At 53.6% G+C, this 121896-nt stretch overlaps 6 protein-coding genes across 24 annotated transcripts; 4 read left to right on the top strand and 2 right to left on the bottom strand.

Moving 5' to 3' along the window:
• Positions 1–3865: 3865 nt before the first annotated feature.
• NPRL3 (NPR3 like, GATOR1 complex subunit) lies at positions 3866–41595 on the top strand. Of its 5 annotated transcripts, none has more exons than XM_027613573.2 (15): positions 3866–4089; positions 4173–4211; positions 8766–8835; positions 16857–16986; positions 18880–18954; positions 23205–23358; positions 24813–24894; positions 32366–32503; positions 33438–33594; positions 35461–35472; positions 36468–36574; positions 37000–37129; positions 39027–39216; positions 39935–40127; positions 41026–41595. In XM_027613573.2, exons 1-15 carry the CDS (start codon positions 3972–3974, stop codon positions 41189–41191), a joined length of 1761 nt encoding a protein of 586 aa, XP_027469374.1. In that variant the 5' UTR covers positions 3866–3971; the 3' UTR covers positions 41192–41595. The 5 variants fall into 5 exon arrangements, with proteins under 5 accessions (XP_027469374.1, XP_027469373.1, XP_027469376.1 ...); XM_027613572.2 differs by lacking the exon at positions 35461–35472 and adding an exon at positions 13353–13391; XM_027613575.2 differs by lacking the exon at positions 4173–4211.
• Positions 41596–41748: 153 nt separating this feature from the next.
• MPG (N-methylpurine DNA glycosylase) lies at positions 41749–50120 on the bottom strand. Of its 6 annotated transcripts, XM_027613580.2 has the most exons (5): positions 48135–48348; positions 46194–46301; positions 45875–46108; positions 44921–45125; positions 41749–42189 (listed from the first exon to the last, which is right to left on the bottom strand). In XM_027613580.2, the coding sequence occupies exons 3-5, from the start codon at positions 46094–46096 to the stop codon at positions 41813–41815; spliced, it is 804 nt and encodes a 267-aa protein (XP_027469381.1). In that variant the 5' UTR covers positions 46097–46108; positions 46194–46301; positions 48135–48348; the 3' UTR covers positions 41749–41812. The 6 variants fall into 6 exon arrangements, with proteins under 6 accessions (XP_027469381.1, XP_027469379.1, XP_027469378.1 ...); XM_027613578.1 differs by lacking the exons at positions 46194–46301; positions 48135–48348 and adding an exon at positions 49927–50120; XM_027613577.1 differs by lacking the exons at positions 46194–46301; positions 48135–48348 and adding an exon at positions 48579–48704.
• On the top strand, positions 48987–68383 carry RHBDF1 (rhomboid 5 homolog 1). Of its 10 annotated transcripts, XM_027613567.1 has the most exons (19): positions 50756–50905; positions 61287–61427; positions 61497–61627; positions 61895–61999; positions 62553–62766; positions 63174–63383; positions 63456–63578; positions 63651–63808; positions 64231–64488; positions 64605–64716; positions 64840–64914; positions 65005–65166; positions 65879–65979; positions 66134–66197; positions 66605–66699; positions 66882–66957; positions 67030–67130; positions 67257–67410; positions 67676–68383. In XM_027613567.1, the coding sequence occupies exons 1-19, from the start codon at positions 50900–50902 to the stop codon at positions 68093–68095; spliced, it is 2706 nt and encodes a 901-aa protein (XP_027469368.1). In that variant the 5' UTR covers positions 50756–50899; the 3' UTR covers positions 68096–68383. The 10 variants fall into 10 exon arrangements, with proteins under 10 accessions (XP_027469364.1, XP_027469368.1, XP_027469367.1 ...); XM_027613563.1 differs by lacking the exon at positions 50756–50905 and adding an exon at positions 48987–49006 and having other exon boundaries at positions 61287–61627; XM_027613566.1 differs by having other exon boundaries at positions 61287–61627; positions 61958–61999.
• Positions 68384–69022: 639 nt separating this feature from the next.
• SNRNP25 (small nuclear ribonucleoprotein U11/U12 subunit 25) lies at positions 69023–71713 on the bottom strand. Its single transcript, XM_035722555.1, has 5 exons — positions 71511–71713; positions 70601–70691; positions 70249–70354; positions 69689–69763; positions 69023–69223 (listed from the first exon to the last, which is right to left on the bottom strand). Exons 1-5 carry the CDS (start codon positions 71550–71552, stop codon positions 69166–69168), a joined length of 372 nt encoding a protein of 123 aa, XP_035578448.1. The 5' UTR covers positions 71553–71713; the 3' UTR covers positions 69023–69165.
• A 148-nt stretch (positions 71714–71861) lies between these two features.
• POLR3K (RNA polymerase III subunit K) lies at positions 71862–76024 on the top strand. Its single transcript, XM_027613584.2, has 3 exons — positions 71862–72073; positions 74114–74201; positions 75449–76024. The coding sequence occupies exons 1-3, from the start codon at positions 71963–71965 to the stop codon at positions 75574–75576; spliced, it is 327 nt and encodes a 108-aa protein (XP_027469385.1). The 5' UTR covers positions 71862–71962; the 3' UTR covers positions 75577–76024.
• Positions 76025–82018: 5994 nt separating this feature from the next.
• On the top strand, positions 82019–92055 carry IL9R (interleukin 9 receptor). Its single transcript, XM_027613102.2, has 9 exons — positions 82019–82124; positions 86237–86350; positions 86657–86768; positions 86900–87078; positions 87522–87667; positions 88063–88270; positions 88792–88900; positions 90048–90132; positions 91579–92055. Exons 1-9 carry the CDS (start codon positions 82097–82099, stop codon positions 92014–92016), a joined length of 1419 nt encoding a protein of 472 aa, XP_027468903.2. The 5' UTR covers positions 82019–82096; the 3' UTR covers positions 92017–92055.
• The last annotated feature ends 29841 nt before the right edge of the window (positions 92056–121896 follow it).

The following is a 121896-nucleotide window of genomic DNA, read 5'->3' as shown; positions in this document are numbered from 1 at the left end:
GGGATCGAGCCCTGCGTTGGGCTCCCTGCTCAGAGCGGGTCTGTTTCTCTCTCCCCCTCTGCCCCTCTCCCCTCCCCCGCCCCCTGCCCTGCCTCCTGGCTTGCTCTCTCACTTGCTCTCTCTCTCGAATAAATAAATAAAATCTTTATTTTATTTGGTGGGCTGCACATATTTCACAATGAAAAAAAGTAAAAAAAAAAAATAATGGAATGTTTGGCCATAACAATGGTTTGTGGGGCTTGGAAGTTTCAGGAACAAAGAGGCCTCCAGTGGCTTCCTCTCCTTTTTGAGGCCAAGGATCGGGTGGAGTTTCTGCCAGGAGGGAGAGGAGGCCCTGAGGCCTGATGGGAGGTGAGGACCATTCCCCCTAGGGGAGGCAGCTTCCTGGGAGTGCCATCCTGGGGTCCACGGTCATTACCTTCTGTGAGGAGACAGGGCAGCCCAGCAGTGTCCACACACCACAGCTGGAGGCACATCCCTCACAGGCACATCCCTTCTCTGTGCTTCACCCCAGGCCTCCAGACTCCCTGCCTCTGTCTGGCCTTCCCTCTGACCCTCCGTCTCTTCTTTCTCACTCACTCATTCTGTTTTCTTTGCCAGTCTGTCTGCTTATCTCTGTCTCTCTCCCTGCCTCTCCCTGCCTCTCTCCTTTCTAGAAGCAGAAGCTTTGGGCACAGCCACACCCCCTTACTGTAGGCCCACGTGCCTTCTGAACCAAGCAACAGCAAGAGACGACCAAGGAGGGCTGGGCTCATCTCAGTCTGGAATGGACACACAGAGGCACCGCCACACTCAGGCAGACACCCTAGAGCCCTCTGGGGTCAGCAGCGGCACAGCCCAGGACAGTTAGCAAACAATCAGAAAGCCAGGGGAGGGCTTTCTCCCTTAGGAGAGGGGAACCTTGCCTCATAAGGAGAGGGGTTAGCTGTGACATGGAAATAAGGGAGAGGCCAGGATGGAGAAGGACCCAGGCAGTGTTGGAAAGAGCGTCTGGGAAGGCAGACTTCACCTCCAGGACACACACAGGTACCTGCAGCCAGAGAGAGACCCCGACCTTGTCTGCTGAGCTGAGTATCCATCAGATGCTGCCCTTGCTCTCAATCCCTGAAGACCTCACCATCTCACATCTCGGGCATGGAAGAAATGAGCACCATAACACGAGTAAAACGCCAGCACAGTGTCCTGCACACAGAAGGTGGTCAATACTGGCTGACGTTTAGACACATGTTTTCCATTGCACAGGGCTTGTCTAAACCAGATTTTTCTCTACGAATAGTTCAGCAAAATATCTGTGATCAAAACTCCCTATAGAGGAAACATTTGCTTCTGGTTCTAAAAAGTCCAGCAGGATTTTGTGCAGATATCTCTTTGGCTGACTCTAAAATTCGCATGAAAAGGCCAAGGAAATGAAGAATAAAGTGGGAGGAATGATATTACACACTCCTTTCACAGCTGTATTGAGATATAATTCACATAGCATGCACTTCACTCATTCACTCGTTTAAAGTGTGCAGTTCGGAGGTGCCTGGGTGGCTCAGTTGGATGGGTGACTGACTCTTGATTTCGGCTCAGGTCATGATCTCTGGGTTGAGAGACTGAGTCCCGAGATGGGCTCTACACTCAGTGTTGAGTCTGCTTGTCCCTCTCCCTCCCTCTTTCCTTCCCCTCTGCCCCTTCCCTTGCTCACCCATGTGTGCATGCTCTCTCTGTCTCTCAAATAAATAAAATACATAAAATCTTTTTAAAAATAAAGTGTGCAGTTCAGGGTGTTTTAGTACATTCAGAGGGTTGTGCAACTATCACCACAATCAATTTTAGAACATTTTCATCACCCCAAGAGAAACTCCATACCCAAGCAGCCACACCCTCCAACCCCCAGGCCTAAACAGCCTAATCTTCTTTCTTTCTCTCAAATAACCCTCTTTTGGACATTTCAGATGAATGGAACCACACAACATGTATATTTTCAAGGTTCATTCACACACCAGTACTTCATTTTTATGACTGAATACTATTTCATTGTATGGATTAGACCACGTTTTTTCACCCATTGATCAGCTGTTGGGCATTGGGCTTGTTTGCACTTCGTGGCTACTATGAATGATGTTGCTATGAACACACAAGTTTTTGAGTGACCTTATGTTTTCATTTCTCTTGGGTCTACAGCTGGGAGTGGAATGGTTGTGTCATATGGGAACCCTGTGTCCAACCTTTCTCGGGAACTGCCTGTTTTTCATGGCAGCTGCACCATTTTACATTCTCGCCAACAGTGTGTCAAGATTTCAATTCCACCTGCTTGCCAACACCTGTTATTTTGTCTTTCTGATTACAGCTGTCCTAGTGGGTGTGAAGTGGTATCTGTTTTTGGCTTTGATTTGCATTTCCCTAATGAGTAATGATGTGGAGCATCCTTTCATGAGCTTACTGGCCATTTATCTGTATTCTTTGGAGGAATGTCCTTTCACATCCTTTGCCCACTTTTCTTTTCCCTTCCTTCCTTCCTCCCTCCCTCCCTCCCTCCCTTTCTAGCATATCTAGCTATATATATATTGGATCTCTACACCCAAGGTGTGGCTCAAAATCACGGCCCCGAGATCAAGACTCATACACTACGGACTGAGCCAGCCAGGCGCCCTCTTCGACCATTTTTCAATTGGTTGTCTTTATTGATGAGCTGTAAGTTTTTTTTTTTTTAAGATTTTATTTATTTGATAGAGGAACAGCGAGAGAGAACATAAGCAGGGGGAGTGGGAGAGGGAGCAGCAGGCTTCCCGTGGAGCAGGGAGCCCGATGCGGGGCTCGATCCGAGGACCCCAGGATCATGACCTGAGCCGAAGGCAGACGCTTAAGGACAGCCACCCAGGCGCCCCTATAAGTTTCTTTTTGTTAATATAGTCTGGATACAATTCCCTTATATGATTTGCAAATCTTTTCTCTCATTCTGTGGGTGCTCTTTTTACTTTCTTTGGTGGTGCCCTTTGAAGCATATAAGGTTTTAACTTGGTAAGTCCACTTAATTTTTTTCTTTAGTTGCTTGAGCATTTGGTGTCTTATCTGAGAACCCTTGCCTAGCCCAAGAACCGGAGGGTTTACTCCTACGTTTTCTTGTAAGAGTTTTATGCTGTTAGCTCTTACATTTAGGTCTATGATCCATTCATTGAAGAGTTTTTTTTTTTTTTCCTTTTTTACTTTAGTTCTTTACATGTCTCAAATCGAAACTTCCTGCTCAAGGCAAGGGCTACTCTCCCATTCACGCTGGTGGGTGGGTCCCTTTGCCCCACGCGGCAAGCACACGGCCCGCGCATGCGCTCAACATCCCGCGAAGCCCCACCCCCGCGCGTGCGCACAGGTCGCCTGCGCCTGCGCCGACGGCCCCTGTCCGCGCGCAGCCGCATTCTGCGCTGTTACTTGGCCGTGTCGGGGACGTGTTGGGAGCTTGCCGGGACGTGGGTGGTGTCCGTGGTTTTGGAAGCTCCGGGGGTCCCGTCCGCCTGGCTCCCGGCGCCCCACGTTTCCACTGCCTTGGGCGCGTCCTGGTCAGGGCCCTTCAGCCCCGCCCTGGGCGCGTCGTCGCCCGAGCCTTCCGCCCTCCGGCCCATCCTCCTCAGGTTCTGCCCCTGCCGCCCCCGGCGCGTCCTCCTCAAGCACCCGCGCCCGGTCCCGGCGGGTTCTCCTCGGGGCCCCCGGCCTGCCTCCGCCCCCTCCGCCCCCCTCCGTGTCCCTCCCCGTCCCACCCGGTCCCGGCCGGTCCTCTTCGGGGCCTCCGCCCCCGCCGCCCCCACTCCGTGTCCCTCCCCGTCCCCGTCCCCGTCCCCACCCGGTCCCGGCCCGCCTCCGCCCCGGGCCCCTCCCCGTCCCCGTCCCCGTCCCCACCCGGTCCCGGCCCGCCTCCGCCCCGGGCCCCTCCCCGTCCCCACCCGGTCCGGGCCCGACCTCCTCGGGGCCCCCCGCCCGCCTCCGCCCACGGCAGGATGGGCGACAACACCAGCCCCATCAGCGTGATTCTGGTGAGCTCGGGCAGCAGGGGCAATAAGCTGCTGTTCAGGTACCCCTTCCAGAGAAGCCAGGAGCACCCGGCGTCCCAGACAAGTAAGTGAGCGCGGGCGGAGACCCCCTGCCGTCCCCGCCTCGCACGTTCAAATGCAAGTCCTGGACTTTCTTCTTTTCCCGAGGATGTAGCCGATGCCTGCTCGGTGCAGAATATTTGGAAAGTACGGAAAAGTAAAACCAGAGAAAAATCCCTCGTAATTCAACATGCCCAAGCCACTGTTGCCAACGTTCAGCCATGTCTCCAGCCCTTTAAGAATATATATAAGCATCGTGTGAATGTATTCAGCTTGAAAAAAATGTGACAGTACAGATACAGGTCAAGTGTTCTTCGGACCCCCCCCCCCCCAGTTCTGCTCCTTCGCCATCGCGGGGGTAACCATCTGCCCTTTTGGCACTTGTCTCCCCTGTGCAGCTACGTATAGAATGTATTGTTCTGCAGGCGCTGTCTTTTCCTTGGAGCACTTGCAGTGTATAAAAAGATCCCCCTCACTCACATACCCTTTCCCTGGGGACAGACGCTTAGGTTGCTTGCACTTTTTCACTATCGTGAAGGTGAAGTTCCTCATTTATGTTTTGTTTTAAAATTACTTTTTAAATTTGTTAGCATGGGACACAGTTTTAAAGGTACGAAGGGGTATAGTTGACGGGAACGTCCTTTCCTACCGTTGAACCCCAGCCACTCCTTTCCCCTTGTACGGGCAGGTGCTGTTACCATTTTCCTGTGTGTTTTCCCAGAACCTTCCGTGTAAATACAAGCATGTGCACACATTTTCTTTTCTTTTTAAAATTATGTGCTTTTTAAAAAGTTTTATTTTTAGTGATCACTACACCCCGTGTGGGGCTTGAACCCAGGATCCTGAGGTCAAGCGTCCCGTGCTCTTCCGACTGAGCCAGCCAGGCGCACCCACGTGCTTTATTTTCTAAGCAGAAGTGAACACACGATACACACGGTTCTGCCCTGTTATTTCCATATTCACTTTACATCTTGGATATAGATTTAGAATCACGATCAGAATCGTGGGATGAACATACTGTGATTTATTTATTTAGTCTTGTCTGTTGATGGGCATTTAAGTTGCTTCCAAACTTTGGCTAATACAAACAGTGTGAATGTCTTTTCTGTATACAGTATCATTTTTCACAATATGGGATCAATTTCCCGAAGTGGGATGGTTGGATCTAGGGGATAAGGAACATATTTATTTTTAGTAAATCAGATTTTTCTATCTTTGTTAATGGGACGGGTGAAAAATTGTCTCTGAAAGTGGTTTTCTGGGTTTTTGTTTTGTGTTTTGAGAGAGGGGGAGAGAGATGGCACGTGAGCAGGTGGGCATGCACTGGGGGTGGTGGGAGGGGGGCAGAGGGAGAGAGAACCCCAAGCAGGCTCTGTGTTCAGCGTGGAGCCCAACGCAGGGCTCGATCTCACGACCCTGAGAGCATGATCTGAGCCGAACTCAAGAGTTGGACGCTTAACCAGTTGAGCCCCCCAGGTGTCCTGAAAGTGGTTTTGATGCACATGTGTCTTATGACTGAGAGTGAGCATGTTTTCCTCTCCTCAGAGCCGTTTGGATTTCCTTTAGCATCCAGCTCACTTACAATCGTCACCTAATTTCTTTCTTTTCTTTTTTTCTAAAGATTTTATTTATTTATTTGACACAGAGAGAGACAGCGAGAGAGGGAACACAAGCAGGGGGAGTGGGAGAGGGAGAAGCAGGCCTCCCGCCAAGCGGGGAGCCCGATGCGGGGCTCGATCCCAGGACCCTGAGATCATGACCCGAGCCGAAGGCAGTTGCTTAACCAACTGAGCCACCCAGGCGCCCCAACCTTCGCCTAATTTCATCGTGGGTTGAGTTTTCCCCTATAGATTTGAAGGGGCTCCTTATATATCTAGGGTAAAAATAGGCCTTTGTGACAAAGCCGTATGTTCTTATAGCCAGTTTGCCTCTGTGTAGTTCTTGCTACGTAGAGTTTTGGTTTTTATGGAGTCAAGTTTTTATTCTGTTCTTTTGTGGTTTCTGAGTTTTGTTAAACGTAGGAAGGTCTTCTGCTTTCTAAGATCATGAACAAAAAGAAATAAGAGACTCTTGAGTTTTCCTTTCTCTTATTTATTATCCTTTTTTTTTTTTTAAGACTTTATTTATGGGCGCCTGGGTGGCTCAGTTGGTTGAGCGACTGCCTTTGGCTCAGGTCATGATCCTGGAGTCCCTGGATCGAGTCCCGCATCGGGCTCCCTGCTCGGCAGGGAGTCTGCTTCTCCCTCTGCCCCTCCCCCGCCATGTGCTTTCTCTGTCTCTCATTCTCTCTCTCTCTCTCAAAAATAAATAAATAAATCTTTAAAAAAAAATGAAGACTTTATTTATTTGACAGAGAGATAGCAAGAGCAGGAACACAAGCAGGGGGAGTGGGAGAGGGAGAAGCAGGCTCCCCGCGGAGCAGGGAGCCCGATGTGGGGCTCCATCCCAGGACCCTGGGATCATGACCCGGGCGGAAGGCCGACGCTTAACGACTGAGCCACCCAGGCACCCCTATTATCTTGTTTTTTTAAATGTGTTTATCTTGGTGTAAGGTGGAGGCTCCTGCTAGGAGTTGGTGTCTTCTTCACACTTGCAAGAGTTGTTTGTGCATGTCCAGGAGCACTGTGAGCAGGTGCTGTGCTGAGTGAGGAAGGGTATGGGGGCCCGGGGCCCCATGGCTGCAGATTGGTTGGTTCAGGAGCCACCATAATTTCCTTTTCCTGATTGATTCTTCTTTATCACACATTAATTCCATGTTTATTTGAGTTTATTTTGACCTTTCTTATTTCTCCCAGTGATATGGGTTCCGCACCAGTGAATTATTGTAACTTTACACTGTGTTATACTTTCGATAGGATTAGTCACTGACCATTACTTCTCTTTTTCAGCATTACCCAGGCTGTTTGTGCTTACTGTTCCCTTGGAACATTATTAGTACTGAATGTATTGGGCCCTACTCCCAAACTGTCCTTGTGAGGGTCATGTTAAAATGGATGGGTTAACTGGGAACCAGTGGCATCTTTGTGTTCATCCCCCTACTCAAGGGCATAGCATGTCTTCTTTTTGTTTGTGTCTCCCTTGCTAGCATTTCTGATTTTCCTCATGGACCTCTTGCCTGTGATGAACTTCTTAAGTTCATCCCAGGGTCTTTATTACTCTGGTAAGGTATGTGAAGGATCCTGGCATACGGACATTTAAAAATTCTTTCTTTTGCGTATGCTTTTTCTGACCTAGTTGTCATCATATACTGAGAGGGTCTGTGTGTGTGCATGTGTGTAATCCTTTTTAAAAAAAACTAAACTAAATACAGTAGCAAAAACATTTGCTGTTATCGTAACTTCTTGGAAAATATAACTTTTTAAAAAAATATTTATTTATTTGATGGGGCTCCTGGGTGGCTCAGTTGGTTAAGTGTCTGCCTTCGGCTCAGTCATGATCCCCGGGTCCTGGGATCAAGGCCCGGGGCTGTGGGGCTCCCTGCTCAGTGGAGAGTCTGCTTCTCCCTCTCCCTCTGCTTCTCCCCCTGCTTGTATGCTTTCTCTCGCTCACTCTTTCTCTCAAATAAGTAAATAAAATCTTTAAAAAAATTATTTGGTAGCGGGGCACCTGGGTGGCTCAGTTGGTTAAGCGACTGCCTTTGGCTCAGGTCATGATCCCCGAGTCCTGGGATCGAGTCCCGCGTCGGGCTCCCGGCTCAGTGGGGAGCCTGCTTCTCCCTTTGGCCCTCTCCCCTCTCATGCTGTTTCTCTCTCTCTCCCTCCCTCCCTCTCTCTCTCTCAAATAAATAAATAAATAAAATCTTTTAAAAAAATTATTTGGTAGAGCGTGTGAGCACAGGAAGGGAGGGAGGGGCAGAGGGAGAGAATCTTCAAGCGGACTCCCTGCTGAGCATGGAGCAATCTCAGGACAGTGAGATCATGAGCTGAGCTGAAACCAGGAGTTGGTCACTTCACTGACTGAACGATCCAGTCACTCTGGAAACCATAACTTTTTTGAAAAAATTTTTGTTATGGTAAAAAATATGTAACATAAAATTGGCCATTTTAACCATTTTTAAGTTTACAATTCAGTAACATTAGTTACATTCACCATAATTAAGTCGCTGTTATGCAGCTATCATCACTGTGTAGTTCCAGAACTTTTCATCACCCCAAACTGAAATTCGTAACCATTAGGCAATAACCCTGTTTCCTCTGTTCTCAGCCTCTGGTAACCTCTAATCTATTTTCTGTCTCTGTGAGTTTGCCCACTGCAGATATTCCATATAGGTGTGGTATTTGTCCTTTTGTGTCTGGTTTCCTTCACCTAGCATAATGTTTTCAAGTTCTCCATGTTCTAACATGTATCAGAACTCCGTTCCTTTTTATGGCCACTGTGTATATATACCACATTTTAGAATCCATCACTTTTTTTTTTTTTAAAGATTTTATTTATTATTTGACAGAGAAAGACACAGCGAGAGAGGGAACACAAGCAGGGGGGAGTGGGAGAGGGAGAAGCAGGCTTCCCGCCGAGCAGGGAGCCCGATACGGGGCTCGATCCCAGGACCCTGGGATCATGACCCGAGCCGAAGGCAGACGCTTAACTGACTAAGCCACCCAGGCGCCCCTAGAATCCATCACTTTTAATGCATCCACCATCCCCCGGTAGGTGGACGGATCCTGATTTCTCAGCCACTCTCCCCTTTTTGCCCTCACTCAGATAAGCCTCGTAGCAGATACGCCGTCAACAGCACTGGAGACCATGCAGACGACCAGGATGGTGATTCCAGGTAAGGGCTTTGCAGTCACGCTGCGATGGGGCTAGTCCTGCCCCCAGGCCTGTTGACCCACAGGTTTTCTCCCGTGAGAAACCTGGTGTCCTTTTTTTTTCCATTTGGTGGGTGTTTCAGGTTGTGCAGAGTTGGTAATTGTGCTGCCAATGCCTGACTTGCTGTGGTCACAGGTTCCAGCTGTGGAACCTGGTTGGTTGGTAAAACAGACTGGAGGATGGACGAGGCCAGAGCGAACGTTTGTCTTCTGTGAGAGGAACAGAGGGGAGAGCAGACTCCGGTGCTGTCCTCAGACCTGACTCCTCAGGCATGTGCCCAGAGGTCACACGGAGGGGCTTGGGTGCAGCGCAGCCTGTTCAGGTGGTGCTGTGGGCTGAGAGCCAGGGCTGATGTGACCCTTGCTCTTTTAGGGCATAGATGAAGGGCTGGTCTTGTTCCTTCCTGTGTGTGCTCCCTCTGCCTTTTCTGGGATGTGCTATCAGGGTGGCAAACATCACACATGACTACTTCTGCCTTATGTTTGTTTTAAAGCTTAGTTAATGGTAACGCAGGCCCAGCTGAAGGAGGAAGGGTTGTAAACTGCCTGTCCTGGGTGCCTCTAAACACAGCTGGGGCATGAGTGAGGGAAAGGACTCGGCCTCCACCGTCCTGTGGCTGCAGAGCCGAGGCCCCCACCTGGGCCTTTGCCATGGAGTGAACTTTGCATGCAGTGCCATGGAGTACAGCCTCCCTCAGTTCTCTTGACAAGGCACCACACTTGCCATGGTATTATGCAGTTCCATGAGTGTGGTTTTTGTCCTTTCTTGTGAGGGTATCGGAGCCTCTGGCATGACCAGTGACTGTCTCTGAGGGCAGCCAGCTTTGAAGGAGAGACCAGCAGGGGGGCGGGGTAGGGGGTGTGGGGGACTGTTGGACGTCCATGGGTTGTTCTGCTTGATGTAGAGGCTGTGGTCACCTTGTCCTCTGAGGTCGGCCACTTGGAGCAAACTCTTGTTTGTTCCAGGTGCATAGAAAGCTTTTTGCCCCATGCATTTTGTCCTCCACCTGCGGCATAGGTTCCTTTAGAGCAGGGCTGGCCCCCTGCCTGCCGATCTCCAGGCTTCACAGATGGGAGGCTCAGGCTGCTGCAAATGCAGAAAGTGCTCTTGGAACAGTCTATTTGGGTTTCCTAGGAGGCTGGCAGCGCCTGACTCCTGCAGTTAACTCCCAGAGGCTTATAATAAAAGACTAAGAGAATGTTTTTAGGGAGTTATTTCAATATTGAGCGTAAAGAAGAGGAAAAACCATGGGAAGGGAGCAAGACGTTATGGGTCTATCAGGGTATCACAGATATGCTGTTCACTAAGAAGAGCTGGTTCTCCGTACTCTCTCTTTCATTAAATTTGAGAATTACTTCCTTTGGTAATTGTGGCACATTATAGCATCTGACGATCCCACTCCCCACCTGCCCCCGTGTCAGAGATACAGGTTAATACCTCTGAGCGCCCAGCTTTATTTCATCACATTGGCCTGCCAAGCCTCTGGCGCCTGGGGGAGCCGTGCCATGGCTCAGACATCTTCCTGGAGTAGTACAGGGTTGTCCTCAATGGTCCTCTCAAAGGTGCTTTTCTTTGGGAACCAGCAGAATGTTCCTCCTGCTCGACTTGCCAGACTGAAGCCATGTTAACAGGCCACTTGTGCAACTACTGAGTATGGTGGTAGATGGCGCTGCCCTAGAGAAGTGAGGACGCAGGGCTGTGCTGCCCAGTATTAAAGTCACCATTTAAATAGAAATGAACTTAGATGAAATTCAGTTCCTCCTTGCACCAGCCGCATTTCAGGTGCTCGGGCCACAGGTGACTGGTGGCTGCTGCACTGAACGGCTCAGATTTGCTGTAGGAGGTTCTGTTGGACAACACTGTCTTAGAGCATGTGCTGCTTCTAAAGGTGAATCAAGATGTTGTGCTTCAGGGTGTAAGAATTAATTGGCAGGGTTTTTTTAACCTTTTTATTAAAAAAAAAAGCTTCTTATAGAATTCAGTAGGAAGGGAAGAAAATGGATATTGTCCTTTGTCTTTAAGGCTTGAAATTCAAATGTAGAAAAGTTGTAGTGCTCCTGTTGGATGAGCACTGGGGACCAGAGAGCTCATGCTCTTTTTTTTTTTTTTAAGATTTTATTTATTTATTTAAGAGAGAGCACAGGCAGGGGGAGTGGCAGAGGGAGAGGGAGAAGCAGACGCCCCACTGAGCAGGGAGCCCGAGGCAGGGCTCGATCCCAGGACCCTGGGTCATGACCTGAGCCGAAGGCAGACGCTTCACGGACTGAGCCACCCAGGCGCCCCTGGGGAGGTCATGCTTAATAGCATTATGCATCTGCCACACCGGCAGGGAAAAGCCGTCAGGAGAGGTCCTGGAGAAAGCCTGGTATCAGTCACAAATGCTGTCGCTGGCACCATCCCTCCCAACATGGAGTGTTCTGGGCACGATCTCAGAGGACAAGATGGTAGCTTGAAGAAGAGTCAACTTCATTTCAAAACACTCAGAAATCATTTTACTCTAGATACCATCCAGAAGAGCTCAGAAGTGTGAAAGATTTCTGTCCACACCTTTATTAAATTCTCTGCATTGTTACATTCCCGGTGGGGCAGTGGAATCAGGTGGCACTCCTGCCTTCCTCAGGCTTGACCACCTTTCTTTAAGCAGTGGATCCAGCTTTGGGGCACATTCACATCCTCAGCCAGATGGGAACCTTGGCTAGGCGTGCCAGGGTGCAAACTGGCACACACCTAGTCCTCTTCCCCAGGTGCACGGGGCTCCACCAGGCCTCTCTTGACAGCATTGCTTCTGCTAGCGTGCTTGTGGCCATGGGTTAGTAAGGTGGCTCCATCGGTGAAGCATCTGCCTTCGGCTCAGGTCATGATCCCAGGGTCCTGGGATCGAACCCCACGCCGGGCTCCCTGCTCAGTGGGAAGCCTGCTTCTCCCTCTCCCTCTGCTGCTTCCCTTGCTTGTGCTCTCTCTGTCTCTCTCTCTCTGTCAAATAAATAAATAGTCAAGGAAGGAAGGAAAGGGGAAGGAAGGAAGGAGCCCCTATTTCCTAGAGCTGGGGTCAGTGCCCAGAAGGTGGATAAGCAGTGCTGTCCCCAAGCTTGGGCATCCCCCACCCCTTTCCTGGCCCAGCCAGTAAGTACACTGGTGCGTCCACTCTGGCACATGCAGGCTGACAGTGTGCTGGGACAAGTACAGGGTTGGGTTTTGGGTGTGACTCTCATTTTGCACCTACGGTGTATAGTCTTGGGCACGTTCCTCGTACCATGAGCCTCAGTTTGGGTGTCTTAAGATACCTGAGGGTGGCAGGGCACCTCTGTCTCCCTTCCCAGGTCTGGGTATCATGGGAACATCTGTGTCTTGGTGAGAGTGCTTGCTGGGGGCTCTGCCTCCCGCACAGGGGCAGACACAAGTTCATGACACATGCCAGGGGCGTTTGACGTGTCACCTCCACAGCCTGGTATGGAAAAGAGCACTGCTGATACTTGGAAGCCCCACATGCTTCTTCCCTTTGGAAAGTAGAGGGGTTTCGTTGTGACCTGTTTGGTTGTAGGAGATAAAAGTTGTAGGAGTTGCACTTGAGCTTCTAGGGATTCTGACTTTCTGGGTGATCTTGGGAAAGTCCACAGAACACCTTCCCCCTTTCATACTATGGACACTGATGAGCTGACGTTCGGGAGCCGTTGAAAAAGGGGCTCTTGGCTGTGTGCTTCTGTGCCGTGGGTATGTGGTACGTATTTCTCGGTGAGAGCTGTGGGGAGCAGCAGGGCAGCCCGGTAGTCATGGCACGGGGTCGTGGTAGGCTCTCGTCCCTCCAGTGCTGTCCCCACTCTGGGGTCTGGGCTGCTCTCTGTTTCCTGGAGTCCGGGGATCATCCTAGAACACTCTGCAGAGAAGCTTGACTCTTCTAAACGTCCTCCCTACAGAACTCAAGTTGCACAGTGCACGGGTGTGGAGTTGCATGTGCAGAGGTGCCACCGCCTCCTTGCTGCCAGAGGGCCCATGGTCCTGTGCTGAGCAAAGGCTCGGCGAGTTTGGGTGTGTAGGCAGTCACAGTACCTCAAGGGTTGAAGCTCAGATATCCAGTGGCATTCTACAGTTCTCGTAAGGGATCTCGCGGAGACGGTTTGGTCAGAAAGACTAAAATGCTTGTGTGTGGGTGTCCAGCTAATATGTGTGGTGCTGGGCTGTGACCCAGGTCTTCCAGCCTTGCTCTTGCTTCTGAAAATTGGCTCTCAGCTGTGCCCAGGCTCTGTTTACATGTGGGAATTTAAGCTTTCGTGAGAAAACTCTGGTAAGTCTTCAACTTGGCAAGTGTCTGTATCTTCTTTCTTGTCCGGTAAGTTGCTTAGCCTTGCCTTCAGCAGTTAATGCTTATGGTAGTACTTCTGCTAGACTTTAATACTATTTTAATAAAACAGCCTTGTAACTATTCGTGATTTTTAAAATCAGTGTGTTTGTTTGGTCTTGATGGTCCTGTTCCCATTCCAGCGAGCCATGTCCTCCAACCGATGAGCGATTGGTTGCAGGGTAAGACCAACACTTCTCCACCACCTTTCTGTCTTGATTCCTGCTGCCTTCTCTTGTAATTGTGCTTAACTCCTGATTGCCCTCAGTGTTGAAGAATGACTAACGAGGCACACAGGCTCTGGCTCGGTCCTCACTGCCCAATCCCCCCACGAGTGCCCCGGCTTCCCACGGCCCCTGCCCTTTCTCCACCTGGGGTTACTCAGCTGTTCCACATTACCTGGGAGGCCAAGGCGAGGTTGGCTGATGCCAGGGAGACTGCTGGAACCAGGTGTGCACACAGACCGCCCCTCCTCCAGACAGGCACTGGTGGCCTCAAGAAGGTGGTAGGCAAGCAAGAACAGGGCTCCCTGTCTCCCTAGCCAGCTTCCCCTAGAGAGACCCTTGATCGTTGCTTCTTGCCTTCATTTCTCAGAGGAATTATAGGAGGCCTCTCCCAAGGGCCAGGTGTTAAATGTGAGGCTTGGACTGAGATGCTATTGTGTGTGCCCATGAGAGGCAAAAATGTTCCCATGGAGATTATATGGCATTTCTCCAGAAGGGTGTGGATAGTGTGGTACCCCTTGTGCCCCTGATGGGGCAACCCCCCCGGGTGTTGGAGGTGCATGGAGCGTCTGTGAGCCCTCCCCGCCCAAAAAAACAGGAGGGAGCAGAGTGGAGTTCCCTTCCATTGCTGTCTCTCCCTCCTTTTTTTTTTTTCCTGGCCAAGCCGTAGAAAAAGCCCGTTCCTGAATATCCCAGCAGGAATGGAAAGGCTTGCCTGTTTTTCAGCTGGGCTGGTTCATCTCAAATGCTTTTATTTATTTATTTTTTTTAATTTGAAAGTTATTCCAGGATTATCAGTTTTTAGAACAGCTATTTTATTATGTTGCAACGTATTCACCAGGCCTTTCATCTTCAAAACAAGGGAAAAGGATTTTTGTAAATTTTGGAGACAGATATCGTCCCTCGTTTTTGTTTTACTTTGCTGTTTATATCACTTATGTCCCCTTCCCCCAAATCTCGTGATAGAACTCTGTGACTTTGTGTGTGTGATGTCAGCAGACACAGTACTCAAGTATTTTTCTTACCATAAGTGTGTAATATCAGGCCACAGTGAGTGGGTTTCTGTGTGGGTCAGACTGCTCATAGAGCAGAGCAGCTGAACACCACCCCGCGGGCCATCCCAGAGAGGCCTCCCTGATGGTCACCTAGGGCAGTGTGGCTTTTCACGTCAGCAGTACATGGCTCTCAGGCTGGCCCCCTCTGCTCTGTGCTTTCTGGACCCAGAGGGGGAAGTGTTTTTTATTTGGCTCTTGGAAGGGTACCTCTTGGATCTGGATATTTATAAACGTGAACTGGGCCACTACTGTTGTCCTCTGAATCTCAGGGCTCATCTCATAGCCAAACTTAGGTTCCTGGACTGGTGGCTAAAGGCCATGGCTGAGGCCCGTCTGTGGCTCTTCATGGTGGAGCAGAGGTTTTTAGTGGAGATTTTTGATATCACAAGAAAAAGTGAACCTCTGGAATGGTAGGAAGTTGTTTTTCTCTCCGTCACCTCTGTATCCTTTTATCACTGGGTGACAGAGTGGAGAGGTCGTGTTTGTTGAGATAGGGTATGGAATGTTGGCACTGGATCAGTTACTAGAGCAAAAGTGTTTAGTAGGGTTTTTATCATCCTGAGCCCTCCCTCACCATCACTGTATCCCTCAGATGGGAGTTACAGGGCAGGGTGAGCCATTTAGAGTTTTTGAAGAAAGCATGTAAAGCCTCCTGTCTGAGACTCTGCAATCTTCCATCTCTGGTTTATTCACTCGAGAGAGCAGTATTCCTGGGAAGGAGTGACCCACATTGGGCAGCCAAGGGCTTGGGCTGTGGGTACCGAGTTTCCCAAAGCGTCTCTGACAACATTGGTATCCGAAGGTCCAGCTGCATTCCAGTCTGTACAGGACGCAAGGCAGCCTGTTTTGACCCAGACCCCTGCATCTGGTTTGTTTGGGGACCACAGAGTGACCAAGGACAGCGAGAGGACCATGTTGGCCCTAGGGGACGGCTGGAAGCCAGCATGACCAGCCCCCCTTGGCAGTACTAGGCTCCCCGGCTATCTAGGGGAGAGGCTTGGGAAGAGTCCCATAGCTGCCTGTCGCGCTTTTGTCCGTGTGCTGGTTGACTACAGTGAGGTTCTTGCTCCAGGCTGGTTCTCAGTTACCTCTCTTACATTAGACATTGAGCCCTGCCAAGTGTATAAGGGGCCCAGAGCTACGACCCCCTCCTAGATCACTTAATGTCCAAGTCATCTGCTATTTCAGAGTTGAACTGAAGCCGCAGTCTGCAGCAGGACCTTCCCTTTTGGAGCGTTAGGGTGTTCATTGCCACCCTCCCCCATAGCCAGCTCCTTTAGAAGAGAAACATCTGGTGTGGTCCCTGATTCACCGGAGCTCCTCAGCGAAGGCCCAGGATGCACCCTCAAGTGTCTGTCCTCATTGGCCTCTTCGGGCAGAGCGTGGCCTTGAAGGAGCTGGAGCCACCTTCCCTCACACAGTGTGCCCTTCGACCTGGCTGTTAGAGATGCTTTCCCAGGCGGAGAAGTGAGCACAGGACTTGGCTCCCCCTGGCTCCTGATCAGACAGGGCACATCAGTGTCTCTAGAGTGGAGGCCCCTGGGGCCTGGGCCTCGAGATAAGAGTCCACGCTGCACCCCCGGCACTCTCCTCCCTGTGGTGACTCTCGCTTATCTGGATCCCCTTGGGCAGGAAGGAGCAAGGTTGCCAGCGGGGAGACGTAAGTGCGCAGCTGCGTCTTGAACGGGGGCGAGCCCTGCAGTTGTACAGAGATCGTAGCCGGCCCGCTGCCCCACCACAGCCGCGCCTGCTTTTCCGCGGCGCCCAGTCCTCTGCGTCCCCACCTTCGTATCATGTCTCTGGTTCTGCACATCTGGCACATCTTAAAGGTTTCTTCCCCAGTAAGAACTAGAGGGTTGAAATGTTGAGCATAAGGGAACGACCGGGCAGCCGTGCCGTGAGGAAGGTGACGAGCACACTGCAGTTAGTATTGTCCTTTACTCACCTGGGGGTGGAGGGGTGCAGCCTGGCAAACCCGGGCCGGTTGGGAGACCCCTCCCCACACCTGTGCGCCTTAACGAGTGGCCCTCAGGACGGTGCCGGCCCCAGCTGTTGTCCCCCCTTTGAAAGCAAACTGCAATTTGTTCTCGCTCCTGAATTTCATAGAGCATGCCAAGAAATGACAGCATGTGCCTTCAGTCTGTGCTTCTCATGCCTTTTACCTTGTAATTCTGGTGATTTTATGTCCCCAGTCTTGGGGATCGCTTCAGAAGGGCAATTGATAGAAGCTTCCAGGTCCGCAGTGGGGGTAGAGCACTCCACGCACGGAGCTGCCATGTCCTGAGACCTTTCCCCTCTGAGGGCAGGTGGGCATGGTACTGTGGCACTTTGTTTACTTACTTCCACTCTGCCCTTTTTTAATTTTAAGGTTTTCGGATGTCATTCTGGCAACAATTTTGGCAACCAAGTCTGAAATGTGTGGCCAAAAATTTGAACTGAAGATTGATAACGTGCGGTTTGTTGGGCATCCAACACTGCTGCAGCATGCTCTGGGGCAGGTATGGCCCTCCCTGGGCAGGTATGGCCCTCCCTGGGCAGGTATGGCCCTCCCTGGGCAGGTGAGGTTCTCCCCGGGACAGGTGGGGCTCTCCCCGGGACAGGTGAGGTTCTCCCCGGGGCAGTTGAGGTTCTCCCCGGGACAGGTTGGGTTCTCCCCGAGACAGGTGGGGTTCTCCCCGGGACAGGTGGGGTTCTCCCTGGGACAGGTGGGGTTCTCCCGGGGCAGGTGGGGCTCTCCCTGGGGCTGGTGGGGTTCTCCCCGGGACAGGTGGGGCTCTCCCTGGGACAGGTGAGGTTCTCCCGGGGCAGGTGGGGCTCTCCCTGGGACAGGTGAGGTTCTCCCGGGGCAGGTACGGCCCTCCCTGGGAAGGCATGGCCCGTCCTGGCTCTGGGGTCCTCGGGGAGCCATGGCTCACACTGGCTCTGGGGAAGGCAGCCATCGTATCGTGCCATATATCTGACCCTGTGTGTGTGTCCGTGCGTACAGTCAGCCGCATGTCCCCATGGGCCTCCCGTGGGTTCGGTCCCTGCCCCTGGCTTTTGCTCTTTGCGTCCTGGGTCTCTCCTGACTGCCACCTTCCCCTTTATATCTAGGACATCTGTTTCTAAAGCGGTGCAAGTATTTTTTCTTTTTTTTTTTTTTTTTAATATTTTATTTATTTATTTATTTGAGAGAGAGAATGAGATAGAGAGAGCACATGAGAGGGGGGAGGGTCAGAGGAAGAAGCAGACTCCCTGCCGAGCAGGGAGCCCGATGCGGGACTCGATCCCGGGACTCCAGGATCATGACCTGAGCTGAAGGCAGTCGCTTAACCAACTGAGCCACCCAGGCGCCCGTATTTTTTCTTATTAAATCATGACGTAGCAAATATTATTAATTTGTTCTTACTATTGTGCTAAACCCTGTATGTGCATTCTCCGATGAATGAAATGTTACAGGACTGAGGGGTTTTAACAAGATTGAATGCACTATTACCCAAGGGAATTTGACACCAGAACCTGCTAGTCAGTCCTTTGCATACAGGCACAATCAGGGCTTTGATAAGATGGCATAAGATTTAGTTCTATTTATATGATCCAGAAGTTGTAGTCCTCAAATCTTATCCATGAATATGCCTGTGGAAGGAGCTTCTGAGGCAGTTGGAGATGCCAGGATATCAGACCATGGCTGGGTGCACCGGGCCCCACGGGTGGCACCTTCCTCTTTACCCAGGCCCCTGCAGACAGGGCTCAGTCCGCACTGCTGACGTCTGGGTGACAGAGGGGAGATTTGACATCCTGCCAGGAGTCACACCCTACCAAACTGAGTGACAGGCAGGGATGGTAAAGAGCCTGCTTGGGATGGCCCAGGGAGATGTGGCCACCACCCCCTCACGCACACTCCCATGCCCCCTGGTGGCAACACGTGTATTCAACTTGGTGTTGGTGACCTGCGGTGGCTGGAGCTGGAGCAGCAGCTTGGTCTCTGCTGGCTCTGAGCATTATCCTGTCTCTTAATTGTCCTGAGTGGTTGCCATACCTGGCGGAGACAGAGGACCCAGGTGGACACTGAAAACAGCAGTGGGGGTGGGGGGAGAGTCTGGGCGGAGAATACCCCTCTGCTCGAGCCTCTCCCCATCTTGTCTCGCGGGGGCACCTCAGCTCACTCCCATTGACTGGGGTAGTCTTGTCACTTTGGGTCATAGCGCTGACCCTCCCACTGTCGTCTCAGCCATGTCTCCATCTGTGCTTGCCCACTCAGAGGCAGTGATCACTTCTCAAAGACCCCAGGACTCTGTTTTTCTTTGGGTCGGCTATATTGTGGAACCTCTCCCCCTGCCTGGAGGATAGCACTAAACAGGATTTCTTGGGATGTGGTGGCTCTCGCTCATTAGAATGTATTTCTTTTCCAGGTTTCCAAAACAGATCCATCTCCGAAGAGGGAAGCTCCCACCATGATTCTTTTTAATGTGGTGTTTGCACTGAGGGTGAGCAAGCGTACAGAAGAGCCCTGGTAGATCGGGGAGGAAGGTCCGGGGAGAGTAGCCGCCCCTCACTTCTGGTGACTGTGTCATTGGCTCAGAGCTCAGACTGCCCAGCTGTTGCCAGGCCCCTCCTGGGGTCCTGCAAGAGTCTACCCATACTGTGTTTTCTAAATAAAATACACATAGTATTTACCATTTTAACCATTTTAAAGTGTAGAGTTCGGTGGCTTCAGGAGCCAACGTTGTATGACTCTCACCACTGTCAGTTCCAGGACGTTTCATTGCCCCAAAAGGAGATCACTTATTCCTCATTTCCTCTCCTCTCCCAGCCCCTGGAAACCACCAGTTTGCTTTCCTTCTGTGGGTTTACCTATTCTGCATTTTCATAGAGATTGGATCCTACACTTTGTGACCTTTGGTGTCTGTCTGCTGTCACTTTTTCATCCATGTGGTAGCATGTATCCGTACTTCATTCCTTTTTGTGGCGGAACCGTATTCTGTTGTATGGATGGACCACCGTTTGTGCATCATCTGTTGATGAACGTTTGTGTTGTCTCTGCATTTTGTCCATTATGAACGATGTATGTTCATCAGTACAGTATTGTGACCAATGCTGTTATGGATACATGTGTCCAAATGTTTGCATGGACACATGTTTTCATGTCCCTTGGGTATACACCTCGGAGTGGAATTCCAGGGTTGTGTTGCGGAGCCGCCAGACTGCTGCCCACGGCGGCGGCACCATCTTTCCTCCCCACCAGCAGTGTGAGCGTTCCAGCATACCTTCCTCCTCACCAGCACTTGTTGCTTTCCATTTTGTTTTTAATGATTAAGCTGATCGTTTCTTAGGGCAGTTCCCAGACTGTCTGAAGTTGTGTTAGAGGAGATTTCTTTTCAATGAAGCTGTCAAAATATAAGGGATCTAAGTAAGCATAAAAAGCATCCCTGGGTAAAGACTCACCATATTATGAAAGGACTTTGAATTGCCTAGGAAATATCTATTTGGTGACTTTACATAACGGAATTCCTCTGAACTCTCCCACTACCTGTTTGTGCCAAAATACTCAGTAGTTCTTTCTGGCTGGGCACATGTGATCTGCATGATGGCTTTTCACAGAAGCATTTCAGAGTGACCGGTCTCCGTGACGGGCAGCACTGTGTGCTCTGAAAGCCTTCAGAGTGGCCGAAATGACACTAAGCAGAGGACACCGGTAAAATTGTGTGTCATTCTAAGTCTCGAGGTGCTTTTCTCTTGAGAGGAGACCACATTCACTGTGAACGGCTCAAAACCAAAATGATGCCAGAGAAAAGGTTCTTTGGAATGGAGCTAATTTTTAAAACTGGCCTACCTTGCTGATAAATAAGGAGCCGTGTTAAGACAAAGTGATGGGTTAACAGTGGCTGTCCCTGGGGTGTCCGGTTCCAAGTGGAGACCTTGAATTTTACAGTCTTGGGATGTTCATAGTGTAAATAGTATGGGGCATGACTTCTAAAATGACACACTGCGGACACCCGAGAGAGCAGTCCATTAAGTAAGAAACAGCCCACACAATGCTGGCTAAAGCTGTCCCTGTGGGTGGGCGGTGAGAAGCAGCCGTGGCCCCATCCTGCAGGCAGGCCCTGGTCTCTGGGGAACAGTGTGTGACAGCAGCACGTCTGACTCCCTTGGATACAGCCGTCAAGAAAACAAGCAGATTTTGAGGTTGTAGGGAGACCTTTATGATAATAACCAGGCTGGAAACAGTGCCGGTGTCCGGCAGCTGGGGGCTGATGAGACAGGGCGGTAGTTGCTATGTGGCCCAGCCTGTGGCTGTTGAAGGTGAGGCTTGGGGTGAGGCCAGAACCTGGGGGAGGATGGGTGGATTGCTGTGGTAGGAAACGAGGTAGCGCAGGACTTCAAGTAGCAGGGGCCATGATGTTGGGGGGGGGTGGGAATTTTAAATAATGTAAAGTGCTGATATTTTTAGGGTAGAAAGTTATTTTCTCCTTTTTAATGGTCACATAAAAACATACTGTTTTTTCTTTTCACATCGAAGAGTTTTAAACAAATCCCCAACTAGTGACAATAGTTTGATTAACCTCATACACCCATCTCTGATGTCCCCTTGCTGTCACCAGGCCACCCTGGGTTCTCAGGTGTTTCAGGTCAAGTCCCAGACCTCATGTCTGCTCATTTCTATGTACTTCAGGTGGCATCTCTATGAAATAGGAACAGTTATGTTATACCGTGATACCCTTTCACATCTGATAAAGTTTGCCGTAATTTGGTATCAGCTAGTGCCTGGTGGCCATAGTTTTTGCCGTTGTCCTGTCTGGACCAGGATGAAAACCTCGCCCTCACAGGTGTGTGGGCTGTGTCTGCGGGTCTCTTCCAGTCTAGGACTTTCTTCTCCCTTCATCCCATTGAATGGTCCATGTCTGGATTCATCTGATCGTGCTTACTCTCTGTTTGTGTATTGCCTGCAAATTGGACATTTGCTCTGAAGGCCTTATTACATTTCAGTGCACTTTCTGGGAGCGAGAAAGTCTCACAGGTAATCCCCTAAATTTCCTGCTGTTTCACATCACCGTTGGGGCAAATGTGGTGTTTCTAAGAGTTCCCACTCAGGGCCGGCACGTCCTAGGTGGTCCCTTTCTCACTGTGGCCAGACAAAGCCTTGGGCTCTGCAGGCACCTTGAGTGCTGCCTGGCCTGTGAAGCCACACAGGATACCCCAGCATACCCCATCAGTGCGGGTCATCGGGCCTCGCCTGGGTGAGCACCCCCTTGCATGTCTGGGAATGTACAACTGGTGGGCTCGGCCATCTGACCAAAAACACCGTCCTGTCCCAGCCACTAGGACCGTGAGCATAAGATCAGGCTCTCAGGTGTGGCTTGGTTGCTTCTTGAAGGGAATCACCATGTGCATAGGATCATTCTCCTTCCTCTGTTTTGCTGCTGAGAGTATTTTGATACAGAGTCTTCTAGAAGTGTATTTTGTTGTAAAGCAGTTGCACATTGTACATGCTTTATAACCTAGGCCCTCTAGTTTCACAGTCTTGTGGGAGACATTGTTGAGGGGCTGTCCTTGACATGAAGGGGCAGGGTTGCTGCCCGGTGATGGGCTTGGCCTGAAAGTAGTGTTTAGTCCTCTCCCCAGGGCAGGCATGCTGTTGTCAGGTGTGGATTCTGTTTGTGAACATGAGATCTGCTAGGAGTTCAGAAAATCTTTCCAACTCCAGGTGATGAAGGTGTTCACTGAGTCTGGTGTGGGTTTTGGTCCAGAAGGCTGGCTGTGGACACCTTGCTGGTAGGGCCCTGCTGCCAGATAAACGGGGGGGTGGGGAGGCAGTACTAGGGGTTTAATCAGCGGTACCATGCGTCCCTCTCCCTTCTCCCACCTCCACCCCTCGATCACTCAGCAGCCCTGGCGGCCTCCTGAAACACTGAGTCATGGTTGGCCGGTTATCTGCTCTGTGGAGCATCTTCAGAGACCCTTCAGCTGCCTGCCCCACCCCTGGCCTGGGTGGGTGTGCCTGCCTGGCCTCGCTGGGTGTCTGATAGGTTCCAGGGTTGGCACAGGGGTGCCCAGGGAGCTTGTGGGGAGAGGGGTGGCCTGGAGCCTGCTGACTTCTGTTGGTCAGGCTTGTTTCTGCTGGGAGGAGCCTCTTCTCCTGAGGGCAGTGTGCTCAGCACTCAGCCAGCCTGGGGCTTGTGCTTACTCCGCTCTGTGACCCTGGTGTAGTGGGTCTGTGTGGTTGAATTCTCACAAAGCCTGGTCCTGTCCACCAAGTCAGCCGTACACGGTGACCGCAAACACTGCTGGGCTTGTGCCCTGGATAGGCTCTGTCAGACTGACCGGTGGGGGAGGGCCGCTGTTGAACGTTCTCAGACGGGAGCCTGGGGTCACACAGCGGGTGGGTCGGCTGCTCCGCCGCCCCCGAGCGGAGGCTGGCTCTGTAACCCGCCGTCCTGGATGGCCCTGGTGCGGTGCCCTGCAGCGCCTCCGCTTGTCGGAAATGCCTGTGTCCCCCGCCCCCCCCGGCTGGGGGGCCCCACAGAACCACCCCAGCGTTACCCTGCAGGCAGCCATTCCCGAGCTGGGATGCTGAGCACACTGGCGTTTGTGTGGACGGACCTTGGAGGGGACACAGGGCTGGGGACCGCGGTGGCACCCAGAAGGGGCTGTGCGGGAGAGGAGGACAGAGGGCTCCTCGTGCCGTGGGTCGGCCGCGCCCGGGTGCCGTCCGAGTCCCCCGTGGCCTCTCCCACAGGCCAATGCGGACCCGTCGGTGATAAACTGTCTGCACACCCTTTCCCGACGCATCGCCACCGTGCTGCAGCATGAGGAGCGCCGATGCCAGTACCTCACGAGAGAGGCCAAGCTGATCCTGGCGCTGCAGGACGAGGTGTCCGCGGTGGCTGACGGTGAGCGCCGCGGGAGTCTCTCTGCTCCACACACATGGCAGGGGCCCCGGTCCAGGTTTGCAGATGCAGAGATGGGCACCAAGGGCGTATGTGCTGGTCTGGTGATCTTCCCTGCGAAGGGAGGACGCCCCAAGGGACACAGCTGGAGGGCAGCTCTGAACTGATGCTGGAGATGGATCTTGCAGCCCGAACGGCACCCCGCCTCCCAGCGGCACTGCCCCACGGCCGGTGGCGGGAGGACACGTGCAGGGGCCGCTGGGAATGGGGCTGGCAAGGTGGGCCCTTCCCAGGCCCTCGCTTCCGAGTGAAGTGAAGGAAGACCTAACTGAGTTACCAACGGGCCGATTATTAAAGGTATTATTTGCCAGTAGATCCCCCTGTGGATTTCGGCATTCCGTAACACCTCTAAGCACAGAGAAACGCCTACTTGCAACACACTCCATCTCCATCTCAGATCAGCGCCTCTGAAATAAGAGAAAACCAGGAACAGGTTTGAAGGTGACCCCAGTGTAACTCTAGCGATAAGTGAAAGTGGTGATTGGCGTATGAGTATTGTCCCCCTCAGGTGCATTTTCAGTGAAAACTCGCTTTTTATATTTGACAGCTGCCGAACGTATAATGTTTTGGCTAGTTATGTGTTAATAACAATCCAGAAGCTGTTTAAAAGAAATTCTCTTTAGAGTCTGTCACTTTATCACAGAAATTTTTTTTTTTTTAAGATTTCATTTATCAGAGAGAGCGCGCAAGCAGGGGGAGCAGGAGAGGGACTCGAACCCAGGACCCTGGGATCATGACCCGAGCTTAAGGCAGATGCTTCACCAACTGAGCCACCCGGGTGCCCTTATCACAGGAAATTTTTTTTACAAATTCAATTTAACTACATATTTTAAGGCATTAATGAGAAAGGATTAATGAAAGATTTTTGATCATAAAAATAGTATTGGTATGAGCGAGAGGGACGAGGCATGGAAGCACCTGCTCACCAGGCGGAAAGTGTCTCTGGGGTTCTGTGCTCTGGGGCCACCGGTGAACTGGCTGCAGGGGCAGGGGCACCAGTGGTGGTTTCCATACAGATCTCCCGTATAAAGACAGTGTGAATACATCAGCCAAAGTCTCATCTTAATTCAACTGGTTGCACAGATTATTTTCATGTAAACTTTCTTTGTTTTAAGATTTATTTATTTTAGAGAGAGCATGTGAGTGCGGGGGTGGGGAGGGGCAGAGGGGGAGAAAGAAGCTTGAGCAGGCTCCCCTGCTGAGTGAGGAGCTCAGTGCGGGGGCTCCGTCTCACGACACCCTGAGATCATGATCTGAGTCAAAACCAAGAGTCAGACTTTCAACTGACTGAGCCACCCAGGTGCCCCAGTTAACTTGTTTTAAAGGTATTTTCCATTCTAGCCTTTGCATATTTCCTTGCTTTGGAGGCTCTGAATTCTCTGTTCTGACTCTTGCAGCAAATGATGGTCCTCAGTCCCCATTTCATCACATTCTGCCCAAGTGCAAGCTGGCCAGGGACCTCAAGGAAGCTTATGACAGGTAAGACAGGTGGCGCCCCTGCCCGTGGGCCTTGCTGCCCATTCTCCTGTTGTACCGCTGAGATGGGGGTGAGAGAGGACTGGGAGTGCCAGCCCCCGGAACCGACCCTGAAGTCATGCATGAGAGCCTGAAATTCTCGTGAGTCATGAGATAACAGGTCAGATGACACGGTGCGAGTTCCGGGTCTGCCTCCTAAGATGGGTGTCACTGTCATCACTTCACTGAGGAGGAAACGGAGGCTCAGAGGGTGCCCTCCGCTCGTGGGACTTGGGGTTTGGGGGCTGAGTTTAGGAAGGCAGCCCGCATTGCAGACCCAGCAGAGCCTCTCAGTTGTTCCAGTCATATTGGTGTTCCCAGCTTTCTGTGGAGAAGCAGAGAACTTCTTTTCTTTTAAGAGGGTCCACTGCTCCCTGAGCCTGGGTCTGCAGGGTGGGTGGGAGGTGGTGGAGGGGGCTCGGGCGGGTGCCCAGGTGACACTTCCCCTGCAAGCTGTGCCCTTCTGCTCCAGGACCATTGGTTCTCGAGGGGCCACCACTCAGAGCACTAGACATGTTGCTGCACAGTCTGCACTGAGGTGCAGGCCCCTTCTCTGGGCCTTGTCCGTGCGCGCAGCCCCAGGCCTTCCCAGTGCTTCACTCCATCGGCAGACTCGACGCCACCCGTGGGAGGTGGGCTGGGTCTGAGCTGTGGCTGGCGAGACCATGTGTCGTCCAAGCCCAGAGAAGGTGGCTTGTCTAGCATCCTTTTTTGGTATTAGCATTTTTCCTGATCTCACCAACAATACATGCTCATTATTGATATTTAGGAAATGTAGAAGAGTATAGAGAAAACAGCCCATCTCTGATCCCATACCCAGTGATTATTGTTATGAGCCTTTTGGAAATTTTTCATTCTTTGTGCTGTTTTTTAATTAATTAATTTTTTTTTAAGATTTTATTTATTTATTTGACAGAGAGAGAGAGACAGTGAGAGAGGGAACACAAGCACGGGGAGTAGGAGAGGGAGAAGCAGGCCTCCCGCCGAGCAGGGAGCCCGATGCGGGGCTCGATCCCAGGACCCTGGGATCATGACCTGAGCTGAAAGGCAGACGCTTAACGACTGAGCAACCCAGGCGCCCCTAATTAATTAATTTTTTAAAAAGAATTTATTTATTTGAGAAAGAGCATGCTAGAGCAGGGTGAGGGGCAGAGGGGGAGGGAGAAGCAGACTCCCTGCTAAACAGGGAGCGCGATGTGGGGCTCGATCCTTGGACTCCAGGATCATGACCTGAGCCGAAGGCAGACGCTTCACAGCTGAGCCACCCAGGTGCCCCGTTCTTTTTGCTGTTTTCAGTGAAGCTTTTGAAAGGATCATGTATCCATCCAGCCTGAAAATCAGTGTTGCGTGTGTTTCCTGCTGTGCCACCAGGCCCCTGTCCCGGTGGCAGAAGCATGTCAGCAGGCCGGCATGTGGCATGTGCCATCCTGTACCGCTGGGCTGGAGGTGCACACAGGTGGACGCTGACCCCCTTTGTCCCTTTACATTGCACCTGCTGACGACCCCTGCCTTCTCAGTTTAGCCGTGTAGCCTAGACCCTGTCTCTCCTGGGAAATAAGGACTTCTTCTGCGGCTGCCCAGTTAGCCAGCCCCTGTCCTGGGCATTTCGTCGGCCTCAGCCTCTGGTGCTGCAAGGCCTGATGCTCAGCCGTGCACACGTAGGGTTGTGCACGTGTACCTGTTTATCCATCCGATGAATTGCCAGGCCGAGGAGGTAAAGTCCTTGTGATAGGGCACACGTCCCCGTGGGGCTTTGCCACACGCTGCACCCCCACTAGCCCCACAGGAGATCCCTCTTCCTCTGGCTGTGCCGGCCCAGGGTCTTGGTGAGCTCGACCTCAGGTGTGCTGCGTCCACAGCTGTGTCCGGATGCTGCCGTGCGCGTCCCCCGTCCTGTCCGAGCTGTCCTCAGACCCCCGTCCGTCACACGGGAGGCAGAGCAGGGCTGGCTTCGTCCTGACCCCAGTGACTGCTGGCTGTTAGGGCACGGGGACTGTTGTCCTGTAGTTCCCCCCCCCCCACCGCTTTCTCCCGTGACATCGCTCATGACCATGTCGAAGTCTCTGCAGTCAGAGAAGTGCCGCCCGTTGGTCTTGGGTTGGCTGGTGTTGGGAGTTGCTTCCTTGGAGCATGTTCCCTTGCTCTGAATGGTACTCTGCCTGCCTCAGCTACGGTCAGGCCACAAGCAAAGTTCAGGCTAACCCCAAGATGAACACCAAACCAGAACCAGAAGTGCTATGTCTAAAGAAAGAATGGACTGTGCTTTCTTATGTTTGACCTGCAAGTTGGAGGCAGTGAAGGGCTGCGTGGTTGGCCCACCTGCTGCTGCTGAGAACTTGAGGCAGCGCAGTGCCCCCCAGTGGGCATTGTTTAAAGGAGGCCAGGAATCAGAGTTTGGGGGAAGAAACGGCTCCCAGGGTTCACTGTTCAGCACTTGCCTCCTTCCTCTAGCCCAAGCACCCTGGTGCATTAGTGTTCAGGATCCTGTTTCCTCCAGGTGAACCCCCACCCACCCACCCTTTCCTGTTCCCAGACCCCACCCTGCCCAGTCGTGGGTCCTGGGGCCCAGCTCCCGCAAGCCAGCAGCAGTGCTACTCTGGTGGGAGTCCCAGGGACAGTGGGGTCCTCCCTTGCACCCTGTCCCAGCCTGCCAATAGCAGGGGCTCCGTGACTGCCCAGGAGCCCCCCTGGGCTGTGGCCTTCCCTTTGCTGCTGCAGGGTGGACTTACTTTGGAACTGAGAAAGGAAGACGTGGATTTACATGACTGATCAGTAGCACAGAGCCGCCTTCTCCCTTTGGCAGCTTTCCAGCAGATCCTGGGAAAGGTTTTCTCTGAGCAGACGTGAGACACCGTGGAGGTTGGAGATTGGGGTGAGACTTCTCAAAGGAGTTGTTCTGGATTTGCTGTTCTAATTAAAATTCAGGGTTGTGGTGTGGCCTCGTGCCCCAGGACCTAAGTGTCTGTGAGTATAGGCTGGTAGCATGACTCCCTTGGAGCCTACCCTGACTGTTGCAGCTTCTGTGTCTCCCCCTGGGGGCCCGGTGACCTCAGTGACCGTGCCCCACGCATATGTGTGACGGTCAGGTTGGGTCTCCCGTGAAGTCGGGGAATGTCCCTTCACTTTCTGTAACACAGACCTTGTGGCTGCCCACTGGTGCTTGAAGGAACGAGCAGACAGCAGTCATGTTGTTGTGGAGTCCATGGCTTGACAAAGTGTTTGTTGAACGGTTTTCAGAGGTAACGGGGCCTGTGGTGGGGCCAGGAGGCTCAGAGCTCAGGGGAGCTGCCCAGGGCCTGGTCGGGCGGGTGGCATTGGGAACTCTGTGCTTGGGAACGCTGCCTCCCAGTGCCGTCTGTTCAGAGCAGAGATGCGGCCACAGACATATCCTGGGAGTTTTAGTCCCTTTTTCCATAAAATGCACTTCTATACACCTTTTGTGTGAAATTTCAAGGTGGGCCTTTTAGAGCCCACTCGGCCCTCTTGAATTGTGTACAGTGTCCCACGCCATGTAGTAGGGAGCCTGGCTGTGTGCAGGACCAGAGTGATCGGGGGGTGCTGGGCTGGCCGGGAGACCAAAGAAGGGGGTTTCAGCTCTTAGCTGATGCGTTAGGAGCTGAAGTTCTTTCTCACGTGGTGAGATGGGAGGGTAACGGAGTAAGCTGGTACACACTGCCTTCCATCTGGGGTGGGAACGATAAGGGCATGTCGTGAAGGCCAGTGTGTTGCCTCATGCACAGTCATCGGCTTAGGACTCGGAGCATCTATCTCGCGTGGCAGATGGGGCTGGGCGACGCTGTGTGGCCCCGAGCTGTGTGGCAGGCTGGATAAGCCTCACGTGGGGCAGCGCCTTTCGTAGTGTTTCCAGACCAGACATGGCTCCCTTGCCAGCAGAAGTACAGACATAGCAGGAACCCTGGAGAGTCTGGTCTTAAAAGTGCACTTTGTGTGGCATAGGGAATGTACTCAGTAATACTGCAATAATGTTATTTGGTGACAGATGGCAACTACGCTTATGGGGGTGAGCACTGAGTACTGTAGAGAACTGTCGAACACCGAACCTGGTACAAGCTGTATGTCAACTATTCTGCAATAATAATAAATACATACATGAGTCGTAGCCTCAGAGAGATTTTCGGAGGGGAGGGTGGGCCGCCTCCACCCTGGAGGTGTTAGAAAAAAACAAACTGTGCTTCAAAAACAGAGAGGAGGCTTTTTTCCCCTCCTCTGAGCAGACTTCATTGCGGCTCCTGGCTCACCTCTTGCTGCAGGAGGACTATGGGCTTCCTGGGGCTCCATGTGGGTGGGTGTGTTCCACGCAGGCTCCACGCTGCATCTCAGTGTGAAGTACTCCATGGGTGGACAGATGTCTGGAAAAGTGGAAATCCGCACGAACACCAGGGAACCGACATGGGAGTGTTCGGGAGAAGACCCCACGCCAGTGTGTGCATGCTCGTGGCATTGCCCAGCTCCTGGGGGAGCAAAATGAGCTGCGTGTGAGGTCATAGGAGTATCCGTGTTTAATTCTGATTCTCTGGTGTTCCATCTGCTACCTTGAGCCATATCCTAAGGATGACAGCTCAGAAGCAGACCTTTCTTTCAGTCCACCAGCCTTTCTGTCCAGGTATATAGTGAAACAGAGGAGGGAGGAAGCCTGCTCATGTTAGCTTTATCAAGTTCGCTCTCCCTGCAGCCCTGCTCTTTCTCACTCTTCTCGTCCTTTTGTACATGGAGACTCTCATCCACGGGGCAGCCCTCTCATGGTGTGACCTTGGATTTTGTAAGAGGTTGTTTCTCAGGGTTTGATGGGAGCTGTCCACCTGCAAAGACCCTTGCCCAAAGTTTGGTGAGGTTCTGGGAACCTCCATCTGCTCATATTTACTTATTTAGGACTCCGTTCTTTTTTTTTTAAATTTAATTTAATTTTTTTTTTTAAAGATTTATTTATTTGATAGAGACACAGCGAAAGAGCAGGGGGAATGGGAGAGGGAGAAGCAGGCTTCCCGCGGAGCAGGGAGCCCGATGCGGGGCTCGATCCCAGGACCCTGGGACCATGACCTGAGCCGAAGGCAGACGCTTAATGACTGAGCCACCCAGGCGCCTCTTTAATTTAATTTTTTTAAAAGATTTTATTTATTTATTTGAGAGACAGAATGAGAGAGGGGGAGAGAGAGAGCATGAGAGGGGGGAGGGTTAGAGGGAGAAGCAGACTCCCCGCTGAGCAGGGAGCCCAATGCAGGACTTGATCCTGGGAGTCCAGCATCATGACCTGAGCCGAAGGCAGTCGCCTAACCAACTGAGCCACCCAGGCGCTCACTAGCACTCCGTTCTTCTGGGACCTTGGGGAAGGATCCCAGATCTCTTCTCTAGATTGTGACTCTCATTAGACCCACTCATGCGTTTCACCCTAAGGGACTGTGGCTCAGCAGTGACCAAACTTTTGCCTTCCAGACTCAGCCACAGCCTGCAGCCCCCACCCTCCCAGCAGCGGGTGCTCTGACCTTCCCTCCGGGGGCTATTCAGTGGTGCAGGTGTCCTGGGAGTGCGGCACGGGGCAATGAGCACATAGTGGTGTTGGCAGGAATCCTAGGGGGTCCTGGAGGTCACAGATGTGCTTTGTGTTCTTCCCCATTTTTTCTCATTACACATTCCTTGCTTGAGAAAACAGCTGGCCACAGATTCTGCCGGCTCTTTGGGTGGCCCCGTGGAGAAACCTGTGGTAGTTGGTCTGCTGCCTGAGGCTTCGGGGAAGAGATGGTAAGAACAGCCTGTGGGCGTGGGCAGTGAGGACCTTAGGGCCGCCTGCCAGCACCGTGCATTTGTGTGCCCCCGAGGGAGGTCTGAGCCATGGCCCGCCCCACACTTGGCCGGATGTGGGCGTCTTGGTCTCTCTGGCCACTTGGGAATTGCAGAGTAGGGCTGGAATGTAATGGGAAGAACTGGGCCAGGCCAGGGCAGGCCTCGACAGTGGGCACACATCCCCCTCTTGTCCACCTGCCAGGGGGGCTTTGCCCAAGTGGCCACTTCTCCGTGTCAGACACCGAGTGCTGTTGGCACTTAATACAGGAGCTGTGCACCAGGCTTTGGGTGCTGTCAGGCTGGCTTCTCGTTGGAGGGTTCCAGAAGCACCTGCTGGAAACAGCTCTGTGTGTGGTTCTGCGGTGCAGGGCATACGGGGCCACGTGCCTGCTGAGGAGCCACCAGCAACCTGTTCTCTGAGCAGGGGCTTCCCGGAAGATTGTCCACCCAGAGTTGGCAGCGTGTTCCTTGGACCCCTTTCCTTCCTCTATTCATGAGGTGGTTCTCAGTGCCCCCCAAGCACCCGACACTTGACCAGCTGTGCGGGGAGCAGTTAGTGAAACCTAAGACCAGAGCTGGTGACTGAATTCTGTCGGGGAAACTGCATCCAGCAGCAGACAAGTGTAGGTGCATCCTGTGGTCAGGTGCTCCAGACACGCACGACCACACAGCAGTGATTGCCTGGGGGGCTGGGGCTGGGGCTGGGCCGGGGCTCACCTCACCGAGAAGGTGGGGCTTGAATTGAGACCTGGAACAGGGAAGGAACCCAGGGCACCTGGAGGGAGTCCTAGAGGCCGAGAAGAGCAGAGTGGTCAGTACAGGTGGACCCAGACAGCCTGGGCTAGGAGAGAAGGTCCGAGAAAAGTGGGCAGGTCATGTGGGGCTCCTGGCATTTGGGGGCCCTCACTGGGGCTGCCGAGGTGGGAACCGTGGGGGTCTGAGTGGGGAGGGCGGGCTGTCCGGGGGGGGGGGGGCTGGTGCTGCGCAGGTCTGTAGGGAGAGCAGACAGGATTTGCAGATGGTCAAGGTGGGATGTGGGAGAAACAAGGATTCAGGGACAGGGTGGCCGGATGTGGCCTGAGCAGTGTTTGGCCCTGAAAGAACCAAACTGCCGTCACCGAGGAGGTGGGGAGCAAGAGGTTTGCAGCTGAGGCTGGCTGGGACAGTTGCTTTGGTGCAGCTTGGCATCTGTAGGGAGGAGGGTGCCTTGTGCTTCTCCCTGATGGGACGTTTTGGGGGGCTTGGCAGCCCCTGCACACACCTTTCCCCCCCTGCCCACACCTTTCCCCTCCTGCCCACCTCTCTTTTGGAGACAGGCCCTGCCCTGCCTAGCTGCCCACCTGTGATGGGGCCTTCACGGGGTGTGCGAGGGGCCTGGCCCTCACCCTGTGCCGAGGAGGCCTTAGCCCTGCAACGTTGAGCCTCTGGAGCAGACACGGAAGAGGCTTCCCTTGAGTCCTGGCACTCTGGTCGGACTGCAGATTCCAGGGCGACCCAGAGATAGATTTGTGTGTGTTCTTCTCTTAAGCACCCTGAGATCTGGAAAGATGCTTTCTTGCCCGAGGGCTTCACAGGGTTTTGTGGTGTGTGTGGGTTCGCGATGGCACCTGACAGCAGCGGGGCCTGCTCTCTGCAGCCTGTGTACTTCGGGCGTGGTGCAGCTCCACATCAACAGCTGGCTGGAGGTGAGCTTCTGCCTGCCCCATAAGATCCACTACGCCGCTGCCAGCCTCATTCCACCCGAGGCCATCGAGCGGAGCCTGAAAGCCATCCGGTGAGTGCCAGCCTACATACTGCCTAGCTTCTCTGCCTGGGGAGAGTTGTCCTTTCTTCTTCTTGCTGCAGGAATCGGCAGGTAAGGCTCTACTGCTGATGGAAGTAAAAACGTGTATTTTGGGGTCTGGTTTTTGTCCAGAAATGACCAACCGCAAGTTTCCTCTGGGCCCTCTCGGCACCGCAAGGGCGATAGGCTCTGTGCTCGGGGGTCTTCGCCTCAGGCCTGGGCAGGGCTGTAGGGGCTGAGCTCCCTGGCAAGACACTGGACTGTGGGGGGAGTTCCATCCTCCCAGGGCTGCTCACCGGACCTCCTGCATTTGAATCAGAACTTGTGGGAACTCAGTTTCTTAATTTAACTGGTTTCCTGCAAGGAAAGAGCTAAGCTCAGTTTTTGCAACCCCCCCACCCCCATTAAAGTCTCCTGTTTCCTTAGATATTTTTATAACTGAAAAAAGAAATCTGGGCACATTACAGAAAATTTGGAGATGAAAGAAAGCAAGGCACTACCTAACCGTCTCTCCCTTGCCCAGTCTGTGCTCTGAGTCCGTGTCCTTCCTCCTGGACTTCCTTGCTGAAGTATAATTTTATGTAGTTCTATTCATAGCCTGTGGCGGGGATTTTGCTTTTCCATATTTGGGACTCTGCCTGGAAAATATTCATGTATTTTTTCGGTCAACAGATGTTCACTGGGCAGTCCCGGAGGTGGGAGATGGAGTTGGGTCGTCGGGCCTTCTTCAGTTTTGTTCCACTTTGTTTTTTCTGAGGGTTGTAGTGACCCCTGTGGCTTCTTAGAGGCCCCTGGACACACTGCTCCTTCTGTGTAACCCTTGCAGTGGCCTCTTCCCTCGGGTTCGGTGTGTGTGCCCCAGCAGCGTGCCTGGTCAGGGGGCCTGGGCTCGTGTGTCCCGCTGACCCCTGACTCTGCTCTGCAGCCCGTACCACGCTCTACTGCTGCTCAGTGATGAGAAGTCCCTGCTGGGCGAGCTCCCGCTCGACTGCTCCCCGGCCCTGGTGCGCGTCATCAAGACCACATCCGCCGTCAAGAACCTGCAGCAGCTGGCCCAGGATGCAGACCTGGCCTTGCTGCAGGTATCAGCCTGGGGGCCTGGGGACACACCGCAGTGGGGGAGAATGGGAGGGCACCTCAAAGCAGGTGGTCCTTGGGTGGAGGTGGGAGGTCAGGGCCTCAGGAAAGCAGGCTGCCTGTGTGCCGTGTCCCCAGGACCTCTGTCCAGCTGAGCGCCACTGCATGGCCTTCCGTGGTGGGGTGGGTCGTTCCTGGGTTGGCTCCAAGTTCTGGAATGAGTCAGGCTTGGCTTTGGGGCTGGCTTTGTCAACTGGCTGTGGGGGACTGACGTTGTCCTCTGTCCAGGAGTCGTGAGGCATGAGGCCCTCCAGTTGCTGGGTGTCTGGCTGTGGAGAATGGGGTGCCAGGGCTGGGGGCTTGCAGGGTTGAAGCAGGGGCCCTCAGGGTGTCACCATGTGAGAAAGTACCACATCTGTACTTTGCCAGTGTGGGAGCTGAGGTCCCACCTGTGTGCAGAACCAGGGCCTAACCTGCTGGCCTTGACCACCCCCCTTTTGTGTGCATTCAGGCCTGTGTTCTGTAGGAGGTCCCATCCTCTTGCTGAGCCATGTGCTTGTGGGCTGCATGTTTTCTTTCTTAAGATTTATTTACGTATTTGAGAGAGAGTGCGCTTGTTCACATGAGAGCTGGGGGAGAGGCGGGGGGAGAGGGACAGAATCCCTTGCAGACCCCCTGCCGAGCAGGGAGCCCAACCCAGGGATTGGCCTCATGTGTTCTCATGACCCTGAGATCATGACCTGAGCCGAAAACAAGAGCCGGTTGCCCTCAGTCCTGGCTGTGATCTGGTTGGAGCCTGGGTGGGGGCCAGGGAGTGAGAAGAAGCTCAGGAAGAGGTTGAGGGTCCCAGGGCGGTTGTGCCTCCCAAGTGACAGCGGAGGGCAGGACCACGGTCTGGTCGTGGTGGGCACCGTGTGGCCACCAGGGGGCAGCAGGACCTGTCCCCGGAGCGGTGGCTCTGAGGAAGAGGAGCCCAGGCGTGAGGCGGGCTTGAGGCAGGCCTGCCCTGCCACCCACCCCCCCCACCCACCCAGGCACGCCTTTGGCGTTTGGTCCTTAGCTGTTGGGGGAGCCTAACTCTCAGGCCTGTGTTTCCCAAAGCAGCGGTTTCTGAGTCTGCCATCCAGAATGAGTCGTTCCCTTGTTTGTACCCCATGACCTTTGTCCATCCCCTGAGACCGTCTGTCGGATTCTGCCCTCATGCATTGTCATACGGGCTCCTGGACTGGAGGAGCTGAGCACCACATCCTGCTCCCCTTTGTAGCATCATCCGCAAGACAGAACCTTAAATGTGCTGGCTGTTTTGTACACACTGCAGAGCTTATGTTCTGTCCCATACGGGCTAAGCTTTCGAGTTTCTTGGTCTCTCTGGACAAAGACAAAGCTCTGGTGATGTCCCCTTCACTTCCCTGCCCTAGCCTTGCCATGGGGAGACCGTTTTTCCCTTCCGTAATCCTCCCTACTGAACGCTCCTCTAATCAGCGTTTCCTGCTGGTGTGGTTGGCCTTCCTGGCCCCTGCAGCTGCTGTTACCTGTGGCAGGTGGCCCCGTGGGGCCCGAGGACGGCAGAGCTGGCCGAGCCCGGTTGGAGCCCCAAGAACGGGTGGCTGCCCTAGGGAGAAAGTGTCAGCTTCGGGTGTGAGCGTCTTCAGATGATTTAAAGCGACTTATGTTCTCAGGGTGCCCGGCTGGCTCAGTCAGTGGAGCCTGCGACTCTTGATCTTGGGGTCGTGAGTTTGAGCCCCATGTTGGGCATAGAGATTGCTTAAGAAAAAGTAAAATCTTAAATAATTCGTGTTCCATCACAGGCAGTCAGTATTTTGGGCTTTTACTTCTAGCATAATTAGTATACGGTGTTTTGTTGGTTTCAGGTGTGCAATACAGTGAGTCAGCAGTTCCGTATGTTAGTGCTTCATCCCCAAGATAAGTGCGCTCTTAACCCCTTTACCTGTTTCACCCGTCCTCCCATCCATCTCCCCTATTTTGGGCTTTTTTGTCGTGATAGAGTCAGTATGTTCAAATATTACACAAGTTACCGGCACAGAGAATCCCTGCAATCCTGTATCGCAGAGGTAACCACTGTAGATTCCTTCAGACTTTTTGTATGAATCAATTATTAACACATTATCTTTGAATCAGAAAATTAGGGTCACACTGCCCATTCCTTGTGATTGGCTCCCCACAGACCTTCACATCCTCTCTAGGTCCTGTGAATGCAACCTTATGTGGGACTTTGCAGATGTGATGAAGGACCTTGAGGTGGGCAGTGACCCTGGATTGTCTGGGTGGGCCCAGTGTCACCACAGGGCCCTTGTGAGAGATGGGCAGGGGGTATGACCGCGGAGGCAGAGATCGGAGGGATGTGGCCACGCGCCAGGGAACACTGCCGCTCGAGGAGATAGGGCAACTTTTCCCCCAGAGTCTCCGGAGAGTGTGTCCCTGCTGAGAGCTGGAGTCCAGCCTGAGCTATGGGTTCAGACCTCTGGTCTCCAGGATGGTGCTCTGGCTGCAGGGAGCGGTGGGAGGTGGATAGCACAGGTGAGGGCGATGGCAGCTGGAGGGAAGCAGACATATCCTTGCTTTGGAGTGTCAGTAAGACTTGGGATGAGAGAGAAGAGCGGCGGTGAAGGAGCTGAGGTTTCTGCCGTGTTGGCGCTGGTGGTCCTGTTTGCCGAGGTGAGGTGTCCCAGTGCTCATGAGACCTTTCCTGAGTGCCAGCCTGGACAGGGTCCTGTGGTCACGGTCCTCTGGGAAGTGACCATCCCAAACCACACCAGGGACCAGTGATAAGAAGGGTTATTGTGCGTGTGCTGTGCCAAACGCCCGGGCAGGGGGTCGGAGGGTCGGGCAGTATCCTCCCAGCTCCCACTGCCTGCAGGTTTTCCAGCTCGCGGCCCACCTGGTGTACTGGGGCAAGGCCATCATCATCTACCCGCTGTGTGAGAACAACGTCTACATGCTTTCTCCCAATGCCAGCGTGTGTCTGTGAGTATCTCTGGTCTCCGGAGCCCAGGATGGTGCTCCCCACTTGGGTTTGCTTGCTGGCCTCTGCTGTGTCCACGTTCTAATTCTGGCCTGTGCCACGTGGCCTGCCCCGGGCCTGTGCTCTTCCGGCATTCAGAGCCCCCATGCAGGGTCCGGCCAGTGGGCTCCGGATGGGGTGCCTGGGCTGGGGGGTGGGAGCCTTGATCTTGACTCGGGGGCTCAGAGGGGCCCTGGCCTGTGCCTCTGGCTCCTGCTGTCCATCGCGGGAAGGCACCTGGGTTCTGTCCTCAATGCACCCATCCTGGGCCACCTGCCATGCTGCGCCTCCCTGCTGTCTGCCCTGGGCTTGTGGCGAGGGCACAGACGTCAGGGATCAACGGTGAGGCCTGCTGAGCCCATGGGCATGCTCGCCTCACCTCTCCCAGGTACTCCCCACTGGCCGAACAGTTCTCCCATCAGTTTCCAGCTCACGACCTGCCCTCTGTCCTTGCGAAGTTCTCCTTGCCTGTCTCCTTGTCAGAATTCAGGAACCCCCTCGCCCCCCCTGTGCAGGAGGTAAGTTGCAGGAGTCCAGGGAGTCCGGGAACCACCCACCCAGTGTCCATTCCTTATCCCAAGGCCCACAGTGCTGCTGTACCCTTAGCCTGGGTTTTGGGGAGGAGGGGGCTTGGCTGTGTCGGTGGTACATGTCACGCCAGGGTGACCAATAGCTGGCTCCCCAGCCAGGCCACCTGCAGACACCTGGGCAGTCCCAAGTCCCACCCCCCACCCTCACCCCCCCGCCCCGGTGGAGCCCAGCCTGGCTGCCGTGAGTGGTTCTCGGGGTTAGAACCGAGTTAAGAGGCCCAGATGGCAGGAAAGTGGTAACCTTTCCTGGGGGGTTGCCGAGTCAGCTTTGTTTTCACTGAACTTGGGCCCTGGCCTCAGGCTCTCCCCCCTTCACGGTCTAGGTGGCCACAGGGTGTGTGGGTCTAAGTCCTGGGCCCACCGTTCCCCAGAATCTCCTCATCCAAGAGGATCTGGAGAGGACAGGCCTGGGACAGGCCCCAGTGGGCCTGGGTCCAGGCGAGGGACAGGTGGGGTTGCTGGGTGTGGCAAGGGCTCATCCAGGGAGGCATGAGCATGTGGAATGAACTGGTGAGCTCTGGGTCAGGTGCAGGCTGGATCCCAGAACGAGCCTCTTCTTCCCTCCCTTGTGCTGAAGGCCTGCAGCTCTGGAACTCTGGGCAGGGAGCGCAGAGCCAGGATGGGGCAGGTGTTGGGAGATGGGGCTGGGTGTTCTCAAGGCTTTGTCTTCAGAAGGAAAGTATTTTTTTTTTTTTTTAAATAAGTGTGAGATCTGTTAGGCAAAACCAGTCCTTAAAAGCAAACCCTTTCCCTTTGTCTCAAGTTGTGAATGAGGAGGAGATCCTGGTTCTTGAGTTCATTCAGATGCTGTGTGTGACAGAGTTCTAAAGGCTGTCTTTCATGGGGCCTTTGGTTTCCAGGAACTGTGCCAGGCCCTGCCAGCTGAATAAAAGCCACACTTTGCATCTGTGCCCCCACTTCCCCCAGCAGAAGCTTCCTAATGGTCCGGATGGCGGGTGGATTTTCCAGGCCATGCCTGGGGGCGCCTTGTGCTTGGTCAAGGGGCTCAGATGGAGCGGGGTGAGGCGCCTGCTTGTCACGTTTCCTGCTTCAGGGCCTGGCATGTGCTCTGGAGTGCTTATGAAGCGCCTTTGTTTTATTCCTTAATTCTAACTATCTTACAGTCCTTTTCAATTTTATTTGGTTTGACCAGGTCATGACCTGCCCCTGGTACGTGGTACATCCCTGTTTCCATGCCCGGCAGCCGTCCCTTCCCAGGGGGGACTCCCAAAGCCAAGCAGGCAGATGTGTGACCTTCCTGTTCACCCATGCTCGAGCTGGGCCTGCTCAGGGCTCCTCACTGGCCCTGCACAGGGGCCAGCCCCATGAGAGAAGGGTGGACTCCACACACCTCATCGGGGCTCATGGTCCTTGGGCAGGCTTCCAGGTTGAGCCAGGCAGAGGACTTCTGCTCTCCAGACAGCTGCCTGCAGCTTCTTTGTGAACAGTGTCCAGGCCACGGTGCGGAGGTCCCCACAGGCCCAGCTCTGTGGTGGGGGTCCATGTACTCGGCCCTGCTTCTCAGCGGGGGGCACGAAAGGCCGGGCACGGGGGCAGCCCGAGTGTGTGGTGGGAGCGCTCCTGTGACCTTCCCTGGAGCAAGGAGTTGGGCTTGGCCAGCAGCTGAGGGGTCCTTTTCTGAGGTGGGAAGCCTTGTGCCCCGGGGTCAGGCCCCTGGAGCTCATGGACCCCTTGCCTCTGGGATGACTCGTGGGGATCGTGTCTTAGGTCATGGCTCCTTGGTCCTCCCTGGAGGGGAGCAAGGCAGTGGCGGGGGACCAGCCTTCCTCCGCTGCCCTGGGGGCTCATGCCGCCTGTCCTGCAGACCCAGCTCATTCAGATGGTGGTGTGGATGCTGCAGCACAGACTCCTTGTCCAGCTGCACACCTACGTGTGCCTGATGGCCTCGCCCAGTGAGGATGAGCCCCACCCTCGAGAGGACGATGTCCCCCTCACCACCAGGGTCAGCGGCCGCAGCCTCAGCACACCTAATGCGCTCAGCTTTGGTTCCCCAAGTAGGCGCCCCCTGCCCAGGGCATCCAGCTGGTGGGTGGGGGTGGCATTTGGGAGGCACTTGGGAGTGGCAGCTGGGATCCTGACATGGGCACTGCTGGGGCTGACTGATGTGCCCTCACAGGGCCGTGCGTGTGCACACACTCCCGCCCTGTATGTGGGCACCTGGGCCCTCACCCGGACAGCCCCCGTCCCCTGCTGAGCAGCTTGCCCCTTGAAGGAGGGCAGGAGACCCCTCTCCCTCGCCTCCTGCACCTCTGTGGCTCTGGGCTCCCAAGCAGCCTGGGATCAGAGCAGACGTCCCAGCCTTGCTGGGAGGATAGTTGAGCCCGCTGTTTCAGGGCCTGTGAGGAGACACTGGCTCACAGTCGCTTCTTAGAAGAGCTGCTGTGGCCACCGCATGCGCCCAAAGGACACAGCCCATTGCCAGGCCCCGGGTCCCCCAGGCTTCCCAGGCTCGGGGGAGACGAAGGGCTGGAAGGCTCCCTAGGCTGAGGCCTGACCTTGATCTTCAAGTTCAGTGCAAGGACCCGGCCTTGCTCAGGGCCCTCCCTTGTCCATCTTGGGACGGACGGGTGGGACGAGCAGGCCTGCCTTGGGGTGTGGAGGCTGCTACCGGAGGGTGCGGCAGCGGATTCCCGGTGGACACGGATGGCACAGTGGGTGCACCAGGGGCGTGTTTGGGGGGCCGGCTGCTCCCTGACGCGTGCCCACCCACAGCCAGCAGTGACGACATGACCCTCACTAGCCCCAGCATGGATAACTCCAGCGCGGAGCTCCTCCCCAGTGGGGACTCACCACTCAACAAGAGGATGACGGAGAACCTGCTGGCCAGCCTGTCCGAGCACGAGCGGGCTGCCATCCTCAGCGTGCCTGCAGCCCAGAACCCCGAGGACCTCCGCATGTTTGCCAGGTGGGGGCAGGCGGACCCGCAGCACTGGGCCAGTTCTAGGGTCAGATCAGCAAGTGGATGGGGACTTACCCAGCACAACCCAGCTGAAATCCACTGATGACCAACGGCAGTTGCTGGTTGCTGTGGCATCTCAAGCACTGAGGTGTCCCCAACTGGCGCCTGTGTGTGCCCACTGTGGCCGGCACCGTCTGTCATCAAGATGCCAGGCCTGGTGCCTCTGCCTGTGGGGGTCCCTCCAAGACTGCCTGGGTGTCTCTTGGTACTCCTTTGGAAGCTGCGGCAGGTTCTTATCCTCACAGCTGGGAAAACTCTGAGCCTGGGCTGGGGGCGGTGGTGTCCAGGACCCCTACATCATTGGTGACACTTTGTCACACCCAGCTTTGACTTGGGGGGCTCTGCAGATGGAGGGTTTTTTGGGTGGGGTGAGGCTGACTGGCAGCAGGCCCCCAGTTAAGAACCGCATGCCAGGTGACTCTTGGAAGCAGCTGGGTCCCGGCCTCCTCTGTGCCAGCTCCAGCCACACATGGCCCCTAGAGCAGTGACCCCGTCTGGGCCCATAGCCACATGGCACTTGCTGCCACAGCAGCATGAAGAAGGGAAGCCCCCGGCAGACCTGTCCCCTGCATTTTCCTACCCATGCCAGCATGCCGAGGGCAGATGTGAGCCTCAGGCTCAGGTGGCTCCAGGGGGTGAACAGCCGTGTGTCCTCGTGGACCCACGTCAGGGCACCGTGTGGGTGGGCGGCGGGTCCGGGGAACTCACCTGCCCCTGTTGGGGGTGGAGGCCCCGGGATCCCTGCCAGCTCTGCCTAGGTCTGTGGGCAGCTCAGCACCGATCCCCACCGTGGCTGTTAGGACAGGGGCTGCCTGGGCTCACGCTGCCCTCTCCCCCACCCCAGGCTCCTGCACTACTTCCGTGGCCGCCACCACCTGGAGGAGATCATGTACAATGAGAACACACGGCGCTCCCAGCTGCTCATGCTCTTTGACAAGTTCCGCAGTGTGCTGGTCGTGACCACCCATGAGGACCCGGTCATCGCTGTCTTCCAGGCACTGCTCCCCTAGGCCAGGCCAAGGCCGAGGGGACAGGCAGGCCGCTGCCCTCCATGTTCTCGTTCTCAGCCGGCCTTTGAGACAGCCTCAGTGTCCGAGCTCCCAGCCGCAGAGAGTGTCCAGGACTTAGGCCTGTGTTCTCCCCACACACAGAATCGGGCCGTGCGTCTCTCAGACCCTCCTCCCAACCCTGGCCTCGTTCCCCGGCCCCCCTCCACGGCTGCCTTCCCCACAGCCACCCTGGGCAATACACAGAAACGTGTCTGAGGCCAAGAGCGGACGAGAGCCCGGCCCAGCCCCCACTACAGCCTTCGTGTTCGCCTCCAGGAGGCTCATGACTAGGCTGTCACCCACCCCCTCTTTGACATCTGCTGCACAAGGGCCTGAGCTGATCCACGTCTTGGGGGTGATTCTGCCCTGGTGCCCCCCACCCTCCCTCCCTCAGGCCTGAGGAACAGTGCGTCCAGCCTCCTGAACACCCAGGGCCTCCGAGTCCTGTCCTGGAGGGAGGACGGATGACAAGCACGTTGGCCACGAGGGCGGCTCTGGCGGAGATACAAGCAATACTGTTTTCTGGACATAGAACGTTTATTTGGTTCTTAATTAAAAAGCCTTGTCGGAGCAGACCCTTGCTCAGGTCCGTGCATTCTGCTCAGCTGCTCTGTCTACCACACTGACCCAGGGGCTGCCCCGGACATAAAAGCGCAGGGGCTTCTGGGCCCACTCTCCCGCATGGCCAATGCCCACTCGGGCTGCCGCCACCACAGCTGGCTCACCGGACCCCGGGGGGCTGCGCTCCAACCACACAGCTTTGTCCGTGGCCAGGTCCCGCTGGTCGAAGCTCTTGTCGATGGCCAGGGCCTGGCACAGCTTGGAGGGGCCGCTGCATAGCTCGCGGTCTTTGAGGGCTCGGCCCGCGGCGCCCCTGCGGAGGGTGCTACGAAGCTGCCGCATGGTTTCCAGGCCCTCCAGGGGCTCCAGCGCTCGCAGTAGGACACACGCCCCATCCCCTGTGGGACACAGACAGCCTAGAAAGCCAAGCCTCCGCAGGCTGTTGCCCTCCCTACCCGGGGCACATCCAGTGCTGCGGAGGTGCTGAGCACCCCTGCACTCAGTGTCCAAACGTCTGCTGTTTCCACCTTCTGCAAACTCGTACCTGCAAGGCGCTTGTGCCACCAGGTGGGCTGTGTCCACGAGGCCTGAATGCCTGACCACTAGCTAGGGAGAACCTATTTTTTAAGAAGCATGGTGGGTGTTGGTAGCTGGCCTCCTCCCTGGCTTCATCTGGTTTGGTGGCTGGCAGTAGCTGTGACGCTGGCAAAGGAAATCCCCGAGAGCCAGTCATCTGTGAGCACGGTCCCCCCACCAGGAAGCAGGAAGCCTCAGGCCTGGGCCAGATTCCGAGCCGGCCGCAGGGTACCCCATCTGCCTTACCTGCTCGGGTAAGCTGGAACCTTCTAAGCTGGAAGGTCAGCTCGGAACAGCTACCGGTGTGCTCACGCTGCTGGGGGAGCCCTGCCCAGTGACGCAGGGGGAGACTGTGGGGGGTGGGGGGGGAAATGCCGGCACACAGCCCCTCACTCCCCTGGGATCCCTTCTAGCTCTGGTCCTTTGCGTATCACGTTTGTTTTCAGTCATGTCTGCACCCAACACGGGGCTCAGACTCACAGCCCTGGAGATCGAGAGTCACACACTGCACCACCTGAGCCAGCCGGGCGCCGCGGTCCCAGCTACTTTGAGAGACCAGAGACTGCAGATGGACACCCTGGGCCCCGGGGCTCACGCAAGAAGATGCATCTGCCCCAATTTCCTCAGTCCTGCATGGCTGGAGACAGTGAGGACCCTGGCCACAAGAACTCGGACCCTCCAGCAAGGCTGCTCTCCTGACCAGGCCACCCCCTGCCTCCAGGGGGTCTGAGAGGCTCGGGTGGCCAGGCCAGTTTCCACCCTTGGGCCCTGGCCACAAGGGTCTCCCCACTGGCATCTGGGAGCCCCGAGGGGATGCAGCAGCCAGGCCCTCTCAAGTAGCCAGCAGCTGACCAGATGCCCCTTAACCAGCCCGTTCTCCAAGGACCTCAAGATACACTCGGGGTACACAAAGCCTTGGAAGTCCCTGTGCCTCTGTGATTCCCGGGCTCCCCGGGGGTGCCGCACATGTCCCTCACTGTCCTGCGGAGCCCCTGCACCTGGGATGAAGGAGCGGCCTCCTCCTCCATCCCCACACCCCTACCCTGGAATGCATCTGAGTCCCTCATCCTGACAAAAACACGACACCCTAACCTCTTCCTGCCAGGTCTCCCCGTCCTCACCCACCAGTCCTCCGTCTACACCACCTGCCCTCCTGGTTGGTTCTGTGCCTCCCCCACCCTGAGGGCAGGCAGACGACGACCATGTCCTTGGCCTCCCCTCCCCTTCACTCTGCCCGGATGACCCTTGGCCTTGACTGTACCTGTGTGGTTTCCTGTTCCCGCACTGACCTGGATGGTCACGTGGCGATAAAGTAGTGCACCACCCCCAGTGTCTGCTCCGTCCACTGTACCTCCCCCCACAACCCCAAAATCCTGGGCTTCTCCCCCTTCCTCGTTGACCACAGCCCTGGGCATCGCTAGACTCTTGAGTTCAGTCCCACTTCACAAGAGGGGGTTGGTTCTCTTGCCAAAGTAAAGCCGGACAACCAAAGTAAGCTCCCCAGAATGACAAGAGGACCCTACCATCCTCTGATGTCCAGTCGCTCAGCTTCACTCAACACCTCCTTTGTGCTGGGCACAGGACCAATCGTGGGTCCCCTGCAGGCCCTTTAACCCCTGCGGCTCTGTCAATGGACATGTCCAGCTGTCTCCTTGGTGCAAGCACAACTCCCAGGTCATTGGAATCATTCAACAAATGTGTGTGACACACAACATACCAGACCCCAAGCTTCTTACTGGTCTCCTTGAGCATCTGCTCTTCTTGGGATGGGCAGTGGGGAGACTGAACAGACACAACACGGGCTGGAACTGGCTGGCCAGAATGGGCCAGGCAGACCTACTGGTCAGCAGTGCCTCAGGCAGGACAGTGCTGTGGGCTCTTCCTTCTGAGCCCAGACCTTCCGGAAAACAGCCACCCGCTCACAGTGCCCCAGAGCAGGTCTCACGGGGTGAGCAGATTCTCCTGGGAGCTCTAAACCAACATCTCTCCACTCGGCACTGCTGACATTTGGGGCCAGATGATTCTGTGAGGTGGGGGCCATTCAGCAGCATGCCTGGCCTCCCCCCGCTAGACACCAGTAGCACGTCCCCAGCTGGGATGACCACACATCTCTGGACGTTGCCTAATGGCACCCCACCCAGGTGGCAAAATCATCCCCAGTTGAGAATGACTAATTCAGACCCCATAACTGACCCCCTGGCGAGGCTCGGGCTTGAGCCCAACTCAACCCAAACTGATCCTACCCTCGTTTCCCCACAACCAGCCCCTCCCAGGTCCACCCTGGGGTCATAGGAGACACCACCTTTGATCCCTGTGACCATTGGTGTCCTTGCGGAACCTGTCAGCCCTGTGTTCAGGTCAACCCATGACCTCTATCCAGGGGGGGCCCCGGCACCTACAACCACCCTGGCAGTGTAGCCAGCGTTCCTGAGAACCTAACCTAGCTCAGCAGTGACACCTCCCCGGCCTGGTCCTCCCAGGGATCTCCCAGCCGCCAAATGAGGGGACTGTGCCCAAGGCCTCCTGTTGCCCCAGCACCCCAGCACTGCTCACCTCGGCTGGAGACGTTCATGCAGAAGTACATGCCATAGATGATGTACACGTACAGCGTCCCTGGCTTCATGAACATGCCACGGTTGCGGGGGGTCAGCCGGCCACCCCTAGAGTGGGCAGCTTCATCCTCTGGCCCCACGTATGCCTCCGTCTCCACAATGCGGCCGCGGAGCTCTGTGCCGTCCTCAAGTCGTCGAACCAGGACCTGTGGGCAGTCCGTCCGCTCAGCAGGGAGGGGCCGGGGTACACTCAACTGTGACAGCCCACAGCCTGGGCGTCATCTCCCCAGTTCAGGGAGCACCAGGGCGCCCAGGCCCAGCCAGGCCTCCCACTGTCCCCTCTGTGCTGCTCACCCACGCCGGGAACACAGGCCCTGCTAAGTATTCTGTCCACGGATGGTAGCTGTCTCAAGCTCCGGCCAGGGCCAGGCTGGAAAGCCAGCACTCGTCAAGTCACACACTTCAAGTCTTCTTGGAGGGGCCCCCCATCTCCCTGCCTCTTCCTCCCCAAGTCCCCTTGGACTTAAATGCTGAGCCTGGGGCAGGGCAGCATGGAGGGCACAGGGCGCCGGTGCTGTCCCCACACAGCTGCCCGTGACGCCTTCCACCTGGACTGACCACAAAGGACCGTCCTCGGCTCCCACGCACCTGGCTCTGAAAGGCCCGAGCAGCAGGACCAGCTGCCCTGCAGTGCCCCTGGCCTGGACCATGGCCCCGGGTATGAGCCAGTGCCACCAGGAGCAGTCCGCCAGGGAGAGGAGCCGGCTGCAGGTGGCCCAGACAGCACCCCGCCAGCTGAGGACAGGGCAGGGGCTCTCAGGTCAGCAAGGCACCTGGGAGAGCAGTCCAGGCCACAGGGGACCAGGGCAGGCCTGCGGAGTGCTGATTGTGCCAGGGAACTGCGTCTTCCTCAGCCCGAAGCCTTTCTGCCTACTCCTTGGCCACGTGACAGTACCTGTCCCAGAAATGCCCGCGCCAGGGGGACAGCGGGCTGGTCGAAAAACTCAGATCCCAGCTGTGCAGAGTGGCTTTTTGGGCTTGAGAAGTAGATGCTGCGCTGGGGGCTCAGGGTTGCAGGTGGCCGCAAGCAGGGCTCCAGAGGGGAAAGCGTCTGGGCTCTGTCTGGTGGACTCAGATGCTGTTCTGCCTCCAACAGCCGCTGCTTCTTTTGCCCCATTCTGCGGGAAAGCTGTAATGCAAACAGACAAAATAAATCTGAATAGGTTTTGTGGTGAAGTCAGAGCTGAGGGACCGTATTCGACTGCCGGCCTCACCTGTCAAACGGAGGCATCCCCTTGGGGGGTTGTAACAAGGGTGCCAACGGAAATGCGATACCTGATGTACTCGGCCCCGTGCTGGGCCCCCGGAGGCTCGGGGAGGGCCTGTGCGGGGGGACAGGCTGTTGGTAGCAGCAAGAGAGTAGCCACTCTGATCCACACACTGTCCACATGCAGAAGATGCACAGGCTGATGATGGTAAAGGGCTGAGGGGACAGTGGGGGCCCCCAGCCTAGGGCAGGAGGGCTGGTATCCTGATTCCCACTCATGACGTGGACCCCAAACAAACTTCTCATCTTGTTTCTGGAGCCCAGCCCTTTGCACTGACCCTAACCGGGAGTTGATTTTTTATATTTAAGTAATCTCTACACTCGGACATGGGGCTCAAACTCATGACCCCAAGATCGAGTTGCATGCTCTTCCGACCGAGCCGGCCAGGTGCCCCCCCTAACCAGGAATTTAAAAGCACAGCCATGGGCGCCTGGGTGGCTCAGTTGGTTAAAGCGACTGCCTTCCGCTCAGGTCATGATCCTGGAGTCCCGGGATCGAGTCCCGCATCGGGCTCCCTGCCCAGCAGGGGGTCTGCTTCTCCCTCTGACCTTCTTCCCTCTCATGCTCTCTACCATTCTCTCTCTCTCTCAATAAATAAATAAAAATCTTTACAAAAAATAATTAAAAAAAAATAAAAGCACAGCCATGACCCTGATGGGGTTTGGCCAAGGAACATTTGTGGTTTGTGGGTCATTGCGTCCTCCACACTCCCTCCCACCCGGCTGATGTGTTGGTAGGGCTCCCCTCCTCAGAATGGCCAGGAAGGCCTGACACACACAGGTCGGGGAGCACCAGGCTGTCTTCTTTGCTCCAACCCAAGTACTCAGGGCATGACCCCTGGTGAGTCCCCAACTGTCCTCTCATGACCCAGGATGTCATAATGATAAGGAGCAAGTGGGGCAAAGGTGAGTTCTCCCAAGGGACAAGACCTAACCTCCCACCTGCTGCCACGCAGCCCGAGAAACCTGACCACACACACTCAGCTGTTCTGGGACCAACTGCTACAAGAAGTGGGAGAAGATGAAGAGCAGGTGAGCACTGGGGCCTGGAAACACCCTCTGCAAGGGCTGGTTTTCAGTAGTACCCACATCTCCTTGGCATGTGACAGACCCATTATTTTTAACATAAGTGCTGACGTTCCAGATCGAAAGGAGACTGCCAGTCTACTGAGAGTGGACGCTGACGTGACCGTCTCTGCAGCCCAGCCCATCTGCCAGTACCCGCCATGGGCTCAGACGCTGGGACGCTGCCACCTGGAGTTTGGCCCCCTGCCTGCCTCATGGCACTCGGGTCATGCTGGGTCAGCCCTGGCCCACCCTGGGTGGTGAGGGACTCACAAAACTGCGCAGGCACTGAGGCTCAGAGAGGCCTCAGTTTCCCTATTACAGACCTAGAATCTGAACCTCACAGGCCTTCGTGGTGGTCTGGCCGCACGACTAAGTAGCAGGGTGACCCTGCTATCACACTCAAGAGTGAGCACTGCGTCAGACTGTGTACCTGGGCACCTCACATGCATCCCTGGCCCTGGTTAGAAATGAGGGTTCCCTAAAGAAAGGGCCCCAGAAAATGACCTCAAGTGTCTGTGCCTCTCTGTTCCCTCATCTGTAGAAAGGGGGCGAGTATCTGTGGCACAAGGTGGTTAGGAGGATAAAATGAGAGAAGTCCCGCCGGCACGTGGCTGGCATACAGCAAGCACTCCATGAACGTTAGCAAGAAACACCCTCCTCCCAGGATGTGTCCAGGCAAAACCTGGGGACTAGGCTCTCTGGCAGAGAGGCCAGGCTCTCCAGCCGGTGGAGGGCAGGAAAGAGCCTGGCCTACATGTGGGTGTCCAGTGGACCCATCAGCCCTCCATCAAAACCCGGGAAAACAAGGGTTAGTAACTACAGAGAGAACACTGATCCGGCTGTGACTGGCGCTGAAGTGAGGAGCGTGAGAAAGTGGCCCCTTGGGCCAACCCAGGTCACTTCTGTCGCAGCCTGGCCCCCGGGGAGGACATGTCCGAGCTGGGCCTCAGTGCAGCGCATTCAACCAGGAAACCGGGGTCTGGGGCTTCTCCCAGACGTCGCCGGCAACCTCGGGTTGGGCCTCGACTTTTCTAATAGCAAAGGGAGCAGCCGAGCCGGGGCCGCCACGCCGGTGGGCGCCCGTCTGCGGACTGCAGCCCCCGTCAGGGGCCGGCGCGCACGTTACTGGTTTTCCCCGGGTGCTCGCTCAGCGCTGGTGCCACTGCGGGGGAGGTTGCCGCCCCGGAGCCCGTTCGTTCCTCGGCCGCAGCGCGGGGCAGCCGTGCGCGCAGCCACAAGCACGCGCACCCGGGCGCGCACTCACCTGGGCCGCGCCGCGCGCGGGCATCCCGCGGCTCGGGCCGGGCTCGGGGCGCGGGGACCCGCAGTGCCGGGAGCCCCCCGCCCGCCCAGAAGCGACCCCGGAAGTGCCGCCGGCGCCTGCGCGGAGGAGGACGGAAGCTCGGGGAGCGGCGGCGACCGCGCGGCACCGATCCGCCCCCGGAGGAGGGGCCGGACGGTGGGGTGGGGGGCTCCTCCCATCCTGGACAAAGGCCCGGGGGCTGCCGGGACACTTGTGGCGTGAGGCGGGGGGGGAGGGCGGGAGGCGGCTGGGGTGGGGGCGAGAACCCCCGCAGCTGGTGCTCCCCCCAGTGACCTGCGTCCCGCCCCCACGTGCACGGTGGTCCCTGCACGGCCGCCAGCCAGTGGTCGGACCCCCAAGAGGACTGGTCCGTCACGAGTCTTGCTTAGGTCCTCGAGGGGCCCCGGTTGGGGGTTGGGGGGGTGGCCCGCAGACGGTTCGGTGGGATGACAATGGAGTGAGCGTGGGGGAGGTGGCGGCGGAGCCCCGGTCCTCGGGACACGCCTTCCTGGACTGCGGAGGGGTTTTACTTGCTCCCGACCTCCGGGAGGCACTTGGGGGGAGAGGACATGGGGAGTGGGCCAGGAAGACTGTCCAGGAAGCGGATGCCAGGCCTATCCGGAAGCCCCTGCCCTCTGCCCGGGTCATCATCACGGGCGGGTCCGGGGATTCTGTCCGCCGTGGAGCCCCCACCCCTTCTGCCACCCAGAGATGCCCAGAGGAGCCCGCCCACGTCCTCGGCGGGCTTGCTGGACCGTGGCCAGCCTCCTCAAAAGAGGCTTGAGGCCGGGGCTAGGGCTGTGGGGACCCATGAACGCCCGGCTTGCAGTTCGTAGGGGAGCGGCTGGGGGCGGTATGGGGACCGTCCCGCCCTCCCACCTCTGATGCTGCCCACCCTGCCTGTAATCTCTTAAATCGGATTGGAGTCCCCAAGGGCCGGGGCGGGGGGGGGAAGAGAGTTTGGGGAGGGCAGTGCCTGGTCCAGAGGAAGGAAGGGCCATGGGTGGGGGGGGAGGTGTTCAAGCACAGGGCTGTTGTCTGGGGACAATTGTGGGGCTGGGATGGGGGGTGGGAGGGGCGCACCGCTGGCCCCTGTGGACCAGGAGGGTGAATGGGGGACCTAACACCCAGCAGAGTCACCCCCCTCTCCCCGACATACACTCTGTAGCTCTAGGGTCCCCTGCAGGGCCCTTCTGCTGTGGCGGGCACAGTCCCACCCTCTTGTATCACCCACCCCTACCCTGGGAAAACCCTTGAAGAGCAGGGCCTGCACTTTGATTTCTGTGACCCTGGCCTTGGGAGGGGGTACCTGTGGGGCCTCGGAGAGCAACTGGGCATAGGATGATGTCAGGTAGGAAGTGCCGGATGGGCCATGTGGATGGGGCGGCGGATGAGCAGAGCAGGTCTGGCTGGGAGCATTCTGGGCTCCCACTGTGTTCCTCCTCTGACCAGCTCCGGGGCTGAACTCCAGGCTGGGCCCAGGCCCAGCAGCGCTGCTGGCCCCCTCCCCTCAGGGCTCCCACCAGGACTTCCTGGGGAGGAAGGGCCCCTGCTGGAAGCCACCCAGCTGTTTGTGGTACTCTGTGTCGCTTCCGGAGGTGGGCAATGTGTCATAAATCCGTGCTCGGAAGGCAGGCCTAGCTGTGACTCCCACCCATCTTTCCTTCTTACCCCCTGCAGCCGTTCGGCCCAAACAATGATGCCTGCTTCCTGCCTTCCTTTGTGCCCAGTCCCCCTTCTCTCCTCCCTTTCCCCTCTTCCTCTCTCTGGGAGGGAAACTGAGGCCCCCACTGGGCCCTGTCCTCCTGGTGAGGGCTCGGGCAGGGTGGGCACCGTTTGTATTAATTTTTATTCTGATTTCACAAATGGTGCGTGGTCCTTGTAGAAATCATGGGGCCACTACTCGTTCCCGAAGGGGTGTTTTACCCCCACCTTGAGAATGAGGAAAGAGAGGCTCAGAGCACAGCCCTGGCCCCCAGGAGGAGGCAGAGCTGGCGCCAGCAACGTCCTTTCTCCAGATGTTCCCGCCTGAGTGCAGGGGCTTGCGAAACCTCTCCAGGGTGGGCCCTCATCTGCCCCGCCCCCACTTCCTGGTTCGCGGTCTGAGGCTGCACTGCAGGCTGGAAGTGGTGGGCTGAGCGTTCCCACTGTGGCCTGCTGGGCAGGCCGGCTGGGGGTGAGAGGAGGTGGTCCTGGCAGGAGGAGGGGCCTAGGGCCTTCTCTGTCCCCAGTGTGCCCTGCTGCTGGGCCGAGAGAGGTGTGTTGGAGGATGTCCGTGCCAGATGGAGGTGAGGACACCCTTCATGCTTTGAAAGGGATCTGTGCCGGGGTGGGCTGCCAGTCACTGAAGCCTTGAGAGAAAGCATAGCACAGAGTCCCCAGTTCCAGCACCAGCACTGACCCAGGGCACCCAGCGCACTGGCTCGGCGTCCTTTAATGTAGGGATGCTGATACCGTGGAAGGGAGAGAGTCGGGTCAGAGCCTAGTGGGCTCCATGTCAGACGGCGGAGGGCCCTCCGGCAGCTTCTCAGGGGTTCTCGTATCCCACCTGGCCTCCAAGGCTCTCTGCATCTGATGGGCTCTGTGGGGGTCAGAGCCTCCTTGGGCAGAGAGGGTGGCCGAAGGAGGTGTGTGGGGGCTGCCTCCTCCCTTTCTGGGGCTGTGCTGTCGTGCTGCTGAGCCTTGGGCCCAGGTGCTTATGGGACCCCCTCGCCACGCACTGAGACACGGGGAGGGGCCGCTGCCTCGGGAATAGTCAGTGACTCCAGGCCCCTGGCTGGCCTGGCCCACTTTCATCTCTTCCCCAAAGAGCCAGGGGCTGGAGCTGAGCCCACCCAGGCTCCCCAAAGCCCAGGAACTGGCCTGCTGAGCTGAGGACTCCAGGGTAGCTGATGGCAACCCCTCCTATTGGTTGGGCTCTTACCCTCTCAGGTCCTAGGGTGAAGTCCACAGCCACGGGGGTGGTCCAGATATCCACCCACCCCCAGTCACCTGTCCGCATGGTAGGCAGTTGCAGCTGATTTCCATTTCTCTAGGGCTGGGGGGAGGAAGAGGGAGGAGAGGGACTGGGAGCTGGCTTTCCATGTAGGGGCTGCACCAGAGCATAGAGGACAGTGGGGCCGACATGAGGCAGAGCATACATACATGGATACATGTGTCCGTGTGGACTAGGTCCAGGCCTCTGCTTGCACCATCCTTTGATTCCAAGGTCCTTGTTCAGGATGCCGGGGTGGGTTGAGAACCTGGGGAATTCCTGGATTTGCCTGCCAGGGTATACTGGGGTATGCCTCGGGAGCAGCACCTGTGAGGGGCAAGGGTTTGTAACAGAGGCTGCTGGGAATCCCACTTAAGCTCAGGAACCGAGAGGACCCTTCGGAGGAGGTGACTTGAATGAACACAGGGGGAGGCCATTTACCTGTCACTGAACGCATAGACTGCTGCAAGAGGGGACCTGCCAACCCTGGATGCCCAGCCATGGCATGCTTTGGAGGCGAGCCCAGGCCCCGGACTCCAGAGATGACCCCACCGTTGGCCCTGCCAGGCTCGCCTGGGCATCCAGGTGGGCGGGGCCTGCTGATCCCTCGTAGGGGGTGAGCATGCCCGAGAATGCCTGGCATGGAGAGACTGTCCTGTCTGGCCGAGAGCCTGGCATGGGAGGAGTGGCACATGTAGGCTGCAGGGGCCATGAGCATCAGCACTGGGCAGCCGCCCTCTCGCCTTGTGTCCCCAGTCCTCCTGTAGTCACCCTCCCCACCCTCCAGTGAAGGAGTCCTCCTATAACTCCTCCAAAGCTACCAGAGAATTGTGTTGATATGCCTGTGTTCATAGAGGAGGCACCGCTTTGTCCCCTGGTATGGGTGAGGATATGATCAAGGATTCTGTCCCTTGCCCAGGTTCCAGGGCCAGCCCGTAAGCTGGCTGCCACCTTACGCCATCAACGTTATTTTCTGTGTAGTCAAGAACGGGGTCTTGTCTGCAGTCAGGCCCGCCATGACTTGCTGACGGTGCAGCGACTCTGTTCAGAGAGGGCCAGTGCCACCTGGTCCCAGAACAGCAAAGGGCGTCTTCGTAGGCACTGCAAGGCTGGAGGTGCAGGGCCACAGGTGCCCCAAGGTGTTCTGGCAACTAGTGAAAAGGTCCTCAGGAGACCTGTGGTCCCAGTTCTGTTTTCTCCGGGGCCGTACGGGAGACCATCATGAGGCAGCCTGGGTACCCTGCCTGTACCCTGCTGTTGGCACTCCCCCTCCCCCCTTCCCTGGTCGTCCTCTGGGTGGTTCAGCCCCACCTAGTCCTACAAAGTCAAGAGAGAGGGTTGCTGGGAAATTCCCACCCGCACCTCAGCCTCAAGCAGATGGGTCGTTCCATGTCCGACTCAGAGGGTGCAGGGATGAGCGCCCCGGGAGCAGTGGGCAAGCTCTGGAAGAGCGAAGCGTGCGGAGTGGAAACCAGCAGTGCCGTCTCTGCCCTGATGGGTTGGGGTTGGGGTTGGGGTTGGGGGGCTGCAGGCCCAGCCTGGCCTGGGAGTGACTGCCGGGAGCACAGGGGTCTGGGGAGGGGCTCAGGGCTCTGAACCTGCCTTTGCTGTGAGTGCGTGTGTGCAGCCCTGGGTAAACACATGAGTGGGAGTGTATAGTTGCGGTTGTGTGCATGTGTATAACTGGATGGAAGGGGGTGTGAAGGTGTGCGTTTGACTCTGTAAACAGGTGTGTGTGGATACGTGGTTAGAGCACGTGGGTGTGTGCCTGCACGAATGCATGAGCACGTGTTGTATGAGTGTGAGTGTGAGTGCCCCATGGGACCGGGTGCGTGTAGGGTGAGTGATTTAGTGTGGGCCTTCGGAGGAGGTCGGTGGTTCGGTTTACAGGAGATCCAGGGACACTGTCCCACGCCTGCCCCTTCCCCTCTTTCTCAAGCACAAGTCAAGGCAGCATAAGTTTAGGCCTCACCCTAGAGGCCGGGAGAGGCTGAGGAGCTCAGGACATCCGTTGACGCGGAGGCTCTGTCCCGTTGGGCCACTAGGTCCTCCCTCCCCGGCCAAGGCGCCCAAGACCCCCAGCCGCAGCTATCCGCGCGGTCGGACACACGGGAGAGCGGAGCCCAGCGGCCTTCCCGGAGGAGGTGACTGGGGCCGGGCGGGCCGCGCGCATTCCTGAGCCCTGAGTCAGCGCGGCCGCCCCCTCCGGCCGGGCCCGCCCCCGGCGCGCACGCCCCTCGCTCCATGGCATTCCCGGGCGGGCGGGCCGGACGGGCGCGCGGGCGGGGACTCGGCGCGGGCGCCCTCCCGGCCGGCGGCGGCAGCCCCTCCCCGGAGCCCTCAGGACCCCCGAGGACCCCCCCGGTGCCGGCGGCGGCGGCGGTGAGTGAGCGCGCCGGGACCGGGGCGCAGGGCTCCGCGGGCCGGGCGGGTTCTGGGGCTGCGTCCGCTGCGCGCGGGGCCCGTGCTCAGCCCGCCACGGCCAGAGGCGTTGGCAGCGGCTGGGGTCGGGCCGGGCGCGGGGTCCAGGCCTGGGGCCGGGGCCGGGCGAGTCCCCGCCCGGGGCGTCCGGACTTTCCTTCCCGGAGTTTCCCGAGCCACCCGCGGAGGCGGCCCAGCCCGGGATTCCTAACCCGGCGCGCCGCAAAAATAGCCCAGGGCCGGATTAGCACGTCCCGGCGGCCTGACCGGGCCGGACAGCTCGGCTCCAGCCCCCGCCCAACAGCTGAGGGTCTTGGGAGCGGGCGGGCTCGGAGTCTGGGGGTGTCCCCAGGCTCCTCCGAGCTGTGCCCTCCCCCCCTTGACGTTTTCCGTCCCGGCCGCCGCCGGTGGGTGGTGCTCCAAGTCGAAACTCCAGCTCCGAGGGTGGGACTCCTCGGGACCGTCCCTGTCCCAGCCGTCCTCACAGGGGATGGGAATACGATCACCAGTAATAGCAGTAGTTGGGGGGGCTAGGGGCGGGGTACTTCACAACCCCTGTCTCCCCACTCTGTAAGTCCTGGAACTGCGGGGACCGGGGAGCTACTCCCTAAGACCGCCCCCCCGCGTTGTGTTCAGTGGCCTAGAGGAGCGGAGGTGGGGGGCGTGGGGGCGTGCCTAGAGGCAGGCCTTCTATTGGCAGGGAAGATGGCAGGACCCCAGGTGCTCGGGGTACGGGGGAGGGCCTAGCTGTCTGTCCTGCTGGGGGCTTGTCTGTGGCTGAATGGGGAATGGGCAGGGGATCTCGCAGCCATGCCTGCCCAAGGCCCAGCTGGTTCCTGACCCGAGTTCGTTCCGTGCAGCTTGGGTTGTGTGTCTCTGTGTCTGTCTGGGTGGGCGGGGCCTGGATCCCGAGGCCCTAGCCTTGTGCTGGGAACCCCCCCCCCCCCACCTTGGGACTTCCTGACTGAGAAGATTCAAGGATGAAACTGGCTTTTCAGGTTTGGCCCAACTAGATGCTGGGTTCTCCCCACCCCCCTGAAGCCAGCCTCAGCCCCCTAGAGAGCCCCCAGAAATTAGGAGGAAGGTGGGGAACCCAACAGCTGGCTGGGGTCCAAGAGGTCCCTCAGCTGAGCCCCCTGCCACCAGGGACCATTCTGGGCAAGCTGGGTCCTTTTCCCTGAGAACAGCGCAGGGCTAGTAGGTGGGCACAGGAGTCAAGGGGCCCCAAATTCAAGATGCGGGGCCCCAGGCCCATCCCAACCCTTCCAAGCAGCCAGCCAGCCTCCCATTGTGCAGACAGGCCGACTGAGGGCAGCCGAGCTGGAGAATTGTCATGACCAGAATCCCTCATGCAGCATTAAGTGTCCTGCCAAGTTGTTGTCCTTGGGAACTCATATTCTCGGGGGGCCCTTGGCTCAGAGGGGATCACCCAGGTCTTCCCTGCCTTTTAGGGCCCCCCGTCAGGGTCTTTTCAGCTCCCAACGACTGCTCAGGGCACACCCCGTTGCTCCTCTCCCTGGATGTGAGGTGCTCCCCTTCCAGCTTCGGTGTCCGTGACCAGATCCACTTTCTACCCAAGGATCATATTCCCTGGCTTCTGCCTGTTCTCTGGGTTGGGTGTGTTTGAGGGCGACCCCTCCTCCCTGAGCTGAGAGAGAGGCTCTGGGTCAGGACAGGGTGGAGTTGGGGGCCCTGGGGGGCTGTGGCCAGGGCCAGCTAGGCAGGCACATGGGTCCCTTGGACCCCATCTCCTGGGCAGACATTGTCCAAGGCTTCGAACCCCCCCTTGGAGGCTCAGTGAACTCAGGTGGTGACTGGCTTCTCTGAGGCTCAGTTTTCTTATCTGGAAGATGGTACAGAGGACCCTCCCCAGGGCTTGTGATAGGTCAGCAGGGTTGGTTAGACCCAGGTTTCCGGCAGGTGTGCCAGGTTTCTGACGACAAGCCATTTCTGCTCTTACAACAGACTTCAGGACTTGGCGTCCCCTCCTGGGACCTCTCTAGTACTATCCAGGAGCTGGCCCGACCGGGGAGGAGCTCACTAAGCCTGAGGGTGTCAGGGCACCGGGAGCACACGTGTGTCAAGTCAGCGGGGGAACTTCTGGGGGCGCTGAGCGGTGGCCTGGCTGCTCATCTGCCCTTGAGCCAGGCATGTTGGTAGAATGTGGGCCTTTCCCCTCTGCAGCTTGGGGGAGGCTTTCACCTAAGTCCCGAGACCCAGCTAGACTTCAGGTTGTCAAAGCCAGAATCTGCTATAGCTAAGTCTCTTCCCTTGTGCCTTGCTGACTGGCTGACTGCGGGGCACGGACCTGCAACCTCTCTGAGCTTTGGGGCTCCCCAACCTGGGGTGTATTCACTCTCTCAGCCCCTGCCAGAGCCAGTGGGGTCCAGGGCTTTGATTCTGGTTGTTGGGGACCCCCAGGTCCGTACATGCCTATTGAGCCTTTGGGCAGTAGCCCTCCCCAGGGTTAGTGCCTCCTCTGCAGCACCCTCCCTGGTTAGGTCCCGGAGTGTAATTATCACTAGGGATTCCTGTGCCTTCGGGGCCTCCTGTAGCAGGGAGCCTCCTGTTTTGTTATTGGCCTTCTGCATACCTGTCTGGGGTGATGTCTGTCCTGTGACGGGTGACACGGGGAGGTAGGGATGGACGTGTCCGCTTGGGGACGGGCAGAGGGCACTGTGCAGGCCATCAGCTAGGTCTTGGGCCTGCCCTGATGCTCTCTGACCTCTTTTCCTTCACAGAGAAGTGGCGAGGTCTGGGAGGGTTTGAGGAGGGCTGAGGACTCGATCGGTACCGTTTGTAGCATGATGCCATTTATACATGAGACAGAGAGGCACAGAGAGGCACAGCGAGGCCAGGTGACTTGCTTTGCTACACGGTAGCATGTGGGTGGTGAAAGCCTGGATTCTGGGAGGCCACACGGCTAGTGATCCCCGCTCGTAGGGCGTTTCGGGGGGTTGGGCATCAGATTAGGGGTCAAACAGAAGAGTGGGGGGGTCAGAGGTCAGGGCTCTAGTGTGGAGGCTGGAGCATTGGGATCGTGCTGCGGTGAGCTGGGGACACGCCTGGGCAGGTGTCCTGGGGCGGGGCCATTGCTCCAGCTGACCTTGGCGGTGGGCGGTCCCCTGGGCAGGGCGGGGCCGGGGCTTGGTGGGTCTTGTCCTGGGGCTGGGCCATCCCGGCTCTCCAGGCAGCCTCCAGCCGCCCCTGCTGGCATCGTCCTGCCAGCTGGCTGAGCAGGCCTGAGTGCCTTGGTGGCCACCGCTCGCACCTGAGGATCCAGTCTCACGGTGGCTCTGGCCACTGTCCAGGCTGGGGCAGGCCACACCTGCTCCCCAGTCTCCTCCTGCCTCTTGGTTACACCCTACCAAACTGGGCATCTCCGAAGGCTCCCACGGCCAGGTGCCTCCCGTGGCTAATGTTCTGGTCGTACGTGCGCCTGGTCCCCGCGCTTCCCTCCCCTCTCCTCCGCGGGCTGCCCTCAGGGAGCCCTGCAGAGCCGGCAGGCATTGACCAGCCCGGGTGTTTGGTTCAGCCGCTGCTTCTCAAGCACCTCTGTGGGCCAGGCACTGCTGTGGCCCCTAATTTTCAGATGAAAAAATTGAGGCTTGCAGGTGGTGAAGGTGAGCAGGGTCTGCCCGGTGTCTCAGGCCAGGCTCTCCCGTGGCTTCCCGGCCCGTCTTCTGTCGGTGCGTGTGGCCGCCCCGAGGGCCCCCGCTCATCCCCAGGGCAGGAACATGCTTCAGTGGGACCTGCCCCTGCTCCCCACCCAGCCCACTGCCCTGAGGAGGTAGCTGCTCCTAGGTCTCTCCATCCATTTAAAGCAGCCCTAGTGGTCCTGTGACCCTGCAGGGCCCTCCGTCCCTCAGCCCCATCTGGGGCCCTCGTCATGAGCCCCATGCTTGTCCTGTGCTGCCCGGAGTGCCTGGGTGTCGTGTCTGCCCCTGCTTCGTGCCCCCTTGCCGGGCCCGGTCCCCACCCTTAGCATTTGCTAAGCAGTTGTCAGCACTTTCTAGCTCACTTCCGGATGCCCAGTTAGGGGTCTCCTGATGGGGCTGGGCCCTGGGTGGGTAGCCTTGACTGTCACCAGAGTGACTCAGATGATGCGTGACCCCGAGCAGTCAGGCCCTCCCTGGGCTGCTGTTTCTTCCTGCCCCGAGGGGGTCAGCAGAGCAGAGATGCTGTTGGGATTCCCCCCTGAGGAGCTGTCTGGGAACAAGAGCCCACTGTGCGCCTGGGGGAGGCCTGGACACTGAGCCACTGTCCCCTCTGGGTGGGCGCGGTGCCCCTCCCCAGCCCAGACTCTTTGTCCTCTGGGCCCGCCCCTCCCCCACACCCCTGGGGCCCACTGTGGAGCACCCCTCCCCTTGTGGATCCCACCCACTTGAGGCCCAGATGGGAAACTATGCACAGAGGGCTGGGGCAGACCGGGACCCCGCAGCACTGGGGGCAGGGTGGGGATCCTGGAGCGCTGTGGGTTACAGAGCACCCTCCTGCCTCCACCCCCAAAACAGGAGGGACTTGGGTGGAGGTGAGGGACTCCGGGAGATCTGGGGCACACGTGCAGGGATCTGGTGCCTCCCTCATGAGCTCAGTGGTTCTTGTGTTCCTGGGGCCAACTGTAGGCCCAGGCTAGCAGGGGCTGGGGAAGAGTCCCTGGGTACCTCACCACCCTTTTTCCCACTTCTTGGCTTGGGCTCCCCCTGCCGCAACCTCGGCTTGTGGTCAGCTACTCCTCCCAGACCCCACCGAAGGTTCTTTTTCAGGAACCCCACATCACTCCAACCAATGTCTACCAAACAGTGGCTCTGGACCAGGCCTGTCCTGGGCACTGTGGGCCCGGCAGTCACAGGACAGCCCACACGTGGCTGATGCCCTGAGCTGTGCCCGGGGAGCCAGGGCTGGGAGCATCTGTCGGGGTGGGGCCAGCCTGACTAAGGCTGTGGGTCCTTGGGCAGAATGCGTGTGCAGGGGCGGGGCGAGACTCGAGCCCTGAGGTGGGTGGGAGCTGTGAGGAGGGGCCCACGGGGGCAGGGGGAGCTGGTAGGGGCATGGGTGTGGGTGGTGGTGTGTGTGTGGGGGGGTGCTCCTGGAGACGCCAGCCCCCTGGCACCCGACCTGTGGATGCCCAGTGGTGGGTCCAGGGCCGGAAGGAGCTGTGCTCAGTACCTGGGGCTGCCCCTGTTTTGTGGAGGGGCAGGAGGGGCTGTTCTCAGCATTCCATGCCCTCCTGGTCTGTGTAGGTCGACCTTCTCAGGTCAGTAAAGAGCTGGGAGTTGCTCCGAACAGAATTCCGGCCTTCCCTGTTCTGTGTAAGTCCAGTAGGAGCTGTGGGCAGCGTCCTGGGCCTGTGTCTAGTTCCACCACCCGAATACGTGACCTCGGGTAAGGCAAACCCCTGTTCTCTAGGACTCAGTTTGCCTATTTGTAAGGCAGGGGTGGGGTTTTCTCTTCATCTCCTCAGGCAGTGCAAGGGAGGTTGTTTCTGGAGGCGTTCGTGGGTGGGTTCCCAAACCCGAATTGTTTTTGTTTATTAAGATTTTATTAATTTGAGAGAGAGAGAGTATGAGCAGGGGCGGGGGTGGTGGTGGTGAGGGGGGCAGATGGACAAGCTGAGTGCGGAGCCCACCATCACGGGGCTCTAGCACCCTGAGATGATGACCTGAGCCCAAGTCAGAGGCCCCCCAGGTGCAACCCCCAACCCGAATTTCAGAGTCTGTCTGGTTCCCTAGCTCTTGGATGCAGTGGAAGAATTTCGGGGTCTCTTCCCTCCGAGTCTTGCTCGGCCACGCCCCTGCTCTCCATGCCCCACAACAGTGTGCTTTGGATCTCCCGTTTCCAGACACCCTGTGGTCCTTCTTTGGGGAGGGGCAACCAGAGCTGCCCTGAAAGTGACCTTTTGTAAGGGGGAGTAGAGTGCCAGAGAGGCCGTGGTCACATAGTCGTTGCCTCACCGTCACATGGCCAGGCAGTGGAGGCCCACATCAAGCCCTGGCCTTTCTGCTCTGGGTCCAGATGCTGAGGGGGCGGTGCGCGGCGTGTGACTGTTTCTGGGTGCGCGACGCCCCCTGGTGGTCCCGGCAGCATCCGCGCCCAGGCGGCTTTCAGAAGGTCCCTTGCTGGTGGGAGCTCCCGGGCAGGGAAGCCCCGTGGCCACTCCTCCGTGAGATGCAGGGGTCACAACCCCCTGTCATGGGTGCAGGGGCCTTCTGTCTTCGGAGCAGCCAGCATGGTGGGGAAGAGGGTGTGGTCTGGGTCAGACAGGCTTGAGCTTTGCCCCATGTACAGACTGGGGGGAGACCCTCAGCCAGCCTGTGTGCTCACACTCGCTGAGATCTCCGCACTGGCTGTTCCCTGTGTGAGGAGCAACTCTGCGGCGGCCTTGTTCACCCCATCACCATCTTCAGGTCTTTGCTAGATGTCACCTTCCAGGGAGACATCCGTGCCCCAGCAACCGTAGCGTGCTATGTTTTCCCTATCATACTTGTCACATTTTAACGTGGTGTCTCTACTTACGGGTTTTTGTTTTTTTTTTCCAAGATTTTATTTATTTATTCGAGAGAATGAGAGAGCAGAAGTAGGGGGAGGGGCAGAGGCAGAGGGAGAAGAAGCAGGCTCCCTGTTGAGTGTGGAGCCCAACGTGGTGTCCATCCCAGGACCCGAAGATCACGACCTGAGCTGAAGTCACATGCTTAACCGACTGAGCCACCCAGGCGCCCCTATAGTTTGTTTGTTTTTTAAGATTTTATTTACTCATTTGAGAGAGAGAGTGCAAGCGGGGGGGGGGGGGCGGGCGAGCAGAGGGAGAGGGAGAAGCTGACTCCGCGCTGAGCGCAGAGCCCGACGCAGGACACAGTTCCATGACCCTGAGATCATGACCCCCGGCCGAAAGCCAGAGTCGGACGCTTAACTCACCGAGCCACCAGGCGCCCTGTACTTACAGGTTTATTGTCTGGACTGTAAGCTCCAGGGAGGCAGGGATTTTGTCTATTTTTGTCTCCTTGTTTCTCCACCAGTGTGTCCCTGAGCACCTAGGAGTGGCTCATCGTAGATGCTCAAATACTTGTCCTGAATTTCTCTTTCGACACGAATGGATTTGTATTGTGAGGGCCTAGTTCGTGCCCCGGCGGTGTCTCCAGGGACGGGTGAAGCAGGCACGGAGCAGATCGGTGCTGAGCACAGAGGAGGACTCCAGCATCAGGGCCAGGACCCTCCCTGGGCCCAGTGACCCCTGAGAGGTCCGTCAGCACTGAATCACCCCCCCCCCCCACCAGGCTGGCCGTGCCCCACCCGGCGCCATGAGCGAGGCCCGCAGGGACAGCACAAGCAGCCTGCAGCGCAAGAAGCCGCCCTGGCTGAGGCTGGACATCCCGGCTGTGGTGCCCCCAGCAACAGAGGAACCCGGCTTCTTCCAGGTAGGCGCTGCTGGGCAGAGGCTGGGCGTGTGCCCCGTCCAGCCTCCTCACTGTGACCCCACGGCGCAGCCCCTGAGACGCCAGGCTTTCCTGCGGAGTGTGAGTATGCCTGCCGAGACGGCCCATGTCCCCGTGTCCCACCATGAGCTCCGGCGGCCGGTGCTGCAGCGCCAGACGTCCATCACGCAGACCATCCGCAGGTACTCGGCTGCCGTGGCGGCTCTGCCCGTGGGGGCTGGGGGGCCGGGGGGCAGAGGTAGGCAGAAGTGTCCCCTCTGGGTACGGGGCTGGGACTGGAGCCAGGGTCCCTCCTGTCTCGGCTGTCTCCTCCATCTTGTTCCCCATGTCGCCCTGTCCTCCTCCTGTTCTGGGGACCAACTGCTCTCACCTGCCACCTTCCCTGCTCCCCACCACCACCCCGTCTCCTTCTCTGTCTCTCCCATCCCAACGCCCTGGTCCCTGGACAGCCGGCAGGTGCGCTCTGGGCGTGTCCACACTCTGCCCCTCTTGGGTCCCTCTGCTGCCCGCAGGGCTCTGCCACAGCGCCGCTCTCTCTCTCGGTCCCTGCTCAGGTACCTGGGGCAGGGCGTGAGTGTGTGGACGTCAGGTGGCGTGTGCATGGCTTGCGATCTCTTGGGGGCTGCCAGTGCCTTTGGTGTTCCCTGGGGTTCCTAACAGCAGGTCCTGGTGGTGTTTTTCTTTGCATGTCCAAGAGGTGTGCACAGCTTGCCTGGCCTTGCCGTGCCCACTGCCTGAGTTCTTTGGTGTCTGAGGTCAAGCTGCTGCCTGGGGCCAAGCTCTCTGGCGAAGGGCTGAGCTCTGCGTGCCATCTGTGGACTCTGTCTCCCCATGAACCCCCCTCTCCGGGATGGGCTGAGGATCGGTGTAAAATACTCACTTGGGCAAGGCCTGCCATCTGCGCTTCTAGTGGGAATTTGGAGTTGGCTAATTGCTTAGGGGGTGGCCAGGGCTGGAACCCACCCATCCTCTTAATTAGACCCAGCGCACCTGGCCCCTGGCCCCGGGACCCAGGCGTGATTGGAGACTTGGGCTGGGGCACGATGTCCGCCCTGGCGGGGCCGGGGGAAGACCTGGCTTCCCCTTGCTGAGACCCTCCCGTGGCAGGGGCACCGCGGACTGGTTTGGAGTGAGCAAGGACAGTGACAGCACCCAGAAGTGGCAGCGGAAAAGCATCCGCCACTGCAGCCAGCGCTACGGAAAGCTGAAGCCCCAGGTCATCCGGGAGCTGGACCTACCCAGCCAGGACAACGTGTCTCTGGCCAGCACTGAGACGCCCCCTCCACTGTACGTGGGGCCATGCCAGCTGGGCATGCAGAAGGTATGCCCACCCAGCCCTGCTGCCTCCCACCAGCCTCTCTGTCTACTCCCTGGGCCGGGGCTGGGGACACGGCCGACCTGAAGACAGGAGACTCCGCAGAGCTGCTGGCGTGGGGGGCGGTCACGTGGTCCCAGAAAGGCACCTAAGATACTCTCTGGGAACTGGGGCCTGGGGGAGGGGACAGGGTCCTGGGATCGGGATGGGAGACCATCCCAGGATGCACAGCAGTGTAAAGGCCCCGTGGGTGAGGATGGGGACCCGCCTAGGCTCCTGCACAGCCATTCAGGGACCCGCTGGGGGGTGGGAGGAGGGGCAGCTATGTTCTCCACATTGGGGTCTAGGGTGGGGAAGGGGCCCCCACAGCCACGGCCCAGGCCTGGACTCTTACGTCTCCTTCCATCTGCCAGATCGTAGACCCCCTGGCCCGGGGTCGGGCCTTCCGCGTGGCGGATGACACGGCCGACGGCCTGAGTACCCCGCACACGCCTGTCACGCCTGGTGCCGCTTCCTTCTGCTCCTTCTCCAGCTCCCGCTCGGGCTGCAGCCGGTTCCCGCGGCGACGCAAGCGCGAATCGGTGGCCAAGATGAGCTTCCGGGCGGCCGCGGCCCTGGTGAAGGTGGGTGCGGGGACCAGGGTGGGCTGGGAACGCGGCGGCCGGCACGCCGCATGCTCACCTCCTTGCTGGCAGGGCCGCTCTGTCAGGGATGGCACGTTGCGCCGGGCGCAGCGCCGAAGCTTTACTCCTGCCAGCTTCCTGGAGGAGGACACGGCTGACTTCCCCGACGAGTTGGACACGTCCTTCTTTGCCCGGGTAAGAGCACAGGGGTATCACCTGCCACCCCTCTGTCTGCGTGTCCCACCCTGATCGCCTGTGTTTGCTCAGGAAGGAGTCCTCCATGAGGAGCTGTCCACGTACCCAGACGAGGTGTTCGAGTCCCCTTCGGAGGCAGCGCTCAAGGACTGGGAGAAAGCCACAGAGCAGGCCGACCTCACGGGTGGGGCCCTGGACCGCAGTGAACTTGAGCGCAGCCATCTGATGCTGTGAGTACCACTGGCCCGTGGGGAGGGGAGGGCCGAGGGAAGGATTGTGGAGTGTGAGCCCAGCCTGTGCACCGTGGCTGTGGTACCCAGGGCCGGGCACCCTCCAAGGCTCAGCTGCCCACCTGCGGGACGGGCACACGATCCCAGAACCCACAGTCTGGGCAGAGCCCCGCAGGGAGCAGGAGAGGGTTGGGATTAGTACTTGCAGACTGTCAGGGAACCTAACGTAGGTCAGGTTCTACCTCTTCCACCCCAGAGGGGCTCAGGATTGCTTTTACTGGTTGGGAGGAGGCTGAATGACCAGACGGTGCCTTCACTGCTAGACAGGAGCAAGACAGAGCGGGAGGGTCAGCCCCATGCAAGAGGGATTGCAGCAGGTCGGGCATCTAGGGCGGGGCGCTGACTGTGCCCCTTCCCCCCAGGCCCCTAGAACGAGGCTGGCGGAAGCAGAAGGAGGGTGGAGCAGCGGCCCCGCAACCTAAGGTGCGGCTACGGCAGGAGGTAGTGAGCACAGCGGGTCAGCGGCGGGGCCAGCGCATCGCGATGCCCGTGCGCAAGTTCTTTGCCAGGGAGAAGCGGCCGTACGGGCTGGGCATGGTAGGCCGGCTCACCAACCGCACTTACCGCAAGCGTATCGACAGCTATGTCAAACGTCAGATCGAGGACATGGATGACCACAGGTAGGCACGGCGTTGGGGTGTGGGGGTGGGCTGCAGCTTCGAGCGGGCAAAGCTCCAGGTTGGGGGCGGGTTCTCTGGGTTGGGGATGCCGCCTCTGCTGACGCTCCACCCTGCAGGCCCTTCTTCACCTACTGGCTCACCTTCGTGCACTCGCTCGTCACCATTCTAGCCGTGTGCATCTATGGCATCGCGCCTGTGGGCTTCTCGCAGCATGAGACCGTGGACTCGGTGAGCCCTGGCACCCTCCCCAGCCGAGACCCTTGGAGTCTAGGCTCTGAACTCCCTCCTGCTTCACCCTGGGAGGAGAGGGCTGGAGTGGGATCTGTCTCATCTCTTTGTTCAACCTTCCAGGTCCTGCGGAACCGCGGGGTCTATGAGAACGTCAAGTATGTGCAGCAGGAGAACTTCTGGATCGGGCCCAGCTCGGTGAGGGCAGGGCCTTGTGGGCACCGGAGGGTGGGAACCCCGGGCTGGCAGGGGACCGGGGCCACCGCTGCACATCCCACTCCTCCGCAGGAGGCTCTCATTCACCTCGGTGCCAAGTTCTCGCCCTGCATGCGCCAGGACCCGCAGGTGCACAGTTTTATCCGCGCCGCGCGGGAGCGTGAGAAGCACTCGGCCTGCTGCGTGCGCAATGACCGGTCAGGGTGCGTGCAGACTTCGGAGGAGGAGTGCTCGGTGGGTGCCCCCACCGCTGTATGTTTGTGGTTCAAAGCAAGGGCCCTCCGTTCACCTTCATTCCCTGCCTCCCCCATCTCCTGCTTCTCACATCACAGACAGTTGTAGCCAGGCGTTGATTTGGGGGTGCTCTTTCTGCATGTGTGCATCTTGTTTCTGACACAAGTGGTAGTGCTGTATTCTTTCCCCTAAGCAATTAAAAGAGACCCAAAAAGCAAAAAAGATTCATCCAAGTTTTGTTTTTTTTTAATTTTTAAAAAAAGATCTATTTAGAGAGAGAGAAAGCACAAGCGGGGGGCGGGGGCAGGAGAGAAGCAGACTCCCCGCTGAGTGCAGAGCTGGCCGCAGGGCTCGGTCTCAGGACCCTGAGATCATGACCGGGGCTGACACGAAGAGTGGGATGCTTAACCGGCGGAGCCACCCAGGCGCCCCCAATCCAGGTTTTTATCACATCATCTTGTGCGGAGGTGCTGTAGTTTATACCAGTTCCCGGATTGTGGTGGTTTCTATTCTGAAGCTAATAGGAATTCTGCCGTTGAGATCCTGTTAGGTCTCCCAACATGCCCACACGTTTCTGGAGTGTAATTTCATTGAGATTGGGTTGTGGTTAAGGGTGAGAGTCTCAGTGGCTTTGCTTCTGATTCCTGCGTCCTGTTGACGGCGCTGGTAAGGGGTGGGCTCTGACCAGGGTTTGACCCTGTGTCTCCCACAGTCCACACTGGCAGTGTGGGTGAAGTGGCCCTTACACCCCAGTGCCCCAGACCTTGCCGGCCACAAGAGGCAGTTTGGCTCTGTCTGCCACCAGGACCCCAGGTCAGTTTTGCTGCCCGCTCCCGCCTTCACCACCTTAACCCATGGCTCTGTGGGGTGTGGGGGGAGAGGGTATAGCCCCCAGGGGGTTGTCGAGTTGGACAGGTGTGGATGCCAACAAGATAAAGCGGGGTCTGACCACATGCTGGGTTCGCAGGGTGTGTGATGAGCCCTCCTCAGAGGACCCCCACGAGTGGCCAGATGACATCACCAAGTGGCCGGTGAGCCAGAGTGAAAGGTTGTTTGGAGTCACCCTTGTCATGTTGGGGAGAAATCCACACTTCATCCATTAGTGATGCCAGAGAGATCGCCATCATGGGACCACCCTGCATATTCAGATGCTGTGCCCCAGGCCTTTGCCCAGCCTGTCTACCTCCCAACACCTGCTTCTCTGAGCAGGCAGCCAGAACGGGAGAAGTAGGTGGAAGCTTGCTTGGGAGGTCAAGTGACATTATTCCAACTAGACAGATGGCTCATCGGAGTCCCAGGGTGTGGCAGCATGCCTGAAGTCAAGGGAGGCCAGTTTCCTACCCTAGGACCTGTTCATCTTTGCCCCAGTCCCCAAGCATGGTGTGGGGCCCTGGGTTGGGGGTGACCCTAACCCAACTCACCCCCATTTGTGACCCAGATCTGCACCAAAAACAGCGCTGGGAACCACACAAACCACCCGCACATGGACTGTGTCCTCACGGGCCGGCCCTGCTGCATTGGCACAAAGGGCAGGTAGGTGCGCTCGTGTGCACAGCCCGTCCTGGGTGCAGAACATTGCCCTGGGGTCCCTCTCCCTCACCACGTTCGGAAATAACCTGATACACCAAGGCGCCTATGTGGCAGTCGGGTGCCTCTGCCCCTGGGCCCCAGCAGGCCCCTCTCCAAGCCCTCTCAACCCTGGCCTGACCTTCCAGGTGTGAGATCACCTCCCGGGAGTACTGTGACTTCATGAGGGGCTACTTCCACGAGGAGGCCACACTGTGCTCGCAGGTAGGCCTCTGGGGCGAGTGTCCCTCCCCTCTTCCCCCAGCCACATGGGTGCTGATGGGCCGCTCTGCACAGGTGCACTGCATGGACGACGTGTGTGGGCTCCTGCCCTTCCTCAACCCTGAGGTGCCTGACCAGTTCTACCGCCTGTGGCTGTCCCTCTTCTTGCACGCTGGGCAAGTGATACCCTGTGGGCTGAGCTGGGGTAGGTGGGGTGAGTGGCCCCGGGGACCCTAGGCGTGGCTGGCCAGAGATGGGGAAGGGTGGCCTCCCTGCTGAGTACCGCCCGCCCCCCCCCGTAGGATCCTGCACTGCCTGGTGTCCGTCTGCTTCCAGATGACCGTCCTGCGGGACCTGGAGAAGCTGGCAGGCTGGCATCGCATCGCCATCATCTACCTGTTAAGTGGTGTCACCGGTAACCTGGCCAGTGCCATCTTCCTGCCATACCGAGCAGAGGTAGGGCCATCCCCCAGGGCGGGCACCCTCCTGAGTCTCCTGCTGCCCATCCTCAACTGGGTCCATGTCTGGCACTGGGTTTGGGTCCCCAGAGAGTCCAGCCTGGGCGGGGGGGGGGGGGGGCTCTCCTTTTGGCTCCTCCCATCTTGATGCGCTCTGGGCCGTGGGAGGCAGGGTGGGGAGAGGGGGCTCTCTGGGTCCAGGCAGGGGGTGGGTGTGGGTCTGCTCAGCCTCGCCAGCTCATGGGCACCCACGCTGTCGCCAGGTGGGCCCAGCCGGCTCGCAGTTTGGCATCCTGGCCTGCCTGTTCGTGGAGCTTTTCCAGAGCTGGCAGGTCCTGGCCCGGCCGTGGCGTGCCTTCTTCAAGCTGTCGGCTGTGGTCCTCTTCCTGTTCACCTTCGGCCTGCTGCCCTGGATCGACAACTTCGCTCACATCTCGGGCTTCATTAGCGGCCTCTTCTTGTCCTTTGCCTTCCTGCCCTACATCAGCTTCGGCAAGTTTGACCTGTACCGCAAGCGCTGCCAGATCATCGTCTTTCAGGTGGTCTTCCTGGGCCTCCTGGCTGGCCTGGTGGTCCTCTTCTACTTCTACCCCGTCCGCTGTGAGTGGTGTGAGGTCCTCACCTGCATCCCCTTCACTGACAAGTTCTGTGAGAAGTACGAGCTGGACGCCCAGCTCCACTGAGCTGGCCGGGGCCCCGGGGCTGTGGGCCCCAGCAGGGCCAGGGCCGGGCACACTGTCCGCCCCGAGCCTCACAGGCCACAGGACTCGGCCTGCGAGCCCTGTGTGCGGGCCGGCCCGTTTCCTGAACACTCACCTCTTGTGCCTTGTTCGCCGCTGGTGAACGTCGTCTCGTACTTCGGGGCATTTATTATACTAGTTTCCATGATTACCTTCTAACTAGTTTCTGGACGACCACCTCATGTGGCCAATAAATGGACCGGGAGCGTTTTAGCTGCCACTAACTTATCAGAGCTGCCTCCTGTCTCTGGTTTCCGGCTAGGGCCGTGGAGGGAGGTCCTTCAGGCTTCTTCCCCACCCTCCCCTCCCACTTACAGTGCCCCAGAACGGGGAACTAAGTGTCAGGTGTACCTCCCAGCAAAACCCCTCAGCCAGGTGGATGGCTGTACCTTGTCCCCCCCCCTTCCTTAGGGTGACTGGCAGCTGACAAGGATAGAAGAACCCATGGCTTTGCTGTCACATTCGTCCCCCCGCCCCCACGGAGAAGCACCCTGACCCCAGCGCTCCCTCTGTAGCCAGCAGTTCCAAGTTCAGCCACAGGCTACTTCCTTTTGCAGGAACCAAAGGGTGAAGGGTGTTGCTATCGGTGAACCCTGTGAGCTGAGGCTGGAGACCTCATCCATACACTGTTGGATGCGAGGCCCTTGTTTCCCCACAAGCACCCACAGAAAGCCAGCCATCTGCTTTTATTTCCCCTTGCCGTAGGAACCACAGTAAAAGGGTCTTATGGCCAGCTGATGGTGTGGGCACGGGGCTCAAATGAAGCATCTTAGACCTTTGGATTCACCTGCACCGATTTCTGCCCTTGCTTCCCCTCCGTGACTGGGCAGCAGCAGTCCCTCCTGCCCCAGATAACTGTGGTTTTCTGACTTTTCAAACTAAGAAACAAGTAGATTTATTTTGTACACAGGGCCAGGCCCATTTGCCACATGATTTGGTTGTTTGGACCTAGGGCTCAGCTGTGTCCCAGCTGGGCACAGGCCACCAGCACAGAGCTGTCCTTGTCTGGAGGTTCATTTTTGCCTCAGCTTTTTGATGAAGGACACCTCATCCCGATTCCGGATACCGTAACTGGAAAAGGAGGAGAGCTAGAGTGTGTGATCTGCAGAAGGTAGGTTGGACTCCTCACCTGAGACTTGGGAGGGACCAAGAAGGAAGGGGTAGGAAGAGCCCTGCGTGCAGGAAGGTGGGGAAGTGGCAGCGGCCACCCTCTCAAGACCCCCATCGTGCCAGTGGGCAGCCTCTCACCCGCACACACTGCCTTCCTCTCGCTCCGGGAAGCCCTTCACTGCCCCTGGAGAGCGATGGTCACACTGCCCCCAGGTCTCCCATTCCAGTAGGGAGGGCCCCCAGGAAACTCCTTGCAGGAAGGGTATCAGTCCAGCCAGGGACTCCCCAGGTCTTGCAGATTCCCCAGTAACTGATTTAAGACTCCTCCTTCCTGGGAAGAGGCCCCAGCCCTCTGGCTGAGCTTGGGGAACTAGAGGGCAACAGACCAGATGCCTCCCAGCAACTCAGAATGTGCCCTGAACTTACTCCCGAAGCTTCTTCCTGTCCTCTGTGAGCTTCTCTCCTGCAGAGATTAGGTAATAGGTCCTCCACACATAGGACCTGCAAGATTCAGACGAGGATTCAGGTAAACCACAAGCACGGTCACTGGGCAGCTGGGACACAGGGGCTGTGTGTGAGATGGGCTGAGGCAGCTCTAAGGAGGCACTGCTCAAAAGGGCTGTGTTGGGTAGCTAGGGGCCAAACACACCTTACGAAATAGGCGGCAGTACCGAGACACAGACAACTGAACGCCTGACCCAACAGGCGTGAGGAGAGCACCCTAGTGAAGATGGGGTGGGGCCACTGACAGCTAGGGAGACCGCTTACAGATGCTGGAAATGCCCCGAGATGCCCCCCGTTTAAGAAACCCAGCTGCCCGGGTGGGGTGATGTAGATGAAAGAGCAACTGAGGCAGGACTCCCAGGCATGGAGGCACCCACCACGCCTGAAGGCTTGGGACAGGGAACTCAGAACTCACCGGTACTTTGCGGCACACATGCAACAGGTGCTCATGCGCCACCAGCCCTTCCTGCCGCTCCACTTACCAGCTGATGTGCTGAATGCCCCCTTCACGCTCCTGCCTGAGCTGCACGTATCTCTGAATGGCCTTCTTCAGATCCAGGACTGTGGCGTTCTGTACCACAACCACAGCTGCAACACAAATGGGAGAACAGCCATGGTGGGAATCCACAGCCACAGCCTCTGATGGCACGAAAGGAACCCAGAAGCTCTGTCCAGACTCTCTTGGACGGAGACTCAAGTCCAGGTGGAGCAGGCTTGTGGTTGGCCCAGGACCCTGGGACATGGCCCCGAGTTTCCCCGTGAGCAGCCGTGTCAGCATCTTGCCTGTGTGGAAGCTCCGACCGCAAGGTCCAAAGGGAGAAGGCGAACACTTACGCATTATTTCTCCATCCATCTTGCACACTCGGACTGTCATTGCTTGGCCGTATTCTAGTGCTATTTGGGAGTTGACCTCTTCCAAAGTCACCTACAAAAAGACCAAGCGTGGAGATGGGAACCTTGGCTCTCTTTACTATCCCAAACAACAACCAAAGAAAACGAGGTGATAGTGTCCAAAAAGCAATACCATGTTTTATGAAGGACAAGAAACAGATTTCATGCTTATATGTTAGGGTTTCCCAGTTCCACCCACATTTTGTATTTAATGTCCAAAGTGGATAAAAGCTCGGCAAAAGAGAAGTATACAGACAGGAGGATGAGGATCAGATCTGGGTTCTGGGGCTGGGTAGGAGTAAGAACACTGTCAGTCCAAGGCCCAGGGCAACGCTTGAGTTGAGGCAGGTGTGCAAGATTTACCAGGGCACCGAAAAAACAGTAATATAAACATTTTGAACCAGCTTAACAAGAAATACAGGTGAACTTTAAAACTCCAAGAGGGGCAAATTAGCAAAGATTTAAAGACAGGACTGTGCCGAACCATACTGAAGATAGATAAATGAAAAGCCATCAACACTGATCTCGTCTTCACGCCAAGTTTCGCTGTCTCGTTTGCCAGAGCCTTTTTCACACGCCCTCTGAGCTTTGAAAACGGTGTATTACAAGGTCATGTATCCCGACGAGTGTTTTTTTGGGCGCCCCCTTAAATTCTGCGCGCCAGGTGGGAGCCTCGCTCGCCCCCGCCCCCTCCCCAGCCCCAGGCAAGACCTTCGCTGGAGCCCAGAGGCGCCTTCTTGAGGCCTCTGGGCCGCAGCTCCCCATCGGGGCCTCCCGAGGTCCGTCCGCGCCCCGGCGCACGGCCCCGCGGGGAACGACCCCGGCCCCGGCGGCCCCCATCGCCCGCGCGCACCTGGATCGGTAGATCGCAGAGCAGCGGGTCCTGCACGACCATGGCGAGACCCTCCTGGAACACGTCCACCGCCTCGGAGTGCGGCAGCGCCTCCTCTTCGTCCTCATCGTCCTCGGCCGCCTCGGGCCGCACGGCCGCCTCCGCCTCGGCCGGCTCCAGAGCACCTCTCCGCTCCCGCGCTCCGCCCGCACCGCCGGCTCGCGCGCGTCACCGACGCTGGGACCGCAGCCCAGCCCCTGGGACCGCCAGGGGGCGGGGCTGCCACGAGGACCAATGAGAAGCTCGAAGCGGCCTGCCGCAGCGGTTGCTGGGAGCGTGACGTCGGCCTGTCCGTTGGTCGGCCGGAGGGTGGGGCGGCCGCCCGGACCAATGGGAGCTCGAGGCGGGCCCAGCGCCGGCGCCCGGCGGCCACAGGGGCTGCCGGGAGCCTGCGGAGCCGAGCCGGCTGTGCCATGCTGCTCTTCTGCCCGGGCTGCGGGAACGGGCTGATCGTGGAGGAGGGACAGCGCTGCCACCGCTTCGCCTGCAACACCTGCCCCTACGTGCACAACATCACCCGCAAGGTCAGGGGTGGGGCCCGGAGCCCGCTTCCCGGCCCACCAGCCCCGCGTCCGCCTCTGGCCGTCCTCGCTCTCGCCGCCGCCTGCGGTCGGCTGCGGAGCCTGTCGGGTGCGGAGCCTGTGCGGTCGAGCGCCCGCAGGATGCGGCCGTGTGTCCCCCCTCCGTGCCGCCACCTAGGGCCCCGGCCCGTCGCCTCTCCTGAGTCCCGGTCCTGACCTCGCGCTGGGGCTCCCGGCGCTGCGTTCCCGGCGGAGCCGGTGCTGTGCTCGGGAGCTCTCCGGAGCTCCCCAGCGCACCCCCCGGACCCAGCAGGCTCTGACACCGACCCCTCCCTCGGAGCTTGCGTGTCTGGTGCGGCGTTCTAGTGCATGCCTTGTCCGCAGCCAGACCGGTCTCTTGCGAGGGGCCCCACCGCGCACGGGGCGCTGCTGCCGGGGCCTTTGCACATGCCTTCTGCTCGATTTACTTTTCCCCTGGGTGGCCATGCCACTTGCTGGGCTTGTCTGTACTTAAAGGGTTGCCCCGTGTAAAACTTCAGCCCCTCCCGCCATTTTTCCGCCTTCCCTGTCTTAGGTTTTTCCAAAGGACTCATTACCTTCCAGTGTACTCCGAGACTTTAGTGTTTTGTTTCTCGATACTAGGACATAAGGTGTAGGAGGGCAGGGGTTTTTCTGTTTTGTTGCCTCTTAGGTTCTGTCTAGTCTGAACCTAGAATGGAGTGGATGTTCAGTACATGAATAATGCATTCAGTGTCGTTACAATTTGTTTTCCCGTAATAATCTTTGTTAGCACGCTTCTACTTTTTAGAACTAGAGAACTTCTTAATGTTGTGAGAGTTTAGGATCAGAAACTGCGGGAAGAGTGAACTCTTAGGTAACCCTGAAATTTCAAGGATACTTGGTAAAACTCGGGAAGAAAGCCGAGTGTGATCTGCTTTGAAAGCTGTCTGGCGGGGCTCTCCAGCTAAGTGGTGCTGTTTGGCTTCAGTTGTGTTTCTCTCATCTTGGGTAATCTAGTATCCTAGAGGTGGGGGCGAAGGGGGAGGGTCCCATCTACCCGGTTTTCCTTCCTGCTCTGGTGTGTCATCCAGTCCTTGCAGAGACCTCACCGCCGTGTGGTCACTGCGCTGAAATAAAGTTCTCAGACCCCAATCTGAGCGGCCATGCAGGACTACCTCTGCAAGTAGGGCAGCAGCAGCTGGGTTCTGCACATCGCTTTTATTTCATTTTTTATCAGAAAAGCAAGGACAGATGCCTCAAAGCCTGGGAAAGGAGTACAAAGGGATGGCAAATATCTTGAAGCTGTAAAGCAGGCCTGCACCCTCCTCTACGCACAGGCACGCAGGGAGGCAGTCATGGGATAAGGGAAGAGCGGGATGTTTGTGCTAGCAAACGCCAGGTGCAGGAAGGGGGGACTGAGGGTTACATTCTTTCCTAGCTCCTAGCCTGTGCCCTACCCCTGGGGATCATGGGGCACAATGCTCCTACTGGACCATTGCGTTCAACAGCCTGAGAACAGGAACGCTGCTGACGTTTCAGTTGCTTCCACAATCACTCCTGAGGGCTTACGATATATTTTCTTTCTTTTCTCCTTTTTTTAAAAGGTTTTATTTATTTGAGATAGAGCGAGAGAGAGAGAGCGCGCGCGAGCATGAGTGCGGGGAGGAGGGGCAGAGGGAGAGGGAGAAGCAGACTCCCCTCTGAGCAGGGAGCCAGACACAGGACTCGATCCCAGGACGGTGAGATCACGACCTGAGCCGAAGGCGGAGGCTTAACCGACTGAACCACCCAGGCGCCCCTAGGATACGTTTTCTGAGAATAACTCCACACCACTGAATCTTCCTCTTTTGGGCGGCACCCCAAACCTGGATTCTTTAAATTCCAGTGTTGAGTCCTGCTCTGTGAGAGTAGAAACTTTGGATTCTTTTAGTAGTCTGTGTTGAAGGAAGGAAATCTGCGGAGACACTTGACAGATAGGGTGTGGTGGCCCAGGTATGTACTTTTCACTTATTTGGAGCCTGAAGACCTGCTGTTGTTTGTTAGGTAACAAATCGGAAGTATCCAAAGCTGAAAGAAGTGGATGATGTGCTTGGCGGAGCAGCAGCCTGGGAGAATGTTGACTCTACTGCAGGTGAGGAGGAACCTTTTCTGTTACTGAGCTGTGGAGAGGTAGGAGGCCACTGGCCTGTGTCTGACTCAGTGGTGTACCGGGAGGAAGGGAGCTTCTAAAACTACAAAGTGTGTTTATTTTTTCCTTAGTAATTTATTTGTTAGACAGTATTGGCACAAGCCCCAGGGTTGTGCAGGCCTGGGTTAGAGTCTCGCAGTGACCTCCTAACATGTTATGACCTTGGTGGCCTCCCTTGCCCTTTCTGGGGCTATTCCATATTCACTGAGTGTGAGAGCGTAAAGTGAGTCATACAGCATCGGGCATCCAGTGCACTCCGTTAAGAGGTAGCCATGATGATGCGACGGTCACAGGAGTAGTGAAAGAGCCTGAGGAAGAAATAGGAGCTGTTTGTTCTGGTGTAGATTTTTAAAAGTCAGTGCCAGAGAGCATTCAAGTGCTTATTTCACGTCTTGTTCCATATCTGAATGAGGTAGACATGACCAAGGAGGGAAAGAGGAGAGGCCTAAACACACCTGTACTGAGGGGAGGAAGAGCCAACTCCTGTTTACTATTATCTTTTTTCCCTGATAGAAGACCATCCAAATCTGATATGGTGCAATTAGCATTGGCAGAATTTGCTAAAAAAAAAGGATGAATTATGTACCCAGTGTTTAAAATGGTGGTTGAGAGTGTTGGAAGGTGTTATCAAGAGTAGAGGTAGTTTCTCAAAGTGAAGTCACGTTGCCTTGACATAGGTGCAGAATGTATGGTGAGATCTTTGTAAGAACAGCCTGAGGAACTGCTGCCAAAAAGGATCCCTAAATTTAAAGGGAAGTGGATTCATCGTCCACTGGGGGCTCCTCTGGGAGGCTGAGAGGGCCCAAGTGATGGAAGTGCACTTAGAAGCATCTGCAGGGGGTGGACCCCATAATGCACATGGTAGCCATAAATCACTTTCCTTGTTATGTTTCCAGCCAGTCTTCAACCAGATTTGAGAAGAAAAATGGGACCCAGGGTGGGGAGCTGGAGTGTTTTCCAGATCACAGGTCTCCTTGATTCCCTCGTGGTGAGAGCGTAGTGGGAGTGATACCACTAACTGTAGCCTCAATCACGGTACAGGGTACCCTAGGTGAGGCTTGCCAGATGCATGGGGCCTGGAGAGGGTCTTTGCTGCCTTTCCATAACACCTACTTCTAGCAGGTATGTTTGGTCATGAGCATCATATTTTTTTTTAAATAATGTGGGTCACTTGTTTTTCTCGTTGCCAGAGCCATGTCCTAAATGCGAACACCCTCGTGCCTATTTCATGCAGCTTCAGACCCGCTCTGCAGACGAGCCGATGACCACCTTCTACAAATGCTGCAGTGCTCAGTGTGGGCACCGCTGGAGGGACTAGGCCCAGGCGGGCCCAGCCGTGCCGTTGTCTGCTTACCTTGTTCCCCAGGCTAGATTCCCAGCCAGGAGTGTGAACTGTTTGTCCCGAAACGTCTTGGCTGGCGTGGCGAAAAGCTAGCCCTTTCGGGGGCGCTGGTCACAGTGCCACAGCTGTAGCCCGTCGGCAGTCAGTGGCTGAGCTCCGTTACGTGCAGGGAGATTTGTGTGTGGATGGGGGATGCAGAAGGAAGGGTGATCCGTTTAATGTCCTGCTCAGCGATGTCATATGTGTATTGGCTAACAGACATCCTCTCTTCATTACCCTTCTTAAATATGTACCCCGTTTGCACAGCTTATAAAGTAACATTTTATAATGTAGTACATTGGCTGTCCCTAAGTATTTAACTGTTAATTGTAAACTTATTTTACCACCATCTATTCTGAGTATTTAATTAAAATGGAAAGTCCAGTACTGCTTTTTCAGTGTTTTATTTATTTATTTTTTTGGCCAAGAAGTATGTTTTATTTTTATTAATCATCAAATAATTTGCTATAAAATCCCAGGGCAAACTGGAGAATTTGGTGGTCGGCCTGAGGGGCGGTCCCCTCAGACAGCCGCAGGCTGGTGGTGTCGGCACAGTGTGCCCGGGTCCACAGTGCAGCTTGTCACTAGTGTCCACCTTGCAGGTGGCTCTTCCTCCACATCACGACCGGGGGGGTCTCGAAGATGACGAGGGTGGGGAATCCCCTAGGTTCTTAGGAAATTTCTTTCTTTTTTTTTTAACATTTTATTTATCTTTTTTCTTTTTTTATTGCATAGACATATTTTTATTATTTGAAGTAGGATTTATTATATATGTGTTTTCTCTTAGCTATTTTTTAAAATTTTTTATTGTTACGTTAAGCACCATACATCACATCGTGAGTTTTTGATGTAGTGTTCCATGGTTCATTGTTTGTGCATAACACCCAGTGCTCCACGCAGAACGTGCCTCTTTAATACCCATCACCAGGCTAACCCATCCCCCCACCCCCCTCCCCTCTAGAACCCTCAGTTTGTTTTTCAGAGTCCATCGTCTCTCATGGTTCGTCTCGCCCTCCAATTTCCCCCGCTTCATTCTTCCCCTCCTATCTTCTTTTTTTTTTTTTTAACAAATATTGTATTATTTGTTTCAGAGGTACAGATCTGTGATTCAACAGTCTTGCACAATTCACAGCACTCACCATAGCACATACCCTCCCCAGTGTCCATCACCCAGCCTCCCCATCCCTCCCATTCCCCACCACTCCAGCAACCCTCAGTTTGTTTATCTATTTGACAGAAAGACACAGCAAGAGAGGGAACACAAGCAGGGGGAGTGGGAGAGGGAGAAGCAGGCTTCCTGTGGAGCAGGGAGCCCGATGCAGGGCTTGATCCCAGGACCCTGGGATCATGACCTGAGCTGAAGGAAGACGCTTCACGACTGAGCCACCCAGGCGCCCCAGGAAATTTCACTCTGCTTTTCCTGCTCAGTGGTCTGGTTGGCAGGGTGTTCTCCAGCGTCTCTGTTTTCTCCAGCTTGGCCTTCTTGAAGCTGGCGATTTCCCCCGTGTCCAGCTTTTGCCATTTTCTCAAAGCGATCCATGGAGTTGACTCTGAGCCCAGCGCCTGGTCCTCCCACTCATGCTGCTGCAACAGGAGAGCGTTTTTTCAGTGTTTTAAATGCTTTGAGAAGTGACACCAAACTACTGCCATACTTAGGGCTCTCCTGGTCACAGAATTGCTAATAACATGGATTTCAGTTTATCATTTCTGTTATTTCCTAGGACTGCAGTAAATTTATTAGATAGAAGATATTTCTACTTTCTTCCTTCATCTTTTCACTTGCAAAAGAAAAAGGACGTCCCAGACTAGAGGGGGACGGGATGGTAGTTTGTAGGTGGATTGATTTCATGCTAAGGACCTTGGATTTAATGACTTTTCCAAATCTCTTAATAACAGAGTCTCACTCATGAAATCATGGGATTTGAACTCATACCTCTGATACAGATTTGTACATTTTTGAGACTTGGTATCTTTTCCGGAAATGATTAATCTTGAAGTTTGACAAAATGGTGTTTTGTTTTAAGTAGGCTCCACACTGGAGCCCAGTGCAGGGCTTGAACTCACGACCCTGAGATCAAGATCTGAACTGAGATCAAGAGTCAGCTGCTTAGCCGACTGAGCCACCCAGGTGCCCCAACACTGAAGGCTTTCTTTTTGCCATGACATGTAGACCAGGTCCTGAGCCCCTCATCTCTAATTGGTTGTTTTCCAAAACAGCTTGTTCTGGTTATACTGATGAAGTTTTATAATGTGGGAGTTGCCTTTAGGAGCTTCTGTTTATGCCATCAGTTCTTGTTTTTTGTTTTGTCTTGTTCTGTTTTCCATCGGTTTTATTTCCTCAGCTCTTCTGTGGGTGTTTGCTGTTGGGTCAGTGGTGAAGGTCACGTGCTCTGAAGTTGGCCTGCGTATCTGCTTCTTAGCTGTGAGACCTTGGTCGGACTGCAGAGCCTCTGCCTTCATTTCCTCATGTGTAAAGTGATAATGATAGTCAATTTCAGGGGTTTACAAACATTTTCTGTAAAGGCCCAGATAGTAAGTATTTTAGACTCTGTGGGTCGAGAGTCAAAATCTAGGAAAACAAACTTCTACCACTTTTTTATAAACAAAATTCAAAATGTAATTGTAATTGAGTACAGCATTTTGTAATGGGGGTCTACTGATGAAAAGAATGGATATCATTTTGCTGACCTGGGGTTCAAAGTTAGCATTTCTGGTCATCAAAATAGATTGCAAATATGCATCTGTTAGTGCTGGTTAAGTGCAGGACGGCAAATGAAGTTAACTGTTGACATCAGCAGTAGAGTCAATACTGATGAGAGATGCAAACAATTTCCGTAGAGAATTTGCCGTAACATGGATTAGCAGATTCCAATCCATGGTCTACTGAATTCGTGTTTTCTCAGCTCTGAAAATATTCTTGCCTGCAGTTGTTGGTTCTACACAGACTGCGCACAGGCCCACTCTTCTGTCCCTTCCCAGCTCAGGGCCAAGGCATTGACCTTTCAGAAGGACACCTGAGCAATATCAGTAACATCGGTTGGATTCATCAAGTTTCAAGGGAAATCACTTCGCATCATTCGCCTCATTTTTAATTGACTTGATGTTGCTCCCAGTGCTCTTAGCTTTTAGAACTGTTCTCCAAAAGGCCGAGAGTCTTAAATTTATTTTCTCTGGACACATTTCTTCAACTGCTGCAATTAAACACAAGTCACCATCAGTCAGTGGCTTTCCTGGCTTGGTTAACAAATGAGCCCCTCAGAAATTTAATTTGGTTGTTTCATTTTCGTAGTTAATTTTTTTGAAGGAATTCTGCGCCATGTCGAGAGCGGTGCCAGTGACTCGGTGCGTAGTCTGATGACAATGACCTGCTGCAGCGTCACTGTATAGTAAACATTCCTTTGCCAGCCAGTTTGATGATGCGGTAATCCACACTGTGCCTTTAGGGTCCCCTTTTCTGGTTTTGTCACGATGGGTATGCACTGGTAATAGGGTAAGGGAAAAAAAATATGTATATACTTATATGGCTGCTTCGTGGTTGGGATTGGTAATCCTGGTGATCACCCAGGAAGGGCACTGCATTGACTTTCACAGATGTCCTCGCTTACGTGTTTTTCTTGTTTCCTGCACTGTTATGATGTTATTCTTTTTATTTAAGATACTGTGTTTTTCTCTTGGTTCTTTATTGTAGTGTGTCTCTCTTCTCCCATATTTCCTGTTTCTTCCTTGGGAGCATATTTTCCTTCATATCTTTGAGCATAGTTAGAGTAGCTACTTTAAAACCTGTGCTGATTCCAACAACTTAGTCCTGGGAGTCCGTGTCCATCGGTTACCTTTCCTCTTAAGTGTGGGTCACCTAGTTCTGTTTCTTCAGTGTCTAATACTCTTGGATTTATCTTGGAACTTGTGAATGATACAGACTGTAGATACTAGATTCTGTTATGTTTCTCTGGAGAGTGTTGATTTTTTATTTATATTTAAAGCATGCTGTAAACTCTGTGTCTCTGATGTAGGCAGCAGCTGAAACTTGCGTTCAGGTTGTTTAACCTTAGCTGTGCTGCTTGGAGTTAGCCAGTACGCATGTGGCCCACAGGTATCCAGAGATTTTGGTAGAGTTTGTTTGTTTGTTTGTTTTGGGGCATAGAGTTTAGATGTAGAATTTGGTGCTCTCCTCCCTTCCAGGATTTCCTCCCTTTCCAGCCTTTGTGGTCTCCACTTGTGGGGTCATGGTGTGGATGGTGTGGTCTGATGGACTTAAGGTAGTAGATTCTAGTTTCAACAAGGTGGGGGGGACCCTGTCAGAGAGAAGGAAACTCTCTCTTTTTTTAAATGTTTTCTTTTCTTTTTTTTTTTTTTTTTTAGATTTATTTGAGAGTGAGAGTGAGAGAGCATGAGAGGGGGAGGGTCAGAGGGAGAAGCAGACTCCCCACTGAGCAGGGAGCCCGATGTGGGACTCAATCCCGTTGACTCCAGGATCATGACCTGAGCTGAAGGCAGACGCCTAACCAACTGAGCCACCCAGGCGCCCTGGAAACTCTCTTTTTTATTTTTTATTTTTTTAAAGATTTTATTTATTTGACACAGCGAGAGCTAGAGAGAAAAAGAGACAGAGAGCAAGCACAAGCAGGGGGAACGGCAGGCAGGGGAGAAGCAAGCTCCCCACTGAGCAAGGAGCCTGACGTGGGGCTCGATCCCAGGACCCTGGGATCATGACCTGAGCCGAAGGCAAACGCCTAACCGATGGAGCCACCCATGCACCCCTCAGCTCAGATTTTTCTGACCATCATTTTAAAAAAATATTTCATTCATTTGGGGTGCCTCGATGGCTCAGTCCTTAAGCGTCTGCCTTCGGCTCAGGTCATGATCTCAGGGTCATGAGATAGAGCCCTGCGTCGGGGCTCTGCACTGGGTGTGAGCCTGATTAAGATTCTCTCTCTCCCTCTCCCTCTGCCCCTCCCCACCTCAAAAAAAAAAAAAAAAAAAAGATGTGTGATTCATGTTTCTGTCCATTCCTAAGGGGTTTCATGGGCTTAAACTTTTGATTTCATCTCTCTGTGGGTCCTGGTTGTTCTCAGACTACAGAGCTGCAGCTCTGGGCTATCCAAACCTTACCCGAGATGTTTTGATGCACAGAGCACACACATGCACACTGAAATGTGACCTTATTTGGTACCCCAAAGAACATACAGCCGATAAGTAAATGAAAAGATGCATATCTTCACTAATAATCAGTGAAGTGTAAATGAAAGCAACATTGAAATATGTTTGCCTATCAGACAGGCAAAGATTAAAAAGACTGATAATGTACACTGTTGGTGACAGGCATTCTTAAACTTCTGGTAAGAGTAGAAGTTGGTACGTTTTTGCAGTGCCACTTGGTAGTATCAGTATTTTAAAATGCTGAACTTTATTTGTTTTTTTAAAAAGAGTTTTAAAATTTATTTGACAGAGAAAGACACAGCGAGAGTGGGAACCCAAGCAGGGGGAGTAGGAGAGGGAGAAGCAGGCTCCCTGCCCAGCAGGGAGCCCGACAATGAGACTCGATTCCAGGACCCTGAGATCATGACCTGAGCCGAAGGCAGACGCTTAACGACTGAGCCACCTAGGCGCCCCATTAAAATGCTGAACTTTAGACCCCACAGTTCCACCCCTAGGATTATTTGTACAGAGGTACTCACTCTGGTGATTAAAGATCCATGCCCAGAATTGTTTACTACCTTTGTTTAAAATTGCATATATGCACTGGAAATTAACATAATGTTACATGTCCTGTTTCAAAAAATAAAAATAGCATATATAGGCAGCAATCCAAATGTCTTATCAGTAGGATTATTGAACCATGGCATGTGCTACCCTTAAAGGTTTTTATGTGCTGACCTAGAAGGATGTTGAAAATAGCCAGAGGAACAAGAAGTCTACAAAGCTCAAAGCTCAGCACAGTATGAGCCCAGTAAAAACGTGCGTTTGTTTGTGCTTCGTCTTTGTCCGGAAGGACTTGCGCCTAACTTCTCACAGAGGCTCCCTCTGGGGTGAGATAAAGGGGACTCATTTTTTATTCTGTATTATTTGTTTTTCTTTAAATGAGAGTACATCAGTTTTGTGTTTAGTACCCTCTCCAGGGGTGTTTCTTGGAAGGAATACAGCACACACTCTGCCAATCAATGGACAGATCCCCAGAGTCCATGTTTAGCAACCTTCAGTGTTGTGGGGAATGAAGGGTCATCCCACCTCCTAATCCCCGGGTTAGGGTTAGTGGTGGTAGTTGTCTCTCAGCCCCCTTGGGACAGCTGCTGTGCTCTGCGTCGTGGTTTCAGATGTGGGCGGCCTGTGTAAGCCTGCCGTGGGAGGCTCACGTCACTGCTCACTGCAGTTATATCCTGAATCAGGATCAGAGGCTTTGCTGCAAACACAGGGACAGTCACCTCCAGGTCTGGAGGGTTGGGGGCCCCTCAGACTTGCCATGGAGCCCAGCAGATGCATCTGGGAAGGTAAGTCTGGCCATCAAGTCAGCCTGAGCTGGTGGCAGAGAGGGCGGACTGCCTGCCATCCCTGGGCCCTGGGAAGAGCCTGGGGATGAACCTTGGAAGCCGTTAGGGGCATCACCCTGGTCTTACCTCCTCCAGTGTCCTGGGCTTGGGTGTCTCCCAGAGACAGCATGTTGGCCATATTTGCAGAAGAATGACAGGCTGTTGCTTCCAGGCCTGAGTATTGCTGGGCAGAGGGAAGGGTACTGAGTTTGTTAGGCAGCGTTTTTCGGTGTGGAAGAGACTTTGCTTCCTCAGTAACTGAGCGGGGGCTCGTCCTGGGGCCAGATGGTCTGAGCTGTGGTGGCCCGGAGTGGAGGTGAGGTCCAGGTCGTGAGGCTGGCAAAACCCCTTCAAACTCCCATGTCCATGCGGGGCCTTCAGGCAGAAGAGGAGCCAGAGTCCGGGGATCCCCCCCTTGGAGCTGTGGGCGGGCAGCAGGTGAGGGTGGGATCCCAGAAGGGAGGGCAGCTCGGCCAAGCAGAGGAAGGGGAGGTGAGGGTGTGTGCTCAAGTAACGTCCCAGAGCCCTCTTCCCAGGGGTCTGGACCTATAACACTGTCTAGAGGCACGATCAGCATCTGTAGGGGTGTTCAGGATGCACTTCTTTTCCTGTTGGGGCTAGGTGCAGGTGGCACAATGTAAACTGGACGGGTCTTGCCCTGGAAGAGCCTGGTGTTAAGAGGTAGCATAACAGTGAGCTTTGCTGACACGGCTGCAAAGGGGCTGTGAGGGGGTTTCTGGGCAGAGGAGGTCAGTTAACAGGTGCGGGAAGAGCAGGTGCATCATTTTCCTCCCTTTCGCCCCCAGGCCCTCCAGAACCCTTATTCTAGACCTTTCCCACAGCACTACTTGCTCCCTTGCTCCTTTCCTGAGCTGACTGGCCTTGCTAGGGGGTGTCTGGTCTGGCCACAGAGACACTGGGGGACTCAGGAGGACTTCATGAAGGAAGAGGCACATGATCCAGAAGGAAGTCAGGCAGAGGGGACAGTGTGACGGAGATTAGACCCGCAGGGGACCCCAAGGGAGTTCCATTGGACCCCCTCTGTCTATGCCCCTCGGACCTCCATCCTCAGCTCTCTTCTTCCTTCTGCCCTGGGGCCCACCCCCTGTCCCTGCCTTTGTCCACCTGAGGCACGTCTGGGCCCAGCTTGTCCATCTCCTCGGCCCCCAGACGTGTGCCTTCCAGGTGCGGCCGCCCCTCCTGCTCACCCCTCTCAGGAAGCATGTGGAAGGTGCTCCCTGGGCCACCTTTCCCTTCCCTCAGCCTTCTCTGCACCTTGCTTGCACTCACCCCATCCGGCCTTCTGCCTCCACCTCTCCTGCCCGCCGTCCGCATCGCTCTAGGAAGCTCAGTCTTCATGCCCTTTCTGCCAACAGTACTGGCAGTTCCCACCGGCACTAGCGTTGCCCACGTGCACTTGTGTGGCCTAGAGGTGGGAGGGGGGACTCCTGCTTCCACCTCCTTCCCACTTTTTATCACTATCCCCATGTCCTCATGTATCTGGTTCTTGGGAGCCAGGGTCTGAATTTCTTCCTCCTTCCCCAGTGGAGAGAAGAAAGTGCTAGATAAGTGTGCACTGAAAGAGCAACCTCCATTCCTCTGGAGGGAATTTGATGGATGTCACTCCCTTAAAAATAGAGTGTGTGTAGGCCGGGACAGTTAAGTGGATGCAGGAATTGGCATGAAGCCAGCTTGGAGGGCGTGTTACCAAGGGCGCCCTGCTCCGGCAGGGAGTCCCCTGGCATCAGGTGAGTACTCAGGGTGTGAAGGCCGGGAGGGTGAGGGGCTGTGTCTGCGGAGACCTGCCGCTGGGTCTGGCAGTGTGTGTGGGTTCTGATGCAGGGGTCCAGCTGCAAGGCCCTAGCGGTCAGACCTCATGGCCAGACCTTGACCCTGAGGTCACGGAGGAGATGGGTCCTGAGATGGGCTGAAGGCAGTGTCCACAGACCTGAGGAGGGGGTTGCTGGGTGGTGGCGTCAGTCATGCTCCCCAGCAGGACTGTCCCTAGGGGGAGACACTGGCTTTGGTCCTCCTGCTCTGACAGCCATCCTGCAAGATTGGTGTTGTCTGAGCTGTGATTAGGTCTCCCTGGTGTCATCCCAGGGCCTGTTCCAGCACCAGGGGTATGTGGATGAAGGTTTCCATACCGTCTGGCCTAGTGTCTGTTGTCAAGGATGTGGGTAGCCCCAAGGAAAGACAGACCAGTGGTGCCCTGGGCGAGGTGGGTAGCTCCCGGGCTTGTGTGGTAACTGGTTGGACATGTGCCAAGAACAGAGGTACCAAGTGCCGGTGTTGGGCAAGTTGCTGCTGCCCCTGGTCTTGGCTTCCACACCGGGGGTGGGGGTGGGGGGTGGCGGCCCGCCCTGCCCAGCTCACTTTGCAGATGCAGAAGTGTTCTCTGTGGAAAGAGTTCTCAGAGGGGAAGCAGCCCTGTGTCGGTCTCTGCTGCTCACCCGGAGTGGGTCCTGGCCCTGGTAGCTCTCGGTCGTCGCTGCCCTGGGGCCTGCTGAGCTTGGAGCCACCCCACCCCATGCTCTCGAACCATCCGCTCCTGGGCTGTGACAGGGCTGGCTCAGTTCTGCAGAGACAGAAGGGTCCCTCCACCCGGGGCCTGGGTCCGCTTTCAGCCGGGGAGTGGCTGCTGTGCCTCAGGCCCTCCAGATCTTGGTGCTCACTCTGCTTCTGTCATCATACACCCTGACCGTGGGCTGATATCAGGCTGCTTTGTCATCTCCACCCAATCACTGTGCGGGAAGGGGCAGATGCTGTTGGGGTAAACTTGCTGCAGCCTCCCGTGCTGTGGCTGGTGGTGCCGGATGATGAGGGTGCAGTCTTCCTGAGCCTGGATCTTAATGGAGGTCTGTCCTATGGGTGCACGGATAGGCTGCTGGGCGTTGGGGTGCTGTCTGCTGCCTGAGTGTGTGCACGCTCCTCGAGGGCTTACGTGCTGTGGTCTGTGAGCACATCTGCTGTTTTTTTGCCTCCTTATCACCCATCAGGCTTTCATAACCAGGCTGGCCCTGCTTCCTGCTTAGGAACTATCAGCGCACCATCTGGAGCTACAAATGGGGTGATAGGACGTCAACAGCCTCCCTGCACCCAGGCACTTCCTAACACCCAGCCCCTTTGTCTCCAGCTAACCTCCAGTCCCCCCAGGGATCCTGTTGCTCAGGCTGGCCCTCCAGCACCGTGAGCCTTGCTCCCCTGAGGTGCTCCCGCTCGCAGGGCAGGTGGCTCAGAACAGGGGTGCGGCCGACAGAGCTTAGGGAGTGCTGTCTGTTGCATGGACACCCCACCGCCATCCTCCTATGTAGTCCTGAGTCAGAACACTGGAATGGGTCTTTATTTAAGGATACAGCAGGGAGAGAGGATGTGTAGATGTTGGCCTTTGACCCCGGGCAAGGCGTTTGCCCTCCTTGGGACTCAGCTTGCTTGTCTGTAATTGGGACCGTCTCCCCACCTCACAGAGCTGCTGTGGGAACTCAAGCATATGAGGCATGCTACACAGTCGGCACAGGGTTCCCGTGACCCTGCCTCCCTGTGTGATGGGACCTGGGCCCAGCGACCGGGGTTCTGTGCTGGCAGAGGATGCCCATCCCAGAGAGGAGCCTTCTAGGCCGACTCACACACATAGGTGGCTCAGAGTCCAGAGCCCACCATGAGATCTGGTTTTCAGGGCACCATGCTATAACACTGTAGCCATATGGATCTTTCTGAGCTTCAGTTTCTTAGGAGTACAGCTCAGGCAGTGGTGCCCAATCCCTGAGATGGGACATGGAGAGGGTATAGGTGGTGACCTGCTCAGAGCTCTCAATGAGGAGCATGCCCCACAGGGAGCAGCCCTCCTGGGGAGGATCTCATGGGGAGCATGCCCTACAGGGAGCAGCCCTTCTGGGGAGCATCTCCTCGGAGGATCTCCTGGGGAGGATCTCATGGGGAGCATGCCCCACAGGGAGCAGCCCTCCTGGGGAGCATCTCCTGGGGAGGATCTCCTGGGGAGCATGCCCCACAGGGAGCAGCCCCCCTGGGGAGGAGGATCTCATGGGGGGTGCCCTCAGCCCAGTCCCTTGCAGGATGGACCTTGGAGAGTGAGGCCCTGATGCGAGAGTTGAGCACCTGGCTCCTGATCTGCACCTGCTTCGGCTCTTGGGTGGGCTTGGGAGACTCCATCCAAGGAGAAGGAGGAGGTGAGGGCTGGGCACTAGTGTCTTGTGAGGTGCGTTGGTGGAGAGCTTGGGGGGCGGGGCTGTCATCTGTCTCACTCCACAGGGAAGGGTTTGGCTGGAACCGTGCTGGGGCCTGTCCTCCAGGGACCAGCCTGGACTTCATTCCCACCCATGCCTCAGGGGTCAGAGCCCATCAACTCCCAGCCCTGCCCTTGATGCCTTTTCCTGGGATCATTCTTGGGGGGCTGCCCTGTCAGAGTGTCAGCCGCAGGTCCTAACCCTGCCCTGAAGCAGCCACTGTGGGCTCTAAACCATCACTGTTCCCAGGGCTCGGGGCTGGATCTTTCACCTGCCTCAGCAACAACATCTTAAGGATTGACTGCCACTGGTCTGCCCCAGAGCTGGGTCAGGGCCCCAGTCCCTGGCTTCTCTTTACCAGGTGAGGTTGGAGGGCCAGGCTTCATGAGGAACGTGAGGGTGGGAGCCCCATGGTAGCAGTGGTAAGGGCTGGGCTGGTGCGGTGGCCCTCTGGTGCTTTGGCCCCTTGGTGCCAACACACATCCTTTCCAGCAACCACGCACTGGGCAGCAAGCATAGATGTGTCTTCCGGGCCGGTGAGTGCACCCTGGTGCTGCCGCCCGAGGAAGTGCTTGTGCCTTCAGACAACTTCACCATCACTTTCCACCGTTACGTCTCTGGGAGGGAGCAGGTCAGCCTGGTGGACCCGCAGTACCTGCCCTGGAGACATGGTGAGGCCTGGTCTGGGTGCCTTGACAGGGAACATCCTGGCCTTATAGGGATTGGGGGGCAAGGTCCCATTGCCCTTAACCTGCACGGCCCAGTGAAAGTTCTGTGTCCTGACTAAGAAGAGACCCCAGGGCTGGGAGCAAGCTGGGCCCCTGGGAGGGGAGGGCCCACTGCTTGCTGGAGAGATGGGGTTGAAATGCACTTCAGTCACAGCAGGAAGGACTCCAGTAAGACCCTGGGAAAGCACTTCCAGCAGGAGCTTATGAAGGAAGAGACAGGCACGATTGGAAAATCACCCTGTCTGGTTGCAGGGGCTCTTGTCCCACCCGCGGCCTCTCTGGGAGACAGAGACCTGCCCGCTAGTGAGGCCCCCCAGCACCCTTCAGACCCTGCAGTCCTGGGCATGCCGACAGACACAGCCTCATGGAGCCTCACTCTGTTTCAGTGAAGTTGGACCCTCCCTCCGACTTACAGAGCAATGTCAGCTCTGACTACTGTGTCCTGACCTGGAGCGTCAGTCCTGCCTTGGAGCCCCTGACCTCCCTCCTCAGCTACGAGCTGGCCTTCAAGAAGCAGGAAGAGGCCTGGGAGGTAGAGCTGGGCCGACTACTCCAGGGGCCTCTCTCTCCTGGGAGTGGCAGCTCGGGGCCACCCCCTCCCACTCAGGAGGGTGTCAACTTGGACTAATGAGGAGGGGGGGTGATCAGAGCTAGGAGCGTGACTGTACACACGTGTGTTTGTATGTGAGGTGAGTGTGCACAGGCTATGCCTATGTATAGGAGTGGGAGTGTAGTGAGCCTGTCCGTGCACCTGCGTCAGTGTGCACGGGGATTGTGAGTGTGTGTGCTTACGGGCCTGGGTGGCGAGCATGGGTGCATGTGCCCACGTGCCTGGGCGTGGTCGTTTGTACGTGTACCTGTGTGTTCTTGAGGGCCGATGGACCCTGTCCCACTCTCCGCACCTGCTAACTGTCCTCTACCCCACAGCAGGCCCGGCACAGGGCTCACATTGCCGGGGTGACCTGGCTCACTCTCGAGGCTGCCGAGCTGGACCCCGGTTCCAGCTATGAGGCCCGCCTGCGCGTCCAGATGGCCACCCCGGAGGATGAAATGGTGGAGGAGCAGAGCTATGCGGGCCAGTGGAGCGAATGGAGCCAGTCTGTGTGCTTCCCCTCTCCCCAGAGCCCTGCCCGAGGTGGGGGTCTCCCTCCCAGAGGGCCTCTCCTCCCTCGTGCGTCATAGCGTGCCCCCCCTTCCACCCTCCCGGAGCCCCCTCCCTGAGGCGGTCCTGCCCCGAATGACCACTCTCCTCTGGAGATCTGAGATTTTTAAGGAGGAAACAAACACCTGCCAAGCGTTGGGCTTCTTGGAACCTGTAGCCATTGTCTGTCCCTGGGAGTGAGTGTGGCCCAGGGTGGCACGCCGGGCCTCTGCTTCCATCTCTGGAGACTGAACGTGGTCTCACCTCCCTAGGCAGGGCTGGGCTGACCCTTGTGACTTGCTAGGGAGGGTGACTGACCCTGATGACCTTGCAGATGGAGGAGGTGAGGCCCAGGGGTGGGGGTGATTCATGAGCAGGCATGACACAACCCCTGTGGTCTATGAGAAAATTTCCACTGTGGCCCAGGGCACTCCTGTGGGGGCTTTGCTGTGTGGATTTGGGGGAACGTCCCGGTGCCAGGGAGGCTCACAAGCCTGGGCCCTTCCTGCCCGCAGGCCCCCCGTTCTCACCTTGGGGGCAGCCCAACAGCAGTACCCTTGTTGCCGTACCTCTCTTTCTGCTGCTGACCAGCCTGACCTACCTCGTGTTCAAGGTTTCACCCAGGTCGGTAGCCCAGGTGTGTGTGCGCGTGTGTGTGTGCGGTAGGTGGGGCATCTTGGGCCAAACCAGCCATCGCTCCCCTCCTATCTGGTCCTGGACGGCATGGGGGTTTTTAAGCCTCTGCCCTGGACCTGTGGAGAGTCCCCACTTGTCAGGTGTGTTGTGGGCAGTAGGGCCCCGAAGAGGCTCAGAGGGACCCAGAGTCACTGGGGCCAAGTCACCCAAGGTCCTCATCTCCTGCCTCTGGAGGTGCTCTGTGGTTTGCTGATTTTTAAATGCCTCCTATGAAAACACAGTCCTGTGCTCAGGACCCTGGTGAACACCCCAGAGTACAAAACAGACACAGGGCCCATTTGGAGTAAATCACTCATGTCAGGTTGTAGGAGGGGGCCCGTAGGAGACCGACCAGGTGCGGACTGGCAGCAGAAAGGATGAGAGGAAGTTGGCCTAAGGGAGCGGGGTGGGGGGTGGGGGTGGGGGTGGGGGGTGGGGGTGTTGGGGGCTGAGGGTGGGGGGTGTTGATGCTGGCCAGATGAAGCATGGGAAACAGTGTGCGACAGGATCTGGTTTGTATTTTGAGGATAGAGTTTGGGGGTACAGGGAGATGGGGAGGACCCACCGGGAGGCCAGTGGTGGTGTCCAGAGGGCGGAGATTTGGCTGGAGACGGCGGGGGAAGCAGAGAGGGAGCAAAGTGGAGGGAGCCACCAGGACTTAGGAAGAGAAGCCGAGGGGGCAGATGAGCTAGGACCGGTGATCGGCGAGGTGGGGACCTGGAGGGGCCCCTTCCTCCCCTGGGAAGCTGGTGAGGCTGATTTGGACCTGTTGGGTTGGAGCCCTGGGCCACCTCCTTGTGGGAGGGCCCGTGGCTCCGTTGCTCAGGAGGAGGACACCTGTGGCCTTAAACCCACCATCGCGCCTCACCCCGTAACGGACGCGTGTCTTGGTGTAAGTCTGTTGTACGCGGTCTTTAGCCCGGGAGGCCGCAGGGGCACATGTTGGGTTTCGCCCCGAGAACAGGTTTGGACCCAGTAAGAGGCAAAAGGGGCATCGGCACAGATGAGGCAGGATGGGGGTGACGCTCCCGCAGGGGCCTCAGAGGACCCCTCCTTGGGTGTGCAGAGGCCTCCAGCTGTGCTCTCTTGGCCTCAGGGTGAAGAGGAGCTTCTACTGCAACGTGCCCTCTCCAGGGGCCTTCTTCCAGTCCCTCTACAGTGTGCACAATGGGGACTTCCAGGTGCGTGCACAGCCCACGGCAGGGGTTGGGGCGGGGCCGGGGTCACCCAAGTGTCTGGCCTGCCCAGGATGTGGGCTTCGGGTGAGAGTTGGGGGCTAGTATGGGGGCCTTTGTCAGCGCTTTGAGCTTTTTTGGTATACGTAGTGGGTTTAAATTTACACACTGTGTCTCAAATGCATCAGAACAATTAGCTTTATTCTGTCTTGCGGGTTTCTTTTTGTCTTGGGGTAGCAGCCCCTGTGAGGTATATGGTCCTGTTATAGTGCAAACTGCCGCCTGTCCCATCCTGGCTTCTTCTCTGAAGGCGTCTGTGGGGAGGGTCTGGTGCTCGTGCTGTCCTTGGGGCCCTCAGTGGCCTGTGGGCTCCTGCTCTGGGGGTCACTGGGGAGTGCCTGGCCCCTCCTGGTCCTCACGGATAGCATGCTGGCACACTCCCCATCTCCCCCTTTGTGGGGCATCAGACCCCTGCCCTTCCCACTGGTCTAGTGGCTCCTGGCCCCTGGGTGGGAGGGGGCGGGGAGAAGCTCCCCCAGGTGGTCCCGGGTTCCCCACTGTGGGCAGAGGATGGGATGGTACGCTTCCTGGGGTCCTTCCTCATCCCCCTGCCTCCCCCTTGTGTCTCTCAAAAGGGAGCCCAGAAAAAAATTTAAAAAGGGAGCCCAGGTTTCAAGATTGTTGTCCAAAAGTATAACTCAAAGCTTAAAGTTGAGCATTTTGTCCTTGGTGGAGGCCACCTCCTTCTCCCAGACGGGCTGTCGCTGTCAAGACCCCTGAGGTGATCCTCTTGGAATGTGTCATCTGGGCTGCACGCACCCAGCCGTCTTCTGTAGACCCATGTCACCCGCCAGGCTACTTACACCCCTCGGGTGGTGGGCTGTAGCCACGGGTCGGCTCTCAGGGATCAGGGCAGACAGAGGGTGAGGTATGTGTGGTCCGCTTGGTGGGGGTTCCTGGTCCCACCTAGGAAATACTTTCCTTTGGGAGGTGGGGGCCTCCTGTGGCTCCATGGAGGGGTCCAGGTCTGCTGCCCTCAGCCCAAAGGTGCCGTTCCCACAGCATCTCCCAGTGTGTGTGTGTGTGTTTGTGTGTGGTCCAGGAGAGGGTGCCCAGCATCTGTAGCTGGTGGGAGTGCCTGGAGCAGCAACCAGGGATTTTCTCTGTCCTCGGCACCTGTCACCACCTGTACCCTGTGTCAGGCTGCTGTGAACACCAAGCAGGGAGGTGGGGGATTGCTGAGAGTCCTGAAGGGACCCGGGGTCCTGGGCTGAGGGTGGGCTGGCACATGGCGGGCAAGATAGAATGTTCCAAGCACAGTTGTTGCTTGGACTCTGGGTGAGGATGTCAGGAGAGCTTCCTGGAGGAGGAGGGGAGGCTGCTTCCAGGGAGAGTCCCGAACACGCTGCCTGAGCCCTTCCCACCCCCTCCCCCCCACGCTGTCTGTTCTAGACCTGGATAGGGGCCCACAGAACCGGTCTGCTGCCGAGCCAGGACTGTGTCGGTTCCCCACGAGGAGCCTCGGAGTCTGGTGTCCAGGAGGCCATTGCGTGGCTGACCTACGACCCAGTGGATCCCTGGCAGTCAGTGGCCCTGGAGGAAGAGGAGGAGGGCCCTGGCTCCGGCCTCCCTGGGGCGGTGCTGCTAGCCGGGCACGTGGAACAGAGAGGGCAGCCACCTCCCTACCTGCCACAGGAGGACTGGGCCCCCGCGAGCCCCAGCAGGCCAGCTTCCCCACAGTCAGAGGGCAGCAGTGGTGACTACTGGGCCCTGGGCTGCTCCGGGGGCTGCCACCCCTCCACCTTCCCAGGAAACACCCAGAGCTCCGGGCACAGCCCGGCCTCGGCCCGTGGCCTTCCTTGTGACCAGCAGAATCTGGACACCTGGTGAGGAAGTAGTCCTGGGGGGAGTCAGTCACAGTGAGAGGCAAGACCCCGCTGCATGCGTCCTGTGAGGACCGCCGGGCCTTTTCTTCGCTCCTACTGGGTTTGACCTGCGACCCTGACTTGGGCCAGCTGCATAAAGTCCATTTTGTGGAAAATGGACTAAAGTTTCTCTGAGAATGGAGCCCCTGCACAGACCTCCTGTCCGGATGGAGGCGGGCAGGCAGGCGACCCCTCCTCCGTCCCCTCCCCTCAGCATCCTGCTACCCAGCCCCCACTCCGGGTCCACCACTTCCCTCCCTGCCCTCTGACTCCATCGCTTCCCCTCAGAGCAGGGGGTGTTAGCCCCACACCTGTTCTGCCCTCACCCCCTTAAAGGGTCAGCTTGCTCCCAGCAGACACAGATGAGGTGGTGCTGTGACCTCACTCCGTGCCCTCCTGAGTACCTCTCCTACTGAGATGACAAGAGTTGGCTGCTGGCCGGGAGAGGGGCCCAGGGGAGGTGCAGGGGGATGGGGTCTGTCTGCTCTTGGGCTTTCCAGGGTGGGAGCTGCTGATGTTCAAAAGGGAGGATCAAATGGAGGCCGGTCCCTCTCTGGGTGCCCAGATAAGAGAGGGCGTCTCCCCGTGGGGTTCTGCTGACCCCTGCGGTCTGCACAGAAAAAAGCACCTGTGGCCCCAGGTTCCCCAGGCAAAGGCCCCCTCTGCATCAGACAGGCACCCCCTCCCCTCTGCGTGCCTGTGGAGCCCCCGGGGTTTTGTGGGGAGCCTCAGTGGAGCCAGGTGGTGGTCAGAAGGGGTGAGGCAGGACCCAGAATGTATTTTTAGCATGTAGAGAACGGGAGGGGTGTGGACGGAAGTGAGGTGCAGGCATCTTCAGTTCTAACCAAGGATAAAAAAAATAGCGTGAATCCACTTCCTGGGGCCAACCCCTGGGGAGCCCTGGGCTGGGGTATTACGGCAGCATCTGTGTGGCTCGTCTGGCTGGGTTCCCGGGGAAACTAGGCCACCTGCATGTGACAAGTGACCCCCACAGCTGGGACGCCTCTTCTGTGTGGCCAGAGACGTTGTTCCTGTGAGTCACACATTTTCTCTCTGTGGCACCCAGAGACCTGGCTTTGGGCCGGAGCGTGAGCCTGCGGCCCCTTGGAGGCTGTGTGATGGTAGGTGAGCCACGCCTGCCCCTTCAGGACGAACAATACCTCCTTGTGTTGCTGTGAGTTCACCTGAGCAAGTCACCTGCACACCTCCGTGCCCAGGAAATGCTAGCGTTCCCCTTTTAGAGATGAGACAACCCTTGGCCACCATGTGCCGAGATCCGGTGTGCAGCAGAGCAAGGTTTGAAGACCTTGGGATGAGGAAGTCGCTGAGTACTGGGCACTGAAGGGGTCAGAGAGCAGGTGACAGGGAACTGAAATCCTGATGTGGCTGGTGTTTCGAGGGGTTGGGGGCATGGCGAGGCTGGAGCTCAAGTGTCCAAAATGTGACTGGCTGGACTGTGGAGGGCCTGGAAGATCAGACAGAAGGGCCGTCAGGGAAGGGGACTCTCCCGGGCAAGGGAAGATGTGCAATGGTTTCTTTGTTTGTTTGTTTTTCATATTTTTTTTATTTTTAAGTAATCTCTACACCCAGTGTTGGGCTTGAACCCACAACCCCAAGATCAAGAATCCCATGCTCCACTGATTGAGCCAGCCCCTCTTTGTTTTTCAACGTGGTGAAATCCACGTAATTTAACCATAACTCTTAAAGTGTATAATTCAGTGACATTTAGTACATGCATAATATTGTCCAACCGTCCTCACTCCCAAAGGAAATCCCCTTCCTGTTAAGCAGGCACTCCCCACTGGGCCCTCCACCTGACCTATCCTATGCAGCCCCTTGCCTACCTCCTTTCTCTGTGGATTCACCGCTTCTGAACATTTTGTATAAATGCCGTCATACGCTATGTGACCTTCTGCACAGCCTTCTCCCTCAACGTAGTGTTTCTGAGGTTCACCCACTTTGCAGTATCGGCACCCCAATCCTTATTGTGGCTAAATGTTATTCCGTTGTGTGGATGGACCACATTTAGTTTATTCACCCTTCTGTTGGACATTTGGGTTGTTTCTACTTTTTCTCTGTCGTGAGAAGCGCTGCTGGGAATACTCATGTAAAAGTTTTTGTTTCAATACCTGTTTTCCATATTTTTGTGTATATTCCTAGGAGTGGAATTGCTAGATCATATGGTAACTCCATGTTTAGAATTTTTTTTTAAGATTTTTTATTTATTTATTTGAGAGAGAGAATGAAATAGAGAGAGAGAGAGCATGAGAGGGGGGAGGGTCCGAGGGAGAAGCCGACTCACTGCTGAGCAGGGAGCCCGATGCGGGACTCGGTCCCGGGACTCCAGGATCATGACCTGAGCCGAAGGCAGTCGCTTAACCAACTGAGCCACCCAGGCGCCCCTCCATGTTTAGAATTTTTGAGCAACTGCCAAACTGTTCTCCACAGTGACTTCAACATTTTCCATCAGTTATATACTCGCATTCCAATTTCTCCACATCCTCACCAACTATTGTTAGTGTCCTTTTTTTTTTTTAAATTTGTTTTGTTTTTTTAAGTTTCTTTATTTAAGTAATCTCTACACCCAAAGTGGGGCTTGAACTCACGACCCTGAGATCAAGAGTCCCATGGCTGGGTGCCTGGGTGGCGCAGTCGGTTAAGTGTCCGACTCTTGGTTTTGGTGCAGGTCATGATCTTGGGGTCGTGCGATCGAGTGCCGCATCAGACTCCGCACTTGTCGTGGTCCGCTTGGGATTCTCTCTCCCTCTCCCTCTGCCCCTCCCACTTGTTCTCTCTTTCTCTCTAAATTAAGTAAATACATTAAAAGAAAAAAAAAAGAGTCATGTGCTCTTCTGAGTAAGCCAGCCACGGGCCCCTTAAATCGCCATTCTGACTGGTATAAGGTGGTGCCTTAGTGTGATTTTGACTTGCATTTCCCTGATGGTTGGTGATGTTGAGCATCTTTTCATGTGCTACTCCTGTATCTTCTTTGGAGACAAGCCTATTCTTAATTGGGTTGCTTGTCCTATTTCTTAACTGGGTTGCTTGTCCTTGTATTGTTGAGTTGTAAGAGCTCTTTATATATTCTGGATCCTAAACTCATAGCTGATATTCCATTCCCAAATATTTTCTTAAATTCTGCATGGTATTTGGTGTCCTACACAATAGGTCACTGCCTAGTCCAACCCCAACAAACACATTGAAAAGATCCTTAGACATCAGGGAAATGAAAATGAAGTCCACAATGAGATGCCACTTCACACCCATGAAAATGGCTGCTCTCTAAAAAATGGAAGCTAGTTTTATTCACTTAAAAATGGTGAAAATGGGGCGCCTGGGTGGCTCAGATGGTTTAGCATCTGTCTTCAGCTCAGGTCATGATCCCAGGGTCCTGGGATCGAGCCCTGCATCGGGCTCCCTGGTTGGCAGGGAGCCTGCTTCTCCCTCTCCCTCTAGTGTTCCTCTTGCTTGTGCTCTCTTGCTCTCTCTGTCAAATAAGTAAATAAAATCTTTTAAAAAAATGGTGAAAGTGGTAAATTTTATGTTATGTATATTTTACCATAATTTTAAAAATAAAAATTAATGAAAAGAAAATTTAATGTTATGTATATGTTATCACTCCCTCCAAATAATCTCCCTAAGAACTGGTTCTGAAATAGTGACACATGTGATGGAGGAAGACCCTTGTCCCCTAGAGTGAGAAGGACTTTTCTCATGGACACTGCTACTTCAGACCAGACTTATGCACACACACCTAGCAGATCTCCCCCAGCAGAGGCGACCACTTCCCCCTGGCCCATCGGCACCTCCTTTCAGCACCCTATTCTCCTCGTCACCTCACCCCACACACCACTCTCAATCACTGCTCTTTACCATCTCTATAATTTTTCACTCCCAAATGTCATACACATGGGATCGTACCGCATGTAGTTTATTCAGATTGTCTTCTGTCACTCAGTAACATGCATGTGAGACTCATCCATGTCTTGGCGTGGCTCGATAGATCATTCCTTTCTGTTGATGAATAGTGTTCCATTGCACACATGCATGGATTTCACTTGGTTATTCACTCACCTGTTGAAGGAGATCCTGATTCGTTGGAAAGTATTTGGCCATTTTGAAGAGAGATGCTGTACATAACTGCAGGCTGGTTTTTGCTTGGATATATGTTTTCAGAGCCATTGTCTAAACACCCAGGAATGTGATTATCGCCTTACATGGTGAGACCATGTGTAGTTTTGGAAAGAATTGCTAAAGTGTCTTCCCAAATGGCCGCAGCATTATACATTCCACCGGCAATGAATGCAAGTTCCTGTTGCTATCGCTGTTTGTTTTTCTGAAGATGTTCTCTAGATATGCAGTGCTAGCTCATTGTTTTAATTTGCTTTTCCCTCATGACACGTGATGTGGAGCATTATTCTGTAAGCTTACTTGTCATCTGTATATCTTATTTGGTGAGGTGTGTGTTCAGATCTTTACTCATATTTAATTGGGTTGTTGGTCCTCTTTTCATTTTGGAGTTTGTATATTTTGCACAGAAGTCCCTTTTTTAGATGTGTTTTCCAAACATTTTCTCCCCATCTGTGGCATTTCTTTAGTGGATCTTTCACAGAGTAGATAGTTTACATTGTACTAAAGGAAAACATCACCAATTTTTTTCTTTCATTGACTGGCTTTGGTGTTTTAAAACTCGTCACCAAACCCAAGGTCATGCATGTTTTATTTTTTATCTTATTTTAGTTTTTCTTTTATTTTTAAGTAGGCTCCATGCCCACCGTGGAGCCCAGCGAAGGGCTTGAACTCACAACCCTGAGATCAAGACCTGAGCTGAGATCAAGAGTTGGACACTTAACCGACTGAGCCGCCCAAGCGCCCCTCCCAAGGTCATGTAGAGCTATAATTTTCACAGCTTTGCATTCAAAAAAATGTATGTGTGTGGACCATTTGGAGTAAATTTTTGTGTAATTTTAAAGTCTGTGTTCACATCCCTTTTTTCTCCATGTGTTTTCTCATTGTTCTATCACCATTTGTGCAACAGACTTTCCTTTCACTATTGGGGTGCTTGTCCCTCTGACAAATTAGGTGACTCTGTTGGCACAGCTCACTTTTGTTCATCTGTCCCTTCAGCACGACCACATTCTCTTCATTTTTGCAACTTTACACTGTCTTTGTTTTTTTTTTTAAAAGGATTTTATTTATTTTTGTGAGAGAGAGCGAGCGAGCATGAGCAGGGGGAGTGGGAGAGGGAGAAGCAGGCTTCCCGCGGAGCAGGGAGCCCGATGCCAGACTCGATCCCAGGACCCAGGGATCATGACCCCTGCTGAAGGCAGACGCTTCACCGACTGAGCCACCCAGGTGCCCTATGCTATGTCTTTGGATCCACGTATGAGGTCTTGAGTCTTATGTCGGCTAGTCTTGGTTTAGAAATAGTTTGTCAATATCTTTGATGGGAATTTGGTTGGGATTCCATTGAATCTGTAGAGCAAGTTAGAAAAAATTGCCATCTTAACAATATTGAGTGCATTGCTTCTGAATAAGGAATATCTTTGCATTTATCTATGTTTTTTTCATAATTGAAGTATTTTTATTTTATGTACAGTGAATTGGCATTAAGTGGGTATCTTGGATATCTGCAGTTGAGGCAGGTATCCTGGATGACCCATTCAAGGAGGTTCACTTAATCCAACTTACTGAAGCCAGTGCCCTTGGCGAACCGACAGAAACAAGGGCAGCACCTATGGAGGCCGTATTTCCGGATCAGACTGCGTGGATTTGAGCAGAGGTGGAAGAAGGGAACCCTGGCCAAATTTCCTCGGATCGCTCTGAGCTGCTGGTGCCCCATCCTGCTCTCTCGTATGCACCGAGGCACAAGGCACATTTATTTATATGTTGTTTGATTTCCTTCATCTGTGTTTTAATGTTTTGTGAATATTTTTATGTATATTGTTAGATTTATACTTAAGAACCTTAATTTTCGTATGTAATTTTTTTTTTCATTTCACATCCCAATTTGTCCTATACATCATTACTGATCACCTCAGTCAATCTAGGCTGCTATCAAAATATCACAGACCAGGTGGCTTATAAACAATAGAAATTGATTTCTCACCATTCTGGAGGGTGCATGTCTGAGGTGAGGGTGTCTCTGATGGCAGACTTCTTGTTTTATCCTCACTTGGAGGGAAGGCACTGGCACCCTAACCTGTTCTAACACCATCACATTTTTCATTAGGATTCCAACACATGGATTTGGGGGAACACAAACATTCACACCATAGTCCTGATATCAGTTGACTTTTGTACATTTACCTTCTAGTTTGCTCTTTGTCATCTTTACATTTTCTTACCAAGGGACAGGAACAGTGGGCTCTATTTCAGGTGGAATTTCCAAATTATGACACTAGATACTCAGAACTCTAAATTTCAGAGATTCCCCAGACCTTTCCTGAGCAGGTGAACTGGCCACAGCTAAACTGTGAGTGGGTGGTGTCCGCGGCTTCCAGACAATTTGGGGTTGTGAGGACAAAGTAGAGAGACGGTCCTCGGGGCGCAGGAGGGAGATCCATGGCAGGTTCCCCAGAGATGTGTCATCCGAGGCGAGCACAGGACCCTAGGTGTCCTACTTTCTCACGCGTTTATTTGTACTTTCTCCTGTAGCATTTCAGCAGGATATATCTTACAGAATTGTCCCTTCATCAGGGCTTTGGCCCTTCATAACCATGGCATACCATAGTACTTTTCACAGATTCCGCTTCTTGGAGAGGAGAAGCACTGAGAGCAACTGGCTGCAAGTGTGCGTGGGGCTGGAGCAGGTTTGTGTGGGGCCAGTGGCCTGGCCACCCTGGGCCCCACTCGAGGTCCTCTCTGTTCTGGTGTTGACAGTTGGATGCATATTGAGAAGTAGGTGTGATAAAAATCACCACGTTATTTAGGCTTAAATATATTAGTTATACCAAACTTGAATTTCTTAAAAATTAACTTTTCTGGTTTTAATGGAAGTAAACTCATCAACCATTTTTTTTTCTTTTGTTGAGGAAGTCACAGTTGAATTGGCAGCACATTTGTGATGGTACGTAAAATAATGTTTGCTTTGATACTATAATCAGAACACTCAGGTGTTTACTAGAACCCATCTGTTTCTGGGGAATTTTCCAATGGGAGATTTTTTTTTTTTTTTAAGATTTTATTTATTTATTTGAGAGAGAGAATGAGAGAGAGCGTGCACAAGCAGGGGGAGTCGGAGAGGGAGAAGCAGACTCCCTGCTGAGCAGGGAACCCGATGCGGGACTCGACCCCGGGACTCCAGGATCATGACCTGAGCTGAAGGCCGTCGCCTAACCAACTGAGCCACCCAAGCGCCCCCGATGGGAGATTTCTAAGCCTTACTGCGACCTTTCATGCTCATTGGTCTGTTTCTATTTTCATTATCTCAGGGTCCATTTTGCTAATGTGCATTTTTACTTGGAAATTACCCATTTCCTCTGCGCTTCCAGTGTTCTCTTATTTGATTTAAAAAAAATTTTAAACTTTTAAGTACAACTGGCAACGCAGGGCTTAAACTCACGACCCTCAGATCAAGACCTTAGCTGAGATCAGAGTCGGATGCTTAACCAGTTGAGCCATCCAGGCGCCCCTCTCTTATTTGACTTTTAATTTCTATTGTTTCTCTTTTTTTCCAGAATTGTCACAGTTAATGAACCAATACTGATATCTTATTATTCACCGAAGTTCATATTGTGTCCGGTTTCCCTCTGTTCTGCCTTTGGGGCTCGAGGGTTCCATGTGGGGCATCACATGATCACAGGTGGTCATCACATCTCTTCAGGCTCTTCTTGGCTCTGACGGTTTCTGAGATTTCCCTTGTTTCAGTGACCTTGACGGTGTTGAGGAGGAATGGTCAGATGTTTTGTGGATTTAGCTCCACTTCTGTGATGGGTGGTTGAGTGTCTCCATCAAGCATTTGGAATTCTTGTGCATTGTTTTCTACTCATTACCAAAAAAAAAAAAAAAAAAGGGTCTATGTAATAAGTTATTTTTACCAGTGTGAACACCTGGGTAGTTATTTTAGGCGTTGGTTTTATTCCAGCAGTAGGGTGTTTGGTTGATAAATTTATTCCTGCTGTGGCTCTTTCTGTTGTCTCCTGTTTCCCTTGACCTAATTTCAACTTGGTAGATTTTCATTATTGGTACTTACTCATTTTCTTTTTTTTTTTTTTTTAAAGATTTTATTTATTTATTTGAGAGAGAGAGAATGAGAGATAGCACGAGAGGGAAGAGGGTCAGAGGGAGAAGCAGACTCCCTGCTGAGCAGAGAGTCCGATGCGGGACTCGATCCTGGGACTCCAGGATCATGACCTGAGCCGAAGGCAGTCGCTTCACCAACTGAGCCACCCAGGCGCCCGGTACTTACTCATTTTCTGATACTTCAGGATTATCCTGGCTCCTATAGTCGCTGTCTCAGCCCTTAGAGCCAGCCATCTCTTCCAAGAGCCCTTTTTCTGGAGAATGGCATAAAAAAAACTTATATACCACGGGAACTAAATCTGCTCAGATGACAATGCAAGGAAATAGATGTGTATGTTCTAGTGAAAATTAAATAAAGGAAACCTTGCTTAAAGTGGGGCCAGGAAGCCTGAAGGCGGGGCTCTGACACCCGTACCACTACTTGGGCCAACACCAGCAGAAAGAGCTTGGTCTAAGTGATGCCTTTTTTTTTTTTTTAAGATTTTATTTATTTATTTGAGAGAGAGAATGAGAGATAGCACGAGAGGGAGGAGGGTGAGAGGGAGAAGCAGACTCCCCGCTGAGCAGGGAGCCCGATGCGGGACTCGATCCCGGGACTCCAGGATCATGACCCGAGCCGAAGGCAGTCACTTGACCAACTGAGCCACCCAGGCGCCCCTAAGTGATGCCTTTTTTTAAAACAGTTTACAACAATACTCCCTAATTTCCTATTTAAACCCAACACAAACTGACCCTTCCTTTGTCTTTTTGGAGTTGCCTGTAGTTTGCCGTAGTTTTCTTGTCCCGAATTGCAGTTCCTCAGCTTTTCCCGAAGAAACTCATTTTGCTGGGAAGATAACTGGCAATTCTATCTTTAAGGTTGACAGTTTCTCAGTTGATTGTCTATATGAAGCTCAAGATGAGTTTATACTGATATCTCCAACTGCATCCACTATCATGTGGAGGTTGTAACCTTTTCCCCTTGCTTATCTGTAACTTCCCACTCCAAGGGTGATAAACTTGTTAAGAAACAAAATCCCCCTGAGTTAATTGAAAGATCCAGTTGGCTTTATTCAGTGATTCATGACTCTGGAAGCATCCTATCTAGCAAATAGATAGCATCTCCATCGAGTTGTAAGAAAGGAAAGGATTTTTAAGGCAGGGAGAGAAGGGAAAAAAAGAAATTATTAGCAATGAATGTGTCATTTTAGGAAGGTAGCCCTCCTAAGGGAAACACAGGGGTATATCAGTAAATTTCCTTGTCAGGCCATTTTCGGCCTGTGGTTTTCTTTTTAACCCTTGGCCCCCACCACCTGTCATTTATTTAATTCATTGTTCCACTCCAGGTTATAGATGTAGTGCTTTCAGAATTGTTAGCTACTATCCCCATGAGAAAGAATTTTGTAAGATAGAGTCCACGAGTGCCTAGGTGGCTCAGTCAGTTAAGCGTCTGCCTTCGGCTTAGGTCGTGATCTCCAGGGTCCTGGGATTGAGGCCCCCCCCCCCAGCCCCGCAACTGGCTCGCTGCTCAGCAGGGAGCTTGCCTAACCCTCTCCCTCTACCTGCTGCTCCCCCTGCTTGTGCGGGCTCTCTCTCTCTCTGTCAAATAAATAAATAAAATCTTTAAAAAAAAAAAAGAGTCCATTGTTTATGTATAGTACATTTTTTTTTTTTTTTTTTTTTGGAGCTTAGTCTACAGATTCCATTCATTTCCAAAGTTTCTTAGGTCGGATTGTTGTGAAATGTTGGGGTCCCGGAGCAAACAGAATTCTTGAGACGTCTTTGATGCCAAAAAGGTGGTTTTATTAAAGCACAGGAACCGGACTCATGGGCAGAAAAAGCTGCATTGGGATTGTGAGGAGTGACTGATTATATACTTTCAAGTTGGGATGGGGTTAAGGGACGTTGTAAGTCTCTAAGGAATTCAGAAGCAAGGTTTCCAGGACCTTGAGGGGTCATTTACTACTGTCTAGTAAAACCTTAAGTCATGAAACCTTCAGATGTATATCAGTGGGCCATATGTTTAGAGGATGATTGCTAACATATATCTTGAGGGATGGTGGAGGTAAAGGAAGTTTTTTTTTAAAGATTTTTATTTATTTATTGAGAGAGAGAGAGAATGATAGAGAGACAGCATGAGAGGGAGGAGGGTCAGAGGGAGAAGCCGACTCCCTGCTGAGCAGGGAGCCCGATGCAAGACTCGATCCTGGGACTCCAGGATCATGACCTGAACTGAAGGTTGTTGCTTAACCAACTGAGCCACCCAGGCGCCCTGGTGAAGAAAGTTTCTAAGGGAATTTTTATACGTTGAAGAAGACTTAACAGGATCCTGGTCGTCAGGCTAATGTTAAGCCAAGGTTGCCTTTTGCCCTTGGCAAAGTATCAGTATTGAGTTCCTGGAGGAAGTTGAGTTCCTGGAGGAAGATCACCCTGCTTGTGTTCAGTATGTGTTAATGGGCTGTGATGAGGGAACAGAAGGCTGGCTGAAGACAAGGCACAAGCTGACACCCTGCAACCTCCCCCCACCCCCCACTCCTGAGTGGGACCTGTGTGACATTCTTCCAGGAATCTCCCAACTATCTTAATGTTAATGCCTTGCTAGAGGGGAAAACAACCTTAACTTGACAATGGCAAGACCTCTGGTATCTTGTAGGTCGGTCCTCTTTAGCGTATGAAAGTTCTTTGGAAACCTCCTTTTTCCTTCCCCCACCTTCCAGTATATAATCCCCACTCCTCAAGACCCCTGTGCAGCAGCTCTTTCTGCCCATAGGTCCTGTCCCCGGGCTTTAATAAGCCACCATTTTGCATCAAAGGTGTCTCAAGAATTCTTTCTTGGTCATTGGCTCGAGACAAACCTCCCCCCACTGAACCTCACCTATATTCTAAAACCTCATCAGGCTGCAAAGGAAATTCACTTTTTTTCTGTATTTCTTTTGCCTTTGTTCTCCGTATCAAGATGAAGACCTTTTGCCCTATCACCTACAGTCAGTTTTTCCCTTGGAAAAACTTTGGACTTAAGCATTTCTAATAGGAGAGCTGTCTCACTGTTGTTCAAATTTGTAATTTCCTAATGATAGAGGATGTCGAGCATATTTTTGTATGCTGATTTTGTATTTGTATGTCTTCTTTGTGCAGGTATGTGTTCAGATATTTATCCATTGTCAATTAGGATTTTTTTTTTTATTGTTGAGTTCTGAGGGTTTTTTGTATGGTTTGAATATAAATCCTCTATCAGGTGTGTGTTTTGCAAATATTTCCTTGCAGTCTGTGGGTTGTCTTTTAGTTCTTTGAGCAAGGTCTTTCATAGTAGAGGTGTTAATTTTATAAAGTTCACAGTATAATTTCTTTTTTCTTTTTTGGATTGGATTTTGGTGTTGTGTGTTGAAACTCACCACTAAGCCCGGGGCGCCTGGGTGGCTCAGTCGGTTGAACGCCTGCCTTCCTCTCCGGTCGTGGTCCCGGGGTTCTGGGATTGAGCCCCGCGTCTGGCTCCCTGCTCAGTGGGGAGTGTGCCTCTCCCTCTGGCCCTCGCCCAGCTCGTGCTCCCCGCCTCTCACTCTGTCACTCTCTCAAATAAATAAATAAAACATTAAAAAAAAACCTCATCACCAAGCCCAAGGTCACGTGGATTCCTTTTCTTTCTGATAATTTGATAGTTGTGCATTTTAAATTTATGTACAATTTGGTGTGAATTTTGGTGTAAGTTGTAAAGCTTTGGTCTACATTTCATTTTATTCTATATGCTTTCCAAGTAATTGTTCTTTAGGTGTTTCTGGAGAAGCCGGGATATTGTACTCCATTTCAGGTAGAAAGTCCCCAAAATTTATCGGATTCAGCTGGCCCCGGGGGAAGGGGTCGGTGCCTCCCCTGAACTGTGCACCGAGTCCTGCACTGCCTCCGCTGGCCGCAGGGGGCGCCCGAACCCAGCTGCCCACCCCGTGCGGCGCGTGCGCGCTCAGGCGGCTTCATCTCTGCCTGGGGTGCCAGGAGTCCTCCCCCGGACCCGCTGTGGAGGTTTGGGAGGACGTGGGACCGCCTCCACACCGACAGGAGCCCGGCCTTCTCAGGACCCGCCTGGGAGGAGAAGGTGAGGAGAAGCCGCCTGAGCGGGGACTGCTGAGGGGGTCCCTGCTCACAGGAAGGGCGCGCTGTGTAGACCGTGGGGTTTCCGTGGCTTTGTGTGCGGTGACGTGGGGTCCCGGGGGTGCTGTGCGCGGGGCTGTCGGGGCTCCCCTTTCTGGACTCGGATCCGCTCCGGGGGTCCATGCGTCTGTGTTTATGCGCCGCATGGATTCGGTTCCTGGGGCCCCCCCGGCGGTCTGCGGGCAGGGAGCGGGCCCCCGCCGCCTCCGCCCCGCCGGGTCCGTCCCGCGTCCACACCCGCTTCAGGGCTGTCGGGGCGGTCCTGGAAGTTCCGTAGCGCCGGCGCCGACTCTGTAGCCGGCTTTGGGGAGAGTAGATATTTTCACAGTGTTGGTTCTTCCCTGAGCACAGGATGTCTTCCCGTCTCCGTGTGTCTCCCTCGATGTCTGTCATCAGTGTCTCACGGGTGTGTGTGTGTGTGTGTGTGTGTGTGTGTGTGTGTGTGTGTGTGTGTGTGTGTGTGTGTGTGTGTGTGTGTGTGTCAGAGAACAGGTCTGTCACCTGTGTGTGTGTGTGTGTGTGTGTGTGTGTGTGTGTGTGTGTGTGTGTGTGTCAGAGAACAGGTCTGTCACCTGTTCAGTATTTCTTGGAGAAGGTGGGGGAAGTTGGGAGGGTTGTTTTGAAGGAAAGTCCTCTGGAGAGAAGCAGGGGTTCGGGGTGATGGAGGGAGCTGAGCTGCAGGGAGGGTGGATTTCTGGGAGGAGGTGAACCCTACGTCTTCCCCTTTGGGGCCTGTGGCTGATGAGTCTCTCCTGTGGAGGCTTCTAAGGCTGGGTCTGTAACTGACAATTGTTCCTGTAACTGACCCTGAGTGGCAGGCTCCCCCCGCCAGCCTCCCCTTCTGGCATCCCCAGTCCACTTTCCTGAGGCTTCCCTTCACGCACTTTCACAGTTCTAACCAGTTTTTGGTGAGCACTGTGGAAAATTGGCATTTCAGATCCCACTGCTTCTACTGCGCCCAAGACACAGGAGCCACCGACTTAATCCTCCCACGAGTCTCTTGCTACCATGTGGCCTCCTTCAAGGGCGAGTGGCCTCTCCACGGTGGGTGAACTGGATCTGGGAGGGCTTGGCCTCCATCACGAAGTCTGATGTCGTCTCTGCTTCTGTGACCTGGTGCTGACATGGTTGTTTGGAAGAGTAATTGACTCTGCGGAGATTTCAAAGTGCGGGAAGCCTGTCACCGCAGCACAAATACGCTTTATCTCCACACTCAGACCCCCCAGCTGTCGTTTCTTTTTTCTTTTCTTTCTTTTAAGATTTTATTTATTTATTTGACAGAGACAGACACAGCGAGAGCGGGAACACAAGCAGGGGGAGTGGGAAGAGGGAGAAGCAGGCCCCCCACTGAGCAGGGAGCCCGACGCGGGGCTCCGTCCCAGAACCCTGGGATCACGACCGGAGCCGAAGGCAAACGCTTAATGACGGAGCCACCCAGGCGCCCCCCAGCTGTCGTTTCTTAACCGCATTTGTCACTTCACACGGGGTGCTTCAGTGTGTTTTACCCAAAACAGGGACACTCTCCCTTGGAACCACTACATAACTCTAAATGAGGAAACCAAGGTGGTTTCCACATTATAACACAGGCCCACTTCCACTGTCACCACCTGCCCCGTGGTCTGAAATGTCCTTTTCCATTCAGATCCAGTTTTCTGTTTCTGGAACTGCTCCCGAGACTTTCCCTTATTTGCACAACCCTGATGGATTTAAGGAGCACAGATGGCTCCAATCTGAGTGGCCTTTTCTGTCAGGCTTCTGTCACTGGGGCTGCTTTCAGTGTCCATCCACGTTGTGGCAGGCATCAGTCCCTCATTCACTTTTTCACTGTGACTAAACATAGTAACACTGACCCCTTAAAACATGTCAGGTACACAGTTCTCTGGCCTTAGCTGAGTTCCCACGGTTGTACGTCATTCTCCAGAACTTTTTCCTTCTCCCCGAGGGGGATTCTGCTTGCTTGAAACACCCAACTCCCCATTCCCCTTTCCCCTCGGCCCCTGCAGCCACATTCTACTTTGTGTCTCTGGATATTTCATATAAGTGGGGTCATACAGTATCTGTCCTTCTGTGACTGGCTGATGTCACTCAGCGTGATGACTTCCAGGTTCAATCTGTATTGTAGCCTGTGTCAGAACTCCCTTCGTTTTTAAGGCTGAATCGTGTTCCATTGTGTATATACTACATTTTGTTTATCCGTTCATCTGTTAATGGTTACTTGGGTTTCTTCCACCTTTTGGCTGTTGTGAAAAATGCTGCTCTGAATAAGGACACATGAATATCTGCTCAAGCTTTTGTTTTCAATTCTTTTGGGTACATATGCTGAAGTGGAATTCTGTGTTAAATTTTTTGAGGAGTCATCATATTGTTTCCACAGATGCACCACTTTTTTCATCTTAAAAAGCTATTTTTATTCATATTCTAGTCAACCTGTTAAATGAATCCATAATATGCTAACACTTCTTTGCATTTTATTTTATTTATTTATTTAATTTTAGTTTTTTATTATTAACATATAATGTATTATTTGTTTCGGGGGTATGGGGCTGTGATCCATCGGTCTTACACAACACACAGTGCTCACAACACATACCCTCCCCAGTGTCCATCACCCAGCCACCCCATCCCTCCCACCCACCTCCTCTCCAGCAACACTCAGTTTGTTTCCTGAGATTAAGAGTCTCTTATGGTTTGTCTCCCTCTCTGGTTTCTTCTTGTTACATTTTTCCCTCTCTTCCCCTGTGATCCTCTGCCTTGTTTCTCAAATTCCACATATCAGTGAGATCATATGATAATTGTCTTTCTCTGATTGACTTATTTTGCTTAGCATAATACCCTCTAGTTCCATCCACATTGTTGCAAATGGTAAGATTTCATTTTTTGATGGCAGTATAATATTCCATTGCATATATATATATATATATATATATGTGTGTGTGTGTGTATATATATATATATATGTGTATATATATATATATATATATATATATATATATATATACACCACATCTTCTTTATCCATTCATCTGTCCATGGACATCTGGGCTCTTTCCATAGGTTGGCTATTGTGGACATTGCTGCTATGAACACTGGGGTGCAGGTGCCCCTTCAGATTACTACATTTGTATCTTTGAGGTAAATACCCAGTAGTGCAATTGCTGGGTCGTAGGGTAGCTCTGTTTCCAACTTTTTGAGGAACCTCCATACTGTTTTCCAGAGTGGCTGCACGGGCTTCCATTCCCACCAACAGTGTAGGAGGGTTCCCCTTTCTCCGCATCCCTGCCAACAGCTGTCGTTTCCGGACTTGTTAATTTAAACTATTCTGACTGGTATGAGGTGGTATCTCATTCTGGTTTTGATTTGTATTTCCCTGTTCCTGAGTGATGTTGAGCACTTTTTTATGTGTCTGTTGGCCATTTGGATGTCTTCTTTGGAGAAATGTCTGTTCATGTCTTCTGCCCATTTCCTAATTAGATTATTCCTTGGGTTTTGAGTTTGGGAAGTTCTTTATAGATCTTGGATACCAGCCCTTTATCTGATACGTCATTTGCAAATATCTTCTCCCATTCTGTCGGTTATCTTTCGGTTTTGTTGACTATTTCCTTTGCTGTGCAAAAGCTTTTTATCTTGATGAAGTCCCAATAGTTCATTTTTGCCCTTGCTTCCCTTGCGTTTGGTGATGTGTCCAGGAAGAAGTTGCTGCAGCTGAGGTTTTTAAGAGGTTGCTGCCTGTCTTTTCCTCTAGGATTTTGATGGATTCCTGTCTCACATTTAGGTCTTTCATTGATTTTGAGTCTATTCTCTGTGTATGGTGTAAGGAAATGGTCCAGTGTCATTCTTCTGCATGTGGCTGTCCAATTTTCCCAACACCGTTTGTTGAAGAGACTGTCTTTTTTCCAATGGACATTCTTTCCTGATTTGTTGAAGATTAGTTAACCCTAGAGTTGAGGGTCCATGTCTGGGCTCTCTGTTCTGTTCCATTGATCTATGTGTCTGTTTTTGTGCCAGTACCATACTGTCTTGATGACAGCTTTGTAATAGAGCTTGAGGTCCGGAATTGTGATGCCACCAGCTTTGGTTTTCTTTTTCAACAATCCTCTGGCTATTCGAGGTCTTTTCTGGTTCCATACAAATTTTAGGATTATTTGTTACAGTTCTGTGAAAAAAGTTGATGGGATTTTGATAGGGATTGCATTGAATGTGTAGATTGCTCTAGGTAGTGTAGACATTTTCACAATATTTGTTCTTCCAGTCCAGGAGCATTGAATGTTTTCCATTTCTTTGTGTCTTCCTCAATTTCTTTCATGAGTATTCTATAGTTTTCTGAGTACAGATCCTTTGCCTCTTTGGTTAGGTTTATTCCTAGGTATCTTATGGTTTTGGGTGCAGTTGTAAATGGGATCAACTCCTTAATTTCTCTTTCTTCTGTCTCGTTGTTGGTGTATAGAAATGCAGCTGATTTCTGTGCATTGATTTTATATCCTGCCACTTGACTGAATTCCTGTATGAGTTCTAGCAGTTTTGGGGTGGAGTCTTTTGGGTTTTCCACATGAAGTATCATATCATCTGCAAAGAGTGAGAGTTTGACTTCTTTGCTGATTCGGATGCCTTTTATTTCTTTTTGTTGTCTGATTGCTGAGACTAGAACTTCTAGCACTATGTTGAACAGCAGTCGTGATGGTGGACATCCTTGCCGTGTTCCTGACCTTAGGGGGAAAGCTGTTAGTTTTTCCCCATTGAGAATGATATTTGCTGTGAGTTTTTCAGAGATGGCTTTTATGATATTGAGGTAGGTACCCTCTATCCCTACACCCTGAAGAGTTTTAATCAAGAAAGAATGCTGTACTTTGTCAAATGCTTTTCCTGCATCTATTGAGAGGATCGTATGGATTTTGTCTCTTCTTTTATTAATGTAATGTATCACATGTTGATTTGTGAATGTTGAACCAACCTTGCAGCCCAAGAGTAAATCCCACTTGGTTGTGGTGAATAATCCTTTTAATGTACTGTTGGATTCTGTTGGCTTGTATTTTGGTGAGAATTTTTGCATCCATGTTCATCAGGGATATTGGTCTGTAATTCTCCTTTTTGGTAGGGTCTTTGTCTGGTTTTGGGATCAAGGTAATGGTGGCCTCATAAAATGAGTTTGGAAGTTTTCCTTCCATTTCTATTTTTTGGAACAGTTTCAGAAGAATAGGTATTAATTCTTCTTTAAATGTTTCTTAGAGCGGCACCTGGGTGGCTCAGTTGTTAAGCGTCTGCCTTTGGCTCAGGTCATGATCCAAGGGTCCTGGGATCGAGCCCCGTGTCAGGCTCCTTGCTCTGTGGGAAGCCTGCTTCTCCCTCTCCCTCTGCCCCTGCTTGTGTTCCCCCTCTCGCTGTGTCTCTCTCTGTCCAATAAATACATAGAATCTTAAAAAAACAAAAATGTTTGGTAGAATTCCCCTGGGAAGCCATCTGGCCCTGGGCTCTTGTTTGTTGGGAGATTTTTGATTGCTGCTTCAATTTCCTTGCTGGTTATGGGTCTGTTCAGGTTTTCTATTTCTTCCTGGTTCAGTTTTGGTAGTTTATACGTCTCTGGGAATGCATCCATTTCTTTGAGATTGCCCGATTTGTTGACATATAGTTGCTCATAATATGTTCTTATAATTGTATTTCTGTGGTGTTGGGTGTGATCTCTCCTTTTTCATTCATGATTTTATTTATTTGGCTCCTTTCTCTTTTCTTTTTGATAAGTCTGGCCAGGGGTTTATCAATCTTATTAATTCTTTCAAAGAACCAGCTCCTTGTTTCGTTGATCTGTTCTACTGTTCTTTTGGTTTCTATTTCATTGATTTCTGCTCTAATCTTTATTATTTCTCTTCTCCTGCTAGGTTTGGGCTTTATTTGCTGTTCTTTCTCCAGCTCCTTTAGGTGTAGGGTTAGGTTGTGTATTTGAGACCTTTCTTGTTTCCTGAGAAAGGCTTGTAGTGCTATATACTTTCCTCTTAGGACTGCCTTTGCTGCATCCCAAAGATTTCGAACAGTTTCGTTTTCATTTTCATTGGTTTCCATGAATTTTTAAAATTCTTCTCTAATTTCCTGGTTGACCCATTCATTCTTCAGTAGGATGCTCTTTAGCCTCCATGTATTTGAGTTCTTTCCAACTTTCCTCTTGTGATTGAGTTCGAGTTTCAAAGCATTGTGGACTGAAAATATGCAGGGAATGATCCCAGGCTTTTGGTACCAGTTGAGACCTGATTTGTGACCCAGGATGTGATCTATTCTGGAGAATGTTCCATGTGCACTAGAGCAGAATGTTTTCTGTTGCTTTGGGATGGAATGTTCTGAGTATATCTGTAAAGTCCATCTGGTCCACTGTGTCATTTAAAGCCCTTATTTCCTTGTTGATTTTTTGCTTAGATGATCTGTCCATTGCAGTGAGGGGGGTGTTAAAGTCCCCTACTATTATTGTATTATTGTTGATGTGTTTCTTTGATTTTGTTATTCATGGGCTTATATAATTGGCTGCTCCCGTGTTAGGGGCGTAAATATTTACAATTGTTAGATCTTGTTGGATAGACCCTTTAAGTATGATATACTGTCCTTCCTCATCTCTTTTTATAGTAAGGATTGTCACCCCAGCTTTCTTTTGATGTCCATTAGCATGATAAATGGTTTTCCACCCGCTCACTTTAAATCTGGAGGTGTCTTTGGGTCTAAAATGAGTCTCTCGCAGACAGCATATCAGTGGGTCTTGCTTTTTTATCCAATATGATACCCTGTGTCTTTTGATTGGGGCATTTAGCCCATTTACATTCAGGGTAACTATTGAAAGATATGAATTTAGTGCCATTGTATTGCCTGTGAGGTGACTGTTACTGTCTATTGTCTCTGTTCCTTTCTGGTCTATGTTACTTTCGGGCTCTCTCTTTGCTTAGAGGACCGCTTTCAATATTTCTTGTAGAGCTGGTTTGGTGATCACACATTCTTTTAGTTTCTGTTTGTTCTGGAAGGTTTTTTTGTTTTTGTTTTTGTTTTTAAGATTTTATTTTATTTGAGAGAGAGAGAGCACACGAGAGGGGGAGAGTCAGAGGGAGAAGCAGATTCCCTGCTGAGCAGGGAGCCCGATACGGGACTCATTCAGGGACTCCAGGATCATGACCTGAGCCGAAGGCAGTCGCTTAACCAACTGAGCCTCCCAGGTGCCCTGTTCTGGAAGGTTTTTATCTCTCCTTCTATTTTGAATGACAGCCTAGCTGGATAACGTATTCTTGGCTGCCTATTTTTCTCATTTAGTACCCTTCTTTCATAGCATTTTTAACTTTGGCCTGATTAGAGCTCATTTCCGCCCTTAGAGATTCTGTATTGTCATTTATGCTTTTTTTTCAAGGCTAGCTATCAACTTCATAATTGCTATCCTGAATTCCATCTCTGATATCTTATATCCTTATCGATTAGCTCTGTGGCAGAGAACATTGCCTCTGGTTCTTTCCTTTGTTGTGAATTCCTCCTTCTAGTCATTCTGCCCAAGGGAAGGATGGGTGAACTAATGAACAGAGGCCAAGATATCAACCATGACTCAAGCAGAATGCACCCTAGAAAAAATCCAAAGTGGTCAGAAGCCACTACAGAAAAGCAAACAAAGCCAAAATGAAATAAAACAATAGTAAAAGGCGGAGAAAGAGAGACTATAATCTCACAGGGTGGGCAAAGCAGGGATATCCACTTGTTCCTGATTGAATTTTGGTCTATGTGTTAGAAGACACTGCATCCCAAAATTGCAAAGAAAGCAAAACTTATGTATATATATATATATAGTGAAAAAAGGACTAGATTGAAGCATATATCTATAAAATGTAGATGTGAAAAAATAAAAGTTGAAAACGATTTAAAAACCTAAGTAGGTAAAATAAGAATTTAGTTGAAATGAGAAAAAGGTAAAAAAAAAAAATTTAGAGTGAAGGATAAGGGAATCATGAGGAAACACCTGGAGCTCAATATACTATTTTTGCCTGGTGCTGGAGTTTTACAGTCTTGTGGGATCCCTAAGCTTGTCTTTCACTTGTTCTTCCAGTCTGTCTTCTGGGGTAGGGGCCTGCAGTGCTGCTTTCAGATGTCTTTGCCTGGCTAGAGTTGCCCCACCCCTTGTCAGGGGGTTGGGCTGAATGTAAGCTTGTTGTCTGTGTGGCTTTTGTTCCCTGGAGGCTTTCTGCACCACTTCCAAGGGTCAGAGCAAAAATGGCCTTGCCCAGATCTCCAGCCCAGAGCTGCACTTTTGTGGTTCCCCTCTTCAGTAAACCCTCCAGGTCAAAGAGTCTCCACTTCTGTGTGCACCAAAGTTTGCAGACTCCTGGGGTTCTCTTCTACTGCAATCTTCCCTGGGGGAGTCCAGGGACCTGTGAGCGTCACTTCACTTTGTGTCTTTGGGACTGTGAGCTCCCTCATGTACCCTGCTCTGCAGCTGTTTTGCCCCTCCTAGGGGATGGTAAACAGCCCGCAAGTTCCAGTCCTTTACAGGGTGCTTAGGCAAAGAGTGGTCTCCCGACCGGCCCATCTCCTGGTTTATGGCGACCAGACCTGAGAATCCCTCCTGGGCTCACTAACCATAACCAGTTTCCCTGCTCTGCTGCTTGGGCACGCTATCGATTCAGGCACCCAGGTTCTTTCTGTGTCTCCTTGGATCCTGAGACCACAGTGACCCACCTAGAATTCTGCCCTTTTCATCCCCTGAGCCTCTTTCAGAAAAGGATGTCTGTCACTGGAGCAGATTTCTAAGGGTTCTGATTTTGCAATCCAGTGTTATATCACTTTCCAGTAGCCAGCTTATGGAGGCTCCCTTCCCCCTTCGATTATCTTCCAATATTCCCCCACAGATTCATGATTCTGCACCTCCTACCTTGCAAGAAGCTGTTGCTTTTCTGCTTGTGGAGTTCCAGATATATTTTCTTACATCTCAGGCTGAATTTTTGGATGTTGAGAATGATTTGATAGGTATCCAGCTAAATTCAAGTTACCAGATGAAACAAGGTCCCCCACTCTTCCACCATCTTACCTCCCTCTCTACTGTTATGTTTAGAGTCCCTTTTACCATGTGAGGTTACAGTCACTGAATCTGGGGGTTAGGATATGCACACTTTGGGAGACCATTATTCTGCTACCACATGTCTAATTTTACTTATTTTTGCCTTCTCTCACAACTGTGCCCTGAGAGACAGCCACAAAGAGGAGAGGTCATCTATTTGGGCCACCAGGTTATCTGAGGAATCCAAATGAGAGACCACCTGACCTGTGTTGTTGGTATAGGAGCCCCACCATTAGTCATCTCCCTTCTACTCCTTTCCAGACCTTATATTCTAAATGCCCTTATCTGATATGTCTCTTCTTGTTTAGAGTCCATCAGGCTACAGATGGTCCTGTCTGTGTAGCCACAGATGGAGACAGCCCCTACCAACTTCTACCAGGTCTACTAGATAGACTTCTGGGGATCAAACCCTGACTGCTGTTCTTCAACATGGCCTCCAACCAGCAGGAAGCAGTTAGACCGGTCATCGCCCCCTTTCCCTACCAGCAGTTAGGGTTACGTCTTCAGAGGGGGGAATGTTGAGAGTTGGTTGGACAGTTAGGTAGTGAGGGCCAGAGTCCCCAACAAGAAAAGGTGGAGTCAGGATAGTTAAAATAAAATAACATGGACATCCTGTTCTGCAGCTTAGACAGGACCACACTGACATTCTGCTTTGTAGCCTTTGCAGAAATGATTTCTGCAAAACGTCCTAAAATAAGACAACCACAAAAACATCTGTCAATATCATGGGCAAGGGGCAGTTAAAACCTAAGCCCCCAGATGCTAGCAAAAAAAAGACCATCAGCACATGGACATGAACCTAATAGGTAGACAGATACGTGACCAAAGCCCTGATTGGCACGACTCAGCACACCGATTGCTTAAGATAGTTCCGCAAAAGAGCTCGTAAAAACCCCTAAACTTAGAAACTCCAGGGGCAACCCACTCGGGCCCCCACTCTCCAGGAACCCTGTACTCTTGCTCAGTGAACTTTGCTTTGCTGCCTACCACTCTTCGTCCAGTCTACCTCTTCATTCTTCGAAGTGGCCTGAGCGAGAACTGCGGGCACTAAGGAGACACAAATTCTGTAACACCATGATGGTGAACATTCAAAATCATGAAGGGATTGTAGGTTTAAATATGGACTAGACAATCATTTGGCAGTGCCGTTATTTCATTCAACAAGCTTTCACTGAGGACTTAAGTTTGGACCAGCTTCTAAGCCTATGTAAAATCAATGTACTGGGTTTTTTCCAGTCATAGATATGTAAATGACAGTGATATGATATATAATACGATGTTCATTAGATATATTCATATCTGTGTTTGTGTGACCAAGAAAATTTAAATAAATGTGTTTCTTGAAAAAAATAATAAAGAATAATGAAAAAGTGAAAGGCCGGTATATTGACACCCTTGTTAAGGAACCTGGATAGAACCTCAGATGGCCTCTATCCAACTCCATATCTTTCTCTTCCCTTTAATGGTGACTTTGTTATAATCTGCGTTTTGATATCATTTTTAGTTGTGACTATAATTTTTGACTGTAACTCTAGCCTTACCACTCATATGTGAGTTCATAAATAACCCTTTGTTTGACCTCTGTTTGAACTGATGTAGAAGGATCTAGTCCTTTGTAACTTGCATCATTTCCTCAGCACTTTTGTGTGAGAAACATTGTTTCAATCTGTTTAGCTGTAGTTTTATTCATACTGTTGTAGAGTACTCTTTTCTATGAGTAGGCTAGGCTTGACCCATTTTACTGTTGATGGGTATTTGGATTTTTCCAGATTTAGGTTATTACCAACAACGCTGCTGTGGAGCATTCTTATATGCTATCTTGGGCTAGGTGACCGAGTGTTACCCTAGATAACATTGCATCTAGGAATGTGAGTATAGGTCAGCATCACTAGGTAACGCCACACTATTATGAAAGCAATTTGAGCGTGTAAGGCGGCAGCCTGGGATGCAAAGCATTAATAGCAGGTCATTCCCTCCCTTTTCAGGACACCCAGAGTCCAGTGTCTTTGCCAGTTTTCCCTCTAACTCTCAGGATGGATTCAAACTGGTATGGGAATAACTGAGAAAATTCAAATGTGAGAAGGTTTGTAGCAGGAAGTACTTAATCTCTTTAGGCTAACTATGATAAATGAAGCTGGAATTTACCAATCTATGAGAAACAGCTACCACCACCCAAAACTTCCTACTGTTTTTCTGTAGTGATGATTTTAACTATGCTGGTGAAGACAAAACCATTTGGAACTTAAGTGCAAAGACTAGTTGACTTTAAGTAAGCCATGTATGTTTTATTAAAGAGAGATAACTTTTTAAAATTGTTTGAGTACATCTTTAAAACCTGTGGATATAAGCTGAAGAGTGTTTTAGAGGATTTGAGATTTTTTTATTGTGATTTTTAAAATTGGTGTTAATTCTTTTTTTTTTAATTAACATATATTATTTGTTTCAGGGGTACAGGTCTGTGATTCACCAGTCTTACACAATTCACAGCACTCACAATAGCACATACCCTCCCCAGTGTCCATCACCCAGCCACCCCATCCCTTCCACCCCACTCTACTCCAGCAACGCTCAGTTTGTTTCCTGAGATTAAGAGTCTCTTATGGTTTGTCTCCCTCTCTGGTTTCTTCTTGTTTCATTTTTTTCCTCTTTTCCCCTGTGAGCCTCTGCCTTGTTTCTCAAATTCCACATATCAGATCATATGATAATTGTCTTTCTCTGATTGACTTATTTTGCTTAGCATAATAATACTCTCTAGTTCCATCTGCATCGTTGCAAATGGTAAGATTTCATTTTTTGATGGCAGCATAATATTCCATTATATATATATATATGTATATATATATATCACTTCTTTTTTTTTTAAGATTTTATTTATTTATTTGACACAGAGAGACACAGCTAGAGAGGGAACACAAGCAGGGGGAGTGGGAGAGGGAGAAGCAGGCTTCCCGCGGAGCAGGGAGTCCAATGCGGGGCTCGATCCCAGGACCCTGGGATCATGACCTGAGCTGGAGGCAGACGGTTAACGACTGAGCCACCCAGGCGCCCCTATACCACATCTTTATCCTTTCATCTGTCAATGGATATCTGGGCTCTTTCCACAGTTTGGCTATTGTGGACATTGCTGCTGTGAACTTTGGGGTGCACGTGCCCCTTCGGATCACTACATTTGTATCTTTGGGATAATATCCAGAAGTGCAATTGCTGGGTCATAGGGTAGCTCTATTTTCAACTTTTTGAGGAACCTCCATACTGTTTTCCAGAGTGGCTGCACCAGCTTGCATTCCCACCAACAGCGTAGGAGGGTTCCCCTTTCCCCGCAGAGGGTTTGAGATTGTTGTTACCTTTCACCACATTAGAAGTTTGGTAGATTTTGGTTGCCCTCCTTTATATTCAAGCTAAAGATTAGGATGTGCCTAATTATTATCTCTGTGATGCCATAGAAGTTGGTTATAAATGAAATTAATAATTTATTGGGTCAACTGGGTGGTGTAGTCAGTTAAGCGTCCCACTCCTGGTTTCACCTGAGGTCGTGATCTCAGGGTCATGAGCTCAAGGCCTGCTTAGGTCTGGGTGCTCAGTGCGAAGGCAGCTTGAGATTCTCTCTCCTTCTTCCTGCCCCTCCTGCTTGTGCTCTTTCTCTTCTAAAATAAATAAATAAATAAATCTTTCTTTAAAAAATAAGAATTTATTCACACATTTACATTTAAAATTAAGGAACTGTTTGCACTCTTATCTATTTATATGTAAATATTTGGGCAATTGTGAGGACAAAATCTTAAGTGTTTTGTAAAACCTCTGGGTCATTCACAAGTGAGACTAAGGTGGGGGGGGACACTTATAGGCAGTTATTTTTTCCACTGTCAAAAATATGAAATGATAGAAGAGGCAGATGAGTTCTCCTCTGGCATTGTCCTTGATCGTCATTCTCCCTGAGGACTGCCGTCTCTGGACAGCTCAGCGACAGGGGCTCATTAACAGTGTGGGGACTCTGTTTCCCAAAGGTGTCAGCCAGGGAAACGGATTTGGTTCTCTGTGCCAGCGAGCCACAGTCGAGTGTCACAGCACACCCTCCTGTGTGCATAAAGGTCTCCCTGTCACCAGGCAGGTCATTCATTGTATTTGGGAGACCACCGTGAGAGTTTGCAATTTCCTTCATCTCCTACCTTCTAGAGACAAAGTGCAGATCTCTGTACCACGGGAAGTCATGTGAAGTCATCGTGAGAAAGTGTCCTTTCGCTTAAGACGAATTTATGGGTGGGGCGCCTGGGTGGCTCAGCCTGTTAAGGCTCTGCCTTCTGCTCAGGTCATGATCTCAGGGTCCTGGGATCGAGCCCTGCATCGGGCTTCCTGTTCAGCGGGAAAGGAGGTAGGGAAATAGCTTAGAATCCACAGAGAAGGTGAATAAAGGGGAGCGAAATGGAACTCGGTCTGTGTGTTGCTTTATTAAATCGAAGTTAGTTTCTTCTCAGTTGTGGTTCTTGAAACGGAAGAGTTGTATTGGTTTGCATATATGGTCCATTGTCTAAAGGAACAGACAGTGGAAGTTCACCAAATATAAGAAAGAAGTTTAATTGTTCATTATAGATGCCGCCAAGTGTCCCAGACATTTCATTCTACTGTAGTACTATACCTGTGTAGGCAAATGTGGAAAATAATTTATGCATATATAGTGGTAATAAAATATGCCCTTCAGTAGTGGGATAATAGAGGATGCATATGTGTAAAATTATTAGACTACACCTTCCATGCTTTTCCTTTAGTTCCTTATTACCTATGAAATTTGACAATTTTTGTTCTCTAGGCTTAAAATTCATTGTCAGTATTTAGAGTTTTTCAATGCTCATTTTCTCCCTTATGAGTTACCAAAATAGCTAAAATATGTATGAACTTTAAAAAATGCTATGTTGAAAATTATAACAGGGAAGTTCCATTTTGTGAATATTGTGTCAATGCGTCTCTATTTTGACATTAGTGTTAATATCAAAAACTAATGATGTACTATACAGTGCCTAACTGAACATAATAAAAAAAAAGAAGAAAAAGAAATGATGACATTTCATGTGAGTACAAATACCAATCTGAAAAGTAAAAGGTAGGAATAATCCTGAATGTGTAAGTAATTGATGAATTAGACAAATGACAGGTTGTGTGTGTGTGTGATTGATTTTCAGTGAATGGTTCAGCTTTTTGTAGGGCCTCAGGGAGAGCGCAGGTGAGCCTTTCAATTAGTTGGTATCTGTTCTCAGAACATGGGAATCTCATCTCTTAGTCCAATAGTCAATCCGGTAAACTTTGAGGTCTTGAAGAGTTTCTGTCCTCAGAGACCATGTTGCAAACCCTTGTAAGTATAGGCATTCTAGGGTATGTTCAGAGTCCTCATTAGCCGGCACCACTGTACGATGATTTCGGACAGCATTTTCCAAAGAAGTACCTCTTGAGTCTCTGTTCAATCAGTTCCCTACACTTCCTTACACTAGTTATGTTATCATTGTGTTTCAGGATAATCCCCACATGTGATTTCTGCTATTTCCTACCAGTCCTGTTTCTGATCTTCCTTTATGGTAAGGGGTTGGTAAGCAACTTATGTGGTATATGACATGGTGTGGTAGTTGTCTGCCTTCAGAGGACCAAATTATGTCTAGAAATTGTACTGTAGTTTGAGATCCTCAGCCCTAACTTAGGTCAACTGTCCATCCTCTGAGTGTAAGGAATTCCATCACTTTACTTTGATGCTAGTCTGTTCTCCAAGTTGTCCTCAGAAATAAGGATGTCATCCATGTAGGGAAGAGTGGTTTGTGTGTGTGTATTTGTTTTAGGAAAGGCCTGGATGTTCCTGAAAATAATACGGTTGAGCACCCTTTCCTGTTCTTATTGGCTGTTAGTAAATCTTTTGTGAAGTATTCGTTTTTAAATAGACTGTCTTTTTATGGTTGATGAGTAGGAATTCCTTACTGACAAGTCTTTGTCAGAGTGTGTATTGCAAATCTTTACTTCCCAGTCTGTGGCTCACCCTTTTCATTTTCTTAATGGTCATGAGATAAGGAGAAATGTCACAATTTTATGAAGTCTCATGAATTCTTTTAAATGGTTAGTGCATTCTGTGTCCTACCCCAAGATCAACATGTTCTACATTTTCTTCCAGAAACTGTCTAATGTTAAGCTATAATCCATCTCAAATTTCTAAATTCCGTTTTTAATTCTAATAGGATATTTATAGACTATTTTGGATTTTCTGTGTACACAATCATATTATCTGTAAATAGTCACAATCATCCCCTCAATTCTTATGCTTTCTGTTTCTCTTGCCTTAAAACACTGGGTAGATTCTCCAATGCAATGTTGAATAGAGTAGCATTGTTTGAAGATTTTAATATACCTTTCTCAATATCTGATAGAAAAAGCAGACAAAACATTGGTAACAAATGTGACATAATTGACATATATGGAACATTACATAGTAAGTGCAGAATACATTATTTTTAAGTGGTCCTAGAATATTTACCCAAATAGATGATATGTTGGGCCATAAATCAAGTCTACACATTTTAAAAGCCTGAAATTAACTAGATTATATTCTTAGGCCACAGGGGAATTGAGCCACAGTCATAATGAAAAGAAAACCAGGAAGTCCCTCAGTGTTTAAAAATTAAATGTAACTTTGCTACATATCCTAAGGGTCAGAGAGAGAATCGCAATGGAAATTCTCAACCTTTCCTACATCAGAGCTCACAGACCATGGCACTTTATCTGTGAAGAGCACTCACTATCATAAGCTAGACAGGAGTTAAGCCTCAAATCAGAGGTCTGCCTGACCCCAGCCTGTGGTTCCCCCGCCCCCCTCCCCCAGCCCAGCTGCCCTTTCTGGTGGCCCTGGGCTAAGTGTCGTGACAGTGAGCTACTCTGTTTTATTCTGTAGTCTAAGGGGATGGTGCCAGACTCTCTGGCAGTTCTAAAATTCTGACTTTAAATTATTTGTGTGCTTCAGAGATTTGGGCAGGAGAAGGGGAGCAGCCCAGCATCTGTGAACACCTCTGTTACCTGTGTCGAGCATGGAACAGGTAACCTTCTGTAGGCATCATTTTGATTTCTTGGTACTATTGTTAAAGGTGCTTTTGTCTCAAGTTCCTCCCTTTAGTAGTAATTATAATGGTAATGGAAATTTTTATCTTTTACCATCCATGGGCCTGGATCCTGAGCTCCCAGGGAAGCTATCCTTTAACATTTTACCAAGCTCAAAATGACTGGGCAAAACCTCAGAGCATGGACCCTCTTTCTGCCCCAGGCACATATTGTAGATCTGCTTCAAGAAGAAAAAGATAACCCAACGATGCCATTGCAAACATAAAGTTAAGAAAAACAAAACAACCTCTCTGGCTCCCATAAGATTAAAGTCATACCGATTTGCACATACTGAAAACATAAGAAAAAGTCTGTAACTCTCTGGAATGTTCTTCCTTATGGTGATGTGTAACTCTGTATGTAAAACAAGACAACAAATATATAAACCTGCCCCAAATGTTCCTTCCCCGGAGCACTCCCTTCTTTGTGAAGATTGTCTCCCAGGCTGCTGTCCTGACTTGGGTTTGAATAAAACTCTCTTCCTTTCTCTCTAAACTGTTTAAAAGGGTTTGTTCATTCAGTGTCGACAATAACAATATGTTTTCTTTTTAAGTGAAAAATAAATGTTCCTGGTTCCCAACTCCAACGGCACAGAAGGGCGGCTCGTCCTCATCCTGGAGGCTTCCCTGCAGAACCAAGCATACATATATATATTCCATCATGAACGGGCTCATCCTACAAGGATGCTTTGAAGGTCCAAGAAGCACTATCCACTCCCTGGGTGAGACCAGAAGGTGAAGTTCTTCCTGCTTAGAGCATTACTTATGGGGTTTTAAAACTGCCTTGGAAATGTGGGAAACCCTTGCATTTCCTAAAGCCCAAGCCTTAGAGGGTCTGAGAGCAGGTGACCTTGCCAGGAGCCAGGAACAGCTCTGCAGGCAGGGTTGGTGCAGGAAGGGAAGGGGCAGGGCTCTGGGGGTGGTCTGCAGCCAGAGGGGTCCGTGGAAGGGGCCAGATGTCTGGGGGGGGCCCTGCCCATGATCCTACCCATGCCTGCACCGCCAAGCCAGGTGTTGGGGCCAGGAGGTGCCTCCAGGATCACCTGCAGTTGCAGGGAGGCGTGGGCATGAGGGCGGGTTGCCCGGTACAGGGAGGCGCCGCATTCAATGGGCTCGGGGCACCACCCTCCCCGACCAGTCACCGCGTGGGGGGTAGAGCTACCTCTCTGTGGGCAGACTGGGAGCTGCCCTGGGATGCAGAGGTGGGGGCAGGTGAAGGGGAATTCCGAGAGACCCTGGGTGGGGGTCCTGGGTAGGTGAGTGCGCTCTGTGCACTGGGGTGGGGGTTCCGGGGGTA

The sequence above is a fragment of the Zalophus californianus genome, chromosome 10 (genome assembly GCF_009762305.2).
Source record: "Zalophus californianus isolate mZalCal1 chromosome 10, mZalCal1.pri.v2, whole genome shotgun sequence".
Lineage (NCBI taxonomy): Eukaryota > Metazoa > Chordata > Mammalia > Carnivora > Otariidae > Zalophus > Zalophus californianus.
Note: the sequence above shows the minus strand (reverse complement) of the source record. Positions and strands in the feature narration are given on the sequence as shown.

Coding starts and splice junctions, on each gene's coding strand:
- NPRL3 (XM_027613572.2), top strand. CDS start 3,972: ATGGGCGACAACACCAGCCCCATCAGCGTGATTCTGGTGAGCTCGGGC. Junction 32,504..33,437: donor CGGAGCCTGAAAGCCATCCG/GTGAGTGCCAGC, acceptor TCTGCTCTGCAG/CCCGTACCACGCTCTACTGC. Junction 40,128..41,025: donor GACCTCCGCATGTTTGCCAG/GTGGGGGCAGGC, acceptor CCCCCACCCCAG/GCTCCTGCACTACTTCCGTG.
- MPG (XM_027613577.1), bottom strand. CDS start 48,602: ATGCCCGCGCGCGGCGCGGCCCAG. Junction 46,109..48,578: donor CCGCGCGCGGCGCGGCCCAG/GTGAGTGCGCGC, acceptor TTTGCATTACAG/CTTTCCCGCAGAATGGGGCA. Junction 42,190..44,920: donor CATGAACGTCTCCAGCCGAG/GTGAGCAGTGCT, acceptor TGTGTCCCACAG/GGGATGGGGCGTGTGTCCTA.
- RHBDF1 (XM_027613561.1), top strand. Junction 62,767..63,173: donor GCCAGCTGGGCATGCAGAAG/GTATGCCCACCC, acceptor TCCATCTGCCAG/ATCGTAGACCCCCTGGCCCG. Junction 65,167..65,878: donor CTTCGGAGGAGGAGTGCTCG/GTGGGTGCCCCC, acceptor TGTCTCCCACAG/TCCACACTGGCAGTGTGGGT.
- SNRNP25 (XM_035722555.1), bottom strand. CDS start 71,552: ATGGTCGTGCAGGACCCGCTGCTCTGCGATCTACCGATCCAG. Junction 70,355..70,600: donor GATGGATGGAGAAATAATGC/GTAAGTGTTCGC, acceptor TTTGTGTTGCAG/CTGTGGTTGTGGTACAGAAC. Junction 69,224..69,688: donor GACAGGAAGAAGCTTCGGGA/GTAAGTTCAGGG, acceptor CTCCTTTTCCAG/TTACGGTATCCGGAATCGGG.
- POLR3K (XM_027613584.2), top strand. CDS start 71,963: ATGCTGCTCTTCTGCCCGGGCTGCGGGAACGGGCTGATCGTGGAGGAG. Junction 72,074..74,113: donor TGCACAACATCACCCGCAAG/GTCAGGGGTGGG, acceptor GTTGTTTGTTAG/GTAACAAATCGGAAGTATCC. Junction 74,202..75,448: donor GAATGTTGACTCTACTGCAG/GTGAGGAGGAAC, acceptor TCTCGTTGCCAG/AGCCATGTCCTAAATGCGAA.
- IL9R (XM_027613102.2), top strand. CDS start 82,097: ATGGAGCCCAGCAGATGCATCTGGGAAG. Junction 87,079..87,521: donor GTACCTGCCCTGGAGACATG/GTGAGGCCTGGT, acceptor ACTCTGTTTCAG/TGAAGTTGGACCCTCCCTCC. Junction 90,133..91,578: donor TGCACAATGGGGACTTCCAG/GTGCGTGCACAG, acceptor TGTCTGTTCTAG/ACCTGGATAGGGGCCCACAG.